Here is a 115084-nt window from a genome sequence, read left to right as displayed (position 1 = left end):
AGGTAATTTACAAAAATGTGTCCCTGGATAAAGCTGCACGGGTCTTGTTTGGTGGTTGTTTCAGTGTTTACTTTCTTCAGATATGATTTATGGTGTCTGTTGGGCCTTACGGAAAGCACACAGGTGGGAACTTCACTAGCAGGAATGAAACAGTCCCCATCCCACTTTCCACTTGCCTTGGCTTGTGGCTCCCAGGCCAGCTTTCCCCTCCCGTGCACGCACACACATGCGCACTCCCGATGCCTAAGAGGCAGAAGTACTAGAGGAGGAAACAAGATGTGACATGATGCTTATCTCTCTTAAAAGCAGACATTCTATTTTGATTTTTTTTTTTTTTAACCTACTAGTATCACTGAGTGAAGCTTCCTCTGTAGGATCCGATGGAAATGCAATTTCCTTTTGCAGTGAAGTGATGTGGAAGACTTTTAACAAAGATTTGTCTCCGTCACCGTGTGAAATAAAATTTAAATCACAAATTACAGAATATATGTGCGCTATTAACATCTTTGATTTAGTGTTCGTCTTAATATACTGATAAGAGAACAACTGCTCTAATTAGTTTGGACAAAATCACAGCTATGTATCATATGTTAATGATATCTTTCTAATTGTTATTCACTATATTATGCTAAGAGAGCCTTAAGTTCATTGTTAAATTTCCCAAGAGTGTTTTCCTCTGTTACGACTTTGCTGGAAATTACCCTCTGTACGGAGCCACAACTCTAGAAATAAAGCATTAACTGAAGCAATTACCCACTTATACCAGCTGTATTTTAAGGATATTTGTTGAGGAAATACCTAATAGATTAGATGTATTTGGAAAAAATGGCTGTCTAAATTTATCACAGAATGTGGTTATACTTTCACAGCTCTTGAGTTTCCAGTTACCTGTAAGCATTGTTAGTTTGGACTGTATGAAGAGTGTGCTGGTATGAGATGGCAGAAGACCTTGTTTCAGCTTGATAGTCTGGAGAGTGCTGTAATAGGGTTTCTTGTGCTCCCTTTTCTTCCGGAAGGCTCTCCTGAAAGCTACCTGCTCTTACAGTTATAAACTTCTTACAGCTAACATAAGATTATTAACTACCCTCTGCCAGTGTTAGTTTAAACAGCTCTTCGTTAAACATCAGAGTGTTTATTTTCCTATTGCATCAGTACAAAAGCAATCACTTCCCTCCTTAGGCTCTTGACTTGTTAAACAAACCAAGATTATTTAGTTTCTGTTGGGAGGACATGATCTTCATTCCTCTTAACCACTTCTCTCCACATTTGAATTCATGAGAAAAGAGCTATAGACACTCTTCTAGGGTGCTGGTGCCTTTTGTAACCTGGCCTTAATATTTCCCTGACTTTGCAGCACCACTCTTGCCTGGCATGTCCTAGGCTTGTCATGACCTTCACCCGGTCACATACAGTCGGCTAATCCCGCTGTCAGCTGATGTGTCCCTGCCTTTGTTGTCCTCCATCACTGCCAAGCAGTGAGGCCCCAGTTGGTGGAAAAAGTTGGTAGTTCGTGACCTGGAACTTGATTTAATGAGATCTGTCCTGATCCCGACTCTTTGTGATCTCTCCTGGTAATCTTCCTGCTCACCAGGAACTCCTTTTTGGCACAGCCTGTCCAAATAAAGGAAGAAGAACAAGATTTATCAGCTGTTCAGCTCATTTTGCAGTTATCTACAGGGTTGGGGATTTTTGTTGTTGTCTTAAAACAGTGGGGATAGACCAAAGGTGTCTTTGCCTCATGCCTTAATAAGAGATGCTACATTTGCCACTGTCACGCTTCATTTGAGTCATGGGAATGACTGCCTTCAACCAAGTACTTGCCTGTGCTCTTTCAGTGTTGAGAGAAGGACATCCAGCTCTCAAAACCAGGTACGCCTATCCGAGTGTGGCTTTTATGCTGGTTGCTATAATCTCTTGTTTCCATAGCATCTTGACTTGAGGCAGCATATGAGATTGGGCTGAGTATCTAATTTCTGTATCCATTTCAAAGGCGCTGGTGGCAGCAGTTAAGCACTCGAGGTATTTTCATGCCTGGAAATGCAGGTTGACCCCTATCAGGCCAGCCTCAGAAGTGCTGATGTGCTTATGGGCTTTGCAGGTGGCAGGCAGGTGTTCGAAAAAATCTCTGTAGGTGCCTACATCAACCTTGACACAGCATCACTTTTAAGAATAGATTTTGTGCCTCAAAGGCTTTTTTTTTATTTATTTAATTAAGTAGGTATCTTGGTTTCTTGCTAAGATCCAGCATGTTCCCAGGTGTTTTAAATGCTAAAATTAGCTCAGCAAACTAAATTTTCATAAAGGTACATTTTATTCTCTCTCACAAGCTTTGTGCATGTTTTCCGAACTGCCGGCGGAGGTTTCCATGCTCTGAATACACAGTCAGACCACCACAAATTACAAGCATTTTGCTTTTCTTTTGGCTCCGAGTAATTGGAAAAGATTAAAAATCCACCTGTTGAGCTTGATGACGGGGTGCTGGCTGAAATGACCTGCTGTTCCGCGCAGACTCCGTGAGCCCATCCACAGGGCAGGTAAGGTGTAGGCAGAGCTGAGACATTTCAAAAGAAAAGATTTTTCCTTAAATCTGGGTATTAACTGGAGTGCGATCGTGTTGGATGCTACCTTAAAAAATGGATGCTGCCATGCTGCATGATGTCACCTTGACCCAATCATAACCCATTTTCTGTGAGCATAATAACGTTAACTCCCCGGAGTAGCATCCACTGAGTGACAGCAGCATCCCATGCAGCCGTTGCTAAGCGACAAGATTCAGCTTTCAGCAGGATCTAATTTTAAAGTATTTAACCCTAGATCTGTCAAGGTTCATTATTTCCGATGTGGTTGTTAATCCCTACTTGTTGGTGTCCAACTTCACAAATACCTTGCCGCTGGTAGCTTTGTTTTATCACATACTGGGGCTCGTAACGAGAAGTGTAAGCACCCTGGGCAGACCTTGATACCAAATTTCATTTTACTGCTGATCTATGCACAGAAATATGGGATGCAATTAGAGGTGGAAAATAGTGCATTGTCATTCTGTGGATCTTCCTGGTTTTGCTGGCTCCTGCAAGTGGCTTGCACCTACTTTCTTTCTAAGGAATGCTGGTTTTCAGCCACATGAATGCTTATGGACGGGTAGCTGGCAATAACAATTAAGCTTCAATTTTTAGTAATACTATGTGTCCTTTTACGTTTGGCAGATTTTCATCTAGGTTAAGAAGCCTCTCTTCTTATCTAAAACCATTCCAAAAAACCTGCTATCATTTTGAAATTTAGGGGTGTTTTAATACCGGAAAACTTTAACTCTTCTAAATCATTACATAGAATATTTACAGATCATGATGAAGTTTCACAGAAAAGCTTCACAGATAATTTTTTTTTTTATTATTAAATACGTTTTCTACATATTACTTCTTTCTAAAGTGTAGAGACCTGGAAGCGTACTCCCATATTTAAAAAAAAAAAATAAAATCTGACCAACTGTGTCATTCCTTGATTAATTACTACACATGTCCCTGTAAGTGCACTCAAGTTCACTGCTTCTTAAAGGTACATGATATTTCACTCAGCTGAAATAATGCTGCTCTTACTGATCAGCATCATAAACAAAAAAAAAAAAAAAAGGGAAAAAAAAAACCAACCACTGAGGAGTGCACAACTCCCCCCATTAAATGCAGCAAAATACAAAGAAAAAGAAATTGGAAGATTCACATTTTTAAAAACACTAATATAGATCATCTCAGCCTTGTAATCCCCCCTAAGATTCCTCCTCCTCCCCCCATTGTTAGGATTCAGAACCGGCACCACGTTGCTCCTCATGCTGTTTCTCCTTTCCAGTTCCTACTAATCCGCAAAGACAAACGCGTCTCTGCCAAGGCACTTTTTCAGCAGCCAATATGATCATAATACTCCCTTGCTGCCTTTTGATCCTCCTGAGGCGCCCCCCCCTTCCACTGCTTTAAGTTCACGTTTCCCATCGCCAGGCTTGTGATGTACCAATAACTGTCTATCGCTTTCTCCTTCCACATGGTGTCTTGTGCCTTCTCCCTGTGCTCTGCCGGTGAGGAACCCTGCCCTGTGTCTCCTCCATCCCTCTTCTTTTTCCACAGCAGTCTTTACACACCAAAGACCTGGCTCCAGCTCGTTCCAAAAATCCAAGTTATTTCTGGAGGTGCCAGAATCCTTTTAAAATGAAAAATAAAAATGTTCATGAATCAGAATAGTTCTGATTAAAATGTTTCCTAAACTACTGGTAAATCTTCCAGCTCTCTCTCCCTTCTCTGCTCATGTGTCCGTCTCCAGAGATTTGAGAAGATTAAGACAAACCTATGCCATCTTTGCTGCAGGTAACAGCTCCTGCTCCATTGATGTTACTTGCATGGGCGAGTCAGGACTTCTTTCAAAGGCTTGCAGGTCTGTGTCCACAATGGTGTATGTGAAAAAGCATCCACTTTGCACTGTGCGAGCTTCCTAATGCTCCCTCTCCATTCAGCCTTTTATCCTTCTCTATGAGATCGGACAGTTTGTCTCCCAGGATTTAATGTACATTGCTTCTATTTTTCTTCCTCCAGCAAACATGCAAGGCTGTAGAATCGGAGCGCAGGCAGCCTTAGCTGGGCCAATGTGTCTCAGCTACAGCCCCTGCAAGCATGAAGAGAAGCAAAGCAGGAAATGAGGCTGCAGAAGATGTGTAGACCTTCAACAAAAGATGGCAGAGCTAGGGAAAAGGGTTCCTTTTCCTAGAAGAGGGGGAATTCTGCATTTATTTTTAATTTTTTTTTAAAAGGGGGAAGAAACGTAAACCTTTTCAGCTGTTACTACATTCTGCTGTTTTATGGAGCGAATATCAGTAAGGATTTGCTGTGAAGATGCAGAAGTTGCTGCTGTTGCACCAAGGGCTGGTACGTGTTGTACCTGAGAGGAACGTGAGCTGCAAAGTCAACTCTGAATTATCGCAGGCAGCTGCCTGCTCAGTTTTTCCATCTTCTTGTTCTCAGCAATTTCTTTTCTCACAAAGGCGCCACTCCCCCAGCCATGCACACACCCTATAGATGACTCAGGCTATTTATCCTATGGGCTGGGAAGGGACGCAAGAGACAAGGGAGACTTGTTTTAATTTCTATTTTTAAATGCTATGGAAACACTGAAATTATGATAATGAAGACTGCAAATAATTAAAAGAAACTGTTCTGTGAAGTGCATATCTGTACACGCATCTACTTTTTTTTTGAGTACTTGGCTTTTTTTTGTTTCATCAGAACAATCAGATTTTGAAAGAGGTGAAAGGTTATATATAACAAACAGCTTGCTACAGAGTCACCATGAGAAATAACGAGCACATATCATGAGCACATATCCTGCTGTTCGTACTTGCCGTTGCTACGATAACAGAAACAAAACACCAGTTTAGGGTGTTTGCAGCTTCTGAGGATGTGGTTTATGCATTGCTCGTGATAGCCTGCTGGCTGAAGATGGCTCCCTTTCAATAATTTTTTAATTTTTTTCCAGATCTTAGAAACCTTTTTGTTGTGAATACTTGTAAGCATGTATGTAATGACAATGAAGTTTATTTTCCCAAAGCACAGAAAACATTCTGTGGATAGTTCAAAATACCTTCTTTATTTCTCTACCTGCTCCTGTTCACAGGGTATGTGAGTACAAGTTCTGACTAATCAGACAGAGGGAAGGCACTGTTTGAGCAGGGAAGGGAGGACAGACAAGCTTGAAAATAGAGCACAGCAAAACAATCACTGTAACTCTTAAATAAATTATTTGTCTTGAGACCGCATCTAAAATTCAACACCCATCATACTAGCTGCTGAGCACAGACATAAGGACAGCCTCTGTTCCACTGTATACCCTCTGCTCTCCATCCTCCCCCGTGAGAGCCAAGCCAAGCAAAACCACTGTGACCCTCGTAAGGGATTTCTTTGCTCAACCATCATGTTCTAGCTTGCATTAAGTTCTGCTGCCTTAACGTCTACACGTATTCCCGTGGGTGGATTTGGAGAGGGTAGTATTTTAGGGGTCCTGTGGCAACCACTCCGCACTGCCTGGCATTCTACTTGCTTGACCTCTCACTCTGAACTTCTGATGGCAGGATCAGTCCTTTGCAATTACATACTGAGTCACTGACAAGGAAGCATTACGACACCATGCTGCAGCAACACACATTGTGTGTCTCTTTGGTGCAGTGCTCGGACAACCTTGCTCTCTAGGGAGAGATGAGTATTAAGAAAGCGCTCGCAAGGAAACAGCACAATAAAGACATTTTTTCACAGCTGAAAGTAGGGGAAGCAGCACTACAGCTGCAATGACAAATCAAAAGGCTGAATCCGAGAATTTCCTATGAGGAAGTTAAGAAAAAAACCCAAAACAAGCCACATAACTTCTGTTAGCTGTATTGTTTGGGAAATTGACTCAGGCTGTTTACTAAGCACCACCATTGAATGGTGATAAATTACAACATGGTATGTTCCTAACAGCATCGGGATTCCAGGATCCCTGACAAACTGGGTAAGACAGGAGCGCTGTAAAATACAAGAGGCTGGCCTGATGCTTAAAATACATTGAAACAGAGCTGTTCTGATAAGCCTAAAAATCCTGCAGTCAGCTGTCAGTCTAACAGCCTTTAAGCAGTAAAAGCACCCGTATCTCTTGATTCACTCTTGATCCACTTGCGTTTTAAGAAACTGGCGTTACCTCCTATGATAAATGCCCTATATAATGTACATTTGGATCGCACCACTCTGTGTTCCTCCACCCTGAATGCTAGCTGCCCAGTCAGAAACACCGTTGTTGTCAGTGGGAAAGCAATACATTCTGCTACAACCAGGCACTGTAATTCCCTCGGCTCCCTTTCCCAGCTTTCAGCTGTGAAACCTCTCTGCCAGCATTCACTGCACCAGATACAAGGAGAAATTTTTATCACAAAAGCATCTTTGAACACAGTACAAACCAGGAGCACTGTATTTTGCAAAGCATGTTCAAAGCATTTCAAGCTAACATTTCATAAAAGACATATCCTAGAAAATGCAAACCTAAAATACAGGCTTAGAATCAATTGTAAAGGTTTTTAATAATTTTCTAGTATAAAATTTACTGCACTGATGTGTGAGGATGTGTGCACACCATGCCAGGTGTGCTGCTGTTAACCTGGTGTGCTGAATGTCAACTGCAAACTCCATTTACTTCATTAAGAACTTCCGTAGGGAATACAAAATGGAGTGGGAAGAGTAGCCTGTTGTGGCTGTAATGTTAAAAACCAGAGCTTCCTTATTTCTTATTCCACTATTACTATTTCAGCTCTTCTGGTCACACAGAACGGCAGCAAGATCATTTGGATGAATAGTGACAATATGTGTTTTGCTTTTTTTCCCCTTTTAGCTTCCTAAAAATCTGCAGTCTCTGTTCTTGCAATATGGATCAGCGACATGTCCTCCAACATTAAGACTTCCTGTGGAGATACAAACATATTTACTAATCTGGCCACCACATCACATTTAGTGCTTGCCAATTCCACTACTGTGATAAGCAAAAGAATAGCACACACCGTCAAACCCTCAAGACTAAGGAAAAGGATTAGCCCCCATTACTGGCACCTACTGTCTACTCCTACTTAAGAGAAACAAAGGGAAAAGGAGCTAAGAAAATGGTGATTTAGCCTCTCTAGCACTACCCACTACTGAGGAACGGCTATGAAGACACCATGCTGAAATCAAGTGGAAAAAAATGATACCATGGAAACTGAACAAAAATAATAATTTGCTCTTACATCTCTATCCTAGAGCAGGAAGCCCTTAACCTGCAAATCACCAGCTGCTCAGCATATACTGGTGAAGTATCATCACATTTTTGCCTCATTATTCTTTTCCTTACACATCTGTTCCCAGGCATTTTCAGCAACAAAATCCTGCATTGGCCGGATATCTGGCAGGAGCAAATACACCTATTATGATGTCTTCAGATTCTGCTTAAAGAGTGCTGATAGTATAGACACATTTTAATGTTTGGAAAATCGGAGGATAAAGAAGAAAATAAGAGATAATCAGCACAGTCTAAGCGATCTCTAAAGGAGGCTGGCTGAACACGGGGGAAGCTTTGAAACAAAGGGCCCTACAGGCAGGAGGCAGCAGGGAAGCCCCCCCCCGCCCCTCCCCAGGGAACCACAGGGTGCAGCTACTCAAAACGACCCCCCCCGACTGTGGAATTCGTGTTTCTGCGGCTGGAGAGCAAACTGCCAGCGCTGCAGTGACAGGATTTACTCGTGTTCGCCTTCGTTAGGATACAGCGGCACTAAACGTGGAGCACAGCCGTAGTGGCGGAAAACCAAGCGCCAGCACCAACGCAGCCCATCCCTGCCACTCGCTGTGAACCACCAGAAATTACTTAACCGCCTTTGGTTGCACTTTTTCACCTCCGAATCTGCAACAAATGTATTTGCCCCAGCGCATCCCGGGGACGCCCCGCACTGCAGCAGCCCGCCCCCGCCTGAGGCGCGGGGTCCCCCCGGCCAACGGGGCCGGCCGGGCGGCTGCGCCCCGGGGTGCTCGCCCGCCGCCGCCGCAGGCCCAGGCCCGGCGCTCCCCCTAGCGTCAGCCCTGCGGCGGCCGCGGGGGCTGAGGGACCGGCGCCGGCACTCAGGGACGGCGCCGAGGCCCCGCCCGCGATCGCGATCCCCCGACATATCCCCACCGCCCACCGCGCCCCCCCGGGAGGAGGTGGGGGGGGAGGGGGCTGCCCCCGCACTGCTTTTTGGCCGGGGTGGGGCCCCGTAGCGTCGAGGCCGCGCAGGCCGCGGCGGCTGTTGCTATAGCAACAGAGGAGGGCGGTGGCGCGCGCCTCGCTGCTGGGACGTGACCCCTTTTGGCCCCGCCTTCCTCCGTGCCGCCATCTTGGAAGTTGCGTCAAGATGGTGGCGCGGCAGCTGTAGGCTCCGCCCCCTGCGGCGTGCGTGGTGACGCAACCGCGCTGTCGCCTCCTGAACCCGGAAGTGCGTCCTCTCTCCGCGGGAGTGCCGAGGCAAGCCGAGCCCAGCCCAGCCCAGCCGGTGGCGGGGAGATGGCGGCCGCGGCGGAGCTGCAGGGGAAGTACCAGAAGCTGGCTCAGGAGTACTCCAAGGTATCAGGCGCCGCAGCCCGGCCCCGATGCCGCCTGGCCGGTGCCGCCCCCCGCCAGCTGCTGCCTGCGCGCGGGCTGCCGGCCGTTACGCGCCTAACGGCCGCCGCTCTGAGAGCACGAGGCCTTCCCTGGCCGACCCACCGGGCTGCCCCTGCTGTCGGTGGGCCTGCCCCGCTGCCGCCCTGGGGCCCCGGGCGCCCCCGCCCAGCCCGGCTGCCCTCAGCGCTGCGCTCCGGCCGGAGCCGGGGGCTGGTCGGGGCTGAGGCGCTGGTTTCTGTGGCAGGGTGAAGCGTTTGGCGCCCAGAGGCTGCCCCGTTTCTTGAGGGTGAGGTGGAGGCAGGCTTGGGCAGGCAGGGCAGGTGCCAGGCTGCAGGTGCCGGAGGACCACGGCGTTGCCAGCGCTGGCTGGGCCAGCCGGTGTGAGCGGCAAAGTGGCCTTGTCTGCAAAGCATCCAGTAGGGCAAGTAACGGGTTCGGCTACACCAGGGAAGTGAACCCAGCAGCCCTTCCCCTTGCTCCTCCACTTCGGGCATGAGGCTCAGTGAGCTTTCTGGGTGTGAACAGTCGTTGAGGTCTTAGTCTTGTATCTTACCCACAGACTCGTGAGTTTGCTGTGACCGGTGGGTGAGGGTTCGGCAGTGTTATGGGCTGCAGTGTCTTGGAAGCAAGGACGCTTGATTCCACACTTACCTCTTGTCTGTTCCTGTTCTTCTGCAGCTGCCTTAGGTGACTGCATCCCGTTTCTGGTGCTTAACAGAGTATTTGCAAAGACTTCTGGCCCGTACTGGAGAATGCCTTTCCTTTCCAAGGTGCTCCAGATGATTTCTTAAATGGTGGAGCATCGCTTAATACAGAATTTTTCATTCCTGTTTCCTCACTGAAAAGGAGACTGTTGGTCTTGAATAGCACAGTTATTCAACAGCTTTGGGAAAGAAAGCCAGCACTTTGTTGTTGTGTAGCCCAGCATCAGAGTGCTTGGCACAAGGCACTTGACTATATTTGAGACCTCTCCCTAGATCACAGAAGAATGTGTCTTTAAATACTATTCTCCTTGGAAATGTTAGAAAAAACCCGATACAGAATCTAAACTGTTCACAGATGTGTTTTTTTTTAATAATTTCACAAAATAATTTTAAGAAAACTAAATTCACTTTGGGGCTTCGTAGATCAAAGAGTTCATATTTCTTGTTGCTTTCTACAGTGGCTCGCTGTACCTTGGAGATTGAAAGTGGCTCAGAATAAGGTAGTTGAGGGACTTTGCTGCTTGATTCCCAAATGAAACTTTGAAATGTGGACTTATGACTATAGCTTCTAAAAGTTCCAGCTGCTGCATCCTCTTTCTTTTGGTATCATGGTGTCCAAAAACTTTTTTGAACTTCATCTTGCAACTTTCAGCCTGTGATGTTTCATTGGTTCTTTCTGGGAACTATTTTTTGGTCTCATCCCCCTTGTGAAACAACTCCAGGGCATTGTGGGATCCCCTTTGCAGATAACACTTTTTGTGCAAGTGATCAGCTGTTCAATTGGCTGTTTATTGTGTGCAGGTGAAAACAGAGAGTAGCCCTGGGAAGCTGTTTGTCTGTTCGCTTAGTTGTGTTGTGGAAGCTGAGGAGAGAGGTAGACAAGAGTTTGATAGACTCAAGGAGTGCCAAGGGAAGTACTTGCCAAAGGATTGCTTTCGCTCTCTGTTCACAGAGCAGTCATGAAGAAGGATGTGTGTGTTGAGTCCTTTCTTCCCCTCGAGTTGCAGCTTCTGGCTCTCTTGCACAACCCTGATAGAAGTATTAGTCAAAAGGCTCTTTCAACTTGTGACAGCCTTTGGTGGATCACACTTCAGCTTGGTTATCTCAGTGCAGCACAGTCGAGCTAGTTCATTCATTGCACCTGATGTGTTCCTGCATTAGTACCTGTGGCAGAAGGAAAGATGTAGAAAACTACTGCACTGCTTTTTCTTGCTAGGGAAACCCTGTGCTTGGAAGTTTTTCTGTGGTGCTCTTACGAGTTCCTTCTCTTGCCTTTGTAATACCTGAGCAGCACAGTGGGAATACTGCCAGGGCAAAAGCCTGTGCTTAGCAATGTCAACTGACTTGACTTTTCACATATATTCAGTCCTCGGATGGAAGATGTTAGCCACTGCTGTTTTACACTGAGTCTTGCCTTTTATGCTTCTGCCAAAGGTATTCCCAAACACTATAGAAACCCTTTTCATTTATATCTGCAACAGCTGGACTCAAAACATGTCAAATGAATACAAACTGCTATAGAAGAAACCAGGATTCAAGCAATTATCAAGGAATGGGAAGATGGAACTGTTGGTATCCTCATTGCTGCAGGGTAGAGGTAGTCTATGAAGTGACTGGGAAATAGGTTTGAGTATCACTTTGCACTGCAGTGATTTTAGCTTAGATTTGTGAACTACATAAGTCAGTCTTAGAGGGATTTTTCTTCTATGCTTTTTATGCATTTTCCTGAAGTGTATGTCAAGCTGTTTTCTCTGGATCATCTGCTGCTACTGGCAATTTTTGCATTAGATTATAGTTAAGCTCTTCTTGAATTGATACAGATTTTGATTTATTTTGAGCCCTGCTTATGTTCCAGAACCAGTTGTGAGCGGTTTTGGGGAAAAGAGGGGAGAGACAGAAATAGCACTGACTATGAGCAAGAACTTGATTAGTCAAGGAAGAAGTTGCAACTTTTCCATATTTGTTCTTCAAACGTTAACTGTATCTACGTAACTAATCTTCCAAGATATTTATTAAGAGTTATGCTGTATTTGACCAAAATATTCAGATGGTAAAGTAACTTCTTATTTTGTGACAATTCAGGATATGAATTGGATACTATTTTCAGCCTGATACCACTACAATCCACCTGAACAGAATACTTTAAAAAGCATGCACAACTGGTGCTCTCATGAGAGAACATGATGCTGTATGCACATTCTAATGAATGGCTTTTATTTATTCCTTTGTCTTGAATAGTTACCAGCATCTCTTATTTTTCAGCTTCGAGCCCAGAACCAAGTGCTGAAAAAAGGGGTTGTAGATGAGCAAGCAAACTCTGCTTCTCTGAAGGTAATCTCTACAAACTGCTCACGTCAGATGTATTAAGCTGTGACAAAATAGGTAAATGGGAAGGGTAAATGGGGAATACTTTTACTCAAAGCATTGTGATTAAAAGAATAAAGAAGGAACTTGATCTAGTAAAATAATTTCTGTTCTGCAACTAGTCTTCATTGTTTTCTGGAGGTGCTGACTTTGTAAAAGTGGAAGGTTGCTCCTTGATGATTACCTTAAAGAATGAAATATGTACTTGAGTGTGACCTGTGGGCAGCTCAAGGAATTGAAATTTGTTTTTTAGTTTAAAAACAATACTTTTTGTCTTTTCAGTATTCATATAGTGAAGAAAACAATTTTTTAATGTGGTTTTTTTTTTAATGCGATACTTCTTATTAAAAGCAGTGTGAAAGTATTAAACTTTTTGGCCATTCAGGAGCAACTGAAGATGAAGGATCAATCACTGAGAAAACTGCAACAAGAAATGGACAGCCTGACCTTCCGAAATCAGCAGCTTGCCAAGCGGGTGGAGTTACTTCAAGATGAACTTGCATTAAGTGAAGCTAGGGGCAAGAAAAACAAGGTATGTGCTAAAGGCAAAAAAAGCGCCTCACCTGTCAATGTCTTACTCTGATTTCTATCAGTAGTTACTTTTTGTCAAGGGTTGAGCTAAATGTTTTTGTCAGAACCTGTGTTATTAACTGATGTTAGTGAAAATACCCACAAAACAGGTATTGATACATATAATATATGCTAAGTAGTTCTGTACTCTTCCTAGTGTATCAGCTAACTGATACTGAATTGCTATCTCCCTTTTCAGATATTTAAGTATTCAAACAGCTGGGAAAGATCTTGGAGCTTTGTGTTTAATCTACTGCTACGAAGAAAACTGATCACCCTTCATTTTCTATCCTCACCTCCTTGCTTTGTAATTTTGATGTCAACGGTTCACTCTTCAGCCTATGATAGTAGCTTTTCCTAGTCAGCTCTTACATGAATCTTGTCAAATGCTTTGAAATCTAGATTTTTAGCTGATATTCTGTATGTTATTTCAAAATGACAAAGTAATTCCAGTACCATGATCTTTCTCTGCCAAAATGCTTGCTGATTAAACCTGACTATACCATGTTCTGTCTTAAGATCAGCCATATCTTCCGTAGGTAACATCAGAATTCCAGGGGTGATGTGTCTGGGCTTGAATGACTCTCAAACATCCTTTTACTACCTTCCTCTTAAGAGGAAACCCCACTTACTGTCATCTTTTGTTTTCAGTTTGTTCCCAAAATGCTGTATCTGTAAAGACTGACACTAAAGAAATCATTCTACTGATGAGTAGTAGGATCATCTTACTTTCTCTCTAAACTCTTGTGCAATTTTTTGCTATCCAGTTCCTTGACAAGCAGTAGTGCCTCTGACTTAGATTATTCATACACTGTAGTAGATTGTTCTTCAAAATGCACTTTGACCCTTCTTTTATTTTGCATTATGTAACTTACTGCTTTGGTAGATGTTTCCAAATTTTGAAGGACCTCAGCTTGGCTTGAGTAGCTTTGCAAACCATTGTCACTGACTGTGTTTCCTGTCCAGCTGTCAGAATGCACAGTTCTGGTTTTTGGGTTTTTTTTTAAGAAGCGTTTGTGCTACCTTTTAAATATGTTCCCTTTTAGTTTTACCTATAGAGCATCATTGAGTGGAGATATGTTCAGTACAATGTACCTACTAAATTCTATATCTCTTAATTCAGAGACTTGCCATTGGGAGGCCATATAAATGGTATCTAAACCAATTTAAATAAAGATTTTCATACTTGATCTGTGTCAGGCTGCAGTTCTTCTAGAAGGAGAACATATGCCAGTATCTCAGGTGTTGTAGTTCATAGGCTGCCCTCAAGTGCAGAGGTGGCTTAGCTATGCTAGCCGTCCCAAGCGTTTGCCGTTTGGTGTTAAGCATGAACAGTCTCCCGGTTGTTTGGTGATGGGATTACCTTTGTGGACACTCGCTGGGGGTAGATGTGCCTTACACGCAGCTACCAAACCAAATAAGCCTGAGTGCATAGGGTTCCACGTTACTGACTGCATGAAATCATGCAAGATTCTAATGTCAGGTGGGCGTCTGCCCACAGGAGCGATTTCGTGTGTGGTGTCTGAGTAGAGGCTCTTCTGAGTCCTTTACTGAGTTAGCATTCTACCACTGTGCAGTAACAACAGTGTGAAGGAAAATGTGCTAAAAGTAGGCCTGTGCTGTGTGCAATATGCATGTGTTTCGATGTATTAATCAATGTAAGCAGGAGAGATACTCATGTGCCTCTGTTGGGAACTGGTGATGGGAAGTATTTTCATATACTTGGGGATGGGCTTTGGGATACACCCAGGGACTTGGAGGTAACAAATGCATTTTCTTTCTTTTAGAAAAGTACAGAATCCTCGTCTCAGTTGAGTCAAGAGCAGAAAAGTGTCTTCAATGAAGATCTTCAGAAGAAGATAGAGGAGAATGAACGACTACATATACTCGTGAGTGAAACTTTTAGCTTTTCTTTTTAGTTCAGAAAACTGGTCACATGAACAAAGAGAGAAAAAATAAAATGCCATCTGAAAACTAGTGGGTTTACATGCTTAGTTGTATGCAGAACAGTAGATTAGATCAGATAGCTTGTGTATAAAGGTGTTCGCTGGGCAAATGATAAAATATTTTGACTTCGGTTTCTTAAGACAGTATGTGGAATAACTCACGTAATACATGTTTTGTCATTTAGATTTTTAGCTTTTGGTGACGCTTCGCTACTGTACTGAAAACAACCATGTAGTTGATACTGGGTGGAAACTTCTTTTTACTTCACTGTTTCAGAATTGCCTTAAAGCTTAAAATATTTTCTGCAAGTTGCCATAATTAAGTCAGGAATTACTTTACCGAAATGGAATGCATTTCACTTTGGCTTAGAAAACTGAAGAAAAACCTTATGACTCAAGTTTAATTTTTCATGTGTCTGCTGTAAACTGGCAATGTATTTAAGGAATACTTGGTACTACAAAACCAATAAACATAAAGTACTTTGTTCCCGAATCTTTTCTCTGTAAATATCATTGTAAAATTTCAGTTTGTCTGAGGACTAGTACTTGTTGTTAACCTGGGCTGGCTGATGTAAGTGATCTAACTCATGGGACTAGATTCCATACTAAAATTAACTTTTTATGTGTTCTGCTTTTCTTTTAGTTCTTTGAAGCAGATGAGCAGCACAAACGTTTAGAAGCAGAGCTGAGAAGTAGACTTGACGTTTTGGAAACTGATGCTGCCCAGCACCAAGCTGTGGTGGACAGTTTAACAAGGAAATACACAGATACCATAGAAAAGCTGCAGAATGATAAAGCCAAATTAGAAGTAAGGAGTTTTTCCTTTACTTGCAAGTTTGAAAAGTTTTGAAATGAAATGTCTTGCTGTGTCAGCACTTACATTGTGAGATTATCTTCTTGCATAAAGATCAAGTCTCAGACACTAGAAAGAGAAGCTAAGGACTGTAGGCTTCGAACCGAAGAATGGTAAGTGTTTTTATTTAATAAATAAAAGATTGATTTAAAGAAATAACTGCTGTGAAAGATTAACTTTATTGTTTCTAGAGAATAATATCTTGAAGAAAAAAAAAAAACCACAACAAAAAACCCCTAAGCCACCAAAGGCTTTGATAAAACCCAAAACACTGGGCAACAGCTGATTATCATCAAGACTGTGCAGGTCAGACCCCTTTTCCTTCTACTGGGTACGTAACTAGACAATAGGTTCCACAGGTTCAACTTTCAGTAAGAGCAGTTTTGTTGCCAGGCTATTTTAAGTAGCTGTGAAGCTGTTGAAAGCTTGAAGAATTTATTTGTAATGAAATGCTTAAAAAGTAAAGAAACAAAAGATTCATGAGTTTTTACAAACTGCTTCTCAAAACGAAGCTTGGGTAAGGTATGCTGAGACAAGTGATTGAAGACTTTCAAAAATCCCCCTCCACTCCAAAAGCTTCTTGAGCAGTGCTTTTGCTTCGGGTATAACACGCTCACCTAAAATACGTGGAGGTTATTGGAAACATTGTGGTGTTAGTTTTGGAGTATCTTCATTGTCTTGAAGACAAATTGTAGAAAATGCAAAGAAGTTGAGGACTGCGGGCCAAGTCAAATTAGGGTGCACTTCTCTGAAGTTCATTGTCAAGGTGCATTTTTAAAAGATACACGTGCAGTATAGATCTTTAATGTAATGGATAAAATACATAGTGAATGATAGATGAAGAGTTCCTTCTTTCAAATGATAACCTTGAAGCATATATTTCAATTATTTTGTTAAATGCAAAGGTACTTGAATTCCCGTAACTCCTCTAATACAGGTCAGGGTTTCAGAAAATGACTTGCAAAGGAAGATGAAAGCTATGTTTTGCCACTTTTTGCCTTTTTTCTGGTGTTTGGAAAACAGTGTAGTCTGAACTGAATAGTAGCAGATTAGAGCTAGTCTGTCCTGTTCTGTGATGACTGGATAATTAATGTCATTGTAAGAAATTGTCCCTACCATTTAAGAAGGGAGGGTTTTTAAATACAAAGCGTGGCACTTTTTTTTTGTTTTCAAAAAATAAACAGTGAAATCAGTACCTAATGAACACATGACAGAAGATGTCTGAGTACTGCTCTTCTGTTTTCCCCGCTCTTTCAAGGGGAAGGATCTGTTTGCCTCTGACACCCACACTTCATTTGGGAAAGCCAGGGCATATGAGACTTGACAGCCTGCATGCCTTGAAAATTAAAGGGCAGAATGTAAACCAAAACATACCAAACTGCTTGTTTGCTGTTCCTTTGTAGTACAAAAAGGAAATATCCACACTCCCGCAGTTTGAGTTTATTTTCTGTCATGCCCAATGCTACTGCGGTTTGTGCTGTACAGTTTCTATGTGGTTTTGGAGCTGCTCTTCAAGAAATAAGTTTGTTAATGTGCATGAGCTGCTCATTGGCCAGTTTCTTCATATCTTGCTTGTCTATTTTGGATTCTTTTTCCGTGTTAGTCTCTAACTTTCCATATATCAAATGGTTTTTTTTAAAAAGGAAAAAACTGTCGCTTTGATGCTTCCCCCCACCCTCCACTATATGTGCAGGAGTTCTAGATGTCAAATGGGAGGCAAAACAGTGAAGAATTTGGGGGCCTGAGTTGGGTAAGGTGTGGAATTTAGTCTGAATCAATATGCAGTAATCTTTGTTGATGTATGTATATAATATTGGAATATATTACTATTCATCATTAGAATGTATGCTAATGATATGAGTAATTTTAGTAACTTAGTTCCACACCTATATTCACAATCAAATCCAAGTGAAGCAGATCTAAAGAATAACCACTTGAAAATGCATCAGGAACATTATTGCCAAGTCTTGTGGGAATGGGCTGTATCGTAGCAGTATTTCAATGTGGGGCTTTGAAAAGCTCGTAAGGTATTTCTGATAGTGGTGTGACAGTTAACTGAATTATCGACAAGTCACTACTTGCGTATTAGAATACTGCATCGGATATATAGTGACTAATTTAAAGGCCCTTTTGCATTCCCATTCAAGTTCCAGTAGAAAAGAATACCTTCATGTAGCTTATACAGTAGTTGCAGAATTGGAAAATAATGTAAAGATTAACTCTGAAGTTGAGCTTCTCAAGAATGGAACTTGGGATTTACGACAACTTGTTGCTTCTTCCACTGCACTTGTTAGGGATTAAAATACAATGTCATATATTGTATATGACCTAAAGGAGGAAAAATTATTCCTGCCGTCTTCTATCTGACTTCTAGAAGACAATTACCTGTACATTCAGGGGGTGCTTACGGTGAGCTGTGGTGTTGGTGATACAGATTAAATTTTAAAGGTTTACAATATGTGTGTGTGTGGTTTTTCGTTTGTCTTTTTGTTACTTAGCCAGCAACAGTTAAAGAATCTTCAAGCAGCTTTGGGCAGTAGACTGGAAGAATCTCTGTGCATAATCAATGAAAAAGTACCTTTTAATGACACAAGTACGTATTGCCTTGGTCTTGGTATCTTGTTTAATTTTGGGTATCCATCTGGAGGAAGTACTCCTTAGCAATTAAAGTGTATTAGCTGTAAGAAATATTGGACATCTGAACAGATGCTTGGAGGTAATTGTAGTAAGTATTCATAATACTTGTCATAATCTTGTTTAGTTATCTTAAAAACTTGATACTTTTAATTTTCATTATAGATATAAATAAAAACTTTATATATAGATATAAATAAAAAATTACAGATATAAATAAAAACTTTTGAAGGCTTTTGAGTAATTTGCCACTTGTCTTGCTTAGTGTTGTCAGAATATCGTAAAAGGTGAAGGAACACAGTCAATTTAGTGATTTCTCCACAAAGATTTCTTTATTTACTCCTCTCAAAGCGTATTATTTTTGGCAAGGTATATTCAAGAGTTACAGGAAGTTAAGATGGGGATAAACTAGTGGCTGCAGAGATGTTGATTTGATGAGGCATTGCATTAATAATGATCCATACTTAGTGGGAAGTCTGTCAGCATGTCTCATATCTGATCAGAGAACACTCCAGCCTATTTCTTCTCCATGGTTTGTTTTGGACTCATTCATCTTTTCAGGGAAAAAAAGCCAACCTTTGAATTTGGGGACTTTTACTTGAAGCAACCTTTTTTTTTTTCTGCTTCCTTTCCGACTGCTACTAGATAAACTGAAGTGTGGAGTTTACTGTGAATTTAGGAGTGCTCAGCCTTCGCATTTTGTTGGTACAAGAATCGGTTGGTATGTGCCAGTATGTGTGTACTGGGTGCTTCTGTAAATAGCTTGAATGCGAGGTTGTACTGCAGGCAGCAGTCTGTACTGTTCTGCAGTGATACTAGGAGGACCTGGAATAGTGAGAAAGCTGAAAGTAGTGAAGCAGGAGCAGAGGAGTGAAAACAGGCTGTTGTATTTGTGGTAGGTTTTATTGGTAGTTTGTGCATTTTTCATTTAGTTTAAAATTTGATGACAATGTTTTGAATAGCCTGAGGTTCTCTAAAAGCTGATCTGGCGGGTGCTGCAGGGGTGAGCCTTCCAGTTCACTGGGCTGGCAATCCAGTGAGTCTTGGCTTAGAAACACCAGATCATCTTCTCTAGGAAATGTTGACTCTCATACAGCATGTTGTACTTGGGTGTTGGTGCCTTGAATTGGTACCCTTTTAACTCTGTCCTCTCACAGAGATCACTTTGCCTGATGTCTGCTGCCTATTACTTCTCTGACTTCTTTAGCTGATTTTTTTCTTTTGTTACAGGTGGTTACCATTGTAGCGAGAACTTGGAAAATAATTTTTCTGCTCACTCAGCTGCTATAGCATTATGTTTTTGCTTGTGTAGAAAAGACTGAAAAAATAGTGGACAGATCTTTAGTGATAGAATAATGAAAGTCAGGAAATGTTTGTCTGCTGTGAAATCCAACTGCCTTGCTGTAGGCTCTGTAGTGGTTTTAAGGGTAACTAGCAACTGGCTTCAGTTTCAGTAACAATCAAATGCCTTGTTGACTGTTAAGCATGATTTTGAGAGTAGAAAGATAACAAAAAAGTTTTTTGAAGCATTTACTTACAAGTAGGGTTCAGTAATTTTGGACAGAGTATTTTGTTCTGATTACAACTACCTTTTCCCATTTGTTAATTGCCAAATGTGAATGATACAAAAGGAATGAGAAACTAAGTTTCCTTTGTGTATAGATTTTAAACTACAGTGGTTGTTAGTCCATTTAATTGAGGATGAATGTGATCCCTTTTAAATCCGTAAGACTCTAAGCTTTCTAGGTACAAATATCCCTCTACCTCTTTAAACATTGTGCCTGCTTGTAATTGAGTAATCATTCTAGTTGCTCTGTAACTGGAACAGAACGCTGAAATATGTGGAAAGTACTTCCTATTCTAAATTATCAACAAATCAAGTGTATACAGGAGCATTTTTTTTGAAGTGCAAACCATTTTAAAAAGTACATTCATCTTGTTTGACAGTCCCTGGAAGGCAATTGAAATTTGAAAATCATCTTGAATTCTTTCCATTATTTATTTTTTTTTAAAGATTTTTCACTCTTGTTAGTGATGGATACTGTTCTTTTGGGCAAGAGGGTTCTGCTCTTACCGATCAAATACAAGGTGTGCAGATGGTTAAATCTGACTTGCAGTGTGAGACGGGTATGGAAGTACTTTTTCTCTAACTAGTCGCAGTAACAGTTCTTAAGTGAGGATGTTTAGGTCTACTTTATTGAAGCCAGTTGTTTGTATAGCTTTAGTTAATATTACTTATGTGAACTGTAATACTACTGCAATGTAATTTTATATTAAAAAAAAATCACTATTTACCAATAAGTGTCTCTTAAAACCCCCACAATTCAATAAGTGCATATAACTCAATTTTTGTCTCCTAGGATCTAATCGATACAATGCTCTGAATGTACCATTACATAACAGAAGATACCAGGTAAGCACATTTTGTGACTTCCTGTGTAAAGATGCAACTTTCTACACAGATACTGAATAAAAAGTCATTTTAGTGACCTAAAGTGGCAGAAGATAGCCTGTCTTACTTACTGTCATGATATTCCAAGGGAATTTCTGTCCACAGAGCCTCTGCGCTTTTCAAAAGGTAGTCTGTGCTCTTCTTATGTCGAGGAGTCATCCGCTCCCCTCCCATCACTAGAGCTAATCCATTGACTGCTGGCTGATGATTACTGGGGGTATTAACTCAGGCATGCCTTTTGCAAAGGAATAGCAAAAAGGTTTAATACTTGTCTCTTATTAAAGTTATATGAACTATTCTAACTTACTGCAGGCTGGCATAGCAAAAGAATATTTATTTAATTGTAATATTTAGCAGGTTTTTTAAATTTTAATATTTAGTTAATATTACTTGCCATTAGTTGTAATCCTCTTAAGGAACAAATCCTGTATCTTTGAGAACTCTGCATGGTTCATTTACATTTTATGGGATACTTCTTGCCAAATCACCCTTATTAATTTAAATATTATTAAAAAAACCCTAACCTTTTCGGTTCATTAATGTAACTTCATCAGTTTCCTTGGGAATGTGGTTTACTCCATATTCAAAAATGAGCATTAATTTCCAGTGAATAGCTAAATCTATTAAGTCTTTTAACAGTAGTAGATTGGGTACCTTGATACAGTCAAAATTTTCCTGCTTCACTACCACAGAGGATGGGCTCCACAGCCCTTAGTGTTGGGTTTTTTTCTTGAACCTTCAAGTTAGTGCATTCAGATGCCACTGTAGAAAAAAATTCAGGTAACTGCTTTCTGCTTTTTTCAGAAGTGCCTATAAAGAGACCTTGTTCCTAATATGTCTGGCTATGAGAACAGGTGACCCACTGTCCAGTTTTGATGGAAGCAGACCTAAATCAACCTGTGCTGGGTCCTAAGAAAAATCGGAATAACTGCACAGAGAGTTTATCCCTTTATTATTTCCTGCTAGCAGCACTACTGTCAGCCAGCCTCATGCTTTGAGATCTGCAGTCTTGAAAATGTTCCAGGACAGATTTTTATGACTGGCTGTGTCAGTGGAGGCAAAATGCTAGTGTATTAGCACAGGCTGCAGTGGAAAGGACAGCAAAACAGTAATATTGTCTGTTTTCCTTCCTTGCATAGCTAATTAACATACACAGACTGAGTGTAATGACTGCATTAATTACACGCCACTATCCCTGATCCACAGTCAAGATTCACTTTGATTTAACACTTCATTGAAGCATTAGGAATACATCTCTGAAGGAGAAATCATTCTTGGCTTGAAATGTCACTTTAACCTTATTCCCTCCTCCATAAATCACAGCAGTGTACTTTTCTTCTCTGTTGCCTTTGCTTTTTCAGAATGTTCCATTTTGGATTTGTTTCTTGGATACCTTTCTACTACACTAAAGCCACAGAACAGCCTTATTCATGAGCAGCAGCTCAGTTCTGTCCAGGTGGGAGAACAAGAATTGAGTGTTACTGGTTAGAGAAGCTGACACCTTTTATTCTGGGAGAAAACTGCATTGGTTTTTGCTAATTAAAGTTACATTTCCTTACAACCAGGTGTTACGATTTTCTCACTACCTCCGCACTGAAAGAACTGAGCTGTTGTCAGTGATTAGTCTATTGGTCTTCAGAAATTTTGATTTCAAAGATGGTTTCTGTGATTGTACTAACCTCTAAGTGTTCTTGTGGCCTGTTGTTTGAGAAATGCAGCAGAGGCAAAGCACCACCTGTTGAATGAAATAAAAACTTACTTTGTCGTCATAGAAAAACATGCCCTTCTGTGTGGTATTGTAGTATATGAATAAACTTTAAAAGTTAAAGAAAACTGCTGCTATGTATTTTAGGATGACCTAGTGACAAGAAAGAAATAATTGATAGCAATTTTTTGTGTCCAACTATAGAATTTTTTTCATATTTAAATAGGTACTTGTCAAATGTAGTAATTTTATAACTTCTTTACAGCTGAAGTTGCGAGACCTTGCTGGCCAGGCACTGGCTTTTGTTCAAGAACTTGTAACAGCTCTTTTGAACTTCCATACATACACTGAGCAGAAGGTACAGATCTTTCCCATTGATTCTGCAACAGACAGTATATCACCGCTAAATCAGAAGGTAAAGCTTACAGATTTCAATAGTGAGTATGTTCAGTTCGGTAGACTTTCATGAGTGAATAATCTTAGTCCTTCTTTGCTGCCTTCTGCCACCTTTACTGGAGTGCTGTGAGTGTGTTCCTGAGAGGCAGCTTCTCCTGCATGAGAAGCCTTTTCTATAGGGTGAATTCTCTGAATGCAGGCAAAGGTGTAGCTGCAGAGAATCCTTTTCCGCTGTGCCTCTGCTACAGAGCAATATGACAGTAAAATTAGGGCTCTGCTTTATAAGTGATAAAGTGCATTTGTTAAAAGTTTGGCTGACTGACTTTTAAAATGAGACACAAATATTGCACTGCTAAACAGATGCTTGTCTTAGTTAATGTACTGAGGCATGGGAGATGTTGAGACAGAAGGTCCTGTGTTTAATATGAAATAAACTGAATGTAAGGTAGGCTTATGAAGGAGAGAACTTAGGCTCTGTTCCGTTGTCAAAAACAAACTTTGTAATCTGATTTGGGGCTATTTGTGTGAAGACCTTTCCTGTAAGTCATCTGAAGCTTCAAGTCTGCAAAGCATGTTGAAATTATTATGAGAAACCTGAGCTGTCTCTTCCTTTGCAGCTCCATGGGAAGGCTTTTCTGAGAGCACTGTTTGGAGCTGTTAAGCTGCATCTTTTGACTTTCTATGCCATGAAGCATGGAAAAAACCATTGTGCACAAGGATTTGTGTGGGGATGCATATATGTATGCTTGGGAATAAAACTGCTTTAACATCAGAGTTGTTGACTTCATAATGCAAGCGGACCTATGTGCATTTAAGTTGCTGGATGACAGTATCTTCTGATTCAGACTAATTTCAATTTAGAAGTTTGTAGAGCTCAGACTTAAGCTACTGAGGTGGACGTGGTTTGCATTGATCAAATGGCTGCAGCGCAGGTAGTGGCAATGTTAACTATCACAAAACTCTGGTGCTTGGGAAGACCTCCTTTAATCTCTTTGCAGGCAACAAATATGCTTGTGAAGGTGTTTTATCGACTAGAAAAATCCCCCTCTATTTACCTTCTCAGTTGTTTCAACTATTTGAATCAAGAATACACTTTTACAGACATTCAGCATAGATCTTAGTTTGAGAACATTTTCTTGCTTCTGCCACCAAACATACTCAAAACGGCGTATCCTTCTGGTGAAAACTGTGTAGCTTTGTCATCCAAATTCTTTGGGGCAGGAATTGTGTCTCCTTTTTATGTGGCCTAGTGTGGTGATTGGATTCTAGAGAGGCTACTGCAGTTTAAGGGGATAAAAGCAGGTTTCTTGGGTATCACTTCTCATGCATTTTTTTTCTTAATGTCCTAGTTAACACTTCTTTGTTGCTTTTCAGTGGAGAAGTGCTTTCACACAGCTGAAACATGCACCTTAATCAGAACTGTAATTTGATTCTCCTTTTCTGATAATTGACTCTGAATCAGTAGTTCAGGCTTTGTTTGTTTTCATAATTATGTCTCTTGTAGTCTGCCCCATTGTGTGTTCATGACCTAATTCCTCTGTGCAATTACCTCTCAGGGCTTTTGCCATGACTTTCCAGCGGTTAAGCATCTTTTATCACTCACTGAAGCTGCTGTTGCTCCTGTATTTTTGATTAATTTATCTATTTGCTTGGCAGGTGTTCTCAGTGTGATCTCAGCTCCTCCACTGAGTAGTTCAGAAATCTCCCTTTAATGTGGTAGAGAAAATGAGACAAGTGTCAGGCTTAGCACACTTGCACTGATTTATTTTTCCCCAACTCCAGGTCTTGTCTGGCGCTTTTGAGCTATTTTCCCCACCAAACACTCAAAGTAGATGTGGACAATTCCCTTCCAGGTTCAAGTATTCCTTTTCTCTTTAAGTATTGGATTGCTGGGTTCTGCTGGGTCTTCAGCATTGTGCCAGATAACTCCAGTCCTCTTTCTTGCAACACAAGCCAGGAGCATTCTGCATGTGTTATTTCTTCCTCCTTAGATTTAGGAATTTTCCCTAATTCCATCTGGATTTGTGCATGCATGAATGAGAGCTTGGCAAATCTCTTTTCTTGTTAACACTGTGTTGCCGCACTGTAATAATACATGAAATAATTAAAACTTCTCATATCCTGTGTGCCTGGGATCTTTAGCTACTCTTGTGGTATAAGTAATCAAAGGTGAAGGTATCTTTCTATGGGGTAAAATAAAAAACATGATCACTTTTGACTACCTATGTCAATCTGAAAAAAGCTTTTTCGTAATACTGTGGTATCAGAATTAAAAGCCTACAGTACTTTTATGTTTTGTTTGTGTAAAAGTAAACACCTTTCTTCTCAGGTATGCTTTTTTGAAGGTAAAATTAGCCATAGAATATACTTACAAAGTCAGGCAGCTCTGTGAGGCAAAAGCTTCATAATCACCCAAATCTCTTGTAGTTCTTGGGTGTAAGAATTCTCCCTTTGATTAGTTACTGCTCCATCCTTTGCATTGGGGTAAGCATGCTTAGACCCATGTTGAAAACTGTGCTGGATACAGATAAAGATTAAAAAGTATCTCTTGTCCAGTTTAAACTGTTTAATGCTTCAGTACTTTGCACAGCATAGCTGTGCAAATGTTTGTGCTGATGCACAGGTCAAGGGGTGAGAGGCAAGCAACAGCTGGGAGGAAGGTAGGATAGATTATTCTGGTGTCTTAATGGTGCATGGATCTAGCGTCAATATGATGGAGTTGAGCAACAAATGCAAGAATGCTTAATCGTAAAAGCAAGGATTTTGTGTGCTGTGCATGGCAGTTAAAATGAGATAGGGTGCTGTGGCAAAGCCCAGGGTGGGGTTTTGCCAGGACTTTGTCGTAGTCTTCACTGTTTCTCACTTTCCTTCAAGGTGTGTGTTTGTGTGTCCTGTAGAAGAGGTTGCTGTAAATCACTTGACTGTTAGATCTTATTATTGACGTCCTGGGGGTCATTTAAGATCATAGGTGCTTTGCTAAAGTGGACTGTTCAATTGTTAACTTGAAACAGTTTGCAAGAGCCTTCTGCAAGCACCATTTTAAAATCTCGCTGTACTCAGTTCTCACAGTATCTTCATGAAAATGCTTCCTATGTTCGCCCTCTGGAGGAAGGAATGCTTCACTTGTTCGAGAGTATTACAGAAGACACTGTGACAGTCCTGGTAAGATTTCTTATTCTTATTTTTAGTACTGAAAAAGATTTTTACAGAGCAAAAATACTTGTGGTGTTTTTTCCTTCCAGGAAACGGCTGTGAAATTGAAGGCCTTCTCAGAACATTTAGCTTCCTACTTATGCTTTTTAAGAAAGATTCTTCCGTATCAGTTAAAAAGGTACTTTAGATCTGATAGATCAAATTAAAGGGGCACTAAGTGTCAGGCATGCAGCATTGTCAACATCTGCAACTCAAATATTGTCAGCCCTGAAAGCACTGCGGCTTAAAAGGCAGAACCTCTGACTTTTAACAGCCCCCCTCCAGATGGGACTAACGAAAGCTGCACAGATTTTTAGTGTTTCTTGATGTTATTCAAAAGCATTGATACTAATTTGATATACTGAAACTGTTATCTTCAGACAGGCTCAAGAAATTTATTTACCGTGCAGTAAATATAGCACTGTAGTAAAAGTTGGCCAAATGCATATCCTTTCTGCTGCAAAAATCTTTGTTCCTGAATGGCTTGAAGGGAGATGAATTATTAGTGTAAAGGACTGTTTAAAGAGAGGTTTTGGATTAAGGCAGAAATAAAAGCTTGTTTTATGCCTTCTTTTTACCTGTTCTGCTCCTTAGGAGACAAAAGTCTTTAAACTGATGCAATCATTTCCTTGCCGTGAGTGTAAACCATTCCTGGCTTGTGACTGAAGCCCCTAAGAGTGGGGATAGTACATACACACAGTAATTTTTATGCATTGCTAAGTTACTCTGATATGTTAACCTTTCTAGACTAAATTCCTAGTCTACTGTTGCTTTGGACTGAGGATGTAGAGAACACTAGTTACCTACTCCAGAACTCAGGAATTTGTTTAAGATAATTGCTCACTTTCTTAAAAAAAATAATTCATATATTCCTAGTTTGGAAGAAGAGTGTGAGTCTTCTCTTTGCACAGCTGCTTTAAGAGCTAGAAATATGGAGCTGCACAGAGACATGAAAAGGTTGACTGCAGTCTTTGAGAAGCTACATACATATGTTAGTCTTCTTGCATTACCAAGTAAGTGCCAGTTTTGGCTCAGTTAAATTGTGAGTGGAAGGTACTAGTTTTACTTCTGGACCAGCGCTGGGATTTTTTTTTCTTTTTTTTTTTTGTTGTCGCTGTGGGGGGGTTTTAACCATAGACACATAAAATGCTACTTCTATGATAGAGGAAAATAAGATTAATGCTACTCTTTAGGTACAGTCTAACTATGGGGCGAGTGAGTTCTGCAATATGCTCTGGCGTACTGAACCCTCTTTTATCCAGGCTGGGAGACTGAGTGTGCTGGAGAGTATTTGGTTAATGCTGCAGACTGCTCCTTCGGGATGGACATGGGCATGGGGTGGGTCTGGAATGACCAGGCATTGACGTGTACCACATTTTAGATAGTCATAGTTAATTGAAGAGGAGAAGAAGTGACTGTAGGTTTTTATGGTATGATTGGCAGTATGTCTTTGTCATCTCTTAATCATGAAATTGTTAACAGACTACATTTCATTACTAATTATCACTTCTAGCTCCTCCAGTTTTTAAGATTATTAAACTGCAGTTCTTATGGTAATGACTAAACAAAAATCAGGTAAAACCTTTGTGTGTATGTGTGTGGAAACTATCTCCAAATGCATACTGTAAATAAGAGGAGGAAACTGTTACTGTATAGCTTCCAGTTACTTCAGCCTTCACTCTTTAGAAGGACCCAGATGGTCCCTCCTGGAGCAGTAAGTATGTAACTCCTTCTGCACGCGTAATTGGGTTTTGAGACTACAACAGTTGATACTTGTAAAATCTGAATTAAATTTACGAAACTTGGAAGTCTTTTACCTGCGTACTCTGTCAAAACTTGGTATATATACATTTGATATTTAAGGGGAAATGTAAGTAAATGAATCTATTATGATTCTCATACTCCATGCATATGTTTCTAGTAGGCGGAAATTGGATTATTTTCAAAGCCAGCTCTTTTCATTCATGGTCAAATCTTAGTGGTGTTTGGTTTTCCTTTCTTTGTGGTACTCTTAGGTACAAAACCAGAAGGACTTCTTAGGACAAATTACAACTCAGTGTTTACAAACATTGCTGCAAGTCTTCATGGATTTCATGACCTTTTAAAAGGTGAGAGTGCAGGAATATTGTTATGTTTCAGTTCTGCTTCTTTCTGTTTAACATAGCACACGTACTCTCTCTGTAACAACATTGAGTGTGTAATAACATGATAATCTGGTTTGCTTTGCCTTTACAAACTAAGAAAAGAAACTAAACCTACTAGCTGCTACTTTTGGGCATGCATGTGTGTTTCTCGCTTTGTTCTGTTAGCTTTGTTCTTCTGAGTTGCTGGAATATTTCATTGTGGCACTCTAGATCTTCCCAAGCAGCATCACTTTACTTTCTGAATTTCATTGCCTTAGTGGTAATAGAGTACAGAGTGAAACACCATGAAATGTACATATTCTCCCCTGCTTACTCTACTGTTGACCTAGTACCTGTCTTCGAAGTGGCATTTTTCCTTAGGTTTTTTAGGTTGATTACTACTTTTAACACTAATATATAACCAAAGCTTAGGAAGAAGTCTGTGTTCTTTCTGAAACTTCCTCCTTTACCTTCCTTTTATCAGAGGAACATGGATATGTTACATTTTCAGTGAAGTGATGTTTGGTTAAAACTTGGTGTATTTTAATACACTGGTATTTTTGTATATCCTAGAATGACCTGCAAAAAGTTTTGTGTGTGGGTTTTTTTGGTGCATGTGGGTTTTTTGTGGTTCCACTACCACCATCCCCCACCACCCCCGAAGACTGTTAATTTTGCCTGAAAGAATTTTAGAATATAGGAAGCAGCATTCTAAACTTCTGCTAGTCTTTTAGATTTGCTCTGACAGAATTAAAAATACTTTTCCCTTGTAAGTCATGTAAGCTTAACACTCGGATACTGAACATGACTGAAAATTCTACTTTTGAATGTCCTGATGTGAACCTATGGAAACAGAAAATGTACTTGTGAAATGAAGTGCTAGTATAATGTCAGCTTGGATCCCCTGTATAGCTACACTTTTTGGGATACAGAATACACTTATACACCTTTATTCTGCCTTGTGTGACAGGCATAATGTTGGTTCCTAATGATCACAAACAGTTGTCATAAGGCAGTGTACTGAGGAACTAAGAATATCTGGACATAAAAGCTTTATACAGCTTAGAGGGGAGAAGCATTTGAAGCCTGAGGTCATAAGCTGAACTTTAAAGTGGTTGCTGAAATAGACAAAAATTGTTATTTGACATAGGTGTGTTTTCTTTTTCTAGATATTTCCAAGGACTACAGTCAGAAAGCTACTTTAGAACAAGATGTTCCAACGGCCACACAGAAACTCATAACTACAAATGACTGTATTTTATCCTCTCTTGTGGCTTTAACAAATGCAGTGGGCAAGGTAATGGATATTTTTGTTTCAGTATAATGTCCTAACTTGTGCAGGTTTTTAAAAAAGAAAAACACCTTAGTTGAATGGTTTGGAAAATCTACATGTGCATCTCCTTAATAACGTGAGTACCAGGTTTGTTCTAAGGTATTTTCAGGCTACATGTTAAACACTACTGAGTGGGTGGTAACAGTAGATACTGTGAAGGGGATGCTTTACATTAGTAAAGTCTAAGTTATGTGGAAGAGCCTGTAGCTTTTTTGAAGTTCTTGTTGTGCAGTCCAGTTTCACTAAATGCTTGTCATTCTCTTGAAATAGTTAATTGCTGTGATGAATCTTTCTGGTCAACTTAATTTAAAAAGTGACTTTTGATGTGTCTAGATTGCCTCATTCTTTAGCAACAACTTGGATCACTTCACTACTTCGTTGAGCTATGGCCCCAAAGGAGGAACAGAGTTCATCAGCCCTCTGTCAGCGGAGTGTATGCTGCAGTACAAAAAAAAGGCGGTTGCTTACATGAAGTCTCTGAAGAAGGTTTGTTCAGCTAGCATGCTTGCACAGGGAAAGCACAGTTCTGTTGATAGTTGGTTATGCCGAAGAGAATACAAACTAAGCATTTTCAGTATTTGGAATGGATGAGATTCTCTGAATGAGAATCTTGGCTGGGGAAATGAAACCCTTAGAGCAATAATGCTATTGAAAAATTTAGAGGGCATAGTCGCTTACATAGCTTGAGGGTAGGTGCAAGTTCTGCCGTTACCCATTACCACTAATCATTTCTGTGCCAAAGCTCCGAGGAGAAGAGGGTAGTAGCTGCTTGTTTTAGATTTCCTCCCGTATTCACTGGGAATATGGAGTGAATGACATCATGTTTTTATACTTGCATTCACTGGAAGACAGTGGGAAGCAACAGGGGGAAAAAAAATAAAGGAGGTATGCTGGAGAAAATGTGCTAAACTAAAGGACTGAACGCTGCCAGGTCTCCCTGTTGTCTCTGGTAACAAATGATGGTGTGCTTAACAGTTCTTACTAAATCACTGTACTGTAATGTCTGTAAAGTGGACCCGAAGATGAGTTTGATCATTAATTAACACCTGGGTATTTCAGAGCACTTTTTAATCAGGTGTGCATTTTGGGGTGGTATTTTTTGTGAGCTCAAGCCATTTTGTTTCTACTGGCTGGTAAACGCTTGAAAGATGTTTTTCTTCCCTTCACTGAAGTAAGGAGGGCAATAAGAAAATAAATATTGAATACGTATTCTGATCTACTGTGCGACGTGTTTTGAGGTTTCTTTTATCCTTCCGCAGCCTTGTGCAGATTCAGTGCCTTATGAAGAGGCTTTAGCCAATCGCAGGGTTCTTCTCAGTTCCACAGAAAGCAGAGAAGGTCTTGCACAACAGGTATTCTGGTATAAATTTTACTGACATATACAATAGTGTATTTTGTAAAGGTAAAGTAGTATTAAATAGTCTCCACATATTTACATGTGTCATTGTTTGTACATATACATGCATATACTGAAACGTAAAATTAGACTGTAGATTCCTGTAGAGTTTTGAAAGTGAAACTTATTCTTGTCAGGCTGGGTTATCCAATACTTGTTCTCCTGTACCTGCAGAAGGTACATGTAGTTGTAAGAGACAGGATTAGGCCATCGATGTCTCAATTTATAAATTCAAGAAGTCAGGCAATCTTTAGAAAGAAATACTTCAGTATGCCTTATTCTTGTCTTTATTTTGCATTTATTTAAATTATTAATGTAATGTAGTGTTTTGAGTACTTTTTTGGACTATGCAGCATTTATTAGCACTGGTTAAGAACCATGATTTTTCTGTTCAATTAGTAGATCACATTTTATCATTCTTGTAGTGTACATACATTTTTTTTCTAGAAGGTGAGGCAGAGGAAGGTTAAATAGTATTTAAAGGGCTTACGCAGTTTATCCATCTCCTATTAGTGAGACTCACTGATGAATACTAAAACTTCTTTATTAGCCTGAATGCTCAGCCTGTGCTTGAACTGTCACTGAACTTTTGCAGAAGAAAACCACTTCAGTTCGCTGCTTTTTTTTTTTTTTTTTTAGTGGCCAATATTCAAAGGGTATTAGTAGAGAAGAGATTCATTTCAACAGGAATGTGTGGAGTGATATGATGTGTGCTATTCCGTAGCTGGTTTCTTAGCTGGAGAAGTGGGTTCTTCTGTCTGTGTCAAGTGGGGCAGCTGGGAGGAAAGCGATAGTCTTTCTAGCACAGAACAAGGCAATGCTAGTGCCAGGCACACATTTTTCAAGTTTTCATAAAGTTCTTCCCTGTTTCCATGGTTTTTTTCCACCTAATGTGATGTTGCCAGTTCTATGAGCTGTAAGTTTGTGATGCATGCTTCAGACTAATTAAACAACGTGGCCATTTTTGACACGTAACCACAGTTATGTGTACAGCTCGAATCAGTAGTTTACCAAATGCATTATTCGTTAGCTCCCTTATGTAATAGTTTAACACAATGCTTTTCCCTTGGGTTCAATAACCTGGACTGTAAACTTTCCCTCCTAAAGGTCCAGCAGAGTTTGGAGAAAATTGCAAAACTTGAGCAAGAAAAAGAACACTGGATGCTGGAGGCCCAGCTAGCTAAAATAAAGCTAGAGAAAGAAAACCAAAAACTGAAGAACTCTCTTAGTGGACATTTAACTGAAGCTATACAAGAGCATTCTGTTTTGCCAAATGTAGCTGAACAAAAGAAGGAAGCCACAGAAAAGAGTCTGAAGGAACCTATTAAGAGTACTAGTCTGGTAAGTGACCTTTTTCCTTCAACAGAGAAAAATCCACTTTCTTTAGTAGTAGTACTGTTTGATCAGTGGAACACGAATAAGGAAAGCTTTTTGACTGTGTTAAAATGCATTGATACTTGGGCTCCTTGTATTTGCAAGCTGCTCGCTAATACTTTCTGCAGAGTTTGGAACTTCTTGGATTTTGAGATTTCACTGTCTTCAGTATCATGGAGATATTTTTGTAGTTCTGTACTTGTATGACTGAGGGGGGAAATGATAGGTGCTTAACTTCTAGATTTTTCTGAATCTGTAGTTAGGAGCTCTTGCAGGTATATATCTCGGGTCAGCTCTGAGTTTCTGATACTTTTTTTCATCTCTAGGTATGTTACAGCAAATGGAAGTAGGTAATAAGTATTTTTAAATGGGTTATAAGACTTATTACAGGTCACTTTAGCTGAATTTTTTAACTTGAAGCTATTCAAGCTTTCAGAGTTCTCTAGAGCACTGATTTCTACATGATCTTCATAGCTGCATACAACTGGGGTTCAACAATTGATTTTGAAAGAATTGTTGGAGGGGAATGGCTTTCTAGCTACCGTGTTTAACGTAACTCACAGACCAACATATTGTATACATTTATACAGAAGAGAATACAGAGTAATGTATATATTTCTCATAAATTTACGTTTCTAGTCGTTTTGAGATCAGAAAAGGCCTCTGGTTCTCTATGAAGATATTCTTCCATGAAACTAGTTAGTGGCATACACCCCTCTGCTAGAGCTCTGTCAGTGCTTCACGCTGAGCTGTCAATGTAATTTACTAGTCAGAGTGGAAAGAAAAGAATCCAGAGGGTACTCAAGAAATCCAAGCTAGCTTTCCTCGCTTTCAGACATAAAAATTTGTGTTTCAGTGTACTGATGTACCTCTGAATTAACTTCAAGTGATCAAGCAGTTGCATAATCATACACGGTAGCTTAACATCTTGTTGCTTTTATTACTTTTTCCCTGTGTACATTGTAAGTCAAAGGATAAGTTTGGAGAGTGGGTGTCAGCTTTAATTCTGTTAAAGGCATTCAGCTATATATTATTACCCTTGTTTGTTACAGGTACAATTAAATATAAACTTAGTTTTAGTTGTAATCGTTGCAAGATTTTTTTGATGTAAAGTCCTTCTATGACTGTAGGTGAAATGACTTGCAACTTTGGTATCTATTTTTGCAGTTCTTATTTAAGTGTATTTTCTTCCTTGTTCTAGATTGGAATGTTGACTATAACTACCGATAATGAAAAGGTAATCTGTTTTAAACATTATCAAAGTACATCTGGTAAATACTTCAATTCTGATTCTGTTAAACTTATGCCAGAGGTCTAATTACCAAGAGTATTGTCGTATAATGGCATGAGTCACCTGTGTAGTCCGTATATACTATATGTTCAAGTTTCTGAAATCCATATATTTCTTAATTTTCTTTTGCTGTTTAGCGAACTGTTAAGCAGTTCGGAGCAGTGTGAGCTGTGGTCCAGGCCTGTCCTCTGTAATTTGAGGAAAGCATTGGTCTGTCTGTACTACAGTAACCCTAACTGCATTCCAAGCCTCAACTCTTAACCCTTGTGGAAAGGCTTAAGCTGCAAAAAAGCCACTGACTGTAGTGCCTGGTATTTAACACTTAAGTACAGGCTATTCCAAACCAGAGATCACACTGAAAGAAACTTTGAACCAGCTGTCAGACTAAATGTTAACTCTTTATTTAGCACTTGCTGGGGCAAGAGCCTAGCAGAGTCAGGTTCAGTGCTTTCCCTTTTCTGATACTGGAAGGAACTGATGTGTGTTTTAGTTTACTCCTCCTTTTCTTCTGAAGATATTATTAAAAAAGGGGTGGGGCCAGGTAATAACTGATACAAGTTCTTAAAAACTACTGCGTAGCGCTGAACTGGAAGGTAACAACAAGTCATGTGAAAGCTGCCGCTAGTGGGTTGCTCTGTAACATAAAAAAGTAAACTGGAGAGTTGTGGTTAGTTTTGGGTTTGGCTTTGGTTTTTGGGGTTTTTTTAAGTTCAAATGTCTAAAGAAGCTTCTGGAACATGCAACATTAGAAATAGTTCTGACTGTGAGCTTCTGAAATTTAGTTGTGCAAAGGAATTCTTCCTTGTTTGGGAAAAGCCAGTAAACTTTTATGTAGGCGAAAGCAGTCTGCTTCTGCAGTGGATTTTCATCAGAGACTTGATATGTTAAATCAAGATCACTTCTTACTTCTTCAGTCAGCTCTTTATCCTTTAAGGAAATCTGACATTAAAAGTTACCATCGAGAGTGATAAATTGCAGTCACCTGCTGTAATTTGTCTGTTGTGTTTGGGGAATTTGATGCTTTTGGGTAGAGCAGCCAGGCCTTAGGAGGGAAGAGAAAAGAAGTCAGTATGGAGGACAATGTTGTGATGCAAGTATTCAGTCTATTAAACATAAATGCCTGTCTGCTTTGATTTTTGCTTTGCCAGGCTCCAGATACAGAGTCTCGTGAAGATCTGATAAAAACCCACTATATGGCAAGGATAGCAGAACTTACATCTCATCTGCAGCTTGCTGACAGCAAATCGGTACACTTCCATGCTGAGGTGAGCATGCAGGCAGTGTCTGTGCTGAAAACAGTAAATCCATTTTTGAACTTTCCACAGGCAAGTGTTACTACAACAGTGAGTTTAAATATGTGGAACATAATGTTTCGTAATAGACTGTTCCTGGAGTATGTTTTTTGCCTGTGGTCTAGTATGCATAAAAATAGATACTGTAGAAATACTTCTTTTTTTAAAAATAAAGTCCTTTGGTAGCCTTGTCTTGGGTGCATTAAGTAGTATGTGTATCATGTATAGGTTTGTTTGTATAAGCTGAAGCAGCTGGCTTTAGTTACCAGGCTGGTCTTGACTTAATGTTAAAGTCATACTGATGTCATTCAGAAATATCTGAGTGTATTGTGAAGTGATGAAAACGGCTCTCCTCTGAGAAATTGGTTCTTAGGCGTAAGTTATACTTCAAGAATTAACAAAATGATTCATTGTATATATGGTTTCCTGTTTTCATTTCAAATGAGGTAATTTTTGTTAAAAATAGTGGCTGTTTTGATTTGTGTAATTCTGATGTGGAATATACCAAAGCTCCAGGTTAACAGAGGAAATCCTCTTAAATATTTTTTAATGATAATTGACATAGTATGGGAGAGCCATCTTTCTCTGAGATTTGAGCAATGTATGAAGTTAGTTGTTTGTGTTGCCCTTATAAAATATTTCCTAGTAATTATGTGAAAAATAAGGTATTTAGAGCATTGGTAATACAACTCTGTATGTATCGAAAAAATCTATGAAATGAAAAAAAACCTTGGTGTTAACTATTACATTAACTTGCATTTGAAAACGTGCACAAGCTCTAAGTTTCTTGAAATCTAAAGAATGCAGAAAGATGGAAACATCCAAAATAATCAGTTAAAGATGGCGCAAGGCGATACTCTGGAACTAACTTTCCTCCCTTCTGCCTTCCCTGTCCTGTTCTGGTTGACAGTGTCGAGCACTTGCCAAAAGGCTGTCTTTAGCGGAGAAGTCCAAGGAATCGCTCACGGAGGAGTTGAAACTAGCTAGTCAAAACATCAGTAGATTACAGGCAAGTAAGATGTTACACAACGTAATAGATGTAACTGTGTATAAGGGGAAGCTGGAGGAGAAAAATTACAACTGTCGAACAGGGCCTAGCCTTTACTAGGTCCTTAGTTATGTGATGTGAAAACTCTAATGATATGTAGAAAAGAGACTTAAATAATCAACTTTATACCTGGGATCTGAAGTGTAAGTGGAACATGCTTGCAAGTAAAAGGTTATAGTAGCCAAACCCGTGTTTTAGCGCATCTGATGTTAAGACTTATTATAAAAACGGGGGTTTTCTTAATGTCAAATGGTGTGGCTGTGTGACTGATTCCAGATAATACACTGAATTCTTAATCCTTTCTGGCACCTGGGACTGAAAATCTTAAAAATGCCGGGGTGTTTTTTTTGAAAGATGGCTTAATATTAGGCAAAAGTAACTTTGGGGTTACTTCAAGAAGCCGTTGTTAACAATAGATAATAAAGACGCCAGATGTTGTGTGAATGTCCTGTCCCTTTGTCCTTTCCCTCCCCACACAGTTGTGAAAGGAGCCAATAGCAAAATAAAGTATATATAAATGGGCAGTTCATGAATGCCTTTGTGTTTTGTTTATATTTAGTTTGTATCTTTATTGCTCACCCATCTGAGATAGTGAGTGCCTAAAATGCTCCGTACATATAAGATAAGCGTGAATATAATTATACACGCTTGAAAGAATTGTTCATAAACACAAAGGGCTCTTTTGATTTGCTCCTTAAACAAATTCCAGAATCGATATCTAGCTCTGCATGAGACGTTCATCTCCAATTACATATTAAACTTCCTAAGAAAAGCTAGCAGGCGCACCGTTTGTGTGTTTCGTGGTCTGTGTAATATTGAGTCCTGGAATTGTTCAGGTTGAAGGGTCCTCTGAAGGCAACCTGGTCCCTTCCTTTGGTCGGAGCAGCGGGAGTTCAGATCAAGCTGTCGAGTCGGGTCTTTCCGGCACAGCCGTGCCGGCCTCCTGCCGTCATTGCTTCACTTCCGAAGCACTGGGCTGTTCTTTGCTCTGTCCTTGATCATTCAGCTTTTCTGGGCCCCTTTAACTTCCTGGGCAGTTTTACCTGGTATCTTGCCAAGCAGACCTTGAAAAAGCCAAAATCTACTCCTTTTAAATCTAGGGTTGCTGTAATTCTCCTGTTCATCTTGCTTGCTTCCCTCAGGATCTTAAATTCCACTAACTCGCGGTTGCTGCAGCCAAGGCTACCATTGGCTTTCACATCCCTGACCAGCTTTTCCTTATTTGTGAGTAACAGGTCCAGCAGGGAGCATCTCTTAGGCCTCCTGATCACTGGCATTGAGAGGTTCTTTACCACACTCAAGAGAACTCCTGAATTGCTTGCCTTCCACCTTGTTGCCCTTCCAGGAGATGTCAGAGTAGTTAAAATTCCTAAAGAGGATCAGGGTCTGAGGCTGAGAGATTTTATGTGCTTGTAGCAGATGCCTCCATACCACCCCTGTTGTACTCCTCTGATCCCTACCTATGAGATCTGAATTGTCTTCAAATCACTCCTTCACGTCAAGCATGATTTCTCCCCTTCTGTCCTTCCTAAAGTGTCTGTGTCCCTTCACTACTGCGTTCTGGTGGTGTGCACTATCCCACCATGTGTGTCTCATCCTGGAGAGATCATAGCTCTGCAACTGCATGTGGATTGCTGATCCCTTCAGCTTTGTATGCCACGTATGTTCATGTGCAGGCCATGTTCTAACCCTATAAACTTGTTTCTCGGCTGGAAGCAGTGTTGGAAAACTTAGCTGTTAGTCTTTTATGGAAGCTATAAAAAGTGTGTGGGGGAAATGATGAAGGAAACAGCAAAAATAAGGAGAACAGACCATGCATGAAACCTCAGGTAAAAGAAAAGTAGCTACTGACTTTCATGAAGTGATTTTTTTTTTTTTCTCCAACCGTTTAACTTAAATGCACACATTCAGCATCAGAAGTGTGGTGTACTAAGTGGAGATAGACGTTGGCTGCTTTGCCAGTTGTCACTAATATTCAGCAAAGGCTTCTGTTTTTTCTTTTTTTTGTTTTTCCCCTTAGGATGAATTGATGACGACGAAGAGAAGTTATGAGGATCAGTTAAGTATGATGAGTGACCATCTCTGCAGTATGAACGAAACCTTAACTAAGCAAAGGGAAGAAATCGATACGCTAAAGATGACGAATAAGGTAAGCTGCCAGTCGTGGACATTAGGCACTGGCTGCAGTTTGGAGGTCTGTGGGTTGCATTTGGCATTCCTGCAGCCCTACCCTTTTACAAACCAGTTTACAAGCTGTAGTTTTTATTGTCAGCTAGTTGGAAAGAAAACTGCAAACCTGGTCCTGCACGTTTCAGTGAAGAAAAAATTATTTCAAAACATACACGGGGGAAAGAACAAACTCTTTACGGTGCTCCTTCAAAGTAGGCTTTCAAAGCTACCCTCTGGTGGAAGACCAGCACCTTTTGTTTATTTATATGTGGTGAAAATAGAATTATTATCAAATCCAGCTAGTGATACCAGATGTTTATGATTAACTTAATAGTAGGAATGTCCTTTCTGCACCCCTCTCAGTTGTGGCATACTCTGTTCTTAGCAGCTATGTTTCTGTTTTATTTCCATATTCTAGTTTGCCTGTCTCATATGTAGGAATGAAAAAGTTGCCACTTACATTCCTCTGTGAATTTAAAATGCACACTTACGCTTTTTTCCAAGCAAGGAGTCTACCCATTTATCAGAAACAAGTTAGTGATTAAACCATGGTGTACCTTATTCTGACAATTCTAGGGAGGAACAGATGTTGTGAAGGACTTTGCCCTTCACTTGTTTGGCTGTGAAACTATCAGACTTCCATTATTCTCCTTAATTGCGGAATGCACAGAAGCAGATTGCACCGAAGGGTTAAAAAATATGATAAATCCATGTTTTGATGAAAGATTCCATGATGGTAATTTTTATTTTTTAGAGTAACTTCTTGCCCCCATGTACATAAAACTGTTTTTCCTCAGGTATCTGAGTGTTTAGACTTGACATTGTAATCTTTAAGATTACTTTTTGGCGTACAAGCTCTTGTGTTTTTAGAGGGAAGCTCTTGGCTGCATACTTATCATGGCACTTCATGTTTTTATAAAATGTTTTCTGGAATTCTTCACTTGTACTTTTTAAGACTTGAAGTAGTGCTCTGTCTGTAAGGAGGTAGTTCAGAATCTCACAACAGTAGATGCGGATTTTTGAATGTTACCAAATGTAGAAGGCGACTTGGTTGAAATCAAAATGATACAGTTAAAGCCATTATCACTTGGAGAGAGTTGTTGGGTAGCTTAAAAACAATGTTACCTTAAAGGACAGACTGTTGCTAACAAGTAATTGTTGCACAAAAGTTTATCTTAAGCTACATGATTGCTTTTTGGAATTGTTGCCAGTCAAATTTGAGTTGATTAGATGTAGAACCAATTCTTTTCTAAACTAGGAGTATTTTGTATAGACCAAGTTAAAGTTGAATTTGGTTTGGAACAAAATGGTAGGGCAGAGGGATTGATTTTAATTTGAGGCAGTTATCCTGTAATACTTACATTTGAAACATCGCTTCAGGGTGAATTATGATTTGAAGTGCTTTCACTGCCCTTACACTATTAGCAGTGTTAATACATTGGAGTGCCTTGGGACATAACTCAAATGTCTTTTCCACAGGTTTCAATTGGAGTGAGGTTCTGTCGGGCCCATTTGAAATATCGGGTACTTTGTGATGCTTGTAAAGATAGAGGGGTTTTCAGAGCAATCCAGTTCCAAGCTTCTGTTATTAAAAACCTACAGACTATTCATTCTCAGTTTGACTGTACTTTGGTTGCTGTAGGCATAAATTATCAGATGTCACGTTTATGTGTATCTGTCTAGACTTTCCTGTCTGAATTAAATGTTCTGTTCACTTGTTTCTTGTTGCAGGGAAATTCTAAGAAGAGCAAAAATCGATAGCTCACAGCTAATCAACTGTCTTCGGAAGCTGCTGCTGCACAGGATGTGGATAGTGACTTTTCATTGTCCAATTCCTGTTTATTCCAGGAAGCAGAGGGTCGTATTGGGTCTAGTAAAAACTGATTTGGTGCTGTAAATGGCTTTAAAATATTTAGAACTTGAAACAAATAAAACAGAACTTAATGTTGGCTCTAAACCAGGAATTACACACTCTGTGGATAATTTATATAGTAATTACCTTCAGTTTTTACTGTGCACTTTTTAAAACCAGGTCTTATTTTGATGTAATAACTTCAGATTTTGTATATTTTCAAATATGATTATGCATTAACAAATTTGAATCAGTGCAGTAGTTGTCTATTTTTGAGTTATAGGTTAAATTGTCAACATGTGTACATTCCTTTACTTATTAATAACAGTATAAAATTAATTTTGAGACTTTTCTGGCCATGCAAGCTGTGCAGTTACTGTAAATGTATTATTCCTGTTCTCAGCCCTTTTGAATTAATTGGAATTGTGGCTTTAAATGATTTCTATGAATGCACAGAAGTAAGTGGGATAATTATTTCAGACTGCAGTAGTGGAAGCTTTTGCTGCTTGTATTTGGCACTTTGGTTTTTGAAGTAAAGAGCACAACTAGCTGAACTGGGATACTTCTATGAAATTGCTTTAAGCCCTTACTTAGGCATTTTGTTTACACATGTATGTATATATATTGGTTGGAATAGCTGTTTAAAGCTAGAGGAAATTGTGATCGTAACTTGCCCCAAAGGAGTGAAACGGTATGTGTGTAGAATAGGTCAGCTTACTGTGCTCTCTTACAGTAAAGAATAATATGAAATACGTAGAAGATTTAAACACTGAATTTGTGAAAAGTCTTTATGGACTGAAGTCCTGATGGATTCACTGGAGGGTGATGCACATGGCTTTTCCTGTGTTTTGGGAAGTTTGTGAACTTTAGGCCTTTCCTAAGATTCTCTTTTTTAAAGTGAAGTCTAATACTACAGGTTTTCACAGCATTTTTTTTCCTATCAGATGCTGTGCTGCTCCCCGCTTTACACTGATCTTCTGTTCCATAATTTGCATTATGGCACTTACTTGTTCCATAAGGGTTTACTCTGATATCAGCTGTGTCGATATGTATTATTAGGACGTAATAATAAAATCAACTATGTGAAATCAGCTTGACATTTTTCTTAATTCTGCTTATACCCAGGTTGCACAGTGTGGTACTGTGGTGAGGTGTAGCAGCTATTCCCAGTGAGGTGAGCATAAGTAACTAGACTAGTCTAGTTACTCTTAGTAGTGCTTCTCTGTCTGAGCCAGGCTGCTTTTCTGTACCTAAATGTTGCAGTGTACGCAGAGTCCACACCGCATTTCTCACCTTGACTCCTGAAAGGCAAACAAGCATCTGTTCTGTATTGATCGCAGCTGCGGAACTGCTCTGATACAGGTTTTGCCTTTTAATGACAAAACAGATGCAGTTTATGAAACTGGAGAGGAGATGGGGTGAGCCTGCATGGTTTCTTACTAGTATCGTGTGGAATTAAGAGCTACGTGGTAGTGCCAGTGAGGGTTGGGAAGTGTTTACTTGCTCTAAGCATTTTATTGAAGCAGATACAGCGTCAGCTGTTTCAGTTAGGGGTGGAAGCTAACTGCTTTCTTCCACTTCTTGTGAAGCTGCCTTTTTTGAGGGCTTTCATTGTGCGGTGAAGGTACTAATTCAGTTATCTTACTCTAACTTTCTGAATTGAATTGCTGAACTTGTTACTGATGCTACTTCTCACAGGTGGCTGCATTCTGGTCTGAGTAAAAACATGCTTTGAAGATTGAATGCTTAAGAATGTGCATTAAAAAGTTAGATGTGTCTGTTATCTCAGATTGTTTTTGCAATAGAGTATACCCCCAATGTCAAAACTGGAATTAGTATAGGCATTTAGGTACAATTCCATTGTATGTTTATCAGCATTTTCTCCTTGCAGTGTTTATTTAAAAATGTCTTTGTGTGGCCCCCTCACCAATCAGCAGTAAACATGCTCAAGAAGAGACAATTTTGATCACTTGAGCTGCCTTCAGTTTTTCAAGGAAATGCCTTCAAGTAAGTTCTGAGCAGTCGTAAACTATCAATACACAAAAATAGAACCTTAGAAAAACATTTAAAATAGTGTTTTGAATACTGTTGTAGTAATGCTGTGATGGGGTGTAGTATATTACTTTTAACTCGGTGGCATTAGAAACTGGAACAAGTGAAAATGCCCAGCTAGCTTGTGCTCACCCGCTAACCAGGTCGTTCTCAGTTTCTGAATATCTTAAATGCTTTTAAATATCAAAATGGTTACGGAACAAAGCTGTGCTATTAAAAAGCTGAAGGATGTATTCAATGTTGCAGTGAAGAATTTGTCTCTTGAGTCCAAGTTCTCAAGAAAAACGAATTTTAACTACTTTGTCTTTATGAAATGGTCTGTGCAGGTTATTATGGAAAGCACAAAATTTGGACAAAGAAGTTGTACTAATACTGGAATTAATGTTCAAAAATTTACAGTGTAAATACTTCCGAGTTGATTAATCAGGAAGCTAATGACAAACTTGTAAAGTAGGAAAATCTCTAGAACAATAATGTAAAACTAGTGTTAAAGAAAAATCCTAATGCTAGTTATTTTTTTAAATAGACAGTTCATTGTAACACCGAAGTTTTTGAAGCATTTTTAGAGTGTTTAATTCATTTGTCCAAAACGTTGTGAAACTCATGAATGATCGCTCATACTCATGAGTAAGTGACAATAATTCAGACAAGTACTATTTCCTATTAATGGTTTTAATGTCTGGATCTTTAAAACTTTATTCAGAAATTCATTCTGAACTTTGTTTTAAGCTTATACTAACACTCTGAAAGATTTAAAGATGTTTAGCTATCCTGGAATTCTGAAAATACATCCTTGGTAACTATTCCATGTGTCCAAAATAGTGACTTTCTGTAACCAAGCATGAATTTAACTTTGATTGCCCTCTTAAGAACTACTGCTGCGTGAGGTTTGAAAGGGCCCCAGAAGCACCAGATCCGTCGGCTGGTTTAAAGGCCCTCGAGCTCCTGCAGGTCAGAGGTCTCCCTGCCCGAGAGATTAACTTCCAAAACAGGAGTCTTAGGCTGACGTAAGCTGTGCAAGGTTGTCATCTCGCTGCTGCTGAAATAAGGTGATTATTTTAAATTGTTAGAGACATAGTAACTATATATCTGTGATTTAAATACTGATAATCTTAAATGTTGATTGAAAAACGATGGTGTCTGTAATGTCTTTTGCAAATTCCTTCAGGTTCATTCTTAACCAGCTCAACATTTCAATAATAGTGGTGCCAGGATCTTCTCACTAGAGGTGATCTGGTAGGACTCTGAGCAGCGTCAGTACCCAGACTGAAACGCTTTGCCTTCCCGCCTCTGTTGAAACACGCTGGCGGTGTACACAGGGTATTTTCCTGTTTTACCAAGCCAGCTTCGCTCCCGATTTGTTCTTATAATCCTGCTGCTCTTTTTACTCTACCTTCCCTCGCTGACAGATGAGTTGAGTCGGTGGTGGGGAAAGGTCTTTGGCCCAGCGTGTTTCCTTGATGCTGACTTTGGGCACAGGCGGGACCCAGCAGTCCCCCTCCAACTCCAAAGAACAGATTTGCCCAGACATCAGAGGCATCAGTTGCATACGGGAAAGGAAATAAACTTCTTATATCACCTACCATGACATAAGAGAAATTATTACTGGGTTGGTTGAGCAATGTGAATGCTTTTTCTTAAAAATATAAATCCAATATATTAAACTTTGGAGAACCATCTGGCCCTGTAAACTGGGCAAACCTGTTCTTTAATACAGTATGTATGTAAGGTAATTCGAGAACACAATCTTAGCAACAGCGTGGTCATAATAAAAATAAAGCTTAGGGCAGTAAAAAATTGTAATTGCTACCAGAGGTCTGATTACTTTGTCCCACAAAGGCTGGATGCTGCTGTGTTAAGAATGCTCGTTCTGTCCCACTCTGTTTTCTGCCTCTGTTACTTCTTGCAGTATTGCTCAGCAGTGAATTAAAACCATGTTTGTTTAGAAGAGGCCATGTTTGCCCTAATTCCTGAACGTTTCTTTTAATCAAGAGAATTGGAAACTTACTTTAAAGCTATAATTGTGTCTGCAGAACTGCTAGCTGGGGTGCCGGTGGGGGAAGAGAAGAACTTTTGGGGACAGAGAAGAGCTTTTGGGGACCTTTATAAACCAAGGCCTGACTGGGGCTATGAAATCTGCCACATGGAAACTTGCCTGGGGGCATTTCTCGCTGTCTGCCTCTGCCGTGTGCGTGGGCAGCTTTAGACGTGTCAATGCTCATTCAGAGTCACTGGGCTTCTTCCAGAAGCTTCCAGTGCAAATAACTTGCATCTCTGCAACACTGAGGTTACATGACTGAGCTGCAAAATGAGCCCAACGAGGGTCGTGCAAGCTACCACACCAGCAGCCCTATGGGGGTTTTAGCTTTGGGGGTTTTTTTACACCTGAAATTGCAGATGTAACAGTAGAAATTCTACTTTATCTGTACTGGTTTTAACTCCTTCACTCTGTAAATCCAAATCTTTGTACACGGACAGAGGTCTTAACTAATGAAGTAGCCTTTGAAATGCAGGCCGGGTGTCAAAAGTGTATTTATGGCCTCCCATAAACAACACAGCTTGGTCCTGAGAAGAGTTAAAACCACAAGATTAAGAGCCCAGGTAATTCCCAGTCATCTTAAGCACTATGGATTCCTTCCTGAGTTGACTTGGAAGCTGGTCTGGGGTGGCGTGTAGCTTCTCGCAGGCTTTCTCTGCCTAAAGTTTGTTGCTTCTGAAATGAGTATGGGGGACCTTAAACATCCGCACCCCTTACTTTCTGCTACAAAAAGAGTCTTAATCCTTGTCGGTGTTGTGTCATCCCCTGCGTCCCCTGTCGTCATCCCCGCCCCCCCCCCCGCCCCAGCTAAAGCTTCAAATTTCCTTCCTCTTGGACTTGGAAGGCTTCAGTTTGATGAATAGTACACGCAGACACTTTATTCAGGAAAGATGATGTTAACGAAGCGATGAGCCTGTTGAGAAGGTCTGAACTGAGTTCAGTGCATTGTCGTTAACTGCAGCCTTTGGCATGAGGAACAGCTGTAATGCTGGAGCTGGAGCCCTGACGTGCCTTCTGCTTGGTAACTTTCACATTGCGTATAGCGTATGTGGTGTTGGACACAGCAAATATTTGCCTTGGGAGGGAATCAGTTTTGCCAAAAGCTTCTTTTGACATGTGGGAAGTCTGGTTTATTTTCAGTCCAAACAAGTGGAGAAGAACAAATTCCTCTCAGATTATCAGTCTAGCCCAGGAGGTCAAGTAGCCAACAAGCACTCAACCTCTCACAAAAGAACCTGAGTAGGCTACATTTCTATAATCGGTTCATATGTGGTGACTATACAGTACTTGAATACGCTGAACTTGTGAGGGTTTTTTACTAGCAATAGTACTAAGTGAAAAATTAATTTATTAAAGGAAAGGGAGAGAAAAATTTGACTCTCACTTTTGCATTTTGGTTTGAATTCTCAGTTAAGATGGACTTCTGCAGAAATGTGTTGCTAAAATGCAAAGTAGTAGAGCAAAGAGTTAAAATAAATCTAGAAACTAGTGCTCTTCTGTCTCCAATTAAGAATATTTGGTTTTAGCCAGATGTGAACTGACAGGTTTCACTTTTGTCCAAAGTAGTCATAAACAGTCAACATTTTATCAAAAGGGGAGTATGCTGACTATATTTCTGTTGATCTTAACATGATGTGCAGTAACGTAAACTGACTGTGCTGGCATTGTAAAACGCTGAATGAGTTTAATAACTGCCCGTAGCGATACAGAATACTGTACCTTTATGTGAAATACTCTTCAAACTGTATTTACAGTAGAAATTATTTTAATAGTTCTAATTTGTTCTGCATATGCTATTCATTAAAGTCTAATTATATCTCGGTATCAGATATGGTTTTTTCCCCTCTGCTGCTTGAGTTTATGTTGCACTGAGTTATTTTGGAGGAAGAGAAAATGATAGCAGAATTTACTGGAGAAGAACAGTCTTATCTTGAAAATATGTACATGTGTCTCAGCAAAGGAAAAATCTGAGCTATTTTTAGACAGATGCTGACCTTGATAAAGGGATGCAAGAAATTAATAACCTTCCCACTTGAAAACTATTAGAAAGGGCTTAATGCGGAAGGTAAAAGGCAAAAAGATTTATTGAATGTTGTGCAGGAGCACATGAGGATTTGAAGAGCTCATTTTGGAGTACGTAGAAAAGAGTAGAAATTGGTATTTCTAACTTCCTGGCATTGTGGCAAAACAGGGAGGTATTGATCCTCTGGTTCCTTCTGCCAAGAGACTGGGTGTGTCCTGGGAGAAGGCAGGAGACTCACTGGGATGGAATTCCAGAGGGAGAGGCTGGGATCAGGTTCTGGCTCTCCCAGGGCTACACGCTGGGGTACAGCAAGCAGTGCTACCCAGCCCTGTACTTGCCGTGGCTGCGGCTCTGGGCCTGGGGGCCGCGGGCTGGCGCTGCAGGAGACAGACATTTGAAGAGAGAAAAGATGTAAATTAGCAATTTACTGGCTTGCAAGTTACAGGTTAGATGATGGTGCAAAAATTCCAGGCTACCAGAGGAGAAGACCACTGCCCTTTCCTTCCCCTCTCCTGTCTGTGTAGGAGATCCTCAAATCCTTCCTCTGTGAACTGCTGCCGTCCCTTATGCCGTATTGGCATGGCAATGGGAGCAGCGGCAGCGTTCTGTCGGAAGCTGGTAGGTAGCAAGCCCTCAGGTGCAATTATGTATTTTCAATGTAAAATTCATTGGTTGCTAAAATCATGCTCCCAGTATCTTGCCCGGTTTGAAATGATAAGCACTTAAGAACAAAGACCTGGCTATAGCTGTATTAGGCACTGTATTTTTTGAAAACCGAGATAATATAAATGCTTTGGTTTTTTTTTTTTCAATTGAGAATGGCCAATGTTCTTTCTAGTGCAATATTTTGTAATGGCATTAAGCTTACAGAAGAATTTCTTTGTAGGGAAAGCTGTATTGAACACTTTCATTGCAAATGCAGACAGCCAGAGCCTGCATAATATTTCCTGTGTGCAGAGCAAGTAAGTAGGGTGGCTTAATTTCAGAGAAAACAGAAAACTTTTCAGAGAAGGTAAGTAGGACAAATGAAAGCAATTTACAGAAGGACATCCTCCTTATTCTCTCTAAAGTACAAGGAAAATGTCAACGGTGAAAAAGCAGGGGAGCTAAAATGGACGGATGGTGCTTTGGGAAGAAATTTGGGTTTGGTTTTGTTTTTTCTATTGCATTGCAATAGAAACTGGAGCTGGCTGCTGTGAGCGAGCTAGCATGGCTACCCCTCGCTTTTTGTAGGGGCACCTCAAGTAGCTGCAGTCCCTGGCAGCTCTGCTCTGTGCCCCTGGGAACGCTTTGGAGGGGTTTATAGGTGGTTTTCCCCCCTTCATCCAACACATTCCATCTGTGTGTCCTGTCCTTTTGGGAGCAGGCTTGGTGTGGTACCTTGCCACCTCTGGTAGGTGCACTCTAGAAACACGCCATGTAACAGATAAGGAATTTTTATTACTGCAGATAATTCTGTTATCCTGCTGGTAATTAATTCCTTTGCCAACCCTTGTGCTATATGTCTTTGGGGTAACTCCCATCTCTGGAGGAACTTTGCAGCATGAGGTAACTTGTCCTCTCTTGGAGCTGGGAGGTGTTTGCTCAGAGGGTGAATGGAGGGTGAGGCCTGGCCTGGCCTTGGTCCTCCCACCCTGCAGCTTGGTCTTTCCGTAGCTCTGCTGGTTTTTAGGCAGGCTCGGCAGTTCTGGTGGCTACCCTGAAGCAAAAAAAGTGATGCTTCACTGAGATGCTGCAGGGTCTTGTTGGAAATGCTGTCCTTCAGCATCGACAGAAATCCTTGCTGCCTCACGCTTTTCAGAGCCACTGCTCATCCCACCTCACACCACTGAACGTCTTGGAGCCTGCCTCAGCTCAGCTGCCAGAAAAGCCCGTCTGCTCCGACATGACTTACGGACAACCTCAGAACTTGTAAAACATTTGCTTCTCACCCCATGGAAAACCAGCCTTGGGTCATGCCTGTCACGTGGCACTGTCTCGTGTCCTCACCAGACCCTGCCAACGTGCTTCCTCCAAGCCTGTCCCCAAGAGGTCCCCATCCCTGCAAACCAGTGGCTGTTCACCTCGGAGTCTCCCAAGTCTTTCAGCAGCTTGGCCCTTCCTCACCCCTCTTTGACAGCAACTCATATTCTCTTACTCCTGAGGACAGCAGTAATGTTGTTCTGGCCGGTCCCCCACCCATAAAGTTCTTTCCCAGGGGTTGAGTCTCACCTTTATTAAAGCACAGGTACTTTTTTTTTTAATTATTTTTTTAGGTGTCCCTGTCCTGAGACAGGAACATTTGGACACCAAGAAATCCTTTGCCCTTTTGGAGATAGGAAGATTGATGCTGCAGAGAAGGAAAGGGCTGTTCTTATACACCTCAGAAAATTGCCCTGGCTTGAGATCTTCTCAGAAACCAGCAAGTTTCTTGACCTGGTATAAGCTAAATGGCTGTGGAGGAAACCCCAGGGTCTCCAGCCAGCATGGTGCTAGCAGAGAGATTTCTAGCAAGGGTGGGCAACCAAAGACGGTGATCTTGGAGTCCTTGTCCTTGTTACGGGTGTGGAGGCTCCACACCCGTGACAAGGACTCCAGAAACTCTTTTGGAGAAGTCAGCTGAAGTGGGAAGGAACTGAAGCTCTTCCCAGGACATGGTGTCCTTTAGGCTCTGTCCTTTGGGCCCTCAAAGACGCTCTCGCCCGCCTTGCCTCCCTGTCCCCTCGGCCGGCCGGAGGACGTGTTCTGCCCTCTCTCCCTCTGGCCCGGCCCGGGCATCGCAGGGGCCGAGTGTGGGTGGCTCGGCCAGTCGGGCAGCCGCTCTCCTCAGCTGCTGGAGCTCCTGGGGCCGCCAAGCGCGTTTCATCGGGTGGTTCTTCCCCGGCCTCGGCGGGGGGTGACCTGGCAGCCTCGGTGCCACCCGGAGGAGCGGGCTGGCGGCTGGGGCCTGGTGCGTGCGGGGCTGGCAGGGCCATGTCGGCCGGCCCAGCCCCCGCGGCGCTGCCCCGCCAGGCGGGTGATAACGGGTCACACCATAATAATAATAGTAATAGTAGTAATAATAATAATAATAATAATGATGATGGCTGTAATCAGGCGCGAGGCCCGCCGCGGCCTGTGGGGCGGGGCGGGGCGGGCGCTGCTGCCCCCTGCTGCCCCCTGCCGGCGGAGCGCGGCACATGGCGGCGGGCGGCGGCGGGTGAGGAGCGGCCGGGCGCGGGGCGCGGGCGGGGGACGCGGGCGGGGGGGGGGCGGGGGGCGCAGCGGGACCCGCGGGGCGCAGGGGGCTCCGCCGGGGGTGCGGGGTCCCTCGGCTGCGGCGCAGCCCGCAGCGCCGGGCGGGGGGCGGGCCGGGGCACGGGCGGCTTTGTTTTGCTTTGGGAACGGGATTTTTATTTATTTTTTTTTTAAGAAAAGACTTTCTTTCCCTTTTTCTTTTCCCTTGTTTCTTTTTCTTCTTTTTCTTTTTCTTCTTTTTTTCTTTTTATTCTTTTTCTTCCTTTTTCTCTCTTTTTTTTTCTTTTTAACTTCTTTTTTCTTTTGCCTTTTCTGTTTCCCCTTTTTTCTTTTTTCTTTCCTTTTTCATTACTCTTTATTCCCTTTTCTTTTTCCCCCTTTCTTTTTTCCCTTTCTTTTTCCCCCTTTCTTTTTTCCCTTTTTCTTTTTTCTTTTTTCCCTTTTCTTGTTACTTTTTAACCTTTTTTTCTTTTTCTTCTTTTTTTCTTTTTCCTTTTTTCCCTTTTCTTTTTACTTTTCCCCCTTTTCTTCCTTTTTTCTCTTTTTCCTCCTTTTTTTGTTGTTTTTTTGGGGGGTTTTTTTTGGGAGGGGGGGGCTTTTCCTTTCCTTTTCAATTAGAAGTGGTAACGAGGGGACTGCATTGCCTGGGGGCCCCGGAGCTCTCAACCTCTGCAGCCACCAGCGGGCTTTGGGTGACGGGCATCCCACAGGATCAAGTTCCCATGGCTTTTGCCCTGTCAGGGAGGAAGTTGGGGCGATCGAGAAGGTTTTTTAAAAATTTATTTAATTCTTGAAGCACAATGAATTCCTGGAGCCTTTCTCATATTTTCCTGTGGTTCAGCTGCTGATGTTGCACCGTGCACGTAGGCTTGGGGTGTTGGGAAGCAGTGCCACATGGAGCGGGGCGCGGGGTGTTGGGAAAACAAGCGGAGCGGATGCAGGAGGATGAGCAGCACTGGGCTGTACTCAGCGGGTGCACCCCTAGTGTGAGCTCCAGAGATGCTATTTCAAGCGTACGGTGGATGAGGAAGAATTTAGAAAGTTTTCACATTCTGGCTTGAAGTACTCACCGAAGGGGGCTTTTCAATAAGGGTGTTTTTTTAAAAATATGTAGGTGTTCTGATCCTTGTGGCAAATAACAGTGCTTCTGAAATGCGCTGGGAAAAACGCTGATGGAGGTACTTTACGGGAGCCTGGCTCAAGCCAGCTCAGAAGTCCGCACTGAACTTGCCCAGTGTTTTCTCACCGAGGTGGCACGTACGCGCAACCCTCGCTGATTTCTCTGCAAACAGAACTTGGCTTTTTTTGGAGAGTGGTAGTGACTTGTCTGGGGAGGAGGGAACAGAGGGTTTGGAGCCTGAGGCTCTTAAAAATGAACTATTCATTTTGCTCTTAACTCCCTGTTCCCTGTCTGGAGGCTGAGAGTCTTGTACATCTGTAAAAGAAGAAGAAAAAGTGGTAGGTGAGAGACGGAACGCCGAGCTGCCTGGCTCAGTGTGCTGAGAGTGCGCCTACAGCGAGAAAATGCTGTGGGAAAAGATTTATTTTGGGGGTGGAAACCAAATGGGGCTTTTTTGGGTGATGGCATTATGAACTCTGCTGTCATCAGTAGCTATTAAAAATACGTCTACCCAAATAAACAAAGAAGGGTTCATTTGTGCTGCTCCTTCGTTAGCGCTAGTATTTTTCCAAGGCTTTAAGGCAGGAAGAAGGGGAGGATCCCGCAGCTGACGAGAGAGTTGGTTTGTCAGAAAATGGCATTAATTGCTGTCAGGCGGCACTTTGCACGATTAGAAGACTTCTGCAAATCTTACATCGTGGTTACTCTCCCAGAAGGTCCTAGCATGTGTTTCTTGGACACTGAAGCACGAGGTGGTTTTTAAATGCAGGCGCAAAACCTGATTCTGACCCCCCCTCCCCCCCCCCCAAAAAAAAAGACTATTATATTGTTCAGCTAACATGCTAAATATAGTATTTCTGTTAGCTTCCTTACTATTTGTTATTCACTGCTGAGATTAGCGGCAAGAGTTTTTGGAGTGTGCTTTTGTGTTGTGTGTTCTTTGTGGCATTTTATCCACCGCTTCCCTTGGACGCTGCAAACACTAGCAGAGGACCAGGTTTAAATTTGTTTCTGACCATGAGCAGTTTAATATTTTGATATGTGAGCTGTGTGCCAGAGCACTCAGGCCTTTTATTTATTTATTTTTTTCTTCATCCAGAGGCCTGTTTCATCCTAAAAAAACAGGCTGTTCATTTGACGGAAGTGGGACAGCCACCTGTAACTGCATTTCTGCTGCTCGGTAGCATATTATAAATCTCTGCCTTTGCTCAGGGGGAGGGGAGAGGGAAGGATTTGGGATGTTAAAATACTTGCCAGAGCCCTCTGCAGTGCTGCCATGACCAGAGCACTTTTGTGGGATGTTTGTACATTCCTAAGAATAACAAATTTCCTAAACACAGTTAAAAACTGCTTCAGTAGATGAAGTAACATTCCATTAACTTAGCGAGCTGCAGAAGTACTGTAAGTAAAAATAAATTCATTTTCCTGTCGCTTCCAGGCCAGAGCACTCTGCTGATGGTTTGTTGCCAGTTTTGTTTGGTTTTTTTAATTAAAAAAAAAAGCAAAACGATCCAAGCCTTCTGTACTAGTAAAATGTCAGCTAGTGGCAATAAACAGTTTACATGAGGCTCTTCTGCAACTGCCCATTGGCTCTCCACTATCTGGTGGAGCGTAAGTTATGCATCACTATGGTGATGCTGAAGAGGAGCGTGATTCAGAGGGGATAAAGCAGGACTGGCTGAGTGAACTGAATGGGAGCAGGAACAGAAGCACCTTTCAGGGGTGCACCCACGCTGCTCCCCGCAGCTCAACAGCCCGGCAGCCTCTGCCTCTTCCTCATCCATCTTCTGATTGCGGGGTTTCGTTTGTAGGAGGAAAGGCCCCGTGGACAGGTGTGTTGTATACATGAGAGAAACATGCATATACGCAGTGAAGCAAATTAAAAATTATTTAGATATCTTGTCTAACTATATAATGGGAAGAAATTAAGTGCAACGGCACAGAGTAGTCAATCAAAAGCTAATCTCCAGCTACAAAACATCAACAGATCACAGGCTTGCAACAAGCACTAACATTAAAAGAAAAAGTTTTCCCAATCCACAGCTACATAAAACTATTTTGTTTTGAGAAGACGCAGTAACATCTTGCATCACACCTTGCAATGGCATCTTGCACACAAGTGATGTGTCTTCAAAGGCACAGTGATATCCAGGAGGGAAAAGAATGAAAACGTTGAGTAGTTAATGCTGATTTGATCAGGCTTTTTATTATTTCTTTTAGGAAAAGAGAGTTTTCTTCTGTTAAAGGTGTACCGTACGATGTAATGAACTATTTTGTCGTTCTTAGGGTTTAATACTGTTCTCATTCAAGCTAGGAAAAATGCTCCTACTGTCTTTGACAGCAGGTTGTGTCCTCTTGAGGTTTTTCCTGACCACCCCGTGTCTGCCAGCCAATGGAGGCGAGCATGGGTACAGCCCGTCCTGCCGTCTCCATTACTGACCTGACTCCAGGTGCCCAGAAATGTGTGCTACCAGACATATGTCACATAGACCTGACACAGTCTGTCACCTCCTGAGCTAGGAAACCCACCCTGTGAACAGGAAAATGCTGGACATCCGAGCTGGGACTCTTTCCTGAGTCTCTTCTGGAGGAACTGACTGAGAAAATAGAACTGATGGACCTGAAAAAGATGCTTAGACTTGTGTCAGGTACTGGTGTTTGCTATTCTTGTGGTTAGATGTGATGATATACCAAAGATAAGCGTCTTTTTTGTCACTTTTGTTACATTTCTGAAAAAATAATGGGTTATAAGTGTACCTGGTTTTGGCCCTTCCTTATGTATCAGAATTATTCAGTTGGTGGTGTGATGCAAGACGTGATTGCATCTTCTTGAAACAAAATAGTTCCATGTAGCTGTAGATTGGGAAAACTGTTGGTTTGGGGTTTTTGTTGTGTTTTGGGGGGTTTTTTTGTTTCTTTTTTAAATGTTAGAAAGTGTTTCTTGGAAGCTGTGTGATCCTTGAACATTTTGCAGCTGGAGATTGGCTTTTGACTGACCTCTCTGTGCTGTCGCATTCGGTGGTTCATCTGTTCTGTAATGTGGCTGCGTACTGGCGAGGTGACAGCAAGCAGTATAGCAATTGCTGCCAGTAACTTTATAGTTTCCTTCAGGTGAGCGGGGTGGCCTTTAGGGTAAGAGGAACAGCTCAGTGCTTGGCTGTGCACCGATGGAGAAACTCTTGAATGACCTCCGAGAGTGGCTTCAGGTATCCATTCCGGTACCTTTCCCAATGACACTTACATTAGGTTTCTATTTTAGTTTATTTCTTTGTAGTTTATTCTGTTTGGTTTATTTTATCCCATTCTGAAATTTACTTTTGTGATAATAAACTCTGCAAGAAAGTCTTGAGAGGAGCGGTGGTGCAGATCCCAGGTGGCTGTTGCAGTGATTTACGACAGCCTCCCAGTTCCTGTAGAAGGCATCTTTGGCCATCCCTGTAAAATCCTACAGGCACTTCCAGTAAAACGTTGTCTCTGGGCTGTCCTGCCTTGATTTCTAGTCCCAGCTGAGATAATACTGAAGGAGAAAAGCTAGTCTGACTCGCCTGTGGTGGAGAAAAGCTGGTCTGAGTGCTAGAGGGTGTGGGAATTGGGGCTTAGGGTGTATGGGGGGCTCAGCTGTAGCCAGCCAGACGGATCGTGCATGCTGTTGGGTTGTCTTTTTGAGGCGGCTTTGATCTGGCTTCGCATCTGCGTGTTAGGGAAGGTCTCCTAGAATGGGTCGAGACATGAAAAGGAGTTTATTTACAGTGCGTAGCAGCTGAGGTTTGGGTGATTATTTCAGTGCAAAGATGGGAATTGTTTTCCATAGCTATGCGAAATTTTCATATGAACTGGAAGATCCTCACCATCTAACCTCCTGTTGTGAGCAAGAAGAGCTACTTCTCTGGGGGTGACCTGCTTCAACCACAGCTGAGCGGGCTGGGATAGTTAGCAGAGCTGCAAATCTGGCAGCACTGCTGCTTTTCTTTCATTTTTCCTTCGAGAGCTTCCCGTAGGTTTTCTCTCCCGCGGGAACCTCATCTCTGCTCACCGCCTTTAAAGCGTAAGATGTGGCTGTGAGAGGCAGAGGAACCCACATGTCTTCAGGCCTCCCTCGTCCGCTGCCTCTGTGTAGCATCCCTCCCGAGCGCTGGGTGCTCTCCTGGTGCGCAGACAGCGCCCGTGCTGCAGGCATCGGTACTTGCCCTCGTGTGGGGAGACCCCATGTCCCAAACCGTGTGACACCATCCTCACTAGAGGCTGTTTCAGTATCTGGAAAAAAAAAAAAAAGAAAAAAAAAGCTGTATCCTTTTCCCCAGCGAAGAAAGTAAGTGTTGTCTCCGCTTGGGAACATCCCGTGATGCCTGGCGTTGATGCCCTTAAAAACATTCGTTTTTTCACACTTGCCCGTGCAAGCTCCAGCCGCCCTGTCTGTGAATTCCTGTTCGGCTCACGGCAGAGGCAAGTGGGAGCGGGAGGCATTCGCATGGGTTACGCCTGCCTTTGCTCTGGGGACGTGCGCGCTGTCAAAAGCTGAAAGCTTTAATTCCTCCAGCTCTTGGGGCCAAGAGTAAGGAATTCCAAATTAAACAGATTAGCTGCAAGCTCTGAACTTCTCCCAGCTGTGCCTATGCCCCAGAGAGCGAGCAATGTAAATACAAGTTCACATTACACTTTGAAGTCGGTGTGTATTTTTGACTATTACACCAGTTCCTTATTTTCTAAAAGTAATGAAATGAGTAATGCAGTGGGAGACTTAATCCGTGTATATATCCCAAATACAAGCGAAAGCCAAGAAATTCTTATTTCCCATCAGTTGTGCCTTTTGCTTATGTTTATTTCAGAGGTATAGGTGGGAGAACTTTATTTTATTTTTTGTATCTAAGAGAGGTAGAGCAGCGTTAAATGTAAGTGTGGCCATATGTAGTCTCAAAATAAAATTTGAGGCAAATCAACATAAATCAAGCAGTATTTTACATAGAAGGTATGCTTCCAGGTTTTTTGCATAGTTAAGTAATAAACAGAATGGAGATACAAAGACTATGGCTGTAAAATACGGAGATAAATCTGCCGTATCTTACTTGGATGTCACAGAGGCTTACAAATGTTTAGGATATTTTATATACCATATGTGCTTTATTGCTTAAACTGCAGAGAATTTGTACTTTCCTGTGAGGCTGTTATGCTTTATGGAAAAATGCTTGAAGAATTGTCTACATTATTTGTACAAGAAATGGTAAAACTCATATGGTATCGTTATGGGACGCCTTCGCCACTGTGTGCACAGTATGCAGGGGTTTGCGTTAAATTTCTGTATAGCCTATGTGCAATGGACAGCACGGTTCCTGGAAATATAATTGACATGGAGTAGCATATGGGGTCCATAGTTGTTCTGGAAAGGTGAAAATATGATGACCAGGTGTTGTCCACAACCAGAATAACTTGGATAAAGAGCTCATCTTATTTTGAAGGGATTATTTACTTGTTTTTGTCACACTGTGTGTAGGTAAATCTGCTTTTTTTGAGCTTGAAACAGTTCGTTGATACTTGCCTGGTACGACCCCACCATGCAAAGTGGCACGTGTAAGATACATGCTCAGGTGTCACACAGAGAATTTATTTAGAGGATGTATAGCTTAACGGTTTTGAAGCCACGATGGCCTCTGGAGCTGGAGAGGCAACGAGGAACATATTTATAAAATTATGCTTTTCTCTGTGTGTTGGAATGCGAGTGCCGTCTATTAAGCATTCACTGGCTTTGTGCTTTGCAGAAGGGAGGGGTTTCCTTGCCATCCCCTGTTAGCTGACCCCACACTCCAATATTTCAAAAAAAGGACCTTTGTGTTTTCATCTGAGGGGATGTGCTTGAGGGTTTTAACTGGTGCCAAGTGATAGGGAAGACCCCGGGGGCATCTCTGGTTCAGGTGCTGCTGCTTCCCTGTGCTGGTGGAGGCGATGCGAAGCCCTGCCATCAGGGTGCTGGGGGACATGGCTGGGTGGCAAGTCAGCATCCTCAGCTAGCTGAGGACCAAGCTGTATCTGGATTAAAGTACCAAAGTCAATACCTTGAACTGCACCTTGGAGTAAGTAGGAAGTTATTATCAATAACTTCACCACGGGAAGAGATAACGGTATCCCCAGCAAGACACAAAAGTTGAGCAGAATTTTTGCTGCAGATTTGATCTGGGATTTTCGAAGCAACAAAGGACCCGGTAATAGCTACAGCCTATGAAATCTGTCAATAATAGGATAGGATTTCTCTTCCTTACACCCTCAAGGTATTAAAATGAAGAAATTAAGCCGCAACTACTGTTCATGAGATGCTGAGGGACTGAGTTAATCTGATAAATGGGAAGATTGTTTTCAGACAGAAGAGGATAAATTGAGATGAGTCGCAGCTTTTGGGTTCACTGCAACTGATGCATTTAGGATCAACTTATTTCAGCTAGCTTTCTTGTTTGCAATTTCAATATTCTAAAAATGGTATTTCCTTTCGCATATCTGAACCCCATGTGCTTGTAATTTAAATGTTATGGGCCGCATAACATACGTGGTAACGGAGATCAATAGCATCTTGTACCACTTTTACCCAAAATGTTTGGGTTACGTTTATGTGCGTCCCATGGGAGCCTTTTGGAGGCAAAACATATCTATCCTGAAGCCTGAGTTTACTGCAATTTGGAGGAAGAATGTCCTAACTCATAAGAAGGAATTTTGAGCACTCTTTAGAACAAAAAAGGACTTGGGAGAAAGGATTACTTTATTGCGTTGTGCAGGTGTAAAAGCATCAGTAGTGTAACACAGGAGAGGGTGCATTTCCTCTCGTTAGCATGACATTGTACAAACAGCTTTGAAAAATCCCTTTGGATTTTCCTCCTCCATCCCTAGCAGTTATCTGGGGGATCAGTGGGCAATAACAGGGGCAGGGGAGCCAGTATCTATTTCAACCCCCCACTTCTTGCATGTGTGTTTTTGTTAACATCAGCATCTTTTTTTTTTTTTGAAAATCATGTATCTGGAACAGTACTAAAAGGTGAAGGCTACAGCCTCTGACAGGTACGCTGAGGGTATTGTAACGGGATGAGAGCTCCATCTGCGAAAGTGGGTTTCTTCACAGACATTTATTGACTGAAGTTAAATATTTGGCAGGTGAACTTCAAACATCCTTTTGTTTTGTGACAGGAAAAAACCTGCCGAATAATCTGTAACATCACACTTTAAAAAGCGAATAGAAGCAGACGTCGTGGAAAAAGAGAAGTGCAAAAAAAAAATCAACATCTGGAAATAATAAAGGACACTGAAAAAAATCCATTCCTAATGAGAAAGGGAAATAGGCTGCAAAATGTGTTCTTTATTGTTAAAGACATTTGTATTTACTTACATTCCCCTTTTCTGTTTTCTTTTTCAGCCATGCATCTCAGCATCCCGTGACTTGCCCCTTGGCGTGGCCACAGTTGGGGCGACCAGGCTGCTGACCCTGCCGTCGTGCCTGCCCAGCATCACGCCATCGCCCTGCGCCGTCCCTGCAGCCCCTTGGACAGAAAGACCTCCTCTCCCCTCACTCCGGGGAGGATTTTTCTCTGGCTGGCAGTCGCTTATCTCTGTGAGTGCGGGAGGAGTTTCCCATGGCAGCCTTTGAGGCGCCTTCCTAACGCTCTCTGTTCCGCAGCGTGCCCCGCGGTCCTGGCTGCCGGGGCAAAAAGCCACGCTCCGAGCGAGCGAGCATCGCAGGAGCCGTTGTTAACAAATGAGGCTTGTTAAGATGAAGGAAGGTCTGAAAGCTTTAAAACGTGCCAGTCTAGAAATAATCAATATATACTGCTGAAGGCACAGCGCCGGCAGCCAGACGGAAAGGAGGAGAAGGGTGTGGAACGGGAGGAAAAACTGATGACCAAGTCAGAGACCAAACGGCTGTGATTTTTCTTTCCATCACTGCGCTTTATTTTGATGAAGTGATTGTGTGGGTGAAGGATACGCTGGCAGCTGCGTGTGCCTGAGCTATGACAGTCATTTGTAACTTGTTTGCTCCCTTTCTCTCTCTCTCTCCCCCTGTAAGTGGAGAGGAGAGCGCTCACAAAATAACTAGCATAGCGCAAATAGTTTTACTGAACAAAAAGGTCGAGAGTTCAAAAAATAATGAAGGACCAGCGTCCTCCTCCGTTGCAACCTCTCGTTTGCTCAGCCGCAGAGGGAGTGGGCTGTGCCACAGTTTATGGTACTTTCTGAATGGCTCTAAACTGGCCAAGAAATAATGGGGAAATGGTAAAAATAATGACTCGTAGGGTAAGAATTCTCTGGGCTGAACTTTGGCATCGCTAAAAATGAATCCTGTTCTAAATGCTGCAGATAGGGCTTTTGTGGCGCCGGGATTAGACGCTGCAGTGCCATGCAATTAATAAATGGCCTAACTATGGCTGGCTGTGCAGGAAGGGGAATAGCTTTAAGTCATCGTTATCTAACCTTAATTAACGGAGTAACATATACACAGGTGGTTTTATCTATATGAACTCTGCCTGCCTTGCGCTTTCTGGCAAACGTGAATATGTTCTGACATAACGAGAATAACTTTTTATCAAATGAACGATGTTTGTATGTGCCCTGTGGTGCTTCATTGTACTCGATCCCTCCTCAGGCATTTGCAATTTATTGCTCGCTTCTTCATCAGCCAGGAGCAGCGGGGAGGAAAAACTTTACATACCCTGCATAGGGATACAGGGAGCATTTACATTTCAGTGCATGATTTAAAACCACAAAGGCGAAATTAATTATTTACTGGCTGCAGCTCTGCTCTGAGGACATCTAGCTGAGCTCTTTACCAAAGATACTTTGTTTGATGAAGTGTAGCTTATTAATTGGTTTGAGGACCTGCACTTTTTCCAGGCCGCCAGCCAATTCAGTACTTAGCAGGTGCGTATGTGGTTACTTAGCCTTGACTTGTGTTTCACTGGCATTTTATCTCCTCCGGTGGATGCTTGTAGTCTATCCTTCATCAGGGATGTAGCACTCATCCTTAGGGCTTTCTTGTTTATAAGTCTAATGCTTTTCCAGCCCCCTCCTAACGTGTCCAGTCTCTAAGGTCCTAAGTCAGGGTTGAAGGAACTGACGTGAAGCAACTCCTGCCTGGGTCTGGAAGGCGTCTGGGACCAACCTACGCGTGCTGGTCCTGGCAGGAGGCACCTCAGATAGCAGCATGGTGTGGGTGATGAGTCGCAGGCTGGTTCTGGTGGCCACAAAATGCTCCCTGCTGCCTCTCATCTGGGGATGCTCATGCCCTGTTGCCTGCGTCCATCGCAGGAGGAGAATGTCTCCCTTGGAGACACCTCAGGAACCAGCTGCTCGTTGCATATGTTATCTTGGTGGGCTGGTTTTGCCCTGATGGTTGTAGTGTGTGTACCTTCGCCATCAGCAGTGAGTTGCTACAGCTTTTCAACTACACAAAAAAATAATCCCCTGTCAGCCTCCTGGTTTTGTTTTTGGAAACAGCTGCACCATTCTTAGTAAAATGCTGTTTTGTTTAATGGGGGGAAGGAGGGGAAACTTGACCTGGAGCAGAGACCTAATATGGAAGATCTCTGTCCATATTCCAAGCTATACATAAGCTGTATAGTTGGAAGTGTTATGCAGGTGGTCCTGTACCGCTGTGGGACTTTCTGCTCTCTCTGATGTAGAGGCTGCATACATCAGATGCTCTGAACAGCCCGTAAAGCTTAAATGTCCTTTTGATCCCCAACCCAGCAGAGCAGCAGGGATTCGTGGGCAGTTTATCTGTTTCTACACGGCTGTCTTAGAATGATACATGTAAAGCAGAAAGTACACTGTGTTTGTGAACTGCAAGCCAATTTTGAGCTTTGTGTGGTTTGCATTTTATAAGGGCTGGGTTCCTTTTGTCTTTCAAGATAATTTATTTCTGCTCATGTCTGTTGTTTCTCTGTAGATGGTTTGTGGGTAATACATGTGCAAGTGCCTCAAGTTTCTCCTACAAGATGTGTTCCACAAATCCAGCCAATTGGGTCACCTTCGATGACGAGCCACTCTTCCAGTCACCTCAGAAATCGGTTGATAATCAGAGCAGTTGTAAAGCAAATGGCCTTAAACTCAATCTGTCCAGTGTGCATGACTCTTCAAGTAGGTCATCTTCTACAGGCAGCACTCCACTCTCGTCTCCTGTAGTTGACTTCTACCTAAGTCCTGGACCACCCAGCAACTCTCCACTTACTACACCTACCAGAGACTACCCAGGGAGTCCATGCTTCCCAAAGCCTGGGATTCACATTCTTTATCCCATCCCCGAATGGCCATTGAACGTTAACCTTCTTCCATCACCTGGGATTTGCTCATCCCTAACCTCACAGAAACCGAGCAGCCTTCCTTTGAACACCTTGCCTAATGACCATCCAGTTAAGACTTTGGTCTCCAAATCAACAGACGAAGGAAGCCCTAATCCACCAGGAGGTTGTGAGGAGTTAGGAGACTCGTCCTCAGCACCAGGGCGCTTCCCGTACTTCCAGGGTGACTGTGCTTTTTCCAGTCCTTTTTGGAAGGAAGGATGCTTGCCCAGCACATCACCAGTTAACGTTAGCACACACAGGAAGGATAAAGCACTTGACAGGAGCATCTGTCATCCTAAAGACAAAGAAGCTTGCCACGATCAGAAAAGCCTTAACCAGGGCTCCTTCAGCTACATCTGCGAGAGGCTCGAACACCTGCAAGCTGACAGCTGCGCCGCCGCGGGGAGCCCGCCTGTCTCCAGCACTCGGGCATGGCACGGGCTCTCCCCCGCGGTCCCCTGCAGCCTCTTCAGGAGCCGGAACGTGGATGGGTGGCCATTCATGCTGAGGATTCCCGAAAAGAAGAACATGATGTCGTCTCGGCAGTGGGGCCCTATTTACCTTAGCGTCCTAGCCGGAGGTGTATTGCAGATGTATTATGAAAAGGGCCTGGAGAAACCTTTCAAGGAATTCCAGCTGCAGCCACACTGTAAGCTGTCCGAACCCAAATTAGAGAGCTATAATGTCTCGGGGAAAATCCATACCGTGAAGATCGAGTGTGTGTCTTACATGGAGAAAAGGAGGTACCATCCCAAAGTAGAAGTGATCCATGAACCAGAGGTTGAGCAGATGTTAAAGCTGGGCACCACAGATTATAACGACTTCACCGATTTCCTCGTAACGGTCGACGAAGAGCTTATGAAGCTTCCTGCTGTTTCTAGACAAAGGAGGAATTATGAAGAGCAAGAAATGACGCTGGAGATAGTGGATAACTTTTGGGGGAAAGTCACTAAGGCAGAAGGAAAACTCGTGGAAAGTGCTGTCATCACGCACATCTACTGCTTATGTTTTGTGAACGGGACTGCTGACTGCTTTCTAACCCTGAATGACCTGGAGCTCCAGAAGAGGGACCAGCGTTACTTTGAGAAGGAGGAGGAGAAGAAATGGATCGATATTCTCGATTACCATTTCCATAACTGTGTTAAAGTGCAGGAATTTGAACAATCGCGAATTATTAAGTTTACGCCCCTGGATGCCTGCAGGCTGGAACTGATGCGTTTCAGGACACAGTACAACGGGCAAGACCTTCCCTTTTCTGTGAAGGCAGCAGTAGTGGTTCAGGGGGCGTATGTTGAACTTCAGGCTTTTATAAACATGTCTTCAACTGCTCCAATCCCAACGCGTGTACCCTCTGTGAGATACTGTGAAAACATTATGATACGCTTTCCCGTTCCCACGCAGTGGGTCAAAGCACTTTGGACCATGAACCTCCAAAGGCAGAAGTCCCTAAAAGCGAAAATGAATAGGAGGGCATGCCTTGGCGCTTTACATGAGGTTGAATCTGATCCCGTAATACAAGTCTCGGTTGGAACAGCAAAATATGAGAGTGCCTACAGGGCGGTTGTGTGGAAGATAGACAGGCTTCCAGATAAAAACTCAAGTAAATAATTTGAGCTTTAAAATGATGGGCTTGGGCACACACCTTTGCTGTTTTCATGCTTGTGTACCTCCGTCAGCTTCTGTAGTTTGGGTTTTTATCTGTGTGGTGATACTGGTAGAAGCTGGAGTAACCTTTTAGGAAAAAGAGAATATAGCCTTATTTATTTATTTATTTATCTATCTATCTATCTATCTATCTATCTATCTATTTATTTATTTATTTATTTATTTATTTAAAGGACATTTTCCTAATTTATTTGATGGAGGCAGGTGTATTGCCAGTAGTTACAGGCATGCAACATCACGGAAGGGAATCTCAACATTCTGACTAAACCTCAGGTCTGCACTAAGACAGAGGGAAGGGTTTATGCTTCACATATACCAGCTGGGCAATGGTGGGCTGGGAAGCAAACGTCGGTAGGTAAAATGATTTGCCCACCCAATATGACACGTTTGATAGAAAAGGTGGAATTGTAACTCTTGGCTTTTTAGCGTCATTTAAGAAACAGCAGGTATGGTACATAATGAGAAGGTACTGTGGTCAAACTTGCTGTAGGAGGCTGGCTGTGCTTTTGCAAAGGCTAATATCTATTGCCTCTTTTCTGGGGTTGTGCCTTGGGGTCGTACGTTCATGGCAATAACTGCACTGGCAGAAAATGCATCCTGCTTTATCCCCATTTCTCTCTGGTGATGGTACCTCACTAAAAACTTGCAGCAATAAAACCAGCGAAGTTTATAGTCGCGTGTGTGGAAGTTGTTAATTTCCCACCAAGTCAAATAGTTAATTTACCTTAATTTAATGGAGAAAATATGACTTTCTGGAGAAGGAAAATGTAAATATATGGTTTTACAATTCCAATTTTTAGTCACATTACCAGATTAATAGTGCTATATAGTACTTTCCTAAAGGCATAAAAATTATTGAGGAATATAGTATTCTGCTTCAAGGTCAGCAGAGTGAAGGCATTTGATCCTTTGCTTGGATCTGCATTATGTGTATTTGAGGCCTTAGGACTCTGTGTAAGACAAGGCATCTATTGAAGCATTTTGCCTAAAATATCTGTAAAATTTGTACTTTTAAGAAGGGGGTGGGTACGTAGTATTAACAAATGGATTGGCCTAGTCTCGTAGTATCCTAACTGTCTGGACTAGCTACTTCTTTAAAATGTCCAGAAAAGATTTACTCTTCTTAAGTCCTGGTTTCTGATATGCTAGTGCTAAATAGACATATCCACTCCCAGGTTTTGTCATCTAGATGTGTGTGCAGGTGAAATTTAACATTCAAAACTATTAAAAAAAAAAAGAGTGAAGGCAAAAAATCTCCCGAGGATACTTCCTCCACCCACACCCCCCATTTTTAACTAATTCTAACTTATATGTAATTTGAATTGTTGTTTAGGTACTTATGACTTTACCTTATTTTTTTACTGCTGGATATTTGAATTGTGACCAATATTTCAGTGACAGAAATAACAGATTGACAGAGAAACTGAGGCAGGAACCAATGAAAGGGGAATATTAGCCTAAGCCTATATATGAACTAGATTGCTTTTGGTATTAAAAGAGCATTTGAAGCATCCTGCATCAACATGCTAATGTGGCAGTTGTGAGAGCATGCATTATTGCATGGCTGCTGGCAGACGAGAGCTAGTATTTTGACTAATGATGCTGCATGGAAATACTGGTCCCTTTTGCATGCAGACTGCATCTTGCTTAGGCCATCAGGTCTCCCAAACCTCGAGCAGTTGGGCCTTTCGATTTCTATCGATGCACAGCGCGGGAGGAACAGCACAAATGCCACCGTGGTCAGCTTCAGAAATGCTGTCGTGTTAACGCCATCTCTGGTTTTGCTTTGGAAGAAGCTGTGGTTGGCTTGGACCTGTGGCTAATGCCATATAGTTCCCCCCGAATTGGCCGATCGCTCCCTTTTACACGCTGCTTGTTAGCTGGGTACCTCACGCTCTGCTCAGAGAGGATGCCGGTGGCTCCCAGTGATGGGCAGAGGAGCTGCAGCATCATCAGGCAGGTTAACGCAAGGCAGGGAGCCAAGCCAGAATTAAGGGTGGGGGGAGAGAAATGGCAGAGAGAGGGAAGATAAAGGGAGGCAGTAAGGGAGGGGTTGGGGACTCTGGAAAATAGCCAGAGAGGGCAGAGGAGCTGATGGAGAGGTATAAGAGAACTAGTAGGCAGAAGAAGATTCTTCAGGTCTTCAAAATCCATAGACATGTAAGATGCGCTACAAGGCTTCAAGGATTTCGCTGTGCTGCTGTGAGCCACGTGTCTTCCCAAGGCTTATGGGACTGACCGGCTGGGTAGCTTTTAATATTCTTTGCCATTTGATATAGATTTGCTTCTGCAAAATCAAGTCAGCAATTGAGTCAGGCAATTTTAAAGAAGTTTATAAGTTTTCCAAAAGTCTTTAATTCTCTGCAGGTCATTCACCTTAGGGTTTGATGTGCACAGTGAACTTCAGATTTATATTACTTGATAGTAAGAACTGTTTTTTGTGGCATTCTACAGCTTTACATTATTTTCTACCAGTAGCTTAAACTTTTGACATTTGAATAATTCCTCTGGCTGAGATCTCCAAAATAATTTGTATCCCTGAAATGTTCTTGCGTTCGAAAAAACATTTTGGTAGTAATACTGCCCAGTCAAATTTTAAACCTCTCTATCAAGTTTTCTGTATGCAGTTAAGAGTTTAAAAATAGACTTGTCCCAATGCATGCCAAAAATCTGGAGGCAGTCAAACTAATAGAAATATGTAGACTTTCATAATGCATTTACTGCAGGGAGAAAAATATGCCTAGGCTTTTGCTTTCAAAAAGCCTTTGTCTGTCTTCTTAAAAAAAAAGGAAAGGAAAGGTTGCCTACAGTTATATAGTGATTCTCTTTATAGACATCGAAATATGTTAGTATCCACTGGATTCTGCTAAAGTGTTTCCTTACTTTCCTTAGAAGAGCGCGGGCCAAGCAAAGTCGATGTGAGCTGCGAGATACTCCACATTTTCAAAAGCTGCCTATGCTTATTCAGTTATATAGATGGAGAGTTTGGAGCCAGAATGTTAGCATTTTTTTTAAAAAAAAAAAAAAAAAAGGTAAAAAGCTCTAGACTTAAAAGGGTTGATCCAATGAAGTTTGAAAATTCTGCAAATTGAATCTACGCTTGTGAAATTGGGGCATCGTATAAGGAAACGTCGAACATATGATTTCAGCACAGCACTGGGGCCAGCCTTTGGGTGGCAGCGGCTGTATGCACCTGTGTTGCCCAGGGAGCTGGGGAGAGGTTAGACTTTGAAACCGGCTGTTTTAATCTCTTGCTGTGTAAATTTGTGCCCTGTGGTGTTTCCTGCTAGGATACCTCCATGCTTGGGCCGTTGTATAAAGCAACAATTCTTCAGCTGATGATTTCTCCTTTTCTTCTGCATCATGGAGCCACACTGAGAAAGCAGTGATTAAGCAACACAGAGAGATGGAGCCAGGGGAGCTTGTGGCTGCTGGCAGCCCTGCTGCTGCCCTTTAGCATCTGAGCATGGGCTCCAGTATGGGAGCTGATGTGGTTCCCAGCAGCATTCAGCTGCCTCTTTTCTTATTTTCTGAACTGCCTAGGTGGAAACTCCAAGCCATGACTTTGCCAGGTGAGCTCCATCTCTGCCCACCCACCTCTTTCTGGCACCAGCACCATTGCAGACTGCTTCTTGGTGGTGGTACCTTCCCACTCCCTATGCATTCCTCCCAGAAGGTGGGATAAATGCACCCATTTAGACATAGCTGCAGGGGTTGTTGACCTCTAACAACCCTACTGTCAATCTGTTCTTTGTAATTGTTGACGTTTTAATGTTCAAAATAAGACTTTTAGAACTGGAGCTGTTTTGGTAAAAATAGAATTAGTACTTAACTGAAATAACCACCACATTTTTTTGGCCTAAACTGCTTGTTTTCATGAGCCTTTCTCAGATCATTGTTGCTTGGATGCTACTCAGACAGGTGAATAAGAGCTAAATTGTGGGAGTACATGCAGCAAAGTTAGATTATTAATTGTTTGTGAAATGCTACATGAATGCTAAAAGACAGTCTGAATAATTTTGTTTGTTTGTTTATTTTGGCTTTCTTGTTGTTATTCTTCAAGAAAGACAGCAAGAATTTGGAACATATTTAGGAAGTAAGAGCCAGATTTTCAGACATAAAACAGGAAAGTCTTAGGTGTCTCAATTCACAAAAGTCTTAACAAGTTGCCTAGACACTTAAACCACAGGGTTTCTGCCTCTCATGTTCGTAAAAGCTCACTTAGCTCCCCGAATTATCTGGTTGCCTTTCAGGAGTGATTAGTTTTCACCAGTCCAGGTGATCATGTCTCCACAGAGCCTGATGGGCCACATTTTGGATAGCTGGGCTTGAATCTGAATACGTTGTCTTAGCCTGGTGGACGGACTTACACTGTGCCTGCACCAACCCACTTGTCTCTCCACACCAGTACCTCTTTCTCTGTTTCTGGCCAACATCTTGCATTTTCAGCATTACAGTTTCTTTTGCAAAAGGATCTTGTACATGCAGCCTCTCTTTCTTCTTCAAACTCCGGTGTAATACAAGGCCTGGGAAGCAATAGTTTCATGGAGCAGAATGACAAGGACTGGCCAGTTTTAGGTGAAAACTAAGGCAATGGTCACAGTCTTTCCAAGTGTTGGTTGATCACTTTGTTGTCTGACAGCCGATGGGAAGAAGTTGCTCCAGCAATGGGCAGAAGAACTTCTCCACAAGTGAAGCGGTGAGTACCTCCTTCTGACATTGACATTGGTGCAGGAGACGCATGGGCTGGGGGCAACCCTGTGCAAAAAGGTCCAGTGGAGGCTGCTCCAGAGGACCCAGAGCAGTAACCTTACTCAGATCCCAAAACTATTGTCTCTCCTCTGCAGGTTACCACCTAGTGCAAAGGAAAGACCCCACAACTCATCAGATCCAAACACAGACCACCTTATGGGTGTGAGTTATCTGGAATATAAACCCTGAGACTTTTTTTAAGGGCTAATCACAACTGTGCCACGTCTAACAGTGAAGGCTGTAGCAGCAGACCAAGAGGAACGGCCCGTTTGTGCCTGGGCTTAAGTGGACATCTATCACCCAACATTTACCATCAGATACCTGCCCAGGAAGATTCCAAGCAGTGGTTATTTCTGGATTCCCTTTTGCAGAAGACAAAATAATTTCCTGGACAATTCCCATTGCTACTTGTTTCTCCATAGGTTTCCCTCCCACAACAGGAAGATGCTGAACATGGTCTCCAAAAGCCTTTAGATCTACTTTTCCTTCTACCACAAATGGACTCCAAACGATGCTACTCTTCAGCAAACCCTCTCTCCTCAGATCTTGGTCAACCATAGCCCCAGAGGCAGAGTGCGCCGCTTTCCTGGCCAAGGCATGACGTGCCATCTTAGCGTTGCAACCCCTGATGTTTTCTCCAGGACACTTGTCTTGTGGCTGATGTGCAGTCTGCACATCCCAACACAGCAAACAGCACAAAGACCAGGTCAAATAAGTCTGTTGCCAAGCTGCATTCTGGCACCACCACAGGAAAGTGGAGCTGGTCCTGGGAGCCAAGAGGAGCACAGCTCAGGTGGGTCGTGGTGCCATAGACGGGATGACATCTCACAGTTTGGCACTGGAACGGCGTGCCTCTTGGGGCCTCCTTCACCGCTGGTGCTGCTGTCACCACAGCTGTTGCTGGGACGATGGCAGATTCAAGGATGGAGAAGCCCACCTCAACAGGGGCTCATTCCACCACGTCCAGGCAGTCTGGAGGAACGACTGTGGATCAAGAGAGTGTTAGTGCAGGAGAAATGGGCTTGGACACAGCAAGAAATGGCCAGCAGCAGGACAAGGCTTATGTCACAAAGGTATACAGATCTGCCTGTCACGAGTGATGAAGTGCCATCTCCTCCTCACACTTGTTTAGTGCTCCAACTTCATTCTCAGGAGGTTGGCAGGTGGCTGTAACACTTGTTTCTGACTTTGTTCCCTCCTCTATTTCAGTAATAAAGTCTCTAATGTAATAGTTTTACCTGTCTCTGTGTATTGTCTTGAGACTTTAGCCACATGCTGCACCCCCCTGGCATTGTACCTCTTTGCCGGCTTGCAAACCGGGTACTTTGTGCTTTAGTGCCTTGAAGGACCCTGTTCTGTAGCGTGCTCAGAGATGTGAGTGATGTCTCGCACATGCCAGGAGCACTGATTTAGCACAAATGGCAGTCGGTACCGCCTACTCCACCCCCATACCTTATAGCCGCGTGGGTCACTGAGCCCGATTCATGCCCGAGTGAGCTAAGCAGTAGGCTGTTACATGAAAAGGAGATGACAGTGCTGCTGCTTTTGGTCATGGGCTGGGGTTTGGGTGGTGGTTGTCATTTTTTAAGTGCGTGTGTGTTGTAAAGCGTCGTGCTTTTGGTGAGGCAAGTGGGTTGCAAAGTCGGCAAGGAGGGGTGAAGTTTTTCCATCCCATCTCTCCAGCCTGTCCTGCTCGGTTTGATTTCCCTCCCTCTGTGCTGGCTTTGGTGACAGCTGGGCACTTCCTTCTCACCCTAAAGATGCTGTTGTGCTGGATGTATTTAGAGCAGCTTCATTTCCAGAGCTCAGGACTTGGGCATTTTTTGTTGCAGTGATCCCTACCGGTCCCTTTTATGGTTCTGCCCTTGCATTTCTGAGTGCAAGCTGTAATACCCTTCCTACAGTTTCTGTAATGCATTCCTTAGGAGCATGTATTAGAGCTGTGCTTTGGTAGAAAGAAGCTGCTAGTGGGGAGTGGATGCTGGCTGTCCACTGTGATACATCTTCCTTTAAAGACACCTGTAAGACTTCATGGCCAGTGTTTGATACTCTTCCATGGTGCAGGGTTGTAGGCGATGTGTAGATAGCATTATTTTCTGAAATCCAGTTCAGGTTTTCTCTGAACATTGCAAGAAGTTAAATAAAGAAATGGCATTTAGGATAAGGATCGAATATAGGATGTACTGCTGGAAGCAAGCCTGCAGGGGATGCTTGTAAATCAGCCACGTCCAGCAAAGCCCAGACAGTGAAGGACTGCACTTGTCCAGGGACGTGCCCCTTGTCTGACTGCTGGCTGTAAATGCTGCTGTGTTCTTGTGTGTGTGTGCCTTCGGGGTCAGCCGAACAGAGAGAAGCACTTGCAGTCAGCAAACGGCTTTTTAAGCTACTGGTTACTGTTGTTGTTACTAAACATGGAAAAAAGAAAGGGGAGAAAAAGAGCTGGAGACCTCCCCATCTGAAGTTTAGGGGCTGATAATCCAAAGGATAATTCTCATTCCTTTCTCCCCTTCCCTCACCTTTTCTTCAGGCAATCAAGTTTTAATTGGGCTGTTGAGTGTAACAGCAAGGAAGAGGGAGGGAATTATTAATTATACTAATTACATAACTAGTCAAAAGGAAAAAAAAAATGTTAAATGTTCTAGTGAGTGCGATTAAGACAAACATGAATTTCATGCTTTAAGCCTTGGTTTTTGCAGATCTATTGACTTTATGCCAGACCTGGAATGAAAGCTGGAGGATGGTTTATTGAATTAGACTTTGTTCTGGTGAAGTCAGAGACATGTGTGACAGAACTCTGCCCATCGAACTGCTTAAACATAAATTATCTCCTAAAATCAGAACTGGCTTGGGCAGGCTGGGAGGCAGGTTGCAGGGAAAACCTGCAGCACAGACCAGAGGACGCACCCCGCCCAAGGCTCCCAGGAATAATGGAGATGTAGCTTTTTTATTTATTTTTGCCTTATGAAATGCCCATGAGCCTGTGGATGTGGAGCGTTACAGCAATTTTTCCCGTGGGATGGATAAAGCTCAGTGCATGTTAACTCCATCTTCAGTGTTTCCTTCATTCTGATACGAAATTGATTCCTGCCACCAGAGAAAGGCAGTGCATAAAGAATGGGACGCTTTTGCCTGAACTTTGAGATGCCATTCAGTGTAATGGATGAAACCCAAATAGACACTGCCAGGCTTGCCTTTGACAAAATACAGCCAATCCTTTCTCTGCTGGTTTTTTTCTGCCTGCAGCCAAATGGTAGTTAGTTGTCTATGCTGATGCTTAAAATCCGGGAGAGGCGGAGAAATGCAGAATTAGTACTTTTTGCCCTGAAGAATTTGGAGAGGCAGCTGCGATATAAAGGATTCTTTTCATTATGTTATGTTATACTGCTTTCATGCAGATAGTGAGCCAGCTGACCTCAGTTTCTTCGGAAAGCAGGCTTTTCACCCTGGTGTTCCTGTGCGCCAGGAGAAGGAGAAATGCTTTCCCTTACATTGCCACATATAAGAAACTCGAAAGCAAGCGATCCCTAAGATCTAAGGCTGGATTACAGTAATTTAGAATATGCTGCACTATGTGGGCAGACCTTCACGATTCTGTTTTATAACATGATGGTTACTTTAGTAATACTTTTGTTTGGAAGAAATGGGGTATGTTCTTTTCCCATAACAAATCAAGCTAGAGCAGGGAGTCCAGGTCGCCCTTATCCTGGCAGCTGGGATATATCTTGTTGGAGCAGCACTCTGAGCTGTGCCATTATCTCGCTGCCATAGACATACTGTAATAGATGATGTTACACAAGATAGCTGTAGTACTTGAAATAAACACTCCAGTAAAATTCCTACAGCAGAGGGCTCTGGAAAGGGTGGTTGTTGGACACAGGGCAGCACATCTACTTTGCCTTAGCTGGGGCCTTCCAGTTTTTATTTTTCTACGAGAGTAAGAAATGTATTTTTAAGGGAAAACTGAGATTCTTCCCTAATAGTCTGAATTTAGCAACCAATCCCTAAGTTTGCAATACTCTTCTCTCAAGCAGAAGCTGGAAGGTTCTGGTAAATCTTGTCTAAATTAATTCATAAAACTGCAATGATTGTGGAAAGCATGCTGAAGCAGACAAAAAATGAGTGAGGGGCCACCTTACGCCCATGTAGCAAAAGGTTATAGATAGAATAATCTTGCATCATAACGACAGCTCTGCATTAGTAAAAGATAGAACTGTGTTCTCTTGCTGTAAACAAAGAAAAGACAATTAACTGATGGTGGTTTTTTTGTTTGTTTGTTTGTTTGTTTTTTCTTTTCCAAGGTTCAGATCATCCACACAGCCTGTCTTACAAATTGGAACTGGGATCAGACCAGGAAATACCGTCTGACTGGTATCCGTTTGCCACTGTCCAGTTCATTGTTCATGATACCTGTGCCTCAGGAACAGAAGTCAAATCACTGGGCGTAGAGAGCGATCTGCAGCCCCAGAAACACGTGGTCCAGAAAGCTTTTTACAATTGCCAGGTATTTTCGGGGCTGTTTTCAGTGTTTTCCTCCTCTTCTTCCTCCCCACTCCCCCATACAGCATTTGCAAAGCAAATGTGCTTTGTATTCTCAACATATCTTGCATGTACTTGTGATAATGACTTTGAGCAAAAGAATCATTAAAAAATAATTCCTTGTCTGATCAAAGAAGATGCTGAAAAACAGAACTGCAAATGAGGCATTGTTTTTCTTCAGTTACACTATTTTTGGACTTAGTGGTTTTGAAATCGGTTGGGTCTGGAAATGTTTTGATACTGTGTCAAAGCTTTTATTTGTGCCATTGTTACAGTTCACACTTTCAGTGCACAATTATTTGCTAATTCTACCTGTGTTTTGTTTTGTTTTGTTTTTGTTTGTTTTGTTTTCTAACTACAGGTTGAAATTGAAAAGAAGTGGATTAGGCTTGATGGAGAAGATCCAGATAAGGCTGGGAACTGCCTAATGCAGTAAAAGAGGATGGGAGGCAACATCATAGGATATTAGTAGGAATCAATTTACATAGGAAATTTATTGTTAGAAGAAGCGCAGTGACCTAGTTTAGGATAAACATGGTCATTGAATTTTCTTTTTTTTTCTTTTTTAGTGCTTTTGGGTTTGATTCTGAAAATCAGTACTCGTTTGACTGGCCTGCGTTCAAGTAAACTTCCTGTCGTGGGAATACTGGTATGAGTAAAGTCTCCTTGTAAATACTTGCAGAATGTGAGCACTTAATTGACTGATTCCAATACATTATTTTCCTGTTGTGTATCTATGACTTGGGAGTGATCTCATACTCCATACTGAAACCTAATGGCACTACTCAAAGAGTTCATGTCAGTTGGACATACAATATTCAGCAATAAAAACTGCCAGAGTGCTTATGTGCAGACCAGCATCTGTGTAAGGTCCAGCAGGACCAATTACATCTTTTAGCGGTGTTTGAAAACTAAAGTCCCCCATGTTTCTGCTCCCCTCGATATATGTGAACAGAGCAAGTTGTAATATTATTCTCAACAAAAGCCTCAATTAATGAGTTGGAAACTGGGGTGATTTCATTGGTAAAATGGGAAAAGTTCCTCCGCAATAATATTCTTCATTTTTCTGTGGCTGCGAGTGTTTCCTCCCCAGCACTTTATAGGCTCACTCAAAGTAATCTCTTGGGTAAAAAAACATATGGCAGATGTGAGTGAACTGTCTGTGCCAGCATTAGACAAATCTTTTTTCACTGCTGCAGCGAGTGAGACAAGGGGCAGATCCTCAGCAAGTGTAACTCACTCGGGGCCCATTGCATTTGATGAAGCTTGGAGAATTTACTCCAGTGGTGGGTTTTCCCCACAAACTGAAAAAACAGTTGGTCGCTGCTGTTTGCCCTGGGTCTCCTTTAGAGGATGCAAGTTCCAGATGTTGATTTGGAAACTGCAGGAACTCTTGCTTTGAGTAACTTCTAAGACAGTCTTTCCATGCACGGGAGGGGAGATGTTTTCATGCTACTGGGCTCTGAAGGCATTTTCTGTGGGGAAATAATGCAGGAATGGACTATTGCAAGAAAAGCGAAGCGGTGACGCATCAGCAGGCAGCTTGAGCTACTAATCCTGTATCAATGTGTTAACTGTTTTTTCAACAAACTATTGGCATTTAGGGAAAGGTTTTAAACGCTTCCCCTCATGCATTATTCTCTTTGTCATTTTGTAATTCCAGGTCTGAAACATTCTGATAAATTAAAAAATTGCTCCTGATACTTTTAGTTTTCCTTCCCCCTGCAGTTTTCTTAAAATTATCCTTACTTCAAACTCAAATTAGTGGAGGACAAAAATATAGTATATGCACTAAGTCTCACTTTATATTTTGTACAGCTTGTAACTGTTTATATGAACACTGTGTAAAAATACAGATAAATGTTATTCCCCAAAAGTAGAAATACGTGGGATATGCACTGAGAAAATTACCAGTCTGAGGAAACAGAAGGCCATAATATGAACCTAGTTCATCACAATACTTTCCCCCCCATTTGGAAGCTGAGAATGAAATGGGTAATAGATTCTATAGTAAGTCCTGAGGGCAGGTTTTTTATGGGCATTGCATTGCCAAAGCCCCAAATAGACTATTACGGTATTTTGGCTTCTCTATATATCCCTTTTTATTAGCAGATTATATTATTATAGATCTAAGCAAGCGTTTGAGTGCAGTCATGATCCAAATATGTCTCAGCTGTTGTTGTATCCTCCATCCGTGTTTTGACTTGAGAAGCCATTGGCACCTTCAAGTCATGTTTGGTTTTATTCCTATTTAATTTTGATTTATATACTTCTCAGCTGAACGAAGGGGCACAGTGTGCGCTAGGGCGAAGCGTTTATACTTCGCCTCACGGCAGAGCTCTGCAGTTTGCTGAAGCCCATGGTTACACTAGAGCTACAATATCTGTTAACCTCTTTGCTCGGTAAGGTAGAGGAAGCAAAACAGGTGTTGCAGATACCTGCACTAACCTTTGTCTGAGGCTGGCTGGTTTTGATTGGCATTAATACAGCTCATTCAGTAAATCTGTTAGCAGTGGTTGCTGTTCAGAGCCTGTCTTGCCCAGCTGGCCCCTATTGTTCTGTTTTCAAGAAGGATGGACAGCCAGGCTGTTCTGGGACTCTTTCACCTTAGGATCACCATGTGCAGCACTTGTCTCCTGGGCATTTGGCACCTGGTGGTGTTACCGGTCCTGCAGAAGCATCGGCTGCTTTTCTTCTGTCAGGTATCTGCTGTATCTTGATGTGTCTAAGAAGCCTGTGTAGCGTTGACCCCTCGAGATGTGAGCTATCCTTTTGAATGGCCTCAGTGATGAGCACCCACGTTACAAGTCACCTTTCCTGCTAGCGCATCTGTATTACAGCAGGTGTAGTGAAAATGGCCATTCAGCCTTACTGAACTCGTTAACATAAAAAACGGGAAGCTACAGCTTTATCTAAGTTGCAGACCCTTGGTTTTCCATCTGAGACCTGCCAGACTCACCATTAATTTTATTTGGAATTGGATCAAGTTCACAGGGAATTAATTCCACAGAAATACTGCCACACTGTAAGTTCAGTCTCAAACCGATGTTTGTATGCTTTGCTGTCAGAATATTTAAAAATAGGCTGCAGTTTAATGGCAGAAAGTTTGGGTTGTTTGACTCCTTTCCCCCCCCCCTCAAATTCTAACTTCCTATTCTACAGCAGCATGCCAAAGCAGAAACACCCTGGCTTTTTTTCTTCTGCATTGTCCAGTGCCCTTCAGTATAACCTACTGAATGAACATTCTCAATGTTTAAGACTTGTTTGTTAACATTTTCGATGAATGCTATAGCAGGTGATAGCGAGTAAACAGACTGGCTTTGATTCTTTAGAAATCTGGTCTATATGTAGCCTACCTGTAATTTTGGGAGGGGAATGGAGGTGAGGAATAGTTGCAATAAGCCATTGTAATGCTCAGTGTCCAGCTAGCAGAAGGACCAGAGCCTTAAATAATCCATGAGGTACATTGGCATCATGTGAGGAACCAGGTTTCACACGTCTCTGATCGCTGCTTCCCACAGCTAGTGCCTGCAGTCACTGAAATGCTTCCAGCTGTTTGGGTCACTTCGGATGCTGACACTTCACTAACATTTACTACAGGGCTGTATTTAGAAATTGTCTGTTTCCTTCACAAAGGACCAGCAGGGTTTGGGATATTTTATATTTTAAACAGGAATCAATGAGAACAGCTATTTTTATAGTGTGTTTGCCTTATTTACAAAGTGTTGTATTAGCTGAAACTGACAAACTTCGAATTCATCTTTCTCGTACTATTTTATATTACTGTATGTAAATGGTACTTGATGTAATTTTGGATTAAAACACCCATTGAAGTCAATGGAAGTCTTTTAAGTGACAAAATGGGATCTGCATCAAAGTCTTTTAAGAATAAAGGAGAGGCAAATAAAAAAAAAAAAAAAGAGAAGAAGAAAGGAACAGTGGTAATGGGCAGGAAAAAAAACCACTATAGAAGATTCTTGATGCTAGTAGGTAAGCAACCTACACTGCTTGCTTATTCCAACCAGAAAAGAGCACAAAAGAGAGGAAAAGAGGTGTTACTGGGTGTCAAAGTTGAAGCTTTGAGTGATTGGGAACAATGGTCTGGCTGCCCCTGTGTAGCAGCTCTCAAGAAATGAGGATGATGATGCACTCCATTGAATGATGCCAAGCTGCTGTCCTCCTTATGCTCCTTGGTTTTTTTTTCCTCCCAATTCCACATTAATTGTCTAAAAGTACTTTACATCTGAAAACATGCTTTCACGTGTTGCTTTTAGTTGCATTTATTTTACTTGATGGACTTCTTAGCTGCAGTATTGGTGTCCACACCTCTATTTTACATTTATTTATCTTTTTGTTGACTAAACACAGTACCTGCTGCAATTGGTAGTTCTTAGCTATAATTTTGATAACTCTGAAGCAGTACTGTTATTCTTAATGGAAAATATAATTTTATTTGGGTCTTTTGTCAGTATAAGTATAAACAGATCGTGCTGATAATCTTGTAATAACATTTTGTAGATTGCCTATTGATTAAAAAAATAAAGTTGTATTTCAAACTAGCAGTTTCTTGTCCCCTTACCAGAAATTTACCAAGCTTCTTTTACACTTGCTATAATTAACTGGTTGATCTTGTATCATCAGGTATTGCAGTTTATTAGAAAGAGCAGTTCTACTGTGAGTGGGGGACATCGCTCCTCGTCTTAGATAAAGCTAGTTGCAGGAAGCTGAATAATGCACTATATTCTGCTAATGATCATTTATGGCAGGCCCTTTTCTGGCCTTCTTTGCATAACAGTAGTAACCCAAAGAATACAGAGTTTTTTCCTGTTGAGCTCTTCCTCTGATCTCGCTGGGATATTTGAACATAATGTAGCAACAAATGTTTTAAGACTTCCAAAAATTTCAAAGTCTGCTCTTCAAATGAGCCATTACTAGGGAAATAGTGGAACCTCTGTGGGGAAATAGGGAAATGAGGCAGAGGTTTGTGGGGCAGCATTCAAAGGATGAGCTTTAAGAGTAAAATAACCATGCCACTTCTCCTGCGCTGCTGTCTCTGTAGCAAACCAGTCAGCTATTTGGGGAAACACTGGGAAATACAGTTAATATCCATTTTCAGTTTATTGGTGTTCTATCCTTCACTGAGCACCTGCAAATGGAAAGCAGGTGTCTAGCAGAAGTATAGTCTCCTTCCAGAGTTTAAACAGTTTGCAATATTTAAAAGTATCAGTGAACAATATGATTCAAGTACATGAAAAAATTAGATGGTAAGTTGCTAGAATACAAACAAAAAAATGAAACCATTTATTTTTGGGACAGTTTCTTAATACGTGCTATGCCTAGTATGTGCTATTTTATAGCCCTGTTCTTAGTAAAAACAACCTGTAATTTTTTACAATAACAATCATAACACGTTGTAAGTGATGTTCATGCTCCCTGCTGAAGCCTTACTGGTAGAAATAAAAGAAAAAGCATCAGCTCAAATTCTGCTTTGAAATCAAACAAAACCCAGTGCGATTAGGCATTTCAGGTTGTGGGTCTAGCATTACGTTGCATTGTGATGCCCTTTTTTGTTTAACATAGAATAACTTTCACTTCCATTTGCATTTTCAACAATAAAAGTCTGAGGGGAAAAAATCAGAAGTGGGGATGTGCTGGGAGTGGAAGAGACTCACGCTGAGAGACTGGCAGTGGAGGTAAGAGGGAGGAGGCTGGGAGTGAGCAGGGAGCCGGCAGAAGGGCAGCAGGCAGAGCTTGTTTGCAAGGGCTGAGGAGAACTGCTGCCTCTCTTAAGTCAAGGTGAAAAGTTTACTTGTAAAAGAGACTGAAATAGAAAAGCAGTGAGGAAGCCATGCAGAGAAATGCCTTCAAGGGAAGGTATCGAGAACAAAGTTGTGAGTAGCTGCAGGGGGAAAAACGAACTGAATGCTCTCCTTCAGTGGGGAGGAGGAGGAGCTGGGAGCAGCTGAAGAAGGAGGGACATGGGCAGAGCTACCGGAGGCACAGCAAGGTGGCTGTGAGACTGATGGGGCACAGTGAGAGGTGCCCTACCCAAACAAGCCATGCTGGTGTCTGCTTGTGGCATGCCACGGCTCAGGGCAGTGCCGCGCCATGCAGCTGGCTCTGCTTTCATATAGCACTGATATATACATATATATAGTGCTGCCATGACATGCCAAGCAGAAGAATTGCTCAATCTGTCTTGAGCATCCCTGCATCACATCTGTACAGCTGTCGGAAATGGTAACCTATCTTCCTGGACAGGAAGATCTCACTCAAGCAAGGGACCAATGACACAGGCATGCTATAGGAGATGCAATGAAAAACATCAAATAAAACCCAGCCTGGAACAGAGAGGATTTAAAGCAAGAACCTGGGCATTAGGCTGATGATACCCAGAGGTAAGCTACCACTGTAACCTTGTCAGACTGCTCTCAAGGGAGGGACCTTCATCTGTCAAGTCATCTATAATGCTGAGTAGATTTTACTGCCTAAGTGTAAGTACTGACACCAGGATTTATATGACAGTTCATCTGAAACGGAGGGAGCCATCCACTGCCTGGAGCGAAAAGGTGAAGGGCTGCTTTAGCCCCCTTTCATGGAAACCCATTAATATCTTTGCTGCTAATTGCGTGGTTATAACATCAAAAGGGGTGTGCAGAAGATCTAATTCAGGTAGATCTACGCAAAAGTAGAGTTGGGGAAAAAAAAAAAAGAAGAAAAAAAGACTGAAAAGTACATACAGTATTAGGACAGGAGGAGCCTAACCATGTTTGCTCAGAACACGAGGCTCAGGAAGATGACCTTGAGCAAATATTGGGGTCCTCACATAAATGCTTCCAATGGCAATGCAGGTTAGTCTCCATACATCTGAGTTATTCTTTAGTAGAGTTAAATTGGTATCAATTAGGCAGTAAAAAGGAGAACCTGACTGCTAAGCTGTGCTTCAACCTGTCTCTCAGCATCACTTGCTGGATGATTTTAGTGGTATGGTGGGTGCTGCAAAACTCACTGCTGGTGAAAGGGGCTACCATGGTCACTCAGCTTTATTCCTCTCCAAATTACCAAATGCAAAGTTAGTCAGAGCAAACTGGCCTTGACCAAAACATGCTGCTCTGCTCTTATTTAACTTTGCACTAAAACTGCTGGACTTCTGCAATCATCTGCTCGACTGTGAACTTCCAGCAGCTAATTCAAGTAAGGAGAAATTATGTTTCTGGTATTTACTCTCCTGCTGCAGCCTGCCTCTGTGTGGTTCTGCAGGTAAGAGGCAATTATGGACAGGTGAGGAAGGAGTGGGATTTCAGTCGTGGGTGATGGGGGGTCAAGCAAGATGGCAGGGAAGGGACAGGCACCGAGAGCAGACAAAAGAGGAAGGAGTTGGACTGGGGCTTTTCTTGGGGACACTGGGCAGGAGGTTGGGGTCTCTGGGGAAAGACGGTGCTATAAACATCTGTCTGTCATACCCAGGGAAACAAGGCAGACAACAACGGAGGTGAAGAACAGGAGACAAGTGCTGAGCTGGGCACTGGCAGGAGTGTGGTAGAAAGCAGGGACAAGAGCAAGGACAGTGAAGTGGCTGATGGCTGCTGTTTCCCTTTGAGGCTTTCTCTCCACATAAGGTATATGTATCAGGGTGAGTATTTAGGAGAGGCAAGGCTTATTTTATCCTTAATTAGGCTTACTCATACTACACAAGTCTCTGGTCTTATCAAGAAGCTGAGATACACAGTACTATTCAGTATATTCAATCCATTGGGACTGCCATTTTTCTACAGCAGTTTGTTCAGGTCAGAGCCTTTTTATGCCACCCAATGTCCTTAAAAATTATCATCACATTGAATTAAGGGACAGGTGTTTCTGCCGTTCCTCTGATAAAGTGGTTTAAATCAGGTAAAAAAAAGGAGAGGCCCTTGAAACAACAGGAGTCACGTATGACAAATGAAAAAGGAACAAATCACAGGTCCCAATGCTACCTGTCTCAGAACTCTGGTGGAAATGATGGAGCTTATAACAAAATCACACTGTTAATAAAATTGGTTATGAGTCTAGAGTGCTGTGTATCTATGAGTCAACATCTGAAAACAAAGGGAGCGTGTTAGAGGGTATCTTTAAAATGAAATTACAGTTCTGCCCATGTCAAGGCATCTCCGTGAGGACTTCCTGGATTCTGCAACCGGTTCCTCCTAAGAATTATTGCTTTTACTTGGAAAGAAGGGCAAGATGGTATTTGTAAAATACGCCTTGGGAAAGCTGCAGTCCTCTGGTTCAGTAGCCACGTTCCTCTACAGCTGCAATGCCGGATTTAAACAGAAGAGGGCAGTCACTACCAAGCAGCTGAGTTTGCTGAGGGCTCGCCGTTTCTAGAGCGAAGGCTTTTCAAAACGGCAATTTAAAAAAAAGAAAGAAAGAAAAAAAGATTAATAAAGGTTCATAATCCAAAAATAAATCTTCTCTAGACATCAAGTACCAAGAGGAGTATAAATAATTACAAATTAAAACCTGTCCAGTAAATGAATGTTTGAGGTGCCCTTAAGCAGCAGTATCCCAAATGCTGACAGAACCCCTGAAAAATCAGGAGAGCTTGAACAGCATTCTAATCTTTTCGATAGCCTGACTTCTAAAACTCCTGTGAGCTGTTAAAGAGACAACAACGGGGAGAGCTGGACTGGAAGCTGAACCGAGACTGATGAAACCTGGGTACTGTTCCCGACTGCCTTTGTGAGCTTGGGTAAGCTATCTGGTGTGTCTGTGCCTCAGTTTCTTCTCTTGAAAATGGGGTTAAATGTTAACAAAAGCCATAAGCATGAAAATCACTACAGGGTTGCACTTTATACTGCAGGACACTGATACTAGGTTAAGATCACCAATATCAAAGCTAGCCAGTCGGTATGAGTGATGCTATTCACAGATATTTTAATATTTTTTTTCTTGCTCAGAGAAGACTGGATTTTTTTCACTGTATGCCAGGCTTTCTCATGCTGTTCAGCTGACACTCTCATAGTGCTTGGGTGAAGAGACACCTTCTTTAGGAATTTTTAAAATAAATTATATAAAGTGTGTTGCTAGACATCAGATGAAAGCATAAGCACCTTGGTTAGCAGGAAGCACCCTCTGCAACCTCCCTGCGCAGCTCAGAAAGCCGTTATTTCCATTCCCAGTTTTTACTTTCTCCCCAGCCATAGCTGTGTACTATCAGTAGGCTTAGTCTGCTGTCCCTCGCACGAAGGGAGCTAACGCGTTGACCTTGGCGACAGGAGCTCTGGTATTCACTGGCAATACAAAGGGTATCATTTACAAGATACTGGGTATGCCCACAGTGCCATGTGCTGGTGGGATGTGCTAGGAATATGCAAACACAGACACACGCTGTCAAGCCAAAGTGCTTTGGTCTGCAAATTTTCATGTGGACGTAGCCAAATAACCTGACCACTATCTGAGACAGCTGAGAAGTCCTGGGATATCAAGTTCCCAAACCTGTCTTTTTGAAGTTAGGCACACAGATTGTTCCAATTTCCAGGCACTTTGTAATCCCTAGATAAACAAAGGGTGGTAGAAAGCAGGCAACTCATTTATAAATCTTTCTGCGCTTGCACCTTTCTAAAACTGCTGTAGAGTTTGCTGGCAGATAGATGGCTCTGCATCAGGTTTATCTGTCTGATGTGTAAGTCAAAGCCAGCTGCGGGATCACCATCTGCAACCTTCAGAGCTCAGCAAGATCCTCAAGGCTGCAACTTCTCCCTGCTATCTCTGCTAACATGACAGGACTACTCAGACAGCAGAAGAATAATGATGCTCTGGGTATGCACTATTCCAGACAATTTCAAATGAGCACTGTGCTTAAAAAACCACATCTTATTATTTAAACTTTCTATAAACAAAGCAACATGGCTTGCCTTTTCCTTGTGATGATGCAGGGCATACAGAACGGCTAAATATGCAACTGCTGTTTAATTCAAGACCCAGACAGTGCCATTAAACGTATTTTGTTGTGGAGCAAAATTACTTCAATAGCAAATTGCATTTGTCTCTCATGAAAATGCAACTTACAGTATTATTATGGATGTTGCTTCCTTTTGTTGTTGTTGTAGGTGTTAGTCTAGCTATATAATTAAGGGTCTGTCAGTATTTTCATTAAAATCTTTCCATTTTTCAGGATAAGTCAGCCTTAAAAAGCTTAATGGGTGAGCCTCCTCCTCATGAGCCAAGTAGCACTGTAACATGCATAGCTACCTGAAAACGGGAAAAGGAGATGGTGTTTCTAGGTTCTCAGAATCATCAGGACACCACCAATCCACGTACAGACAGAATGTGTATAGAGACCAAAGTCTATATTCTCCTACATATATGACATTAATGAACATTTTTCCAGATGAGTAACTGCTAAATTGGTAAATCTGTATTAACATACAAACAGATTGCTGCAAATGTAAGCAATAATTTCAGTAGTTGTAACAGATTGCTGCTATTTAAGTGGTAGCTTCAGTAATCTCCCTGTTTATGCGGTAATAATGACTTCAGAGTTTATCAAAATAACATGCTTTTGTTGCCAGCTTTCCTAGGTGCATTTTTGCACTGTGAGCAGATCTCCACACACAGCCGCCTCTCCCTCCCCTCTCACAAGCTGAAGCTTCAGGCCCCCGCCGCAAGCCGGGCCCCTGGGCAGCCCCTCAGGAGCCGGGAGCACCCGCCGGGTTCACCGCCCGCCCCACCTACGCCCCCGCGCCCGGCGCGGCACCGGGCCCCGCACTCGCACGCAGGCAAACATGGCGCCCGCTCGGGCGGGGCCGCCGCGCGCCGGCCGCGTCCCCATGGCAACGGCGCCTTAAGGCGGGAGGGCGGGCTGGTGGCGGGTGCCGCCATGGCTCACGGGAGCCCTGTGGTGAGGGGGAGCGGCGGGGCTGGACCGCGTCCCCGGCCCCATCCTCACCCCACCACCCTCCCGCGCCGGCGAGACGCAGGGAGGGGAGGGACGGGATGGAATGGATGTGCCCGGGCCGGGTCTCGTCGCCATCGCCTCAGGCGGTGCCGCCCCGTGGGGGCCGGGGAGGAGCGGCCGCTGGCCGTTCCCTGCAGCGGGCAGCACAGGGGTTGCTTTAAAGCCACTATTTTTGGCGGGTTTGTTAAGCAAAAGCCCCTTGTGGGTAACAGGATTGCGACAGGGCCTGGCGTGAGCCCCTGGGGAGCTCCGGAGGGCAGGGAGGCTGTGTGGGCCTGGCGGTGGGGCAGTGTGGCGGCCCCGGGCCGCCCTGCTGCCGGGCCCGGCCTGACCTGCCCTCTCAGGCCGCCAGGGGAACGCGGGGAGGCCTCGGGCTGCGCTTTGGGCCTTGTGGTACCCTGGACTGGGGCATTGCTGACCCCCTCCCCGCTGCCTACCCTGGACTGGGGCATTGCTGACCCCCTCCCCACTGCCTGCAAAGGAAAAAAAAATTTCCGATGGGATAGTCTGGTTCATGGCAAAGGGGCCTGTGTGTTAAAGGGATAAAACTGGAGTGTGGGCGTCTCAGAACTGTAACCATTCCCCTCTAATTTGGGAGCGTGTAGTGGGATTTTACAGTTGCTGTGTACAGTTTTTATATAGGATAATAAATATTTGTGCTTCTTGTAGCTTGGCAATCCTGGGGAGGGGAATAGGCCTGTTGAAAGATTTAAATTCAGTTTCTCTTCTGGATTAACAATGAAGGCAAAGCATTTGACATATGGGCTAGTCAACATCCTTTAGTGTCATGGTACAAGAGTCAATTTTTTTTTTCCTTGTCTTCTTAGTGTTCTGAAGTGTGGTAGGGCAATTCTTGGAGATCTCAAACCTCCTGTGAGAAATCATAAATGAGTGTGGTTATTTCAAAGTAGTGCTATGTTGTGCTGATAGCTTTTTGCAAAAAATGTAACTTGTTACTTCTTAATAACTTCTAGGCTTTTTTATATTGTCTGCAGTTTACAACAGCTTTAGAGCAGTAAAACATTAATTTGATGTTGAGTTAGAAAAAACGTAAATTACTATCCTGGAATCTTAACTTTTATGGTTTCCTAAAAATCTCAGCTTCATCTTTCACCTTGTGTAGGCTATTCTGGTGGTAATGATAGTCAAGATTAATTGACTTTAAATTGCTAAAATCTTACTATCTTACATTTGCATCAGAGTGAATGTATCTTGAAGCTCGTATGTCTGTTGTCCAGGTCTGACTGGAGGATTAGGATTTAATCATGAATATGGGCAGAAGAAGGAATAAAGTGTTGTGTTGGAGTCCTGTTATAAGATGAATGATATGTGTTGGTACCTGTAGTGTTAAATTTCCATGGCTAAACTACTCTACAGCATCAGATGATTATCACAAAGAAAAAATTAAATCTGTTACTTACAGAGGTTACTTGCAGGTTACTTACATTATGCTTCTGATAGAATTGGCACCCTCTCATTTTTAGTAGCTTGTATTGTTGGTTGGCCTTTAAGTTAGGGGCAATGACGCTAGAATGATACTAAGTGGTTTTAAACTGATGTTTTAGACATACTTGTTTGAAAATGCAGCACAGCAGTTGTTTTTGTAATATATCTAGGATTTTCTTAAGCATTTCTGTAGTCTGCAGAAACCAATAATTCCAGGCTTGAATTCTGTATTTTTCCAGGGATGTCAGACTTAAAAGAATGAGTGGACTTGCAAGTCTTTGCACTTGACAGAGTATTCAGTTTATTACACTGATCTGTGCATGCTGTTCATCTTGTAACAGTAGTTTATGCAGTGAGGTTAGGCTTTGTGCTGTCATTTCAAATGACTTAATCTTCATCCTGACTTTGAAAATTTTTTATTTTTTTAATGTAGCATAAATTATACAAGTCCGTTATTGAAGATGTGATTGAAGGTGTGCGGGAACTCTTTGCAGAAGAGGGTTTAGAGGAGCAGGTTCTGAAAGACTTGAAGCAGGTTTGTTGGGTTCCCCTGCATCAATAGAAGTTGTATTATATTTTTTTTTCCTTTGACACAATGTACCTGTCTGTTTCTTTGCCCTCCCAAACAAGCAAACTTTTGCCCTAACTTATAGTTTCAAATATCCTGTAAATGATGTGTTGGGCTGCTGGAAGCTGAAATTCGGTAGTGATTGTTATCATGTTTATTGGATAGAATCAGTCAATTTACTCTTGCAAAAACTAGGGATACCTGATTTTCATTTTAGATGTGGCTTGTTTTTTAAAGCTGATATTGTTGACCTTAATAATAATCTTTCTGCAGCTTTGGGAAATAAAGGTGATGCAGTCTAAAGCAACAGAAGGCTTCTTCAGACATAGCCATCGTTCTGCGCAGTTTGCCCTGCAACTACCGCACAGTTTTCACCATGTTCTGCAGGCTTCAGCAGGTTAGATGTTGAACACAACAGATGCAATTTAAGAATAGCTCAGTGATTCAGGAATCTTCTTGGAAGACTTGAAGGTGCTGCAGTAATCTTGGTTTGTGATGCTTATGTATATATCTAGCCTGATGGGGAACAGTAATTATTTGAAAACAAAATTTGACCAATAAAGGACGAAATAAACTTTGATAAATTAATGCAATTATGTGCATGTGCTCTTGATCTGCTGCTTAATTCCAGTAGCAAAACATGAAGACAATTTTAGTCTTCTTGTCTGCAGTCCAGAAGCGTAGCGCTTCAGCTGCAAATTTACCAGTAAGGTTAAGCTTTCACTTCCCCTTTTAATGTGTGGCATGATGTGTGCAGAGGTTATATGGCGTGGTTGTGCCATGCAGCTCTGCTGTCGTGTTGGAGTTTAATCTGGTTCTGCATTTGTTAAAATGTAATCCCTTTCTTAAACTGAAGAGTAGGAGGGTAGTCTTTCAGTTGGTTCTATTAAAAGCAGTATTCCTGTTGCAGAGAAGTACTTGACTTTCACACAGCCTCTGACATCACAACCTATTCTGCTCAGTTAAGTCCAGCTGACCGTTGTGGTAATGTTATGGTAGAGTGTAATGCTTAGCTGAGACTTCTCCCACTATGAGAGGCCATTAGGACTTTTCCCCATAAAGGACAAAAAAACATACGAGATGATGTAATGAAAATCTGCATCATAGTACACTTCAGGGTTGGGTAGGCACTCTTCAGTCTGTGAGGTTTTTTTGTGTTTGGTTTTTTTTGTTTGTTTGTTTGCTTGTTTGTTTTTGTTTTTCCAAAACAAAAGTTGAGTGGACTGATTTTGGAGACAGGTTCTTATTTATTCCGTGTGATTACAGGGAATATACTTTTGTGTTTGTTTGCTGTTAGAAGCTTTATATTTAATGAGCTTTACCTTGCTCCCAAAGTTTTGGAAGGGCAATACTAAGCCAAAACAATCTGGTGAAACCAGTGAATTTTTTCTTTTCCTTAAATGGGATTTGAATTGTCCTATATGCTAGAGATTTTCAAAGTAATTGGGCTACCTAAATGGTTTGCTTCTTGAAGCCTGGGGAAGTTTTCCCTTTGCTTATCTTCTCCCATTCCAGTCAGTATTGAGTGCTTTTGAAAATCCCACCGTACTGTTCCTAGTATTAGCACCACCGGATTTGCTCTGGTGCAGAAAAATACTTGCACATTTTCGGCATGTTGACACGATAATATGTTTTACATACATGTTCTTGGTCATGTTAAAATGGTAGCATTGCACATCTGTCCTTCTAGCTGATGTAATAAATAGAAATAGCATGCTTAATTTTTACAGTGCAACTTAAACATATCAAACAGTTAAACAGTAATATTTGTAGAACAAAAAAACCCCCAGAAATCACTAAGACCAGCTTCTAGCAAAATTAAGTTTGGGGTATAACCTCTTCCCCCTGAGTACAGCATAAGCTTCAAGCAGCATAAAAGGAAGTGTATTTAAGAGCCTTATCTGGATGTGCTCACTTGATCTCATGAGTATGAACTGAAGTTAGATTGCTTTAGTTTCAGTTGTGCTTGCTGTAAATAACTGAAAGATCAACTGTGTCCAAGAAATTAATGTTTTTGTGAGGTGCTGGTTTGTTGTTTTTTTTTTTTCCCCTCCTGTATAGCTTCTCTAGTCATCCCAGCTGGCAGAGGTTTCCAGCAGTTCACAGCAGCAGACCTGGTATGTAACTATAGTGACATTTTATTTAAATTTTGAGTATTCTGAATTCTAAATGATTGTTTGTCAGTTGTTAATAGGCTTGAGGGGAGGCAAGTATGAAATATTTTCCATGTGTAGATGCTTTAGGACAGCATTTCTCATGACAGTTTCATCTGTCCAATATGGCATAGTAGGCAAGGGAGCAGGAGTCCTGCTGAGGGAGAATCAACAGATGAAGAAACAGTGCTGTTATTTCTAGCCCTTTTTTATTTTTATTGAAAACAATAAAAAAATTAAGAGTTTGTAGAGGGAGAGCTGTAACTCTGCTGCTTATGTATGAGCAGTGAAAAAGGATGAGGATCTGCCAGTTGGTTTTGCAAGCAATGCATCCGGAAGTGTGTTGGAAGCCATGGCTGCATGTATTTAGCCAATAGATGTATAGTGGAAATGCACATCTACAGATATATTTTTTTTTTTTAATTTTTTTTCTTACTGAGTTTTAAAATAAAGCACCGCTGGGAAATGCTAGCGTTACTGAAGCTGGGAGCAGCATTATGTGCAAGGCATAGAAATCATCCAGAAGAAAATGAGAGGCTTATAGAGTTGACAGGTTCTGAACTCTGGGCATGGCAAGATTTGTTTGGGGAGGAGCTATTAATTGTCAGTGCTTGAAGTTATTGAGTGCCTCCTGAGCTTCAAGCTAACTAGTTTCCCAAGCTGAAATACGATATTGGGAAGGTGTTTGTGTAACATCCAAGTTACCTGATCTAAAAACTAAATTTCCCCAGAACAGCTAGTTTGAAAGGGAGCCGTATATCCAACTGTTTGGTTTCCAGGAGAAAAAGAGAATGCAAAGTGACTTCGTAGGCCTAGGCAAGGAGTCTATGCAGTGTGGAGTATGCATAAGCTCAGGTAAAAGTGGTTCTGAGTGGAAAAACAACTTTCTGGATGGTGTGTACTTTGAGGGCATACAGGAAAGTGTTCTGTTAACAAAAAGGGAATGTGATAACTGGAAAATAGGAAACCTTAGGGCAAGTCATTATCCTGTCAATACAGAATACTCTTTATCTTTCTAAATCTGAAAAGTCTGAAGCAACTCTTCAGTAAAGATGATCACAAGAAGCCCTCATTGGTGTTTCATCTGAAGATGTTATGTGTGACATTTAGGGCCCTAGGAGATAAAGTATGCACTACTTCTTAATAAAGCTCTTGTTTATCTAGAGTGCTTCACAAGTGGGTGCAACTCTTACTCTCCCTTCGGGCATTGCTTATCCTATACATGTACCAGCGGGAGTGACGCTACAGACAGCATCTGGTAAGATTAAAGAGGGGATGTAAAATATTACAGTGCATTGACTGGATGTGGATATTGAAAGATGGTCCCAAGTACAGCAGATAAAACAAATGCGAAGTTAAAAGTGTAGGTGTGTCAAGCCAGTTGCCCTCTTCTTTTGTAGTTTGTGTTTGTAATCGTTGCATGGGAGAAGTAATTACATTGATTAGTTAATGTGTCAGTTGTGTACACTTGCAAGATCAGTTAAGGTGGGCTGCCAGGTGATGCCATTTTTTTGTTTTACAACTGCTTACAAATGTGTTACCTGTGTCTGGACTGACAAAGGATTTCCTCCTCTTATATAAAGGACAATCTTCATGTTTTGAAAAGGTAAAGACAGTCTGGTACTTCAGAATCAAGTTGATTTTTTTTTTTTTTTTTTTTAATTCAAATAAAATACAACCATCCATTAACCTTTTTGCTCACACTCTTTTGCTGATAAAACTGCCTGTACAAAAATGTGCTTGTACTGCTTAGGATGTGGTAACTGGAAGGTTTATTTCAGTCACAGACTGACTCCTCAAACAGCTGTTCTTTGAGAACTAGTGTCACTAGATATCTATTTCAGATATAATTCCTAAGGTTTTGAGACATATAGGCTTGTGTCAGTGACTGTGGGTGTGTAAGAATGTGCTTGGGGAAAAGAATAATTAAATGAAATTGGCAACTTGGCTTTAGCAGCTTAACTCTAGCACTAATAATAACTTTAAGGATTCAGTATTTGGAATGGTTTTTGTACAAAGAAAGGCTAAATAAACTAGGAATTTTTAATTTTTTTTTTTAACTAAACTAGGCAGCTCTTTTTAGAAGGAGGGGATACCTAAAGGTCCTTAAGAGTGAACTGTCCCTGTAGACGTGGAATAGTTTACTGTTTCATCTTGTATTCCTTAGTTTCTGAAATTACATGGAAGTAAATTCAAAACAGGATTTTGTTTTTTAAATCCAGTATGTAATTTACTGAACTAACTGCTACAGGGTACTTGGGGGACAAAACCAGAAAGGGATATTAGACATGATGGTCTGGATGAGAGCTCTGACTCAAAAAGCCTCTGAACACTTAAGTTTCAAAGGCTGAAGTTGTGCTTGGGTGAAGTATTTCTTTGTGAACATCTTGTTTCTCATAGTTTACCTGGGTGTTTGCTGTTGGTTATTGGTGGTAACAGGACAGTGGCCTGGATGAACCTGTAGTTTAACCTGCTGAAGCAGAATTTAACTCTTGTCTTTGCAGGGCAATTGTATAAGGTAAATCTGCCTGTTGTGGTTACACAGGCTGCAGGAGATGCAAGTGTTCTACACCATCCTGTTCAGCAGGTGTTGCAGCCCCCTGGGCAACCTTCAGTTCTGCAAGCCAACATTGCCAGTGTTGCTCAGGTGAATGCATCCTCTGCCCAGGCAGATGCTGAGACTTTGCAACCCCAGGAGACTGCTATCCAACAGACCATGGTATTTCAACCAAATGCCATGGAGAAAAACCACCTGGAGAACTCTGCCAGCACTACATTGGTCCAGCAGCCTTCTGTGAATCAGCAGCAACTTGTAACTAATGCAGTGCTGAATCAAAGTGCAGACTCAACAGAAAAATCCCAGTATGGCAGTCTTCACACAGCTGTGTTTATGCCAGAATCATCTGAAGGTTTTTTTCCCACTGAATCCTTGGCAAACACCTCAAGCAGTGTTCTGCTGGATGTGGAGGGGCAGTTAGACATTGAGTCTCAGGAGCTGGTGCAACAGCCGGTGTCTGATGATATCATTGACCTGATTATCACAGGCAAAAGTTTGGACGATAGTGCTGTTCTGAAAGACCATGACGTCATTGCTTCCTCTGACAAGGTAAGGCCTTTTATTTCTCAGCTGGTGAAAATACGTTGGAGATGGTTGGTAGAAGTATCGTAGGAGATGTGATCAAACACACCTGTAAGTAGCACCTCTAAATTATAATAATAAAAACTAACACCATTTTGAAGTTCATTCTTGAGCTTCTTTTGAATAGCAGTAGCTGATTACTTATTTTTACATGAAGAATTTGTCACAAGTATTGCTGAAATACTGGCATTGAGGAGGATGTCAATCTAAAAAATGCTGCAAGTATAATGGGTAGATATAATATGTTCTTAGACTTATTAACTATTTTGAGGGATAGTTTTTTTTTGTGACTGATCAGATGGAAATGACCCTTTGAGAACTTTGTGTCATTCTGACACTGAATCTGCGTTTGGATACTGGCCAGTTGTGGGCAAATTTCTCTTGCAGTGTCAGCTGGGATTAGTTTAAATTTGTAATGTTAAATGTGTGAAGAGCATTTAACTTTCATTGAGAATGCATGTTGAGTATGAAGAGTGGCATTTGATAAGTGAAAATCTGCTGGAAGGAAATGCATTTCCTTGGGAAAAAGTCCTGAACAAACTAGAATTTAGCTAGAGCTGTGTGGAAAACTTGAATGATTTTAATTAACAGGCCACTTTCCTGACCTCATCTACTTTTTGTTCTAGAAATTATTTACAGATGTTTTAAGTTCAGGCTGGTTTGCTGACTTTGAGTTGTAGTGCTTATATGTGATTGAGGCAAATTTATTAAATGCAAATTTAATGACAGTAATGACAAATGACTGTAAATAGAAAGCATGTTATGGTGCTTGTCTGAACTTTGATGGCAGGGTGATGATAACTGTAGTAAGAATAGAAGGTCAAAACAAAGTGTTATTTTCTTGAACTAGAAAGTGTATGTGGATGTGAATTAGATGCTACAGTAAAGATTTAATGAGAAACTAAAGATGGCTGAAAGCTTAAAGGACTTTTATGCTCCTGTGAATGCTCTGTTTAGGAATTCTAGCACTTTTATGAACAGTAACTTGAGGTACTGAAATATTTACTGTCTCAGCTTTTTATATCTTATTTAAACAAAGCACTTTGAGTTGAGGGAGAGAATGAGATCATCTTGATTTTTATTTCAAAAAGGAAAAAGGCTATTTTTGGGGATGGGTGAGTAGCTAGTTTCCTTTTTTTAATTTTTTTCCCCTTGTTTTGTTTTTGGAGCTGTATTTGCAATAGGAATTCTAAAGGCCTGGTTGGTCATTGTTGTCTTAAAAAAGTTGTTTGATTACGATAGTGTTTAAAGAAAGGTCTAAGAAAATGTCTTGTTATATTGTTGAGGAATATGTGGCATAGAATCCATTTAAGATTAGGTATAAGGACAACGTTTGCAAATGTACTCGGAGTTTCCAAGTAGGCCAGGACTTGAAATTCTCATTTTAGTGCCCCAATCGTGTTGTTTTATTAAACAAAAATATCAGGCTTTGTACTGAACAGTGAAAGCTGTATGGCGTTAATTCACAAGCTGTCTCTGGTCTCTTTTATTCCTGTCAGATGGAACCTACTGAGCAGATGGAATCTAATTTACGATCAGAGAAGGATATCTGCAGTGACATTGGAGGCATAATTCAGCTAGATGGTACTGGTGATGTTTCTCCCAAGGAAGAAATACCATATACAAAAGATAGGGAAGAGAATGAATTCATTGGCATTATTGAATCAGAGGATCTAAAAGCTCTGGATGATGAGGAAGATGATGATGAGGAGTATGACAGTGTTTCAAACACAGAGTCTAGCAGCAGTGGTGGTGATAATGAAGAGGCCCAAACAGATATCGTTGAGGAGGTAATTTACTTTTAAGCTTTTTGAAGCACATTACAATAGTATATCTGTCTTTACTGTTGGAATTGTTGCATCCAGAACAATTCCTGGTTAAGTTTAATGCAGAGAATGTATAGTTCAGTTGCGTACCTCTTGAGACATGTGGGTACTGCTCAGAAGTCACTTGAGAGCTCATTTTGAGAAGCATGGACAAATGAAAGAGATGTTGAGAAGTCATTTTTATTGGATTAATTAAAAGACTTAATTAAAGTTATAGGGTAGAACCTTGGCCTCAGTGGAATAAAGTACCGCTTTTTATTTAAGTAAGATTGGGATACAAATCTATGTTTCTTCGCCTTCTGAAGGACACGGGATTAGACAGAGAAGGGAACAATGTGATACAAGTACATGTTTGCTAGGAAAAGGCTTTTCTTAAAGATGCAATTTTGTATCCTAGAAATTCACAAGAGAATCAACTTGTGGCATCTGGGCTTCAAATAAATACCAGTTGATTAGTGTTCTATTTACATGGGTCAGCTTTGCCAGTTAGCAGGCTTGCTTTTTGACCCGTGTTTTTGCTCAGGGTGGTGTTGTCACTGAGAATGTATGCATGTAAAGCTGCTTATAAATGAGCTTTTTGCAACATGGTCTTAATAGCCTCTGGGTCGTGATTTTTGCAATGCTAACCTTTTATTGTTCTTGTTATGTTTAATGTCAAGTATATTCAATGCTATTCTGAAAGAATGTATAAAATAAAATTTTAATCTCTAGGACCCTTTAAATTCTGGTGATGATGTCAGTGAACAGGACATTCCAGACTTGTTTGACACTGACAATGTGATAGTTTGTCAGTATGACAAGGTACAGTATATAGTTTTATCTTTGTTTCTTAATCATTCTAAGTAATATCTTCAGCAAATCCATGTCTGGTTTACTACCAGTGCCTTTTAAAGAAAATCTAATGCTGTAATAATTGTGTTTAAATTACATCTTCAGCTGACAATAGTCTGAAGACTTACCTGCTGCTTTCTGAAATGAGGATAATCAACGGTTTTTTAATGACCTATTAAAGGTAAAGAAAAGGGGTCCAAATCTTGGCAAATTAAGATCTGGAAAGCTGCATAAGCTTAACTTTCAACTTTTTAATAATTACTTTTAAGTAATTTCAACAGCTCCATGTATGTATGTATGTATGCATGTATGTGTTTTCAGCCATGAATTAAGACTTTTGAAATGGGTAACAGAAAGAGGAGTGTGTGTACTTTATTCTTCACTTTTTGTCTTTTGAGGTGCTTACTGAGAGGTTTTCTTGTCAGAATTCTGTCCTGTCTGAAAAACAAAAGTTGTTAAGGGGCGTTTTGTTCTCCTCCATTTTAATGTTTAAAATTCAACCTTGTTTTGAACTCTTGAAGATCAAAGTACTTCTAGCCCTGGTATAGTTTTGGATGGGTATATGCCAGTAGTTTAAAAGTTGACAAAACAAACTGCATATTTCATTTTGAAACAAATCTAGAAAAATATCTCTATAGTTTGCCTAAGAATGTGCCTTGGCTTTCCTTCTTTCAAAAGTGACTAGTGATGATTTTTTTTTTTTTAATGCATGTTCAACTAGGCCTGCCTTTAATGGTGTCTGTGTTTTAGGAAACAGTGAAGTGCTAAGAAAATTGTCTTTACTAAAGCCTAACAGATGGGTTTTTCTGAAAGTAGTTATTTTGGAAAATGTAGTTATAGGGGTGTGTGTAGAAAATGCATCTGAAATTAAGCCATAGTGTCTGTATTGTATTGAAAATGTACACAAAGTTTTGAAGCTTTGTAACTCAGTTTGTTACAGATGCTATGGGTAGTGGATATTGTTATCTACAGCAAGTTTTGTCTGTAATAAGCAGAAAAATTGGTTGGAAATTTAAAAAACTAATAGAAAGTTCAGGATGTCTTCAAGGAAATTTAAAATCGGATGTTGCTAGAAATAAACAGTTACAGAAGTTGGAGGAAGATGTTGGTGACTTCCCCTTTCCTATACAGATTTAGTAAAACACATAGGCCTTGTAGAAAGTAGATGGAAAGAGTTACCTATTAAATTACTTTGTTATCTATAAAAGAATGCTGTCAGCAAAATTACTGTCTTGTTTCTTTTTTTTCCCTCCTTTTTCTTTCTGGACTTGAAAATAGACTGAGGCTTAAAATCAAAGGAATTTTCTAGGGATACTTAAAATTCCTTCTTTTAGTATTAAACAGAAACTTTCTGTGGTATAGATAGTTTTGTAGGCCTTTAAAAAGAAACAGAATATGCACATTCTCTTACTGTTTTATATGGTGTTATTTGCATTTTAAAGCAAAGTTTTCCTGCTCTTAGCCTTATCCTAATGTCTCTGCACACAATGTTGCTTTGCACTGTGCGCAGGAGAAGAAACACTGCGTTTCAGTTAAGCCATACCAGTTTGCAGGGTGCAGTATGTTTTGGGACTGGTACACTTGTGAAATTGCTCTGTTATAGTCTTGTTTTCCTGCTGGTGTTGAGATGACACACAGCTACTTGTTTTTTATGTTTTTGTTTTTGTTTTGTTTGGGTTTTTTTTGAGAGGGGTGCATGTGCTAAAGTTCAGGAGGTTGTTCCCTTGAGAGAGCAGGGAGTTCATTATAAACAACTGAAGTCTACTGCCTCTGAATATTTGTGGTGTGCTCAGTGGCAGTGTTTCACATGTTTTGGGCTACTGGGGTTTTAAAATAAAAAAAAAGGCTTGTAAACAAGTTGCTCTTAAAAAAGACTTTTTTTAATGGCTGTCTAATATGTATTATATTGGGGGGGGAATTGATTTTTTTTTTTTTTTTTTTCATCAGATACATCGAAGTAAGAACAAATGGAAGTTCTATTTAAAAGATGGAGTGATGTCCTTTGAGGGTAGAGACCATGTTTTTGCAAAAGCTATTGGAGATGCAGAGTGGTGAAACCTTACTGAAGTATGTACTTTAACTGTGGCGTTATTCCCTTATGAACCTCCTGTGAAACTACTAGACTTTCTATTGTTTTGCCATTAAACAAAACAAGAAAGCTGTGATAAAAATATGCTAAATCAGTGTTGTTAATACATGCAGACTAAAACAGTGTTGTTAGCTACTTAGCTGTCTTGGCTGTTCTCTGATTATTTCGTTATGTTTCCAGTTACTTTGTAATAGGAGTGAATAGCTTTAAAGACTGAAATGTTGAATCTGTAGTAATTCAAGAAAAAAAAGTGACTATGTTTAAGTAAATTTCAGTTCTGTTGGTTCTTTGAAATAAGAAACAGTTGTTGGTGATACTATGTCAAAGGCTGCTGAGTATAAAAAAAGAAAAAAAAAGCAACACCTATGCAAATCTGAAACCTGTGGTTGTCTCAGGTGTGTACTTTGTTCCCTTTCCTTCCACCCTTTTTGTTGATGCTTTGTGGTTTTTTGACTTCAGCTTAAAGGCAGGCACTTTAGATGTAAGTCAGGAAACGTGGGTGGAAGACCCTTGAGCTCTCAATATGTGAGAATTATTGTTGTTTATTCTATACCCTCTATGTCTGCTGAGATGCTATGAATAGTCTGATTTAACATTAAAATGTGATTTATTTTCACTGGCAATGCAGAGTCATTTAAGTTTGTTTCTGTATATATCCACTACATTCTGGGACTACAGACCAGTAAGCTGTGAATGATACAAATTGTGCATAATAATAAAATGTCATCTCATACACGTTTCTAGCAGAGTTGGTTTTGTGTTCCCTAAATATACTTTGCTTAGCGAAATGTGTGCAAGCCATGCATGTGACAGTAGCTCACCCTGCCATGAGAACCGCATTCCCAGCAGTCTTCAGAGTTAGCTTTGTGTTTCTTCCTCTAGAAGTAGAGGTCAAAAAGAAGGTCTGGGCCCTCACCCTTCAGAGCTGCAGCTTCCCCCTGGCTAGCTCCTGGTTCTTGGAGGGCAGCATTGGAAACAAAATGGTAAAGCCTCTGCCAGGCTGACTCGGAAAGGGGAGGGGGGTGGGGGGAGGATTCTGCCACAAGGGCAGGGCTACATGCAAGCATATGGCACCCCTTCCTCCTGGCTGCGGCTTTTAGGTCTTTTTAGGTCTGCTGGAAGAAGACATCTTGAAACATTTTGGTTATCTCTATTCTCTGGGAGGACACAGAGGCCTTGAGAAAAGAATGAAAAGGAAGGGGAGAGCTGGAGAGAAGGAATATATGGAAGAAATGGGACACACACACACACACACACACAACCCTAACCCTTGTTCATAATGGTACAAACCCTTGTGCTGATGGTGTAAACAGAGGTGCTTCCTTCAGGAGGTAGGTTTTTAACAACTATTGAGTTTCTTGCATGCTTTTTTGATGTATCAGCTGGTGTCCAGTATCAAAGACAGGACACTGAACTAGGCGGCCTGACCCAAGTGTGGCATTTCTTTTGTCTTTTATAGATACTGCTGCTGGGATGTGAAGAATTGTGTATTCAGAAAAGGTTAAAATACTTGAGTGTAATGGCTGCTTTTCCGTCATTCAGCTGACCTGTAGATGCACTGGTGCTACACTTCAGACCCAGAAATGCACAGGAAATGCAGCTTTTGCCACATGATAGATGGCTTTAGATTTCAGCACTTTCTCATAGGCTCCGAGGTGTTCATGCTCCATAAATGTGTACGTTATGAACTGTGGGACCATCTTCAGCTTGGGCAGTACAGTGATGCTTCAGACAAGACTGGAAGCAGAAGCAGAGTGGCGCAGGAATCCATGGGACGTGACTGTAAGTGCACCATCTGCTCAGCACCATGGGGGCTCTGAATGTTGCTTCTGAGAGCAGGACTTGGTTTTGGTAGTCACTGTAAAATGAAGTGGCTAAAGAGTACCTAATTTTTAGCTCGTTTTAAGGATGGGCAGCTTTTCCCTCTAGCTTTATCTGTTTGTGGTGTTAAAAAGACTGCCTCCACATGAAAGGTGAGGGGTCAGAACTCTGAGTGTCCTTATAATGGCCCATCTCCTGTCTCTCTGTTCCTTTTCAGGCCTCATTTCGGTGCGAATAGGTGCAGAGATGTGTGAGATAAAAGTATTAGAGTAGGAATCCCCCCCCCCCCCCATGTCTTCTACACTTTAGTAATTCATACTTATTACATACTTTCTACCAGTTAGCATTGTCTGTCTTTTTATTCCATTCTTGAAACATTGTTTATGCTTTAGAGTTTTGCAAGTTAATTTTTGACAGCTTGCTGCAACCTCTGTGCAGTTGACATATGATACTGGTTATATAGGCTGCACGTTTGGGACTGGAAGTATTTTTTAACACTGGTCTCTTCCTTCCCAAACTTCTTGCAAGTTTTATGGGTTGGCCACTGGTGGTGTTTTTCATCCTCTTTTGCTTCTTCACAAATCAGGTGCACTGTCAGCAATTAAAATCTGAAAGGACTGTTTGCCATCTTTCCTCCTGAAGCTTTGCAGACAGTAGGCACAGCTGGCTGTTACTGCTGGTCAAAGCTGACCTGCATCGAAAGGGATGCTGAAGATGGCTTAGCCATGCCATCCAGCACCCCCTGGGTTTTGATGTAGTTGTTTTTTCTAACCCAGCACCTTCTTGGTATGAAGGAACCTGAAGGTGGGCTACACCCAGTGCCTTCCTGAGCTATTAAATACTGAAGCTTTGGGGATTAGAGTAGGGTTTTGCTCTTGCTATCTCAACCCTTCCCATGTTTGAGAAAATGGCTTCTGAATTAATAATCTGCAAATCTTCTGGCTCCTTCCAAACTACATGCAGATACTCCTTGAGAATGCTTGCAGTGGTTTTCCCGGTCCAGAGCTATGGGCTATTTGGACTCCTGCAGCAGGACCGACTTCCGCTGTCTTCTGTCTGCGCATACCAGAATTGCCCTACTTGTTTCCAGTGTTCTTGAATGAACATTAGCAAAGACAGCTTTGAATAAGACACAACTAAATATATCTGAAGGCAGGAATTTTTATACTGGAAAAAAGTGTTTCTCATTAAAATGTAAGCTCAGTTTTACTAATTACTGTAGCCTACGATTTGAGCAGTAATCAGATCAGAGTGCTTTTGATCTGAATGGTTTATATAGGAATGCTTTTGATTGCAGCTGCTTCGTAGTTTAGCAAACACATTGCTGCAGATGTGGTGGGAAGAGATGTGTAATACCAGTTATGGCCATCAAAGATGCTTCAGTAAATGGCTGTCTAAAACTTTACACCGGAAAATGTAAGTTTACCAAAAATAATGAGACAGAATAACGCGTGTAACTTGTATGAGAAGCTTTAGCATGAATCTAAATCTTTAATAGTGTTGCTTTTACTTGTTTGCTTACTTCTGCGTAGAAAAATTCAAAGTACATAAACTGTATCTGTTGTTTGTGGGATTTGTGTGTATGGTGGTGTTTTTTTTAATTGCTAGTTATTTTCTAAATGGTAGATTTCACTCAACTTACAGCAGGTACAATCCCCACAGCTGTCATACGTCTTTGCTGTTACCTAAGCAGCATTGTAAGGCAGGTACTGTCAGTTGTCGCTATTTAGTTTCCTGATACTACTATGTGGTAGGTGGACAGGAAGGGTGTGCTTGCAAGCTCTTGTCCTGTTGACACATAGTGTAAGAAAATCAGTTAGTGGCCACTCAGGACACTGTTTTGCCGTGTCCTAAATTATATGCAGGATTCCTCCATGTGCTGTGCAAAGAAACAAGTCTCAAAAAGCAGTTTTGAGATGGAGAAGCCTTAGGCCAGGTAGATTTATTTTTATTACTTGATTCCTGCCGCTGCCCCGCCCCGTGTCTTTAGCTTTTATTATAGTTAGGTAACCTACAGTAGTCCCACTTGCTTATCTGCTGAGCTCAGGAGCTGGTGTGTGTAAAGTGTACAAAATGCATCATATGGAATTTTTATTCATTGCTAAACCATAGAGCTTTAACAGTCTCCTCTGTTTTCGATCTTGCTTTGTTCCCAATGTGTGCAAACTGCTCGTGAGTACAGCTATGCTGAGATCAGCTTTTATACTGATTGAACTCATGGCATTAAGCTGAAGATAAGAAAGGGTCAGAGATGTTATTTTTAATTAAGACAATTATGTTATTTCTAATTAATACAATTATAAGCTAATGATAAACCAGTCACTGTACAAAGAATCACTTTCATTAATGTGAAGCAAATCTAATTTGCAGTCAGCATTTTAGCAATAAGAGGCGTGCTTTGGAACGCAGAATAGTTTATTGCTGTCGCAGACTTGAAAGCAAAGGACTCATTTGAGAAGCAGCATGTAAAAAGTTTAAAGCGATTGCAATAATAGATTTTTCTTATGTATCACAGTCTGCACTTTTGGTGGCCATCAAGAACTATTAGGCTGTGACTGTTCCGGAGTAAGCACAGATTTTACAACTGCACTGCTCCATGGAGCGCAAGGGAGGCGTGTCTTATACCAGCTGAGGATCTGTCTTCAGATACAGTATTACATACAGAATGTGATCTAAGATGCTAAAATTTTGAGCACAAGCCCAAATAAAACCTGTTTGCTTTACCTTCTGTGAACCATAAACTGCCACATGTAGGTCTCGTGCTACCACATTGGTTTGATGGAACATACGCACTCACATGTTCCTCCCATCAAAGGCAATGTAACCAACCTGTCAAAGATAAGCAACCTAAGAGTAAGCTTGATTTTCAGTCTGCAGCTTTTCCATCTGTTTTGCTCACAGGACTGTGAACTTTCAATAACTAAGTGCCTCGTTTTCAGAAGACCAGGCAGTGCAGAATGCGCCTGGGGCAGGCTTCCACAGGGATCCGGCCTGGCATTCCGGGCAATCTGCAGCTTGTCACCCAGTACAGATTGTTTGGCCTGTATGATGCAGGTAAGTGCTCACACATCTGAATCTCCCGCTTCTAGATCATGTGGTGTTGGCTCATGGTGGCATAAGGTTGATAGCTTATTTGTTGCAGATATGCTGCAATAACAAAGCAACACTCAATTTTTACTTAAAATAGGAACACAGCTGTGAATCTGGATCTCCTTACCATCAGGCAATGCGTAGTGAAAGAAAAGATAGATATTTTTTTTTAATGGGAAAAGTAACAGGCACTAAAAAGTAACTACTCTGCTTCATCAGCTGGGAATGGAGTTGGACTGTGAGTGCTGAGGAGTCCTCAGTGCATCCTGAATGCTGCTGGCTCTGGTGATGCCAGAGAGTGGACAGATGAAAAGGATGCAAGAGACTGTCCCTGGAGAGAAAACAAGGCAGCGCTTACCTGCCTGGCAGGGAGCAGCTATTCCACTGCCGAGAGGGAGCCTTTACAGCTTACATGACTTGTGTGTGCGCACGTATGATACAAAATACAGTCCTGTGTGCAGCAGGAGGTATCTTACAGCTATTGCAACTCTTGTGATTTCCAGATCGTACATGGTTGTGCGTGGGTTCATTTTTTTAAAAAGTAAATTACCTACCAGCTCAGACTGAGATCTGATGTAAACTGCAAAATTGCTAGTAACAAAGGTTCAAGCAAACTTTTCGCCTTGGTGACATCTTTACAACCTGCTGCTTGAACACTTTTAACTGGGTGTAGGTGGCTATGTAATTGGAATTTTCTGCTGATGAAATGAAGGGAGGCATCTAGTTTAGTGCCCCTTTCTTTAACCCAACAATGCCAGCACAGCTGATAGGAATGGAAAAACAAGGCATGAAAGGTAACAGACAGGCTTTAAATACTCCAGGGGAGCAGATCTGGAGAAAAAGGAGCTAGACTGCAATCACTGTTAACTTCAGTACCTGTTAACTTCAAGAGCACCTTGACTATTCCTGGGCTGCTCTGGTTCCCCCCAAAGAAGAGTTTTGCCTAATAGTCACCTTCCATGCCTACTGTTATGAAAGAAGAAAAGATAAAATAACTGTTCTGATGTTCAAAGTATTATGTTGCATGAGAGTTATTGATTGGCTTTTTTATTTATTGTGAAATGCTCAAGATATTATAAAAGAATCCCTAGTCATTACAATAATGAAAACTGGCCTTGCAAAGTGCCACATCTACTGGTGCTCCAGTTTAATTTTCATTGTAGGGCTTGTCTCATACTGCAGGTACGGCTTCTCTAAGGCTGACAAGAGCAGCAGTGCTTGCGAGGCTTTGCTGGGGGCTGTGGCTCAGCTGCCATTCTTGCAGTTGGAGGTATAAGCAGAGAAATAGTTCACCTTGTAAAGCTCTGCTCGGCTCTTACAGCAACCGAGCTTGCTCATCAGCAGAAAGAAATCCCTTCGAAATGCTTTGGTGAAAATTGCGTAGAGGAATGGGTTTGCGCAGGAGTTGACGGGGTAAAATAAAACCAGCAAGATCTTGGAGTTTGTCACGGTGATAAGGGGTACTTTAAAGGCAGCGGATATGGCAAAAAAGGAGATGGGGGCCATGCAAGTAAAATCAGTGAAGATCAGTACCGCCATTCTCTTGGCGACCTTGGTATCTTTATTGGCAGCTACCAGCTCTGGATTCTGAACAGCTATATAAATCTTAATGTAGCAAGCACAAATGACAATGAAGGCAATGACATTCAGCACTAAGATCAGCAGTATGTAGGCTTGGGAAAGACCCGTTTCAATATCCATGGGCAGGCAAATGCTGACCTTCATGTAACTGCTGACCCCCAGGAGAGGCAGCACTGCTATTAAAATGGAGAATATCCAGCCACCGAGCATGATGGGCACGGCATGCCTCAGTCGTAGCTTTCGATCCAGCTGCATGGCGTAGGTGATCGTGTGCCACCTTTCTATAGTGATCACCGTCAGCGTGTACACGGAGAGCTCGCTTGCAAACACGGTGAAAAAGCCGGCAGTGCTGCAGCCGCTGCCTGTTTGCCAGTCTATGGCATGGTTGTAGTACTGACCGCTCGTCTGGGCATCGACAGAAGCGATGAGCAGCAGATAAAGCCCCATGCAAAAATCAGCGAAGGAGAGGTTGCACATGAGGAAGCGAGGAACTGTCAGCTTGTAATGGCTCGTTATCAGAACGAGGAGAACAGTGAAATTGCCAGCAATGGCCAGGATGTTTATAAACCAGATCAGGACTCGGAGAAAGCTGTATCCCAGGATGTCTTCACAGGGATTAAATGCATCTGGTTCCGGAGTGCATGTGAGTACTTTAGGATGACAAAAGTCATACTCAAAATTGAAGTCTGCCATTTCGCTGTCATAGAAAATGGCTGAGTAGCTGTATGGAGAGTTTTCTTCACCTGTTGCAAACGGGTACATGCTATTTTCTGCTGACCGCGGTGATGCGTTGTAAGAGTCATCTCTGTAACTAAAAAAAACCAACAAACAAATACCCACCCCCACAAATAAAGTGAACTATTTGTTACATGCTGCTCCCACTCTTTTGCAAAATACAACAGGTAACAGTTGTGTTAAAAACAGTTACTTCTTACGGGTGTTTCTACAGGTTGGTTACATATAATGAAGCCTTGTTAGGATGCTTTTTAATTTGGGGAGCAGCCTTGGAGAGCAGCAGGACCCTAGTTGCATCCATGGGAATGCTTTCTTATGCAACTTACTTACAAGTAAGTACTTTATCTTGATTGCCTTGTAAGCGAGCCATTGTTCTCATGCTGCCAGCAGACTGCAGTTCAAACTGTAGCAACACTCAAATTGATGAATTCTAGGTTTGATGCATATAGGTTTATCAGTTATAGAAGCCAAACTAAAATAACTGAAGGATTGACTGTGAACCCTTACCTCCCTTAGGAAAGCCACTTAGCGACCAAAGCCCTGAGACTACATATGATTGAAGTGCTGAGGAATTTGATGTTCGCAGTATTATAAAGCAAGGCACAGGAAGTGCACGGTTAACTAGATAATGTTGATGGATAGGAATACATTAAGTTTAGACTGGACCCAATGCCTAATTATAGATGTTTTAGATGTTTAAAATAGACCTCTATAATCTGTAGGTCATCAGTAGTGTGGAGATAAGCCTACAAAAAAAAGTGTTTTAAAAGCAAACATTATCCCTTTTCATTCCCTGTCAGAAATATTTCACAGCTACCCAGCCATCCTGACTGTGAGCGTCTGGTGGGCAAACACTGTCTGCACTGGGAGACCGGGAAAGCATCTCTATGGAGGACAACTCTTCAGAGCACCAGTAGCTTTGTGGCCACTTAAATACACACTTAACTGTTGACATCTACTGAAGCATGTACATTCAACTATCCTTCTGGAGCAGGGTCTTAACTGGCAAGTGAAGCTGAGCTGCTTTTCAGCTCTTCCTGTTGGGCAAATGACTTCCCAGTGTTGTCATTCTCTTTCTTTACATAAAAAACTGCCCAGTATCTTGCTTTTACTTGCCTGGCTTAAACTGGAAGAGCAGGGAAGATGTTTGACGCTATTTATAAATAAAAAATTATTGTGATTTTCTGAGAGGCTATGTACATGACAGCATGTTTACAAGCTGGAATATTTTGGTATTTTTGTGGTTGGTTTTTTTTTTTTTTTTTTCCTAATAAGATCTTAGGACTTTCAGCTGATTTCTGCTGTGGTTCCCAAACTCTGCAACTTGCAGCTGTTCAGCATGCATCATGACCTTCCGTTTGCTTAAATACAATGTCTGCTAAAAGAGTTGCTGGGACTGGGATTTACCAAAGCAAAAAGCTTCAGGAGCCAATAGACTGGACAGACTATTAAATGTGTGGTAGGAGTGCAACATGCTAATCCCCAAAGCAAGGGGATTACTCCAGTGTAGGCACTGGCGATTTGCGTGATGATATTCCTCACTGGGGTGTCACTTCACTTGCCTTTATGATGTGCTCTAATGCTCTGTGTTTACCTCCTTGCCTCACCTTGCTTCTCCCCAAAGCCACCCCCGATAGAGGCAATATATTCTTGATCTAGTTGACTGGTTGCACTTTGCCTTTTTGTAGTCCTGAAGTGCTTCAGTTTTGCAGTTAGGAGTGGAGCAGACAGGACTGTCAAAGTGAGGCCCTCGGAGGAGCTGCAGGCAGGCAGCAAATGAGAAATGGTGACAAGAGAATCAAGGGAGCTGCTGCTTTACAAAAGGCAAAAAAACCCCACAAACTGCAAGTTCAGGAGGCCTCACCACCCAGCAAACAAGATGATGCCCCACAAAGTAATCTTGTTCATATTTCAATGAATCAATCACATTTCAGCTGTACTTAGCTCTCTGGAATTTTGTGACCAGAATCTTGTTTTTTCTAGACTTTACAATGCTCTGACCCCACGTCAGAGACTCTCCCGTTTAGCTGTAGGGGGATGAACAGCAGGAAATACGTAAACTTCTCCATTTAATACTGGTTTGGAGTCAGTGTCATGCAGCATGGCCAATGCAACGGTTTTGATGTCAGCCTCTCTCACTGTCCTGCTGAATGCTGTCACGCAGGACTGTGACGATACAGAAAGGCACGTTTAGAAGAGGTAAACCAATTGCATGGGGTCATTACACTTCTAACTTGGGGGCTTTATTTCAACCATGGCAAACTGCTGACACACAGACTTCTAATTAGCTTTTCTGTAGGCAAAAAAATATTAACAGTAGCAGCTCCTCTTTGAATCACACAAACAACTGCAATTATCTCGGAGCATGAAAAGTCTCCATGTAGGCCGTTAACTTTCTTAAATATTTAATCACTGTTTTGAAAGTCTTTCAAGGATTCAGAAGAGAAGCTGGAGTGAGTAAAGCTCATAAGTTTATGGGTTTTTTTCCTTTCCTTTTGAACATCAAAATCACAAGTCTTGGTTTAATGATAGTAAAATTACCACTGTGCAGCTTGTAAAGGTGACTGAATCAGCAGCAAAAGACATGCTGTTCTAGAAAAAACACATGAACAGCAGGAGGGGGAGGTCTGTATTTGCTGCTTGCAGCATCTGTATGCAGAGAGGTACTTACAATATTTCGTTAGCTGGTTTCCTCATGCTGCTTTCACACTCTTTGGAGAAGTTGTCAAAAATGGAAAGCAAGGAATTTTGTCTGAAAGAAGGATGAAAAGCAAGTTGAGTTTCAGTCTGGATTTTGGCCAAGTTCCCATTTTCTCTGCAAGTGGTCTTTGCAGGCATGCAGGGTAAGCCAGCGTTGGCCTCCTGGCAGTGTGAACGTTCACGTAGACCTCTGGAAGTGGGGAGGAGAAGACTTCAAATACTGTGACAGCAGGCAGTACCTCAGGGCAGGTAAAAGGATGGTCTTTCAGCTCGGTTATTGTTTATGATGTATTTCTTACAGCGAAGTAACTTGTGCTGGAATTAAAAGGCATGTTTTGCCTTATGAAATAATTGTACTGAAGTGGGGCAGATTCTCCACCAGCGTGAACGGTAGCGGTTATGCTGGCTTTTAGAGGAATGCATGTTAACAAGTGCTGGGGAGCTGGCCTGACACTCTTATTTTAAAAACTGTTTGGGATCTGGAGGTAGACTTTACATGCTGGAAGTAAAGCAATTTGAAAAGCACGAGTTGAAGGATGACGTACTTGGCAAAATCTCTGGTTTTGAGGCTTTGAAAGTATGGGCCAGGCACTCTAATGGTGTGAGTGGAAATGGCTTCGTCTGACCTTGTTGCTGTGACAGCAGAAAGAGCCAGCAAAAACACTAAGCTCTTTTGTGTGCTCTTAAGAGGATCAGACACCTGGAAGCTTATGGAAAGTTTTAACTATAATGAGAGAAATAAGATTCCAATCTAAGCACCTGTGTGATTAGTTATACATAATAGCACGGAAACAAAGTTGTTTGTTCTTGGTAATTTTTTGAAGATAAGGTATAAACAGCTTCCCCCCTGCCACATTCAGGCGAGTGGGAGAAAGTCCAGGGAAGTGAATGCTACCTTCCACGTCCCCTGCACAGCTCGGGGAATGAGCACACAACTGTACCCCAGAAATCTCAAGAATATTTGGTCTGAGGACTGTATTTCCCTAACGTCTGTCATGCTGACTTCAGTGATGCTGCTTGCCTGGTCAGATGTAAGTAAGACCTGGTGACCTTATCTCACCGATGAGAGGGTCCAGTCTATAGGTGCTATGGAATAGAGTATGGGGCAGGGGTAGCAAAAACTGGGTGGAATGACTGTGTAGAATAAAGACAGGACAACAGAAGGGGGTAAAAGGAGACAGAAACAGGCTGCAGCTGCGTGACCATGAGAATGCATAACCACACAAAGGCCCTTCCCTGTGTAACCTGGGAAGGTGAGGTCTCCAGTCTCCGTGGGCTTCTGCTGCCATCACTAGAGGACAAGGAAAACAGCCAGAGGTCTGCCTCTCATTCCTTTGTAGTAGCTGGTCATATAGAAGATAACGTCCTGTTGCTTCTACCTTTTTTCCAGTGGCCAGGGCTGTGCAGACAGGTTAACGCAGCACTGCTCAGAACCCTGCTGATGCCCCAGTTAAAAGGCAGTCTAGTTTCCTGATCTGCAGGGGTTTTTTTCCTCCTAGTCTACCAGTCACTAAATACAAGAAAGTGTCTCACTAAAACAACCCTATTTTTATAGATCACAATCACGTTGCAAAGTCAAGCACCTGAAAATTAATATAATATCAGATACATATAGTTATCTTCATTACAATGAATAATTTTTTTTTTTTTTGGTCCCAGAATTGCTTCTGCATTTAATACGCTCAGAGACATAATCTGGGACCGAATCAGAGTTCGGTAGCAGTGGAAAGCCTTGACTGTAGAATCTTTGCTCTGTTCTTGCAGAAGGAGGAACCACTTAGGAGAATGAAGGAGTCGGAGAAGCATAGCATCACCCCTGATTTTAAAGGATTGGATTCTACTCCTGCCTTTGCAACGCAGTCCTGATGCGATGGCATGCAAGTGGCACAGGTCAGGCTTCTCACTCAGACAGCTCAGTATGTCTTTTCTGTAGCCTTCACTTGAGACAGATGAGAAGAGGCATCCTCAGAGCTTCAGCTAAATTCATTTGGAGTCGCTTTGGCTGCCTAAAGTGAACTGAAGGTTGATTTCTTTCAAAGAAAAATGCTGAAAAATTAGCTCCAGTTGTCTCTGATTGACTGCCCCAAATTAGCAGACGCAAAGTTCTGCTGTTTCCATTTGTGGGGAGAACAATACTGTCTGTTATCTGAAATGACTGGAACTAAACTGAGTAACCTCTTTCTGGAGGCTTCTGTCGGGTCCTAATTTTGGTGGGTAATTGAAAGCCTGCCTTTTCTACTAGCTCATCCTATCACCTGCATTAAATAAGCTACATAGCTAAAGGTTACAAGGGGGTTTAATTTTTATTTTTTTTTTTGGGTTACATGCTATTGATGGAGATCTATCTTCCATATGCCAGTAGGGTTTTTAATTGTTAATGCTAAGAAAAATATAAACTTGAAGCAAACGTAGAATAATGTTCCTGCTAAAAGATACTGAGCACAGGATGGGATCCGTTTCTGTTCTAAAATAAATGGGGAAAACTTTGCTGGCTTTAGCAGAGATCTGTTCTGGCCTTGCTGTGTACACAGCTTCCTTGTAATGGGAGTAAGGACAGTCAAATCTCATGAGCTGAATAAAGCAGAATTGCCATTTTGGAGCTTCTGAAGTACCGCAGTACAATTACATGCTATTCAGACTTACTTTTCTGTCCTTAGATTTCGAAAAGCACAGCAGTGGCTGGGGTACGTTAGAACGGCTCCCAGAAGACTGCTGAATTTATCCAGCGGTGGCAGTCTCTTTAACGAGTAGGATGACGTTGCATTTAAGACTTGAATGGCCTCGAGCCCGTAACTAGGCAGAGACTCCAGCGCTGTTGAAGAAATATCCCTGTGAAACAGAGACAGCATTCTCTTTCCTTTTTGTATGTATAAAAATACCACCAAAGCATGACAGCAGGTAACGGCAACTTGTCCTCTTTTCTTTTCATAGGTATAAAAATACCACCAAAGCATGACAGTAGGTAACTGTTCTTCACCAAGGTCTAAATCTGCAAAGCCCCTTCAGCACCTGATACCCAGCTCAGAAACGTGGTCTGTGAAACTACAGAGCAGCAGAATAAGAGCATCCCCGTAGCCCAGGATCCCCAGTGAGGCAAGGTGCTCATTTAATCCTGGGGAAACCAACCCCCACCACATTCCCTGACCGCTCAGAAAGCCACAATGGAGTGAGGGCCAGCTCTTTAGGCCAGGGCAAGTGGGCAAATGTGACTCTCCAGCCAGCTAACAGGTAGGACACCCTCCTGGCGCTCTGCTTGGTTCTGAAGGACCGTTCTAGGTGTTTTCATTAAATAGTTATTAATTAATAACACGTAAAAGAATCCATTGTTCTTGCCAAGACAAATTTAAGCAGTTCAGCTTAGCGTAACTTCAGAGGGGCTGTTTGTGTGAGGAAAGGCCATCAACATGCCTGAGGATTTTCAGCATCAGGCTGTTAAACCCAGGGGCGGGGGCGAAAGGCTGTGGCTGCGGCAGTGGTATTTGTGATGCCACGTACTGTAAAGTATCAATAAAAGGATTCAAATGGCATGTGCAGCACAGAGTGTTATTTATAGAACTACCCATTGTATTTTATTGCATGGAGTTACAGCCAGTGCAGCCCTCCAGTAAGCACTTGGTTAATAAATCATGAGGATGATAATATTGTGTTTTATTCAGCACAAACTTATAGCATGCAATCAGCTAGTTCACTTTTATAACCGAATTCTAAGATAATATATTGTAAAAACATAACTCATCCTATTGAAAGACAAGTGAGTTTGCGATGTCAAAAAATAAGGCACAGGAACAGGATCAGGAGGATCTGACACAAATAAAGCAAAGGCTGAAATATCTAAGAGGCGGAGGTCAATACCAGCGCTCGAACCAGCTGATATGCATTTCTCACGGTGTGAACTGAGCCTTCCGCCCTGTATTTTCGTGGCATTTGGTTGACCTGTTCTCATTTTACAAGCTAAGGGAGGAGATCAAGTCTCCTTCCAGACCGCAAGCCCGCGTCTGCCGAGGTGACGCAGCCTGCGTGGCACAGCGCCGTTCCTATAAGCCCAGGTGACTGAGCGGTGGGTACTCACAGGACATCGGGCCCCGTGGCCCCTCTCAGGGCATCGTTGTGTATCCGCCTGAGGTTCTTATTGTCCTTCAGGATTCTGTGGAAACAACCATTAACTCTGTATTTTAAAATAATCCTTTTCTGGTTTCTTCTTCCTACCGTATTTCAATCCTTTCTCCCACCTCAGTGGTGGTTGTTACAATACCTCACCTGGGAGCGGTGGTATTTCTCACGCCACCTCTCCTTCTGCTGATGCTGTCAGACCATTATTGTCTATGCTTAATTCTGATAATTTCCAATTTCTCCTGACTTAAACCAGGGACAACCAGTCTGGTTCCTTCGCTGTAGTAGCAGCGCACAAAAACGCAGCAAAAGTTTCACCAGAACAAAGAGGCTTGTCCCAGAGCGTGTGAGAGTGATTTAAAAACTATTGATGTTTCCAGACGTAAAATGTAGGCTCCTCAGTTTGGGCTGTGGTTTCAGGCTTTTACTATTGCTGCTAAGTTTAAGGATTTATGAAATTTGATTAAAAATGATGAGTTTTACTCCTAAAAACTGCAGCGTCCTGAGGGATGCTGTTTCAGGAAAAGCAGTAATTGCTGCAGGATTAACAACTGAGTCATGACACAGAAACGTGCAGTTTTCTAACAGGTATCAGGAAATGCAAGATGGCCAGTGAAGCTGAAGGAATAGCTTTTGGCTATACTTGAACTATTATTTACTAGTTAAAAAAAAAAAAAAAGTACCGAGGAGGGGAAAGATACTCACAATTGATTCAGCTTTGTCCCGTTGAAGGCATGGCTGTGGATATCTTCAAATCCATTTTTATACAATTTGCTGGGGATTAAAAAAAAACGCATAAGGGAAAAAGATTTGGAAAAGACGAGATTACATACTACAGCTTTCAAATCTTAATGCTGCATTAATTTTAATAATTAGATGGTCTGCTTATAAAGAACAAATTTAACTATTGCATGACTTACGTTAACTCTAAAATTAAGATAAAACTGCAGCTTACATTCCCTAAGCACCTCCCTGTTTAGCTGTGGAGGAGAACTTCTGCTTACGTATGGATGCTCCCTGCTCCGAGGGGCTCACCTGTGCCTACCTCGAGCTGAGATCCAGAAATGAGACATTAGTTCCAGGTAAGCTCCTGACACACAGGCAAAAACCTGGATTTTACAGTGTCAGCACATGTAAATGGGAGATTGCAAGGGCTAGGGAAGCGTCAGATGGAAAGTGACTCTAAAGCCTGGAAGATGCTCCTGGACAGACACATTTTCCAGCAGCCCAAGGAACAGCTTTGCAGAGTGGCAGGGGTGAGTCAGGCATCATCCAGCAGTCCGGGAGCGATCAGCTCCTCAAAGTACTGCTGCCAGGCTGGGGTTGTGCTGCGGAAGCCTTGCTGTCCCCTGTACTGCACAGGGACACTTGCTGTCACCCTGGGTTCTTGATTTGCCCGTCCTGGCGCCAGGTACCCAAAGGCTGGGCTCTGCTGCGCTGCAAGTCCAGCTCTTTTCCTTCATTAGGAGATCTAACCTGTGGGTCTGATTTGACTGAGAAAAATCCATTTGTGATATTAAGTTCATTTTTTGCAACATACTTTCAATATAATAATTTGTATATAGTGTTTTTTCCTTAATATTAAGCCCTAACAGAAACTTCGGTGCAGTTTATAAATCAAACAAAATTTCTCTTGTTGCTTTCTCACTTGGTTTTGGGAGAGCAGAACCTGGAGCTATGGAACCTGCTCCCAAGGAAAGCCGAAGCATGGGCAGCCTGGCTATGTTTGCTAGGAGAAGTCTCTCTCAGCGCAATGCTGAAATCGGTGACTTCCTTAAAAACCACGATGGCGTCTAGGATTGATTTTTTTTTTTTTCTTTTTTTTTTCTTCCCCATCCTCATGAAACACTAACTGTTGGAAAGACTAAATTAGCTATTTGTAGTGCAAAGTATTACTGCAGCCTGACTTTACACCTTCATAGATTACTTGTGTTTCAGCAGACCGTGCTGCAGCAACAGGAATTACTTCAGCTAATTACAGTTAACCGCATGGGGTGGAGTTAACTTGTAGCTCTACAATTAGGAAGCTGCTGATAAGATAATTCTTTTCTTCTTGCGGTGAGCTCCCTGTCACAAAAGGATGGGAAAAAAAATGGCTGTTGGCTGTTTCCTGACTTAGACTCCCTCTCATTTAATACACTTTATGGTTATGGTAAAAATTTTAAGCACCTTTGTCCATCTCTTGTATGTTCATTTTTTTTGTGTGCTATTAGCAGAAGCATAATTTGCTGAAGTTATTTTGAGAACTTGTTGGTAGGGAAGAGGCTTATAGGATGAAATGATGCCCTCATCTAAGCGATTCCTCTTTAACATCACGTAGGAGTTGTCTTCAGTCCCATATATGCTCAGTTCCTCTAATGGTTTCAGAAGATTTTGGTCAATGCATAAAGTCTGTTGCAATTAGTCATGCTGGCACATCAGCCTGATGATGAGCCCGATCCAGGCAGCTGCGGTTCTTGCTCACATGCACAGCAAATTTGTAGGTGCAAATATTCACAGAGTTTTACACGGGGGGTGGGGGGGGGGGCTGGTACATGCTTGTCTCAAGGCAAGGCTCCCCAGCTGGGTGTGCGCTGCCTTTTAAAAATCAGTCTGGTCTGCAGAGGTTGGCATTGCTGGCCACCACGTGGGTGTCTGTGGCCACCACGCGAAGCAGGTGGCTGCTGCTGCCCTCGGTGGCTCGGCTGGCCCTTCCTTCTCGGGGGGACTTGGATTTCAGCCGTATCGTGCAGAAAGGCTCAGCCCGTGACTTTTTTTATTTTTTTTTTTTTATTTATTTCAGCCCTTCTCCGTGGAAGTTTCTGGGAGGACAAGGCTACTGCAAGGTCCGTACATAGTTTGTGCTCTGATGGCAGGTGACACTTCACCTTGGCTTCCTGCTGCTTTTTGTCTTCCACAGGGGGTGTCTCGCCTGGCATCGCACCCACCTGTTGCACAGGCGGCTGCAGCGACGAATCCACAGTTTGCTAAAAGGAAAGTTGTGGGTGCGGAGACTCACGGGAATCACCGTAAGCTGAGTCAGAAGAAGTGGGGGTAAGACCAAGCATTGCTGCTTCATATCGATTGCTTCTCTTCCTCCTCTTCAGGGGGACCCGGTACAGCTGAAGCTCAGGAGCATCAGCCTGGCTGGTCCCTGCAAGCACTGTTTCAAAACCGACATCCCTCAGGGAAGAGGAGCAACTTTGCCCTGCAGCAGCCGCAGATCTTGGAGTTTTTTGTCCTGTGGATGGTATTTTTTAAAAATAACATTGCATGAAAGATGAAGGTTTGGATTCCTCTTCCTGTTTTCTTTCCCAAGTGAAGTTAGCTTCTGGATAACCCCCTGCTCATTAGCTTGAAGGATACCCCTCTGTTTCCTAAGCTCTCAAATTTAACTCACAATACAGACATATATTGTATGGGGCTTAATTTCAAGATTTTTACAAAGTCAGCCTGCTTCCCTCCAGCAGAAGCGTTATCCTCCTGGACGGAACTGGAGCTAGGATTATTTTACTCACAGCGTCAGCGATTCGTTGTTCATCCCCTGGAAAGCATTCTGCGGTATAGTTGTCATACGCAAGTTATCACAGAGCTCCCTTCAGGAGGGGGGAAAAAAAACATAAATAAATCTTTTTGTCAGTGATCCAGGAACAAGATGGAAAAGACTTAGAGCTGGGTTAGGCTGGGTCTCTACTTACAAAATAAAATGAGCTTCTAATGAGAAGATCTGTGTCAGGTCTGGAAATTGTCTTATTCCAGTGTTACAGATGCTCCTAGAGAAAAGCATAATTCCTATTTACAGGAGAAAAGGGTGGATGCAACAAGAAGCCAGCTCGGAAGCTATGAGTTGAACAGTGCCTTAAAAGGTGAGTGAATTTTTAAGTATGTTTGTGTAAGGCCTGTAAAAATTAAGTTTTGTAGCAGCCTCAAGCAGTGTCCTGGAGAAGCAGTGTCTGTTCTTTCTACATTAAGCACAAAGAAGAGATTTTTAGTTACCCCTTTTGCAAAAGTTACCTTTTCTGAAAGCTTTATTCTAGACACAAACCATTACCAGAACTAATTTGCAGACTTTACTACTGTTTTGTCCATTACTGCCCTACTTAGCTTCTTTATTTTCTTGCCTATTGAAAGACCTCACTATTTAACTGCACGTTAAAGCTACTGTAAATGCTGTATGTATTTCTACCGTACTGTCATGTGTGAAAAGCTTTTTTCCTTATACTTTCCTCCTTTAGAGGGGGAAAAAACCGAAACCCTGAAAAGAAACAGAACTCTTTCTTACAAGTACTTTAGCCTTGGAAGGTTTCTGAACGCTCCGTCCTCAATGTGTAACAGATTTTTCGTGTTCAGGATTAATCTGTAATGAGGGAAAAATATTTCAGTATTATAACAGGTCTACATTTGGGAGGGTCCTGAATTCTGCTTGCGATTGGCTTTGTCAGAAAACAGTCAAGCATAGAATATGGATAGGGCAGAAGGCTGTCCTTTCTACAAGTATACCACGTGGGCGTTTCCAGGCACTATTGCTAATACAAATGGCCTGCCCTTGTTAGGTAGCCGACAAGGTAACAGCTCTCGGATTCTTGTGGTTCGCTGAGCTGAGATGACCTGGACTGGATATCCCTGCCACTGGTGGGAATTAGCAGTTTGCTGTTGTCTGCTGTTCTTTGGGATACGCGTTGTGGGCTCGTGGCGTGCCTGATGCAGTGAGCTTCTGCTTTACTGCAGGGGCTCAGGGGCGCGAGCGTGCTGCCACCACGGCTGTGCCTCCAGCAGGTGGGCTGGGAAGTGGGGCTGAGCAAGGAGCACTGTGGTCAGACCCTTTTGGCTCATCCCTTGTGCCCATTGTCTTACTGATGCTCTACCTAGCCGGGAAAAGCAGTTCCCCATCTGGTTTCACCTTTAGAGCACCGTGGACTTCTTTAGAGCAGTGGCTAGTAGCACCAGATGCCTGCTTAGGTCTGCAGAAACTGGGAGATGGACATCAGTGTGTGAGAAATACCGTTTGCTAGTGGTCGCTCAACGATGGGCAGACCCTCTCAATTAAGGAGCACTTTCTGCAGCTATGCAGTCTACTGCACCCCTATATGTTTGCATAAAAGGCCAACAGCCATAGCCCAGGTACCTCCCTATGCATAATTTACAAGATTCAAAGGTTATAGCACATGAAATTGCAACAAGAGGTCAAATTCAAGAGTGCCGTTGACCCCCACCTACCCTGACCACCTACTGGGAGCGGCCTTGAGCGCAGCTTGGGACAACAAGCCCTTGCAGTGGGAGGCATGTGGAGCATTCAAGGTTCAAACCAGTTTTCTTGCTGCTTCTGTAGCTTTTCAACGGTCTTGCTTAGCTTTTCGGGTTAGGAGGACAAGCAAATGACAAGCTATCCATAAACTGTAGATGAATTCATGGGGTCAGATCTTTTATTCCTTCCCTAAACCCACTATTGATTCTAGTGGAAGCTGGACCCGGTCAGAGGTGGACAAATCTGCATCTCTTGCTTATGTGAATAACTGGCTTCAATGGAGTTCACACATAAGAGAAAAAGGAGATGGATTTGTCTTCACTCAGTTGCACCATTTGTAAGCCACTCGCTGATCATGCTATGTGAAAAAGGCAGTAATGAGATATTGAATCGGATTTATAGTTTCCAATTTCACTAAATACTTCAGAGCATTCTCCTAGTCATTACTTCTAACTCTCTCTCTCAGATGCCTGTGCTATGCAGGTCAAGCTTAAATCAGTACATGTTCTGTTTGAGTAATATTTTAGTGCTCGAAAGAAGAGCTATGCATACTAAGCAGCTGTATTTAAATACTGTAGGACTTTGAAAACTGCATCTTCAAAAAGGAAGATTTTTCTCATCTGTTGTCATCTTGAATTATTTCCCTGCTCAGAAAGCTTGGCAGTGCTGGCAGAAGTAGATGCAGAGCTCTGCTCCCGCCGTTGAGCTCACTGAAAGCACTGGGACTTTCTACGCTTGGATGTCTCTGCATGATTTAGATCTCCAAGGCTAGATCTTACAGAGTGCTCGCTATTTCATATGGTACTTTGGAGAGAAATGTTTCTCATCACAGATCTAAACCAAAGCCAACTGAAGTAATAGAGAAAGATTTGGTCCAAGAACACTTCTCTGCAGACTGTTCACTCCTTAATGATCCTAAATCACTATATGGATGACTTTTTTTTTTTTTTTTTAACTGATGCTTACATTTCAGACAAAGTGGGAAGGCTGTCAAATGCGCCCGCTTCAATTCTCTCCAGGGAGTCGCTCATAGCGATTTCACTGTAATGAAAAAGGCAGACACAAAGCAATACGTTAGCAGAAAAGGTACCAGAAATCAACTTTCCCCTTCGTATTTCCCTTTTTTTTTAATCCTTAGCTGTTTGGCCCTCCCCCTACCAATTTTGTTTGGCATTGGTGGCCCTGCCTCATCTCGTGCATCCTGAGGGCCGGTGCCAGCTGGGTTTGAGAGAGACCAGCCTTTTGCTGTCCTGGCAAAAGGGAATTC

General features: G+C 42.0%; 4 protein-coding genes and 2 long non-coding RNA genes across 9 annotated transcripts; 5 read left to right on the top strand and 1 right to left on the bottom strand.

Annotated features, from left to right (window-relative positions):
* The first annotated feature begins 8962 nt into the window (after positions 1-8962).
* PPP1R21 (protein phosphatase 1 regulatory subunit 21) lies at positions 8963-40947 on the top strand. 2 transcript variants are annotated; one of them, XM_056356847.1, is made up of 22 exons: positions 8963-9123; positions 12129-12197; positions 12616-12762; positions 14588-14689; positions 15390-15554; positions 15654-15712; positions 18098-18192; positions 20594-20646; positions 22656-22805; positions 25847-25948; positions 26029-26117; positions 26855-26991; positions 27994-28086; positions 29271-29398; positions 29768-29920; positions 30694-30786; positions 31938-32171; positions 33406-33441; positions 34644-34760; positions 35698-35796; positions 37856-37984; positions 39736-40947. In XM_056356847.1, exons 1-22 carry the CDS (start codon positions 9064-9066, stop codon positions 39763-39765), a joined length of 2340 nt encoding a protein of 779 aa, XP_056212822.1. In that variant the 5' UTR covers positions 8963-9063; the 3' UTR covers positions 39766-40947. The 2 variants fall into 2 exon arrangements, with proteins under 2 accessions (XP_056212822.1, XP_056212823.1); XM_056356848.1 differs by lacking the exon at positions 8963-9123 and having other exon boundaries at positions 12129-12248.
* A 141-nt stretch (positions 40948-41088) lies between these two features.
* Positions 41089-76127, top strand: STON1 (stonin 1). 3 transcript variants are annotated; one of them, XM_056356850.1, is made up of 6 exons: positions 41089-42957; positions 57696-57890; positions 60222-62215; positions 71331-71533; positions 71930-72036; positions 72138-76127. In XM_056356850.1, exons 3-5 carry the CDS (start codon positions 60271-60273, stop codon positions 72002-72004), a joined length of 2223 nt encoding a protein of 740 aa, XP_056212825.1. In that variant the 5' UTR covers positions 41089-42957; positions 57696-57890; positions 60222-60270; the 3' UTR covers positions 72005-72036; positions 72138-76127. The 3 variants fall into 3 exon arrangements, with proteins under 3 accessions (XP_056212825.1, XP_056212824.1, XP_056212827.1); XM_056356849.1 differs by having other exon boundaries at positions 71930-76127; XM_056356852.1 differs by lacking the exon at positions 41089-42957 and adding an exon at positions 49112-49147 and having other exon boundaries at positions 71930-76127.
* On the top strand, positions 62249-68266 carry LOC130157389 (uncharacterized). Its single transcript, XR_008824843.1, has 2 exons — positions 62249-66979; positions 67128-68266. It is a non-coding gene; the product is annotated as an uncharacterized LOC130157389 (long non-coding RNA).
* A 6299-nt stretch (positions 76128-82426) lies between the features above and the next one.
* GTF2A1L (general transcription factor IIA subunit 1 like) lies at positions 82427-94799 on the top strand. Its single transcript, XM_056356853.1, has 9 exons — positions 82427-82447; positions 84384-84485; positions 84792-84915; positions 86580-86635; positions 87836-87929; positions 89176-89777; positions 91310-91600; positions 92348-92437; positions 94415-94799. The coding sequence occupies exons 1-9, from the start codon at positions 82427-82429 to the stop codon at positions 94520-94522; spliced, it is 1488 nt and encodes a 495-aa protein (XP_056212828.1). The 3' UTR covers positions 94523-94799.
* Positions 94800-96225: 1426 nt separating this feature from the next.
* On the top strand, positions 96226-100219 carry LOC130157849 (uncharacterized). Its single transcript, XR_008825060.1, has 3 exons — positions 96226-96338; positions 98893-99028; positions 99320-100219. It is a non-coding gene; the product is annotated as an uncharacterized LOC130157849 (long non-coding RNA).
* A 140-nt stretch (positions 100220-100359) lies between these two features.
* LHCGR (luteinizing hormone/choriogonadotropin receptor) lies at positions 100360-114855 on the bottom strand. Its single transcript, XM_056357833.1, has 9 exons — positions 114784-114855; positions 112855-112929; positions 112271-112345; positions 112091-112168; positions 109299-109367; positions 108553-108627; positions 107127-107312; positions 104455-104535; positions 100360-101859 (listed from the first exon to the last, which is right to left on the bottom strand). The coding sequence occupies exons 1-9, from the start codon at positions 114846-114848 to the stop codon at positions 100713-100715; spliced, it is 1851 nt and encodes a 616-aa protein (XP_056213808.1). The 5' UTR covers positions 114849-114855; the 3' UTR covers positions 100360-100712.
* Positions 114856-115084: the final 229 nt, after the last annotated feature.

This window comes from Falco biarmicus, chromosome 12 (genome assembly GCF_023638135.1).
Source record: "Falco biarmicus isolate bFalBia1 chromosome 12, bFalBia1.pri, whole genome shotgun sequence".
In the NCBI taxonomy this organism is placed as follows: domain Eukaryota; kingdom Metazoa; phylum Chordata; class Aves; order Falconiformes; family Falconidae; genus Falco; species Falco biarmicus.
This window is presented reverse-complemented; position numbering and strand designations above follow the sequence as displayed.

Coding starts and splice junctions, on each gene's coding strand:
- STON1 (XM_056356850.1), top strand. CDS start 60,271: ATGTGTTCCACAAATCCAGCCAATTGGGTCACCTTCGATGACGAGCCA. Junction 62,216..71,330: donor GCTTCCAGATAAAAACTCAA/GTAAATAATTTG, acceptor TTCTTTTCCAAG/GTTCAGATCATCCACACAGC. Junction 71,534..71,929: donor AAGCTTTTTACAATTGCCAG/GTATTTTCGGGG, acceptor TTCTAACTACAG/GTTGAAATTGAAAAGAAGTG.
- PPP1R21 (XM_056356847.1), top strand. CDS start 9,064: ATGGCGGCCGCGGCGGAGCTGCAGGGGAAGTACCAGAAGCTGGCTCAG. Junction 26,118..26,854: donor CTTCCGTATCAGTTAAAAAG/GTACTTTAGATC, acceptor ATATATTCCTAG/TTTGGAAGAAGAGTGTGAGT. Junction 28,087..29,270: donor ATTTCATGACCTTTTAAAAG/GTGAGAGTGCAG, acceptor TTCTTTTTCTAG/ATATTTCCAAGGACTACAGT.
- GTF2A1L (XM_056356853.1), top strand. CDS start 82,427: ATGGCTCACGGGAGCCCTGTG. Junction 84,486..84,791: donor TTCTGAAAGACTTGAAGCAG/GTTTGTTGGGTT, acceptor ATCTTTCTGCAG/CTTTGGGAAATAAAGGTGAT. Junction 91,601..92,347: donor AAACAGATATCGTTGAGGAG/GTAATTTACTTT, acceptor TTTAATCTCTAG/GACCCTTTAAATTCTGGTGA.
- LHCGR (XM_056357833.1), bottom strand. CDS start 114,848: ATGAGCGACTCCCTGGAGAGAATTGAAGCGGGCGCATTTGACAGCCTT. Junction 108,628..109,298: donor GGGACAAAGCTGAATCAATT/GTGAGTATCTTT, acceptor TTGTTTCCACAG/AATCCTGAAGGACAATAAGA. Junction 107,313..108,552: donor GCCACGGGGCCCGATGTCCT/GTGAGTACCCAC, acceptor TCTGTTTCACAG/GGATATTTCTTCAACAGCGC.